The following is a 135,118-nucleotide window of genomic DNA, read 5'->3' on the forward strand; positions in this document are numbered from 1 at the left end:
TGTCAGTGATGTGTACGCTGAGGAACTTGAAGCTTTCCACCTTGTCCACTGCGGTCCCGTTGGTGTGGATAGGGGAGTGCTCCCTCTGCTGTTTCCTGAAGTCCACGATCAGCTCCTTCGTTTTGTTGACGTTGAGTGAGAGGTTATTTTCCTGGCACCACTCCGACAGTGAGCTCACCTCCACCCTGTAAGCTGTCTCATCATTGTTGGTAATCAGGCCTACTACTGTTGTGTTATCTGCAGACTTTAGTCATGGGTGAACAGGGAGTACAGGAGGGGGCTAAGCACTCACCCTTGTGGGGCCCCTGTTTTGAGGATCAGCGAAGTGGAGGCCTCTCTCTCTCTGTAACCTATATGAGTATGTAGATGGATATGAACAAAACGTGCTTCGATATTTGTATCTGTGTCCACACAATATGTATGACTAGTGATGGGATGGACCAAACAGTATGGTTTGTGTGGGTTTGATCTGAGATGAACAGCACGGTAAGTGTGGGTTTGATCTGAGATGAACAGCACGGTTAGTGTGGGTTTGATCTGAGATGAACAGCACGGTTAGTGTGGGTTTGATTTGAGATGAACAGCACGGTTAGTGTGGGTTTGAGCTGAGATGAACAGCATGGTTAGTGTGGGTTTGATCTGAGATGAATATACTTTGCTGCAACCCTCAGATACTTCCATTAATTTGAGACAGTTAGCTAATGTGTTTCCAGTGTGTTTTGTTCTTTAGTCTTGAAAAGCAGACCAGACAGGCGTATTGACTGAGGGCCATAGTACGAGGGAGTGCAGAAGGCTGACTCTGTCTGCTGTCTACCCAGGCTCTGGCTCCCGATCCTGGGCAGGGCTGGGCGACAGGGTCCTGTGGTTCGTTTATGGACAGCCAACCCTTTCCGCGGCGGTTAAAGCCTAATTACGTACAGCTATAAAATGGTGGCCTATATGGGTGTGTCTTTCTCTGTCACCCAGCAGAGCCTCCACAGAGCCAGCCACAAGGAGAGAGAGAGAGAGAGAGAGAGAGAGAGAGAGAGAGAGAGAGAGAGAGAGAGAGAGAGAGAGAGAGAGAGAGAGAGAGAGAGAGAGAGAGAGAGAGAGAGAGAGAGAGAGAGAGAGAGAGAGAGAGAGAGAGAGAGAGAGAGAGAGAGAGAGAGACAGACAGCCGGAGCATACAGCCGAGGGCTTTGATTGCTCCAGATATTTTTACACTATTGGTTGTTTAATGTTTGTTTTTCTTTTCTATCTGGGACGACGCCTTCATAACTTTTTTAAGAGATGTCGTTTTCTAGCTTTGTTTTTGTTTTTGTTTTTGTTCCTAAAAATATTTAAGAAGGGCCTTGGCTGAGTTAACATTGTTGTGCTTCTCTATTGGTGCCACACACTGAGAGTTTTACAATGTCTGACTTTCAGAAACATCCTATACTGCTGACAGTTCTGTCTACGGAAGTGTATGATGAATCTGAAAACTTTGCAAAACCACTGTTTGGGAAAGGGGGGGAAAAGACATGAGAAAGACATGGGAATTTCCCCCTCCTTGAGACAGCTGATACCAGAAGGGAAGTGAGTCAGGTGGTCAGGTCCAGACAGATCCGCCATCCCAGCAGTCTTTACTGGCTCAGCCCTTAGCTGTAAACTTTGGTTCAGACTTGTTTATGCGTGCAATTACTCTATTACTCCTCTACTATATGTGTGTTTGTGGGCACACACCTGACTGGTGGCGTTTTGACCTCTTTTGACCTCCTCTGACCTCTACCTTGAGAGGACAAAGAAATAATCAATTCATCCAGGGCAACAGTCGGACACACGGTCAAACAGACGGACGGACAGACAAATAATTAGACAAACAGACAGACGGACGGACAAATAAACTGTCAGACACCCACGAACGTATACACAATTACTCTCTGCTGGAATGCATCTCAACAGCATTCCAGTGAGAAGACACATGGCTATGGTTGGATGGTTTGTGGTTAAACAGCTGTTGATGAACCATGCTGATGTCATTGTCCTAAAAATACCGTAATTTCCGGACCATTAAGCGCAACTGAATATAAGCCGCACCCACTGAATTATTTTTTATTTTTTATTTTGAACATAAATAAGCCGCACATGTCTATAAGCCGCAGGTGCCTACCAGTACATTGAAACAAATTAACTTTACACAGGCTTTAACGAAACACGGCTTGTAACAAAAATAAATAGGCTTTAACGAAACACGGCTTGTAACAAAAATAAATAGGCTTTAACGAAACACGGCTTGTAACAAAAAATAAAAAATTAGCAGTAAGCTTTAGTTGTCTTTTTGCACTGAGTCAATTCCTCACGCTGCTGTTTCCAACGTCTTATCATCGACTCATTAAGACCAAGCTCCCGTGCAGCAGCTCTATTTCTTTTTCCAACAGCCAGATCAATCGCCTTCAACTTGAAAGCTGCATCATATGCATTTCTCCGTGTCTTTGCCATGATGAGGGTGACAAAATGACTACCGTAATCAGAATGATGGGAAGTTTGAGAGCGCTCGATTTAATCTAAACAGTAAACAAAAAAGTTGTTTGACCTTAACCCGTTCGGCAATTTCATTGGTCTAATGAAAGCTTCATGCCGCCAAAAAACTGAGCACGTCACAGAATGTGTTTTTTTGGAAGAAAATAAATTGAAAGCGGGAAAAATCCATATATTAGCCGCGTCATTGTTTAAGCCGCGAGGTTCAAAGCTGGGAAAAAAGTTGCGGCTTATAGTCCAGAATTTACGGTACATCTGACTGCACTTATTCTGCCTCAATTGCATTAATTTCATGTTCCCATTTGGCATCAGAAAAACACAAACACATTACCAAACTACACAGTATTGTCCAACAGTACAGGGAGTTAGGTAACAGTATTGTCCGACAGTACACGGAGTTAGGTAACAGTATTGTCCCACAGTACAGGGAGTTAGCTAACAGACGGGAACTGTGAAGGGATACACACACAGGCAAAGGCACAGACACACGCATACTCAAATACACACACACACGCACACATACACACACATGGTAACATAAGCACTATACACACATGTAGACATGGCTTTTTTGTTGTAGATATGTGGTAGTAGAGTAGTGGCCTGAGGGCACACACTTAATATGTTGTGAAATCTGTTGTAATGTTTTTAATTTTATATAACTACCTTAATTTTGCTGGACCCCAGGAAGAGTAGGTAACGTGATGCGACGCATGCCACTGACGCGGCCCGCTACCAAGGACTGTGGGCTCTCCTTCTCCGTGGCCGACGTGAAAAAGACATTTAAGCATGTTAACCCTCGCAAGGCTGCCGGCCCAGACGGCATCCCTAGCCGCATGAGCAGACCAGCGGGCTGGTGTGTTTACAGATATATTCAATCAATCCCTATCCCAGTCTGCTGTCCACACATGCTTGAAGATGGCCACCATTGTTCCTGTACCCAAGAAAGCGAAGGTAACTGAACTAAATTACTATCGCCCCATAGCACTCACTTCTGTCATCATGAAGTGCTTTGAGAGACTGGTCAAGGATCATATCACCTCTACCCTACCTGACACTCTAGACCCACTTCAATTTGCTTACTGCCCCAATAGATCCACAGACGATGCAATCGCCATCGCACTGCACACTGCCCTATCCCATCTGGACAAAAGGAATAGCTATGTAAGAATTCTGTTCATTGACTATAACTTCGCTGATCCTCAACACTGGGGCTCCACTAGGGTGCGTTCTCAGCCCTCTCCTGCACCTCCTGTTCACCCACGACTGCTCGGCCACGCTCGCCTCCAACTCAATCATCAAGTTTGCAGACGACACAACAGAGGTGGGCTTGATTACTAACAATGACGAGACAGCCTACAGGGAGGAGGTGAGAGCTCTGTGAGTGTGGTGCCAGGAAAATAACCTCTCACTCAACGTCAACAAAACAAAAGAGATTTTTTATTTTTATTTATTTCACCTTTATTTAACCAGGTAGGCAAGTTGAGAACAAGTTCTCATTTACAATTGCGACCTGGCCAAGATAAAGCAAAGCAGTTCGACAACATACAAAAACACAGAGTTACACATGGAGTAAAACAACATACAATCAATGATACAGTAGAAAAAAATAAGACTATATACAATGTGAGCAAATGATGTGAGATAAGGGAGGTAAAGGCAAAAAAGGCCATGGTGGCAAAGTAAATAAAGTATGGCAAGTAAAACACTGGAATGGTAGATTTGTAATTTGAAGAAAGTTCAAAGTTAAAATATAAATAATATGGTGCAAAGGAGCAAAATAAATAAAATAAATAAATACAGTAGGGGAAGAGGTAGTAGTTAGGGCTAAATTATAGATGGGCTATGTACAGGTGCAGTGATCTGGAAGCTGCTCTGATAGCTGGTGCTTAAAGCTAGTGAGGGAGATAAGTGTTTCCAGTTTCAGAGATTTTTGTAGTTCGTTCCAGTCATTGGCAGCAGAGAACTGGAAGGAGAGACGACCAAAGGAGGAGTTGGCTTTAGGGGTGACCAGAGAGATATACCTGCTGGAGCGCGTGCTACAGGTGGGTGCTGCTATGGTGACCAGTGAGCGGAGATAAGGGGGGACTTTACCTAGCAGGGTCTTGTAGATGACCTGGAGCCAATGTGTTTGGCGACGATTATGAAGCGAAGGCCAGCCAACGAGAGCGTACAGGTCGCAGTGGTGGGTAGTAAATGGGGCTTTGGTGACAAAACGGATGGCACTGTGATAGACTGCATTCAGCTTGTTGAGTAGGGTATTGGAGGCTATTTTGTAAATGACATCGCCAAAGTCGAGGATTGGTAGGATGGTCAGTTTTACGAGGGTATGTTTGGCAGCATGAGTGAAGGATGCTTTGTTGCGAAATAGGAAGCCAATTCTAGATTTAACTTTGGATTGGAGATGATTGATGTGAGTCTGGAAGGAGAGTTTACAGTCTAACCAGACACCTAGGTATTTGTAGTTGTCCACAAATTCTAAGTCAGAACCGTCCAGAGAAGTGATGCTGGACAGGCGGGCAGGTGCAGGCAGCGATCGGTTGAAGAGCATGCATTTAGTTTTACTTGTATTTAGGAGCTGTTGGAGACCACGGAAGGAGAGTTGTATGGCATTGAAGCTCGTCTGGAGGGTTGTTAACACAGTGTCCAAAGAAGGGCCAGAAGTATACAGAATGGTGTCGTCTGCGTAGAGGTGGATCAGAGATTCACCAGCAGCAAGAGCGACATCATTGATGTATACAGAGAAAAGAGTTGGCCCAAGAATTGAACCCTGTGGTACCCCCATAGAGACTGCCAGAGGTCCGGACAGCAGGCCCTCCGATTTGACACACTGAACTCTATCAGAGAAGTAGTTGGTGAACCAGGGGACGCAATCGTTTGAGAAACCAAGGCTACTGAGTCTGCCGATGAGGATGTGGTGATTAACAGAGTCAAAAGCTTTGGCCAGGTCAATGAATATGGCAGCACAGTATTGTTTCTTATCGATGGCGGTTACGATATCGTTTAGGACCTTGAGCGTGGCTGAGGTGCACCCATGACCAGCTCTGAAACCAGATTGCATAGCGGAGAGGGTGCGGTGGGATTCGAAATGGTCGGTAATCTGTTTGTTGACTTGGCTTTCGAAGACCTTAGAAAGGCAGGGTAGGATGGATATAGGTCTGTAGCAATTTGGGTCAAGAGTGTCACCTCCTTTGAAGAGGGGGATGACAGCAGCTGCTTTCCAATCTATGGGAATCTCAGACGACACGAAAGAGAGGTTGAACAGGCTAGTAATAGGGGTTGCAATAATTTCGGCAGATCATTTTAGAAAGAAAGGGTCCAGATTGTCAAGCCCAGCTGATTTGTAGGGGTCCAGATTTTGCAGCTCTTTCAGAACATCAGCTGAATGGATTTGGGAGAAGGAGAAATGGGGGAGGCTTGGGCGAGTAGCTGTGGGGGGTGCAGTGCTGTTGAATGCAGTAGGGGTAGTTAGGTGGAAAGCATGGCCAGCCGTAGAAAAATGCTTATTGAAATTCTCAATTATAGTGGGCTTATTGGTGGTGACAGAGTTTCCTATCCTCAGTGCAGTGGGCAGTTGGGAGGAGGTGTTCTTATTCTCCATGGACTTTACAATGTCCCAGAACTTTTTAGAGTTTGAGTTGCAGGAAGCAAATTTCTGTTTGAAAAAGCTAGCCTTGGTGTTTCTAACTGCCTGTGTGTATTGGTTTCTAACTTCCCTGAAAAGTTGCATATCGCAGGGGCAGTTCGATGCTAATGCAGAATGCCACAGGATATTTTTGTGTTGGTTAAGGGCAGTCAGGTCTGGGGAGAACCAAGGGCTATATCTGTTCCTGGTTCTAAATTTCTTGAAAGGGGCATGCTTATTTAAGATGGTGAGGAAGGCATTTAAAAAAAAATAACCAGGCATCCTCTACTGACGGGATGAGGTCAATATCCTTCCAGGATACCAGGGCCAGGTCGATTAGAAAGGCTTGCTCGTTGAAATGTTTCAGGGAGCGTTTGACAGTGATGAGTGGAGGTCGTTTGACCGCTGACCCATTACGGGTGCAGGCAATGAGGCAGTGATCGCTGAGATCTTGGTTGAAAACAGCAGAGGTGTATTTAGAGGGCACGTTGGTTAGGATGATATCTATGAGGGTGCCAGTGTTTGCGGCTTTGGGGTTGTACCTGGTGTGTTCATTAATAATTTGTGTGAGATTGAGGGCATCAAGCTTGGATTGTAGGATGGCTGGGGTGTTAAGCATGTCCCAGTTTAGGTCACCTAGTAGCACGAGCTCTGAAGATAGATGGGGGGCAATCAGTTCACATATGGTGTCCTGAGCACAGCTAGGGGCCGAGGGGGGTCTATAGCAGGCGGCGACGGTGAGAGACTTGTTTTTGGAGATGTGGATTTTTAAAAGTAGAAGTTCAAATTGTTTGGGTACAGACCTGGATAGCAGGACAGAACTCTGCAGGCTATCTCTGCAGTAGATTGCAACACCGCCCCCTTTGGTCGTTCTATCTTGTCTGAAAACGTTGTAGTTAGGGATGAAGATTTCAGAGTTTTTGGTGGACTTCCTAAGCCAAGATTCAGACACAGCTAGGACATCCGGGTTGGCAGAGTGTGCTAAAGCAGTGAATAAAACAAACTTAGGGAGGAGGCTTCTAATGTTAACATGCATGAAACCAAGGCTATTACGGTTACAGAAGTCATCAAAAGAGAGCGCCTGGGGAGTAGGAGTGGAGCCAGGCACTGCAGGGCCTGGATTCACCTCTACATCCCCAGAGGAGCAGAGAAGAATGAGTATCAGGCTACGGCTAAAAGTTATAAGAATTGGTCGTCTGTGACGTCCAGAATAGAGAGAAAAAGGAGCAGGTTTCTGGGGGCGATAAAATAGCTTCAAGGTATAATGTACAGACAAAGGTATGGTGGGATGTGAATACAGAGGAGGTAAACCTAGGCATTTAGTGATGATGAGAGAGATATTGTCTCTAGAAACATAATTGAAACCAGAAGATGTCATAGCATGTGTGGGTGGAGGAACTGAGAGGTTGGATAAGGTATAATGAGCAGGGCTAGAGGCTCTACAGTGAAATAAGCCAATAAACACTAACCAGAACAGCAATGGACAAGGCATATTGACATTAAGGAGAGGCATGCTTAGCCGGGCCATAGGTAGCAAGCTGGTGGAAGATGGAGGGAGGTCTGTTTTTAGCCACCTCGTGCGTTTCCGTCTGTGGGTTAGTGGGGTTCTGTGTGGAAGGGGGGACCAGTCCAAGTTGGCAAAATAGTTAGTTATAGTGGCCCAAGAAAAGTGTCCGATAGACCTATTCAGATCGCAGCCGATAAGACAGCTAACGATTAGCGGGCCGCAGATGGGCGATCAGGTTACGTCGCGACGGAGGGGCCAGTTGGATAACTCCCTCGGGCAGATAACGTCGGTGGTCCAGTCGTGAAGGCCCGATGGGGCTCCGCATCGGCAGTAAAACGGGTCAGGATTGGTGATTGTAGCCCAGGAGACACTTCAGCTGGCTAGCTCAGGAAAAGCCCACGAGTGGCTGACGGAACTCTTCAGCTGGCTAGCTCCGGAATAATCTGTGTTAATTCCGGGACCGACGTTGCCAATAGTCACTCAGGTAGCAGCTAGTTAGCTGCAAGATCCAGGTGTAAATGTCCAGAGCCTGCGGTAGAGATCGGGGAAAGGAGAGAGAATAGGTCCGGTATGCTCTGGTCTGAGTCGCGCTGTACAAAAACTGGCGATAGCTTTTCGAGCTAATGGATAGCTGAGGACAGCTAACCATGGCTAGCTGAACTCCAACGTTAGCCAGTGAAAATGGCTAACCTCTGGCTTGCTTCTGTTGTGGATTTCAGATTTGAGGTAAATAATACTTTCTTTTTTTAAATTGGTGAGGCGGGTTGCAGGAGAGTGCTTTGAGGTTGAGTTTTTAGAAGAAAAAATGTAAAAAGATATGCGAAGAAAAATATGTAAATATATATATACACGGGACACGACAAGAGGAGGGTAAAGGACGTCTGAACTGCTACGCCATCTTGGAGATGATCATGGACTTCAGGAAACAGCAGTGGGAGCACCCCCCTATCCACATTGACAGGACCGCAGTGGAGAAGGTGGAAAGCTTCAAGTTCCTTGGTGTACACATCAATGACAAACTGAAATGGCCACCCACACAGACAATGTGGTGAAGAAGGCGCAACAGCGACTCTTCAACCTCAGGAGGCTGAAGAAATTTGGCGTGGCACCTAAAACAAACTTTTACAGATGCACATTTGATAGCATCCTGTCGGGCTTTTATCAATGCCTGTACGGCAACTGCACTGCCCGCAACCGCAGGGCTCTCCAGAGGGTGGTGTGGTCTTCGCAACGCATCACTGGGGGCAAACTACCTTCACTCCAGGACACCTACAGCACCCAATGTCACAGGAAGGCCAAAAAGATCATCAATGACAACAACCACCTGAGCCACTGCCTGTTCACACTGCTATCAGAGACTGAAAAACAGTTTCTATCTCAAGGCCATCAGACTGTTAAATAGCCATCACTAGCACAATAGAGGCCGCTGCCTACATACATAGACTTGAAATCACTGGCCACTTTAATAAATGGAACACTAGTCACTATAATAATGTTACATATTTGCATTACCCGTCTCATATGTAAACTCAGCAACAACAAAAAAAGTCCTCTCACTGTCAACTGCATTTATTTTCAGCAAACTTAACATGTGTAAATATTTGTATGAACATAACAAGATTCAACAACTGAGACGTAAACTGAACAAGTTCCACAGACATGTGACTAACATAAATTGAATAATGTGTCCCTGAACAAAGGGGGGGGGGGGTCAAAATCAAAAGTCAGTATCTGGTGTGGCCACCAGCTGCATTAAGTACTGCAGTGCATCTCCTCCTCATGGACTGCACCAGAGTTGCCAATTCTTGCTGTGAGATGTTATCCCACTCTTCCACCAAGGCACCTGCAAGTCCTCACCCTCCGATCCAACAGGTCCCAGACGTGCTCAATGGGATTGAGATCCGGGCTCCGGGCTGGCCATGGCAGAACACTGACATTCCTGTCTTGCAGGAAATCACACACAGAATGAGCAGTATGGCTGGTGGCATTGTCATGCTGGAGGGTCATGTCAGGATGAGCCTGCAGGAAGGGTACCACATGAGGGAGGAGGAGGTCTTCCCTGTAACGCACAGCACTGAGAATGCCTGCAATGACAACAAGCTCAGTCCGATGATCCTGTGACACACCGCCCCAGACCATGACGGACCCTCCACCTCCAAATCGATCCCACTCCAGAGTACAGGCCTCGGTGTAACGCTCATTCCTTCGATGATAAACGCGAATCGGACCATCACCCCTGGTGAGAGTCAAAACCGCGACTCGTCAGTGAAGAGCACTTTTTCCAGTCCTGTCTGGTGCCTGCGACGGTGGGTTTGTGGCCATAGGCAACGTTGTTGCCGGTGATGTCTGGTGAAGACCTGCCTTACAACAGGCCTACAAGCCATCAGTCCAGCCTCTCTCAGCCTATTGCGGACAGTCTGAGCACTGATGGAGGGATTGTGCGTTCCTGGTGTAACTCGGGCAGTTGTTGTTGTCATCCTGTACCTGTCCCGCAGGTGTGATGTTCGGATGTACCGATCCTGTGTAGGTGTTGTTACATGTGGTCTGCCACTGCGAGGGCGATCAGCTGTCCGTCCTGTCTCCCTGTAGCTCTGTCTTAGTACGGACATTGCAATTTATTGCCCTGGCCACATCTGCGGTCCTCATGCCTCATTGCAGCATGCCTAAGGCACGTTCACGCAGATGAGCAGGGGCCCTAGGCATCTTTCTTTTGGAGTTTTTCAGAGTCAGTAGAAATGCCTCTTTAGTGTCCTAAGTTTTTATAACTGTGACCTTAATTGCCTACCGTCTGTAAGCTGTTAGTGTCTTAACGACCGTTCCACAGGTGCATGTTCATTAATTGTTTATGGTTCATTGAACAAGCATGGGAAACAGTGTTTAAACCCTTTACAATGAAGATCTGTGAAGTTATTTGGATTTTTACGAATTATCTTTGAAAGACAGGGTCCTGAAAAAGGGACGTTTCTTTTTTTGCTGAGTTTATATACCGTATCCTATACTATTCCACTGTATCTTAGTCCATGCCACTCTGACATTGCTCATCCATATATTTATATATTCTTAATTCCATTCCTTTACTTAGACTTGTGTGTTTTATGTATATGTTGTGAAATTGTTAGATATTACTTGTTAGATATTACTGCACTGTTGGAGCTATAAACACAATCATTTCGCTACAACCGCAATAACATCTGCTAAACGTGTATGTGACCAATACAATTTGATTTGATTGGTCACATTGCTAGTGACCAATCAGCTCTTCACTGACAATTTCATAGTCCTGCTCACATTGCCCTACCCTATGCTTTGACCTCTTTCTCCCCTCTCTCTCCAGATGAAATCTAGCGTCTTGTGACGGCCGGCCGCCCAACAACCTGCCCACTTGAACCTATCCCCTCCTCTCTTCTCCAGACCATTTCCGGAGACCTTCTCCATTACCTCACCTCGCTCATCAACTCATCCTTGACCGCTGGCTACGTCCCTTCCGTCTTCAAGAGAGCGAGAGTTGCACCCCTTTTCAAAAAACCTACACGCGATCCCTCCGATGTCAACAACTACAGACCAGTATCCCTTCTTTCTTTTCTCTCCAAAACTCTTGAACGTGCCGTCCTTGGCCAGCTCTCCTGCTATCTCTCTCAGAATGACCTTCTCGATCCAAATCAGTCAGGTTTCAAGGCTGTTCATTCAACTGAGACTGCTCTTCTCTGTGTCACGGAGGCTCTCCGCACTGCTAAAGCTAACTCTCTCTCCTCTGCTCTCATCCTTCTAGACCTATCTGCTGCCTTTGATACTGTGAACCATCAGATCCTCCTCTCCACCCATTCCGAGTTGGGTATCTCCGGCGCGACTCACTCTTGGATTGCGTCCTACCTGACAGGTCGCTCCTACCAGTAGGCGTGGCGAGAATCCGTCTCCGCACCACATGCTCTCACCACTGGTGTCCCCCAGGGCTCAGTTCTAGGCCCTCTCCTATTCTCGCTATACACCAAGTCACTTGGCTCTGTCATATCCTCACATGGTCTCTCCTATCATTGCTATGGCAGATGACACTCAATTAATCTTCTCCTTTCCCCCTTCTGATAACCAGGTGGCAAATCGCATCTCTGCATGTCTGGCAGACATATCAGTGTGGATGACGGATCACCACCTCAAGCTGAACCTTGGCAAGACGGATCTGCTCTTCCTCCCGGGGAAGGACTGCCCTTTCCATGATCTCGCCATCACGGTGGACAACTCCATTGTGTCCTCCTCCCAGAGTGCTAAGAGCCTCGGTGTGACCCTGGACAACACCCTGTCGTTCTCCGCTAACATCAAGGCGGTGACCCGATCCTGTAGGTTCATGCTATACAACATTTGCAGAGTACGACCCTGCCTTACACAGGAAGCGGCGCAGGTCCAAATCCAGGCACTTGTCATCTCCCGTCTGGATTACTGCAACTCCCTGTTGGCGGGGCTCCCTGCCTGTGCCATTAAACCCCTACAACTCATCCAGAACGCCGCAGCCCGTCTGGTGTTCAACCTTCCCAAGTTCTCTCACGTCACCCCGCTCCTCCGCACACTCCACTGGCTTCCAGTTGAAGCTCGCATCTGCTATAAGACCATGGTGCTTGCCTACGGAGCTGTGAGGGGAACGGCACCTCCGTACCTTCAGGCTCTGATCAGGCCCTACACCCAAACAAGGGCACTGCGTTCATCCACCTCTGGCCTGCTGGCCCCCCTACCTCTGCGGAAGCACAGTACCTGCTCAGCCCAGTCAAAACTGTTCGCTGCTCTGGCACCCCAATGGTGGAACAAGCTCCCTCACAACGCCAGGACAGCGGAGTCAATCACCACCTTCCGTAGACACCTGAAACCCCACCTCTTTAAGGAATACCTGGGATAGGATATAGTAGTCTTTCTAACCCCCCCCCAAAAAAAACCCATAAATAATAAAATTAAAATGTTTTAAAAAAAAGATATAGATGTACTATTGTAAAGTGGTTGTTCCACTGGATATCATAAGGTGAATGCACCAATTTGTAAGTCACTCTGGATAAGAGCGTCTGCTAAATGACGTAAATGTAAAATGTAAATGTATTGTCCAACAGTACAGGGAGTTAGGTAACAGTATTGTCCTACAGTACGGAGAGTTAGGTAACAGTATTGTCCTACAGTACAGGTAGTTGGGTAACAGTATTGTCCTACAGTACAGGGAGTTGGGTAACAGTATTGTCCTACAGTACAGGTAGTTGGGTAACAGTATTGCCCTACAGTACAGGGAGTTGGGTAACAGTATTGTCCTACAGTACAGGGAGTTGGGTAACAGTATTGTCCTATAGTACAGGGAGTTGGGTAACAGTATTGTCCTATAGTACAGGGAGTTGGGTAACAGTATTGTCCTGCAGTACAGGGAGTTGGGTAACAGTATTGTCCTGCAGTACAGGGAATTGGGTAACAGTATTATATGGTACTGTGTTAAAGATATTCTACCTAATTCCCCTGAACATAGACACCACTGCTCTCAAACTTTAGACATAACAACCTTTCAAATTTGCTGGTGAACGTGACTTGAGTTACTTTAATTAAGCTTTTGGTGGGGAATAGCTTTGTACTGCGGGGCAAGGGGAAATTAGAGTATTTTTGGAGGGAAACTATATTTTCGGAGCTATATTTATTTAGATGTTCTATATGTGGTTCTGGTGCTGGAGGGTTGATGTCATATGTTATGTGTGTTAGAAATGGACCCCACATCCAGGAGGAGTCTGTAAACTGAATTCATCCAGAGAGTCACAGATTTGACATTTCAAAACTGCTAGATGTTGTTTGTGTGTTGTGTCTATCAGTGTTGTAAAGTACTTAAGTAAAAATACTTGAAAGTAGTACTTAAATATTTTTTTTTAGGGTATCTGTACTTTACTATTTATATTTTTGACAACTTTTACTTCACTACATTCCTAAAGAAAAGTATGTACTTTTTACTCCTGACACCCAAAAGTATTCGTTACATTTTGAATGCTTAGCAGGACAACAAAATGGTCTAACTCATACACTTACCAAGAGAACCTCCCTGGTCATCCCTACTGCCGCTGATCTGGCGGACTCACTAAACACATGCTTTGCTTGTAAATTATGTCTGCGTGTTGGAGCATGTCCCTGGCTATCCGTAAATAAAAAAAAACAAGAAAATGATGCTGTCTGGTTTGCTTAATATAAGGAATTTAAAATGATATATACTTTTACTTTTGATACCTAAGTATATTTAAAACCAAATACTTTTACATTTTTACTCAAGTAGTATTTTACTGGGTGATTTTCACTTTTACTTTAGTCTTTTACTTTTTCCATCACTGCTGTCTATATTTGGCTGTAGAATCATAAATGAATGAACTGAGATAAAGGTCGTGGCTCTTTTATAGAGCATATATAACCTCTTAGTCAGTTCATCTGAGGGCCAAAACAGAGAGACTGCTGAGATCATTTGGTTGTGCGGTGCTGAGGAGTGTTTTCTCTGCTCACACAGGAGTAATAAAGGCTTAGTTCAATCATTTTGTGCATTTTTTTTCTCCAAACATGAAAAAAAGAAACATTTTAGTATCATTTTTTTTTTTAAAGGGGTGCTGCTGCACCTTCAGCATCCCTACTTCCTGCGGCTTTGCATTAGAGAACCACAGCTGTAACCCTGGTGCCCTCTATTTGTGGGCTGATATACCCTTTTAACACTACTGAGCACAACCTGCTTGAATTACCGCTAATGCCCAGCAGAGGGCAGTCTGTCATTAGGGCCCACAGTGGGACTCACAACACTAAGTAACAGCAAGCCTTCTGAGCAGCATGTACAGTATGGAGGAAGGTGGAAGGTACGCTATCTCCAAGAGTCAAAAACAAAACGACCAAACAAACATCTTTAAGAAGGACTTTAACAGGCAGTATCACAACCGGCCGTGATTGCGAGTCCCATAGGGCGGTACACAATTGGCCCAGCGTCGTCCGGGTTGGGCCGGTGTAGGCTGTCATTGTAAATAAGAATTTGTTGTTAACTGACTTGCATAGTTAAATAAAGGTAATATATATATATATATATATATATATATATATATATATATATATATATACACACTGCTCAAAAAAATAAAGGGAACACTAAAATAACACATCCTAGATCTGAATGAATTAAATAATCTTATTAAATACTTTTTTCTTTACATAGTTGAATGTGCTGACAACGAAATCACACAAAAATAATCAATGTAAATCCAATTTATCAACCCATGGAGGCCTGGATTTGGAGTCACACTCAAAATGAAAGTGGAAAACCACACTACAGGCTGATCCAACTTTGATGTAATGTCCTTAAAACAAGTCAAAATGAGGCTCAGTAGTGTGTGTGGCCTCCACGTGCCTGTATGACCTCCCTACAATGCCTGGGCATGCTCCTGACGAGGTGGCAGATGGTCTCCTGAGGGATCTCCTCCCAGACCTGGACTAAAGCATCCGCCAACTCCTGGACAGTCTGTGGTGCAACGTGGTGTTGGTGGATGGAGCGAGACATGATGTCCCAGATGTGCTCAATTGGATTCAGGTCTGGGGAACGGGCGGGCCAGTCCATAGCATCAATGCCTTCCTCTTGCAGGAACTGCTGACACACTCCAGCCACATGAGGTCTAGCATTGTCTTGCATTAGGAGGAACCCAGGGCCAACTGCACCAGCATGTGGTCTCACAAGGGGTCTGAGGATCTCATCTCGGTACCTAATGGCAGTCAGGCTACCTCTGGCGAGCCCATGGAGGGCTGTGCGGCCCCCCAAAGAAATGCCACCCCACACCATGACTGACCCACCGCCAAACCGGTCATTCTGGAGGATGTTGCAGGCAGCAGAACGTTCTCCACGGCGTCTCCAGACTCTGTCACGTCTGTCACATGCTCAGTGTGAACCTGCTTTCATCTGGGAAGAGCACAGGGCGCCAGTGGCGAATTTGCCAATCTTGGTGTTCTCTGGCAAATGCCAAACGTCCTGCACGGTGTTGGGCTGTAAGCACAACCCCCACCTGTGGACGTCGGGCCCTCATACCACCCTCATGGAGTCTGTTTCTGACCGTTTGAGCAGACACATGCACATTTGTGGCCTGCTGGAGGTCATTTTGCAGGGCTCTGGCAGTGCTCCTCCTGCTCCTCCTTGCACAAAGGCGGAGGTAGCGGTCCTGCTGCTGGGTTGTTGCCCTCCTACGGCCTCCTCCACGTCCCCTGATGTACTGGCCTGTCTCCTGGTAGCGCCTCCATGCTCTGGACACTACGCTGACAGACACAGCAAACCTTTCTGCCACAGCTCGCATTGATGTGCCATCCTGGATGAGCTGCACTACCTGAGCCACTTGTGTGGGTTGTAGACTCCGTCTCATGCTACCACAAGAGTGAGAGCACCGACAGCATTCAGAAGTGACCAAAACATCAGCCAGGAAGCATAGGAACTGAGAAGTTGTCTGTGGTTACCACCTGCATAACCACTCCTTTATTGGGGGTGTCTTGCTAATTGCCTATACTTTCCACCTGTTGTCTATTCCATTTGCACAACAGCATGTGAAATTTATTGTCAATCAGTGTTGCTTCCTAAGTGGTTGATTTCAAGAAGTGTGATTGACTTGGAGTTACATTGTGTTGTTTAAGTGTTCCCTTTATTTTTTGAGCAGTATATATATATATATATATATATATATATATATATATATATATATTAAAAATTAAAAAAGTATATATGTTTATTTTGTTTTGGTTCATAAGCCATCTGTGTACAATACACGGTGGAGGGCATTTTATCCTAAACAAGGACATCATTAGGTTACAAGTTGCAAATAAAGTCTGACTAGGTGTGAAGAGAAGTCCTTCACTTTGGACTAAAGGACTTTAAAGTTAACCTCAGAAAGAATGTGAACAACAAACAAGATGGTTGAAAAAGGAGAAAGGTAGAATTCCCCCCCTTCTCTCCCTCTTCTCCCTCCTGTGGAACTGTGGTTTCTGGTTGGTTTCTACACCCACATTACTGGAGCCTCAAGGACAATAGGCCAGTTGAGAGAAAGGTCACCGTTTCCTTTCCTTGGCGCCCGAATGATATGGGATGCGTCCCTACTGTCCCTGGTCGAAAGTAGTGCACTATGAAGAGAGTAGGGTGCCATTTCAGATGCATCACTAATGTAAAAGGCTGTAGCTGTTTCCTCGTCCTCTTATCTATACTCTTGACCTTTAACACGATATCCACCCTCACCCAGAAACAGAAGGACTTTAACACGATATCTCCACTCTCACCCAGAAACAGGACTTCAACACGATATCCACTCTCACCCAGAAACAGGACTTCAACACGATATCCACTCTCACCCAGAAACAGGACTTCAACACGATATCCACTCTCACCCAGAAACAGAAGGACTTCAACACGATATCCACCCTCACCCAGAAACAGAAGGACTTCAACACGATATCCACTCTCACCCAGAAACAGAAGGACTTTAACAAGATATCTCCACTCTCACCCAGAAACAGAAGGACTTTAACAAGATATCTCCACTCTCACCCAGAAACAGAAGGACTTTAACAAGATATCTCCACTCTCACCCAGAAACAGAAGGACTTCAACACGATATCCACTCTCACCCAGAAACAGAAGGACTTTAACACGATATCTCCACTCTCACCCAGAAACAGAAGGACTTCAACACGATATCCACTCTCACCCAGAAACAGAAGGACTTTAACACGATATCCACTCTCACCCAGAAACAGAAGGACTTTAACACGATATCTCCACTCTCACCCAGAAACAGAAGGACTTTAACACGATATCCACTCGCTCACCCAGAAACAGGACTTTAACACGATATCCACTCTCACCCAGAAACAGGGACTTTAACACGATATCCCACTCTCACCCAGAAACAGAAGGAATTTGCTCAGGAAGGGCTGCTAAGATAAGATAACAAGCGATGTGTCCTAAATGGCACCCTATACCCTACATAGTGCACTACTCCGCTCTGGGCCTTGGTCAAAAGTAGTGCACTATGTAGGTGATAGGGTTTGACTTGGGACAGGTCTGAAAATTGAATCACATTGCTGAGGAATGAGTCCTATTTGCATAGAACTCCACAGCCCCTCATTGATTATACCTTACATGTAAAACACCTGGAATATAGAACAAAAAAACATCGACCTTCATTGTATAAACCAGACCATCTGTAGTATAATTATAAACCAGACCATCTGTAGTATAATTATAAACCAGACCATCTGTAGTATAATTATAAACCAGACCATCTGTAGTATAATTATAAACCAGACCATCTGTAGTATAATTATAAACCAGACCATCTGTAGTATAATTATAAACCAGACCATCTGTTGTAAATATAAACCGAAAAAGATTGTATTTCAATTTGTAATAATGATGTCTGCTGCATTTCCTGCCATATTGATTTTAAAAGCAGGAGAAAATGACATGAGATTCTACTGTGGGGTTGTTAAGTCTCATGTCCTTACAAAAAATTGCAATAAAATAGTTATCACAAGAACCCCATGGTCTGGCTAGCCTGAGTCCCAGATCTGTTTGTGCTGTCGTGCCAACTCCACTGCTGTCATGGAGAAGGCAAGACAGCATGAACAGATCTGGTACTTAGGCTAGGGGAAACGTCAAGCTGCCCCTCAAATATCCAGAGATTCTTTGCATTAATTCATTCATAGACACACACGCACACATACACACACACCTTGTACCCAGATATTCTTTGCATTCAGTCAGAGACCTCAGAACAGAATTGGAGTGCTCAACCAAGCAATAACTCTTATCTCTTAAGCAACCAAGTGCCCATCCCACTGCCTTGCTGTATCACATATGGGATAATAAGCAATTTAGACAGCAGCTACGTAGCCACTATTACCATTAACATGTTGTTGACCTGTTGATTGTCATTCTGGTAATTATGAGTCAGGAAGTGGTGACTAATCTGGGGCTTAGGCATGGTTGGGCCAGGCCCACCCAATCAGATTGAGCAAAATAAATAAATAAATAAACACATTTTTATTTGATTTATTTTGATTATTTTTATGCTCTTTACTTGTCAGTGTTCCAAATGGGACATTATTTGTATTTTTACCTAAACATGCAAACACCATCAGATATAATTTATAGCAAGTGGTGCAGTGGGTAAGTCAGATTTTATAAAATTTAACAGAACAGATGAACTGGAATAACATTCACTCACATGAGATGGGTTGCCAAAAATAACTAACTGAAAGCCACACCCCCAATAACCCATGAATTTGACTCCATTGAGGCATACGTCACTGGGCTTTCTATGGCTATATGCACCATGCCACTGCCTATTTCATTTGTTCATTTAGCAAACAAGACAGCTCATAATCCAGTGCCTTTATCACAGTCAACACACCTATATTGTTCGCTTTAATTACCTTTAAAAATTATTTAAAAATATCTCAGCCTCATGGCAAAATGTGTAGAAAAGCCTGAGATGCGCTACAGTGCCTTCGGAAAGTATTCACACCCCTTGACTTTTTCCATATTTTGTTGTGTTACTGCCTTAATTTAAAATGATTACCCCATAATGTCAAAATGGAATAATGTTAGAAAAAAATTGTACAAAGTAATAAAAAATGTAAAGCTGAAATGTCTTGAGTTAATAACTATTCAACCCCTTTGCTATGATAAGCCTAAATAAATTCAGGAGTAAAAATGTGCTTAACAAGTCACATCATAAATTGCAAGGACTCACTCTGTCTGCAATAATAGTGTTTAACATGATTTTTGAATGTCTACCTAATCTCTGTACCGCACAAATACAAATATCTTTAAGGTCCCTCAGTCGAGCAGTGAATTTCAAACACAGATTCAACAACATAGACCAGGGAGGTTTTCAGATGACTCATAAAGAAGGGCAACTATTGTAGATGGGTAAAAAAAATAAGCAGACACTGAATATATCCCTTTGAGCATGGTGCAGTTATTAATTACACTTTGGATGGTGTATCAATACACCCAGTCACTACAAAAATGCAGGCGTGCTTCCGAACTCAGTTGCCGGAGAGGAAGGAAACCGCTCAGGGATTACACCATGAGGCCAATGGTGACTTTAAAACAGTTACAAAGTTTTATTGATGTGATAGGATAAAACTGAGGAAAGATCAACAACAAAACTGCCCATTTTTCCCATTGTCAAAATGTGTAGAATTGCAGGAAATTAGCTTTAAAGAAAATAAATAACATTTTCTCTCAGCCTCATTGCAAAATGTGTAGAATAGCATGAGATTAGCTATAAAACTGCACTTTTTGAAAGTATTTTTTGGCCCACCCAAATTTTCACAGGTCCACCCACCTACGAATTTCTGTCTACGCCACTGTGACTAATAATACGATATGCTTTCTGCACCATGCTCACATCAGTATCATGTGCTTGATTTTGAATGCCATTGGTAAGAAGTGTTCCAAAATACATTCCAATGGAAGTGTGACGTTAGTTAGGAAGAACCACTGACACTTAACTGGTTAAATACATTTCCTGTATGCTTTGTGTTTGTATGTATAGACCTAATGCCTTCATATAATACTGTTGTCTTGGCCTACATGCTGTAATGTTGCCAAAGTATATGCTTGCTTGCTTATGGAGGTATAATGTACAGAATGCTGGCATGCTACATTTTACATGACATTACATACTGTCTGTTACTATAGTTCTCTGTTCTTTCTGGAAGCTTTAAGTAGCTGTTGATCATCAGTGATCACCTAGCAACTTTAGTGATGTGGACGTATTCAATGTCTGCGTCCCAAATTACACCCTTTGTACATTGCTTTTGCCCAGGGCTAGGGTTGCAAAGGAAGGGTATATTACTGGAAACCTTCAAAGTTTACCAGTAAACTACCAGAATTGTAGAATATTTCAAGGATTTGATGTAATCTATTACAAGAGGCATCTAATTGCCCTTTTGGGGGTACTTCAGATTATCACAGGTGTCTGTTATTTACTCTGGCCCGCTCTCTGGCCTGATCACATGTAAAATGTATGAAATCATGAAATAATATGATTTAAAAATAAAACTATTGAATGACAAAGCTGTTAAACATTATCCTACATATAAACCAGCAATTAAGTGAATACCATTGGTGTATAATATGAGGGTTTCGGGAATGAAATATATATATATATATTTTTTTTTACACACTTTAATTTATTTTACTATGTCAATATGTATTTGTTGTCAATGTTTTAGCATCAAACTGATGACAGTTGGGGGAAAAATCAATAGTTGGACGAGTTGCAGAGTTAATTTAAAATAATGCCATTGTTGATTAGATGCTTTTTTTCGTTAATTAGGCTATTTTCCCTTGAATCAGATTTTTGTTTTACAAAATCATTCAAATATAAATTACCAAATTTATGATAGATTGCCATATATTTTCTGTTAATTACCAAAATTACTGAAATTCACGTAACTTTGGTAAATTACCGGTAGCTTTGCAACCCTATCCAGGGCCCATGTTAGTTCATAGGATGCACAGCATTATCTCTACATGGCACCAGTAATGTTACAACATTATCTCTACATGGTGCCGATAACATTACGGCAATATCTCTGCATGACACCAGTAACGTTACAACATTATCTTTACATGGTACCAATAACATTATGGCATTATCTCTACATGGCACCAGTAACGTTACAACATTATCTCTACATGGTACCAATAACATTACAACATTATCTCTACATGGCACCAGTAACGTTACAACATTATCTCTACATGGTACCAATAACATTACAACATTATCTCTACATGGTACCAATAACATTACAACATTATCTCTACATGGCACCAGTAACGTTACAACATTATCTCTACATGGTACCAATAACATTACATTATCTCTACATGGTACCAATAACATTACAACATTATCTCTACATGGCACCAGTAACATTACAACATTATCTCTACATGACACCAGTAACGTTACAACATTATCTCTACATGGCACCAGTAACGGTACAACATTATCTCTACATGGTACAAATAACATTACAACATTATCTCCACATGGCACTAGTAACATTACAACATTATCTCTACATGGTGCCAGTAACATTACAACATTATCTCTACATGGCACTAGTAACATTACAACATTATCTCCACATGGCACCAGTAACATTACAGTAGCACAACTGTTGAATAACATGATAATAACATTTATTCAGTCATTCTTTTTTTGTTTATTCTCCAAGTGTGATATTTAAATACATATCTCATCATCACATCAATATACAGGTAGTAGTGGATTAAAGTTAAACAATTTTCCCTTTGACATTTTTTTAACACAACTGGGTCTGCATTCACAGTCTCAGTGTAGCTGTGCTGATCTAGGATCAGTTCAGCCTTTCAGATCATTATAAATAACATTACATGGACAAGGAAGGACCTGACCCTTGATCAGCACTCTTTCTCTGAGACACTTTGTGGTAAATACGGGCCCTGATTATTTCAGTATGCATCCATTGGATAGAGATTATGGTTATGATAAGACTTCTGTAGAAATAATATCTCAGTATTACATATATACACCTATTGCCTAAAGCATCATTAGACACAATCTGGGCATGGCATCAGTCATATAGCCATTTGGGGCGGCAGGTAGTCTAGTGGTTAGAGCATTGGACTAGTAACTGGAAGGTTGCAATATCAAATCCCCGAGCTGACAAGGTATAAATCTGTTGTTCTGCCCCTGAAAAAAGCAGTTAACCCACTGTTCCCTGGTAGGCTGTCATTACAAATAAGAATTTGTTCTTAACTGACTTGCCTAGTTAAATAAAGGTAAAAAAAAGACATTTATACTGTACAACAAACTTCAATATAATACATTCTCTTTCTCACACTGTACCAATAGCGAGTGTGGTCAAAGATGATGTGTGCATTAAAAATGGCACCCTATTCCTGATATAGTGCACTAGTTTTGACCGAAGCCCTATGCACTACCATGGGCCCTGGATGAAAGTAGTGTTCTCTATATGTGAACAGGATGCCATTTGAGACACAAACAATGTAAAAAAAAATATCCAAAAAAAGAAGGACGTGCAGGATGCCATTCCAAGCTAGCCTGATCCCAGATCTGTGCTGTTGTCAAATCCGTAGCTGTCATTAAGCCATGACAGTGAGTGACAAGAAGTTGGCATGATAACACAAAAACAGGCAGCCGGCCAATCAGGCTACGTACAAGCGGAGCATTATGCAAACAAAGCAAAAAACAGTTGAGCTAGATACAGTAATTCTATAGATACAGTCTGAATCTGAATTTTCATTTTGAATCCTCAGCCAGTCAGTCAGTTAGTCCAGACAGATTAAAACACTGATTAAGGCTGTGGCCCGAAGAAGTGACATTCAGTGGCATGTAGTCTTGAATACGATTAATGTACGACTGAGTCACAAATGGCACCCTATTCTCTATATAGTGCACTACTTGTGACCTACATAGGGGATAGGGAGCCATTTGGGACATTGACACAGAGAAGCTGTAGAGAGCAGAGAGAGTGGGATCAAAAAGCCAAGCAACTCTTATCTCCAGCTGGTTTCAGAAGAGGGATAAACGCTTCTTAAGAGCATCTTCTCTATGCTGACATCCCCATCCACAGCCCCAGCCCACAGCCAATCACACACACAGATACCAGGCTCTGAAAGGAAGGGCTAAAGAGAATTTTATTCAAAAGCTCCTTCAGTTGGAATGAATCCCCCCAGCCCCTCCCATGTGCGTATTTCTCTCTCTCTCTTCTCTCTCTGTCTCTTCTCTCTGTAGCAGATCAGTATTATTGGGCGGAGGGAAGGAGGAATGTAGTATTGGAGGGAGCGATGGAGTGAGGAAGGAGGGAGGGAAGGATAATTCAAATTGAGGAGTTACAAAACCGTCGCGTCAGCACAGACACCTTTTTGTCCTTATCGTTTGTCCTCCCAGCGGTGTAGAGGGGAGGGAGAGGAGAGCAGCGGTGGGGAGGGGTGGGAGAGGAGAGCAGAGGTGTAGAGGGGAGGGAGAGGAGAGCAGTGGTGTAGGGGGAAAGGAGAGGAGCGGTGTAGAGGGGAGAGCAGCGGTGTAGAGGGAAGGGAGAGGAGAGCAGCGGTGTAGAGAGGAGGGAGAGGAGAGCAGCGGTGTAGGGGGAAAGGAGAGGAGTGGTGTAGAGGGGAGGGGAGAGCAGCGGTGAGGAGGGAAGTGAGATGAGAGGAGCGGTGTAGAGGGGAGGGAGAGCAGCGGTGGAGAGGGAAGTGAGAGGAGAGGAGCGGTGTAGAGGGGAGAGCAGCGGTGTAGAGGGAAGGGAGAGCAGTGGTGTAGAGGGGAGGGAGAGGAGAGCAGTGGTGTAGAGGGGAGGGAGAGCAGTGGTGTAGAGGGGAGGGAGAGGAGAGCAGTGGTGTAGAGGGGAGGGAGAGGAGTGGTGTAGAGGGGAGGGAGAGGAGAGCAGAGGTGTAGAGGGGAAGGAGAGGAGAGCAGTGGTGTAAAGGGGAGGGAGAAGAGAGCAGTGGTGTAGAGAGGAGGGAGAGGAGAGCAGCAGTGTAGAGGGGAAGGAGAGGAGAGCAGTGGTGTAGAGGGGAGGGAGAGGAGTGGTGTAGATGTGAGGGAGAGGAGGAGGGGAGAGCAGCGGTGTAGAGGGGAGGGAGAGGAGGAGGGGAGAGCAGCGGTGTAGAGGGGAGGGAGAGGAGAGCAGAGGTGTAAAGGGGAGGGAGAAGAGAGCAGAGGTGTAGAGGGGAGGGAGAGGAGAGCAGCGGTGTAGAGGGGAGGGAGAGGAGAGCAGAGGTGTAGAGGGGAGGGAGAGGAGAGCAGCGGTGTAGAGGGGGAGGGAGAGCAGAGGTGAGGGAGAAGAGAGCAGAGGTGTAAAGGGGAGGGAGAAGAGAGCAGTGGTGTAGAGGGGAGGGAGAGGAGAGGAGAGCAGCGGTGTAGAGGGGAGGGAGAGGAGAGCAGTGGTGTAGAGGGGAGGGAGAGGAGAGCAGCGGTGTAGAGGGGAGGGAGAGGAGAGCAGCGGTGTAGAGGGGAGGGAGAGGAGAGCAGCGGTGTAGAGGGGAGGGAGAGGAGAGCAGAGGTGTAAAGGGGAGGGAGAAGAGAACAGTGGTGTAGAGGGGAGGGAGAGGAGAGCAGCGGTGTAGAGGGGAGGGAGAGGAGGGGAGAGCAGTGGTGTAGAGGGGAGGGAGAGGAGAGCAGCGGTGTAGAGGGGAGGGAGAGGAGGAGGGGAGAGCAGCGGTGTAGAGGGGAGGGAGAGCAGTGGTGTAGAGGGGAGGGAGAGGAGGAGGGGAGAGCAGTGGTGTAGAGGGGAGGGAGAGGAGGAGGGGAGAGCAGTGGTGTAGAAGGGAGAGGAGAGCAGGAGGGGAGAGCAGTGGTGTAGAGGGGAGGGGAGAAGAGAACAGAGCTCCACTCATTCCTCTGCTGTGCTTCTTGTGTCTTAACTTCTGAATCAAGATGTGTTCATTCACAGCTGATGAGCTGCCACAGTAGCTATATTTAATTGACATTCACATCATTACATTCATATTAAGCCTTTCTCAGCACAAATCAATACAGTTTAATAAACAGCAGGAAGATGAACCTTATCATTTGATAATTGGAACATCTGGAACCCTTTTAAGTCACATTTTCATGTTGTTTTATCCAGGCTGAATCACTTCCGGCTGTGATTGGGAGTCCCATAGGGCGGCACACAATTGGCCCAGCGTCTTCCGGGTTTGGCCCGGGGTAGGCCGTCATTGTAAATAAGAATTTGTTCTTGACTTGCCTAGTTAAATAAAGATTTTTTTTTAAATAATGCAACAAAAAATATTGGTTCATAAGCCATCTTTGTACATTGTAAAATGTAAAACATTTAATAACGTGACATTGATTAACCTCACAGTCAGTGTTGTATTTTGCACATTTTGTGATGAGAATCGTATCAATTATCAGTTCCTTTCCAATTTCACAATGTCATAAAGACCCACTGTTCTGTTAACGTAAGTTGAAGCTTAGTGTCTTCAGATTAGTTTGTTATTAAAATGTCTCATTATCAAAGAGACTTAGGCCTAGATTCAATCAGATCAAGCGTTAACTGGCGATAACCGAAAACCCGTATACCTGACGTTTTGGCTGTGTCGGAGGTGTAATTACGTTAGAGCTGTCAAATCGGTGAGCAGCTGCTCTTAATCATTGTCACAAAGCCACACCCCTCCCATTCACGTTAGAAGTTCAGAATGAGAAAGTCTAGGCTATATAGATGATGCTCAAATTGAAAATCATTATACAAAAGAATGAGGATTTCTATCAGCCTAGATTACATCGAACATTCGAAATTGTAAACAAGGCTACATAGGATTCCGTGCAGCCAATGGCAATGTCCGCTTTAGATATAATGCCAGGAGCAGCTTGTGGACTTGACAGCTCTAAAGCAGTTTCATCTCCGACACCTCCATAACAACCACTATACGGATGACGGCTAAAGCAGATCTGATTGAATAGTGCCCTTACATTATTGCAATTTTTTCATTGCCCTTTTTTAGCGTATAAAACCCAAATATTCCTTTTTCAGTGTTTTTACAGTATAAACCCTAATACTCCTTTTTCAGTGTTTTTACAGTATAAACCCTAATACTCCTTTTCAGTGTTTTTACAGTATAAACCCTAATACTATTTTTCAGTGTCTTTACCGTATAAACTTTAATACTCATTTTCAATGGTTTTACCATATAAACCCTAATAGAGTACCACAGAATGAGTCATAATACCCATAAAACCAAACGGTCAAAGAGGGAAATGATTCCAATCGGTTTTCCACAATACATTTTTTTCCATAGGGGATTTATAAAACACTTAAAATAAGGGATGTTTTTTGTAGGCTTACCCTGGCGTGACGTTTTGATAACCATATAAATCTCTCTAGGACAAGGTGAAATTGATCAATATATTTGCCTGTTTTCACCACCCCAAAATTAAATGCTAATTAGTTGCTAGTGTGGCTATCATAAAGAACTAAAAATGCCATGTTGATCTGGATGAGACTGCTGAATCGAGGCAAAGGTAAGAATCTCTGGATTAACTATGAATCAATCAATCAAATGTATTTATAAAGCACTTTTTACATCAGCTGATGTCACAAAGTGCTATACAGAAACCCAGCCTAAAACCCCAAACACCAAGCAATGCAGATGTAGAAGCATGGTGGCTAAGAAAAACTCCCTAGAAAGGCAGTAACCTAGGAAGAAACCTAGAGAGGAACCAGGCTCTGAGGGGTATCCTCTGCATATCCTCTTCTGGCTGTGCCGGATTGAGAAATATAACAGTACATGGCCAAGATGTTCAAACATTCATAGATAACCAGCAGGGTCAATGTTAGCTAAATGTGGTAATTAATAAATTGGCTACATTTCTTTAAATGGACAATTCTGTTAATTGTCTTATGCAAGTTTTAAACTGACACAATACCTGTTAGCAAAGGTGTCAGCTAGAGATGATGTGCAGGGATTTCTACTTTGATGCTAACTGGCATTTTCGAATCTGAGAGTAAATAGAGGCGAATATATTGATAAAAGTCACTTTGTCTGAGAGAGATTTACATGGTTATCAAACCGTCACGCCAGGGCAAGCATACATGAAACACAGCCCTTATTTGAAGTGTTTCTAAAGTCCCCTATGGGAAAAATGAATGGTGGAAAAACGATTGGAACCATTTACCTGTTTGACCGCTAGGTATTATGGGTATTATGACACCTCCACCGTGGGGCTATATACTCCTTTTCAATGTTTTTACCGTATAAACCCTAATACTCCTTTTCAATGTTTTTTCCTCCGCCTAAAACTCAAATACACCTCCGCCTGTTAAAATGTGATTTCACTGTCTGTAAGATATCTTTACAAGTCCTGCAAGTTGCCAAACTCTGCTCCTGAATCCTTCCATTCAGTAGGTATCATGCCACACTCCATTCAAAAAAAGTGTACACACACATCCAATGACTTTCAGGTGCAAGGTACAAAAAGTAAACTGGTTAAACTTTTCTTTCATCATGTCACACTCATCCATTGGTAGCTAGCTATACATTCAGAATGACTATGAGGATGCCTCTGACTCCTGTTAAAAAATCTCTATTCATCTCCCAAGACATAGAAACTCATAGGGTTTCAGACACATCAATGTAGAAACGCCCTTTTGTTCTGGGGTTAGTTAGATATTGTTGAGCTCCATTGGGGGTTTCTGCTGTGTTGGGTCATCATTGTGAGACTGTAGCCGTTGGGGCTTGGCCTCCTGCATCTGCTCTAGTGAAGGCTGCTGCCCTTCTTGCGGTGGCGATAGAGCTGGCTGTGAGTCTCTGTTCGGATTAGGATTCCCGTTCCCGTTTCCATTGCCATTCTGGTTCTCTTGCCTATCCTTCTCACTAGGCTGGTTCAAAATGGCAGGTACGTCCTTACAACAGAAGTACTGCTTCCAGATCTTCAGGAAAGCGTCTCGGAACTTCTTTATGCGGAAGGCGTAGACGATGGGGTTGACGGCTGAGTTGCCGTGCGTGAGTAATATAGCGATGTAGATCAGGAACAGGGGTTTGTCGCAGGTCGGACAGAACAACGTGATACAGTTGATGATGTGGAGGGGAAGCCAGCTGATGGCGAACAGGAAGAGGACCAGGGCCAGCGACTTGGCCAGTTTGAGTTCCTTGTTGTAGTACTTGTTGGGATCGGTGTGGTTGGTGGTGCAAGCCTGTAAGAATAAAGATTACCTTTAATAATGTATTATTGTAATTAACAAATAATAATTTATATAGCTTTTATAGGGGATCCATTTTCCCCTAGATAGATCATCTAGTGGCCTAGGTTCTAGTCTGTTTCTGTTTTTGCCAACTCATCTTTATTTAACCAGGTAGGCCAGTTGAGAACAAGTTCTCATATACAACTGCGACCTGACCAAGATAAAGCAAAGCAGTGCGACAAAAACAACAACACAGAGTTACACATAAACAAACGTAGTCAATAACACAAAATAAAATAAAAATAGAAAAATCTATGTACAGTGTGTGCAAATGTAGAAGTAGGGAGGTAGGCAATAAATAGGCCCTAGAGGTGAAAATAATTACAATTTAGCATTAATACTGGAGTTCAGATGATGATGTGCAATTGAGATACTGGGGTGCAAAATAGCAAGAGGGTAAGTAATACTATGGGGATGTGGTAGTCGGGTGTGACTTATGAGACTTGTTTGGTCTCCTGTTTGGCATGACAATGAGTGACAAGGAATTGGCAAGATATCACAAACAGAGGTGGGGCGAGGCTACATAGATGGGAGGAGGTGGTGGTGGTCACCTCACCTTCTTGTTGAGTTGCTTGTGGATCATGTAGAAGATCTCTGTGTAAATGACCAGCATGAGGAGTAAAGGAGGCAGGACCTGTAGTGGAAAATAGTCCAGTCCTGGTTAACTCCAGTACCATGTTTTACCCATGCACTAGTTGAGCTACAGAGCTAATAAACAACAATGTATGTATCCCTGAAATGCTTTAGTTCATTCAACAAACATCAGACGCCCTGACTTCAAGTCTTATGAACATAAGATACACTACATAAAGAGAGATGTTATAATACCCAGCTGATATACTACATAAAGAGAGATGTTATAATACCCAGCTGATATACTACATAAAGAGAGATGTTATAATACCCAGCTGATATACTACATAAAGAGAGATGTTATAATACCCAGCTGATATACTACATAAAGAGAGATGTTATAATACCCAGCTGATATACTACATATAGAGAGATGTTATAATACCCAGCTGATATACTACATAAAGAGAGATGTTATAATACCCAGCTGATATACTACATAAAGAGAGATGTTATAATACTCAGCTGATATTCTACATAAAGAGAGATGTTATAATACCCAGCTGATATACTACATAAAGAGAGATGTTATAATACCCAGCTGATATACTACATAAAGAGAGATGTTATAATACCCAGCTGATATTCTACATAAAGAGAGATGTTATAATACCCAGCTGATATACTACATAAAGAGAGATGTTATAATACCCAGCTGATATACTACATAAAGAGAGATGTTATATTACCCAGCTGATATACTACATAAACAGAGATGTTATATTACCCAGCTGATATACTACATATAGAGAGATGTTATAATACCCAGATTATATACTACATATAGAGAGATGTTATAATACCCAGCCGAAGAAGTTGAAGTAGACCATATAGTCCATGCTGATTACGTTCTCAAACTGACAGGTGATGATGAGATCCTCGTTCAGGGAACCGTTCTGCTGTAGCCTGTAGGGAGGAAGAGAAAGGGGGGGATAGAGAGGGGGTTAACAGCAGACTTGTATATTTCCTCAATGAAAACAATGTACTGAGCAAATGTCAAATTGGCTTTTTACCAAACTACCGTACGTCAGACCACGTATTCACCCTGCACACCTTAAATGATAAACAAACAAAGCAAAACAAAGGCAACGTCTTCTCATGCTTTGTTGGTTTCAAAAAAGCCTTTGACTCAATTTGGCATGAAGGTCTGCTATACAAATTTATGGAAAGTGGTGTTGGGGAAAAACATACGACACTATAAAATCCATGTACACAAACAACAAGTGTGCAGTTAAAATGGGCAAAAAACACACACATTTCTTTCCACAGGGCCGTGGGGTGAGACAGGGATGCAGCTTAAGCCCCACCCTCTTCAACATATATATCAACAAATTTGCGAAGGCACTAGAACAGTCTGCAGCACCCGGCCTCACCCTACTAGAATCTGAAGTCAAATGTCTACTGTTTGCTGATGATCTGGTGCTTCTGTCCCCAAGTAAGGAGGGCCTACAGCAGCACCTAGATCTTCTGCACAAATTCTGCCAAACCTGGGCCTTTACTGTAAATCTCAGTAAGACAAAAATAATGGTGTTCCAAAAAAGGTCCAGTCGCCAGGACCACAAATACAAATTCCATCTAGACACCGTTGCCCTAGAGCAAACAAAAAAATCTATACATACCTCGGCCTATACATCAGCGCCACAGATAACTTCCACAAAGCTGTGAACGAGCTGAGAGACAAGACAAGAAGGGCCTTCTATGCCATCAAAAGGAACATCAAATTCGACATACCAATTAGGATTTGGCAAAAAATACTTGAATCAGTTATAGAACACATTGCCCTTTATGGTTGTGAGGTCTGGGGTCCGCTCACCAACCAAGAATTCACAAAATGGGACAAACACCAAATTGAGACTCTGCATGTAGAATTCTGCTAAAATATCCTCTGTGTACAATGTAAAACACCAAATAATGCATGCAGAGCAGAATTAGCCGATACCCGCTAATTATCAAAATCCAGAAAAGAGCGGTTAAATTCTACAACCACCTAAAAGGAAGCGATTTCCAAACCTTCCATAACAAAGCCATCACCTACAGAGAGATGAACCTGGAGAAGAGTTCCCTAAGCAAGCTGCTCCAGACCCCACAGAGCCCCAGGACAGCAACATAATTAGAACCAACCAAATCATGAGACAACAAAAAGATCATTACTTGACACATTGGAAAGAATTAACTTTTTTTTTTAGCAAACTAGAATGCTACTTGGCCCTAAACAGAGAGTACACAGTGGCAGAATACCTGACCACTGTGACTGACCCAGACTTAGGGAAAGCTTTGACTATGTACAGACTCAGTGAGCATAGCCTTGTATGACAATATTAGAGACACATATTTCCCTCAGATTACACAGATCCACAAAGAATTCGAAAACAAACCAATTTTGATAAACTCCCATATCTACTGGGTGAAATACCACAGTGTACCATCACAGCAGCAAGATGTGTGACCTGTTGCCACAAGAAAAGGGCAACCAGTGAATAACAAACATCATTGTAAATATAACCCATATTTATGTTTATTTATTTTCCTTTTTGTACTTTCACTATTTGCACATTGTTACAACACTATATATACATAATATGACGTTTGAAATGTCTTTATTATTTTGGAACTGTAATGTTTACTGTTAATTTTTATTGTTTATTTCACTTTTGTTTATTATCTATTTCACTTGCTTTGGCAATGTTAACATATGTTTCCCATGCCAATAAAGCCCTTGAATTGAATTGAGAGGGTACGGGGGAGGGGGGAGAGCGAGATAGAGAGAGGTGTTATTTACTTTGAATTGGGTAGATTATAGATACATAGTATCAATAGCAGAACTAGAATAGGTGAATTATTTATAAATACATGATTGAAAGGAAAATTGGGGAGCCTGAAACGGCAACCCTATGGGGCCCTGTTCAAAAGTAGTGCACTATATAGGGAATAGGAAGCCATTTCGGACACAACCAATGTCACATCGCAATTAGCAAACAACACACAACTAATTTAAAATACATAGCTATCTACCTCCAGAGGTTGTTCCAGCCCAGCATGGGGGTCAAGCCCACAATGAAGGCCACAGTCCAACACACCACCACCGCCACGGCCGCTCGCTGCTTTGTCACCACACGCTTATAGCTGTAGAGATAGAGAGAAACCAGGCGGTTAGGGAGTTAGTCACCTATACCATAACACAAGGAGTTAGTCACCTGTACCATAACACATGGAGTTAGTCACCTATACCATAACACAAGGAGTTAGTCACCTATACCATAACAGAAGGAGTTAGTCACCTATACCATAACACAAGGAGTTAGTCACCTATACCATAACACAAGGAGTTAGTCACCTATACCATAACACAAGGAGTTGGTTCACCACACACTTATAGCTTCAAGAAAAAGTGAGATTCACAAAAAACGTTTGTGAGAATCTCACTTGATCTTAAAAAAAGGTTTTTAAACATTGACAATAAAAGTACAATGTTAACTTTGTTTCTGTAACTCCCTGCACCACAAACAAGAAAAGCATGGTAGTGTACGTGCTAACCCCTTTTTAAAAACAGCTTTTCAACATAAAGAAAACTACAAAATGTAGAACTATACTCATGATATGCCTTCTCTTTCATCCCTCCTCCCTCCAACCTGTGCAATCTTTTTATTTACACACACACACACACACACACACACACACGCACACACACACACACACACTCTAGTGTAGATAACGCACATAGCTCCCATAACAGCCTGACGGTTTAATAACAACAGAAATGGTTTCTTATCAAACGTACAAAATGATTCACACCGCCTATTGTTTCCTCTTGCGTTACTCTGTCCATGTGCATATCATGTAGATTAGTGAGAGGTGGTGGGAGTGGCATTTCAACTACCCTCTCTTAAGCTATATAGGCCTGTGTGTATTTTACAGGTTGGATTTAGATTGATGCATTATTAGGGTATATTACATGTATGATGATGATGATGACAACTGTTTAATGATGAAACAAAATCCAGAAATTGATTTTAATCCAATATTGACACTAAATTGTCCAATGTGGACAGTTCCTTTTTCATATGGTCCAATAGGGACCATTTATTTTTTTCATATGGTCCAATAGGGACAGTTCCTTTTTCATATGGTCCAATAGGGACCATTTATTTTTTCATAGGGACAGTTCCTTTTTCATATGGTCCAATAGGGACCATTTATTTTTTCATATGGTCCAATGTGGACAGTTCCTTTTTCATATGGTCCAATAGGGACCATTTATTTTTTCATATGGTCCAATAGGGACAGTTCCTTTTTCATATGGTCCAATAGGGACCATTTATTTTTTCATATGGTCCAATAGGGACAGTTCCTTTTTTATACGGTCCTTTGGTCATACAGAACAACTACTGTGGAATCATTGATTGGTTTATAATGGGAAATAGTTGAATTATAGTACTGCCTCATTTGAAGTGTTATTTTCTGTAGAAGTGTTAAAAGTGTTGCGAAAGAGGCGATGACACGTATGAGCTAACTGATAACTTGAGAAGGTTTAATAATAGAAAAATACATCAAAGACAGTAAATAATGAGATTCAGCTATGCTACTGCCAGGAAGAGACAATCCTTTTCTCTCTCTCTATTTCTCTTTCTTTCTTTCTTTCTCTCTCTCTGTCTCTCATTGCCATGACAAATTCCCAATATCTCCCTAGCTCTTTCTCTCTTTCTGTCTCTCTCTCTCTCTCTGTCTCTTTCATTCTCATGACAAATTCCCAATCTCTCTCTCTCTCTCTTCTTTCTTTCTTTCTTTCTTTCTTTCTTTCTTTCTTTCTTTCTTTCTTTCTTTCTTTCTTTCTTTCTTTCTTTCTTTCTTTCTTTCTTTCTTTCTTTCTTTCTTTCGCTCTCTCTCTGTCTCTCTCATTCTCATGATAAATTCCCAATCTCTCTCCAGCTCTCTCTCTGCAATGACAAATTAACCATTCCCAATCTATCTCACAAGTCAAAGTGGCTTCGTTAAAAAAGGATTCAAAGCAAGTATATCACCGTCTAACAATATTCTACAACAAATGTACCACATTCTCTCCTCCTCAGTCTCCCTCTGATTCTCCTCCGCAGCATAGCCCCAAGCTCCTCCTCAGTCTCCCTCTGCTTCTCCTCAGCAGCATAGCCCCATTCTCCTCCGCAGCCTCCCTCTGCTTCTCCTACGCAGCATAGCCCCTAAGCTCCTCCTCAGCCTCCCTCTGCTTCTCCTCAGCAGCATAGCCCCATTCTCCTCCTCAGTCTCTCTCTGCTTCTCCTCCACAGCATAGCCCCAAGCTCCTCCTCAGTCTCCCTCTGCTTCTCCTCAGCAGCATAGCCCCATTCTCCTCCTCAGTCTCTCTCTGCTTCTCCTCCGCAGCATAGCCCCAAACCTTTTGTTTCACTCTGAACATGGCAGCTGTAGTAGGTGTGTCATTTATGTTACTGTCACAGACTCACTCAGTCCACTGTAACACAAACCAATATCCTCATCTTGCAAAAAAGAAAGCTGTCTCCCCAAAATACTGCAAAAACAAACAAAAAAGTATAACGCATAGATGCTCTTTTATTAATTAAATAAGCCGACGCGTTTTGGCCCCTCAACGGTATCCTCTATGGTATTCTCCTCTAATATCTTTCAGTAAGTCCCATAGAAAAAGGACAAATACTGTAAGTTGAACAGCAAAAAGCAGCACAGTGACAGCAGAGAAGCGTAAGACAGACAGAGATGTGATTTTCTCCACACAGTGACAGCAGAGAAGAAAGAGTAAGACAGACAGAGATGTGATTTTCTCCACACAGTGACAGCTTGTTAGTTTCTCATCCTTCCTTCAATGCATTCCTGAGGACAAAAAAAGCTAATTAGAGCTGCTTGTATCAGCTCTGCTATGGTAAGCTGTCAGTGTGTGTGTGTGTGTCTTCACATGTTTGCGTGCTTGCCTTACTGTGTGTGCGTGTGTGTGTGTGTTAAGCTGTCATGTCAATACCAGTATGTCAGAGGCCCTCCCTACTCCATGCCTACAGGGTATTGGCAGTGAGGATAGGATATAGGACATCCTAGTCAAATAAGAAACAGATAAATGAATGTCAGGAGAGGAAATGTGTGTGTGAGAGAGTGTGTGTGTGTGTATGTGTGTGTGTGAGTGAGTATAGCAGCTATAAGCAAGTACACACCTCCTTCTCCCCTTCCCCTCCACATCTCCTCCTCCCCATCCACACCTCCTCCTCCCCACTTCCTTCTCTTCCACTACCCCCTCTCCTTCTCCTCCTCCCCATCCACACCTCCTTCTCTTCCACCACCCCCTCTCCTTCTCCTCCTCCTTCCCCTCCACACCACCTCCTCCTCCCCCTCCACACCTCCTTCTCCTCTTCCCCCTCCACACCTCCTTCTCCTCCTCCCCCTCCACATCTCCTCCTCCCCATCCATACCTCCTCCTCCCCACTTCCTTCTCTTCCACCACCCCCTCTCCTTCTCCTCCTCCCCCTCACACCTCCTCCTCCCCATCCACACCTCCTTCTCTTCCACCACCCCTTCTCCTTCTCCTCCTCCTCCCCCCTCCACACCTCCTTCTCCTCTTCCCCCTCCACACCTCCTTCTCATCCTCCTCCCCCTCCACACCTCCTCCTCCTGCCCCTCCTTCTCATCCTCCTCCCCCTCCACAACTCCTTCTCCTCTTCCCCCTCCACACCTCCTTCTCCTCCTCATCACTACACCCTCTTCATTACATCCTCATCAGCCCCTCCTCCTCATCATCATTACACCCTCTTCATCACCTCCTTCTTCCCTTCATCCTCATATCACCGTTTTCTTACATCCTCATCATCATCATCCTCAGTAGTGCATTTTATCCACCTGCTAATATAGTAACCTATAACTGGATGGCACAGGAGAGAACAGGCTCATAATAATGTCTGGAACAGAGCAAATAGAATGGCATCAAACACATGGAAACCATGTGTTTGATATATTTGATACCATTCCACTAATTCCACTCCAGTCATTACCACGAGCTAGTTCTCCCCAATTAAGGTGCCACCAACCTCCTGTGTGATGGCCAGTGTACATAGAAGACACAATGAGCTGGTTGGGTTTACCTGGTTGGAATCTTGACCCTGAGATAGCGGTCAATCGCAATGGCCAGGAGGGCCAGGATGGAACTTTGCGTCAGTACCAGCACCGTGCACGCGACCATCAGGCAGCTGTAGAAGTGAGTTTGGAGTCCGATGCTGATAGTTATCGCCAAGGGGATGACGAGGGCTCCCACTGCGATATCCGCCAGGGCCAGAGAAACGATGAAACAGAATGTTGTGTCTCTCAACGACTTGTTAATTTTCACCGCCCAGACCACCATTACATTACCCAGGACGGAAAAAAAGGCAATCACCACCTCCATGCCGATGTAGAGCACCTGGGCTGGGGCGAGTGCTTCAGACATCCTTACAGCCTATTATAGTCCAAATGAGAGAACTAGGTATTATTCCAACAAAAGCACGCTTGGAAAGCCAACAAAATAATCAGTTGAGTAGGGTTACACTCCTATAGTGCAAATTGATTTGTGCGCTGTGCGCCCATTCAATGTCCGTTCTACAGTGGCCACATCACTTGGATTATTCCATTTTCACCATACTGAAGTTCTGATACACATCCAGTTTGTGAAGCGATTTAGCATCATATGGACACCCAGAAGCAGATCTAGGAATGAATGGCAGGCCTATTCTTTGACGGTGTAGTAGACTGGTAGTTCAGAGGTTATTGTGGTTGGTGCGTTGCCGCTCCTGTCCTCGTCCAAAACCCTGTTCCGCCGCTTAGCTGGATCCACCTGCGCTCGGGGAAGGGACCGTGCCGCCGAGTATTGTTTATTATTTACCCCCAGGTAGTCACTTCATCATCTTCGTCTTAACCTATTTTAGCTACAATTTCTCAGTTGCCAGTTTAAAAAAAATACCACTTCAAGAAGAAAAATCGTCTTGGAAAGTATTTAGTGGACGAAGTACGAACACTGAGCACACACTGGTTGAATCAACGTTGTTACAACCCAATGAAATTAATTTGAACCAACTTGGAATAGACGTTGAATTGACGTCTGTGCCCAGTGGGCAGAGGTTTCTTTCTCTCCATGCTGTGCTCTTTCCCGTTGTGCTTTGAGAGTCAAAGCAATGCGTGACCTAAAATATTTTTTTTTCGCGCTTGTCTCTCGCTCTTCTTTGTTTTGGTCCCACACGCTCTGATTTCTCCTTCTCTGTGTCATTATGCTATTACTCTGATTTGAACCTTCTCTGTTTCATGAATGTATTCTATGATTTCACTTTCCGGTTTCATTAGGCTATTCTCTGATTTCAAACTATTCTTTTGAAGCCAATGGTCATTGCCATAATTCCAACTCTGCCATTGCAGTTGCGTCCCTCTTGTTTCTTCCAATGTATCGAGAAATTAAGGAGAAAACGGTTGTACTGTGCTGCCGTGGCCGTCCCATAGATGTCTCTCTCTCTCTTTGTGCCAACGGGCGAATGGCGATTGAACTCACTCTTTGATTTATATAGTAGGTTTACTCCGAGGATATCCTAGACTATTTATTTGGGATTTAGTTATTCTCCCTCCCACCCCATACTGCCCCGGTGTCAATTCGATTGTGGAAACGTTACTCACAATCAACGGGTGTCTCAGGCATCGCCCGTTGATTACTCTGTTGTGACAAGGGTGTGAGTGGTTCAAATCAAATCCCTCTGAAAGGAGACTTCGAATAGGAGACAATGAACGAGAGAAAAATAAAAGAGGATGTTATGCAGTAGACTGCAGTCCAACTAAAATCAATCAAATTTGATTGGTCACATACACGTGGTTAGCAGATGTTATTGCGAGTGTAGCGAAATGCTTGTGCTTAATTCCGACAGTGCAGTAATATCTAATAATTCCACAACTACCTAATACATACAAATCTAAGTAAAGGAATGGAATAAGAATATATACATATAAATATATGGATGAGCAATGACCAAGCGGCATAGGCAAGATGCAATAGATGGTATAAAATACAGTATATACATATGAGATGAGTAATGCAAGACATGTAAACATTATTAAAGTGGCATTATTTAAGTGACTAGTGATCCATTTATTAAAGTGGCCAATGATTTAAAGTCTGTATGTAGGCAGCAGCCTTTCTTTGTTAGTGATGGCTGTTTAACATCAGCCTTGAGATAGATTACATTTTTCAGTCTCTCTTTCCCAGCTTTGATGCACCTGTACTGACCTTGCCTTCTGGATGGTAGCAGGGTGAACAGGCAGTGGCTCGGGTGGTTGTTCTCCTTGATGATCTTTTTGGCCCTCCTGTGACATCGGGTGCTGTAGGTGTCCTGGAGGGCAGGTAGTTTGCCCCCAGTGATGCATTGTGCAGATTGCACCACCTTCTGGAGAGCCCTGCGGGTGTGGACGGTGCAGTTGCAGTACCAGGCGGTGATACAGCCCGACAGGATGCTCTCAATTGTGCATCTGTAAAAGTTTGTGAGGGTTTTAGGTGCCAAGCCACATTTATTCAGCCTCCTGAGGTTAATGAGGCAGGCGCTGTTGCGGATTCTTCACCACTCTAACTGTGTGGGTGGACCATTTCAGTTTGTCCGTGATGTGTACGCTGAGGAACTTAAAATTTCCACCTTCTCCACTGCTGTCCTGTCAATGTGGATAGGGGGGTGCTCCCTCTGCTGCTTCCTGAAGTTCACGATTATCTCCTTTGTTTATTGACGTTGAGTGAGAGGTTGTTTTCCTGACACCACACTCCGAGTGCCCTCACCTCCTTCCTACAGGCTGTCTCGTCGTTGTTGGTCATCAAGCCAACTACTGTTGTGTCGTCTGCACACTTGACGATTGAGTTGGAGGTGTGCATGGCCACGCAGTCATGAGTGAACAGGGAATACAGGAGGGGGCTGAGCACGCACCCTTGTGGGGCCCCAGTGTTGAGGATCAGCAAAGTGGAGATGTTGTTTCCTACCTTCGTCATCTGGGGGCATCAGCCATTGTTAGAAGTCTGTAATAATAGCATTACTACTACTTATTGTTAGTTTGTTTCCTTTTTTTGGATCCCGATTAGCTCTTGTAGAGGCAGCAGTTACTCTTCCTGTGGTCCACTACAGTAGACAACTTTTATAACAGATGTGTTTAGATTTTATGACACTGTAAAGACAGTTATATTGATTTAATGGTCTTGAATTATCATTACAAATGCTTTTATGGATGCAATTAAATAAACTGTGTCCATCCTTAACCTTTAGAAATGATCAATTCAATTGAATCGAATGAAACTAAGTTAATTCCCTTATATACGTGATAGTCAGAAATCAACACTGATTTTAAAACGTGTCATTATCATTATAGACAAAATAAGTATATCCAGTGTAGGATCAATGGTCCCAGGATCAATTACTATTTAAGTATGCCTTCTCGCCCATGTCATGTTCCAAATGGCACTCTTTTCCTTAGTACACTACTTTAGGCTGTGGTCAAAAGTAGTGCACTAAATAGGGAACAGGTGTCACGCCCTGACCAGGTGAACTCGGGTATTTTGGGTCAGGGTGTGTCATGTTGGGTATTTTTCCTGGGTTTGTTTTCGATGTTTGCGTTATAGCCTTGTGTTTGCTCTGTGCGGTTTATTTCTATGTTGGGTTCTGTCGATTCCCAATCAGAGACAGCTGTCGCTAGTTGTCTCTGATTGGGATCACATTTAAGTTCCTCTTTCCCCCACGCTGTTTGTGGGGTGTTGTCTCTTTGTGTTAAGAGCAGTTAACGTATCGGCATTTTCTTGTTTTTGTGTACGTGTTTATTTCAAGTGTAAAGAATAAACATGTGTTCACTCCCAGCTGCGTTTTGGTCCGCTTCCTCATCACCCGACGACGATCGTTACAACAGGGTGCTATTTGGGATGAATCCCCAGTTTTCTGTCTGTGTTAGAGCAGTGTCTGTGGAACACCAGCAGTGTGAGGTTTGGGCTCACCAGTGAGTGAGTGATGGCTCTTGTCCTGTCTCTGGTTCAAAGGTGGACAGAGAGAGAAAGAGAGCGAGAGAGACAGAGAGGGAGAGAGTAATGAAAAGAGAGAGAGAGAAAGAGCTACATTAAGAGGGAAAGAGGTCCCAGATGGTGTACTGTGCTCTGACACTCCCTTACATAACATGGACTAAGCAGGAGACAGGCGGGCAGGGAGCTAGAATTAGGGCAGGGAGTTAGATTAGGGCAGGGAGCTAGGTTAGGGCAGGGAGCTAGGTTAGTACAAGGAGCTAGGCTAGGGCAGGGAGCTAGATTAGTGAAGGGAGCTAGGCTAGGACAGGGAGCTAGTGAAGGGTGCTAGGCTAGGGCAGGCAACTAGGGCAGGGAGCTAGGCTAGGGCAGGGAGCTAAGACAGGGAGCTAGGGCAGAGAGCTAGGGAAGGGAGCTAGGCTAGGGCAGGGAGCTACGTCATGGTAGGGCAGATTGGCTGTAGCTGGAGGGGGTGAAAAGGATATGTGATACTTACAGAAACAAAAATAAAATAGTACTTTTTTTTTCTCCTGTTTTTTTTTGTTATCCCATTAGCTCTTGTATAGGCAGCAGCTACACTTCCTGGGGTCCACTACAGTAGACAACTTTTATAACAGCCGCATTTAGATTTTATGACACTAATAATGATATTTCCAGAATAAAATACATAACTGTAGAGACAATTATATTGATTTAATGGTCTTGAATTACCATTACAAATACCTTTATGGATGCAATTAAATAAACTGTGTCCATCCTTACCCTTTAGAAATGATCAATTATATTGAATCGAAGTTAATTTCCCTATATACGTGATAGTCAGAAATCAATACTGATTTTAAAACAGGTCGTTAACAGTATAGACAAAATAAGTGTGTCCAGTGTAGAATCAATGGTCCCAGGATCAATTACTATTTAAGTATGCCTTCTCGCCCAGGTCGTGCTCCAAATGGCTCTCTTTTCCTTAGTACACTACTTTAGAGTGTGGTCAAAAGTAGAGCACTAAATAGAGAACAGGGTGCTATTTGGGATGAATCCCCAGTTTTCTGTCTGTGGAACACTCAGCAATGTGAGGTTTGGGCTCACCAGTGAGTGAGTGATGGCTCTTGTCCTGTCTCAAAGAGAGAGAGAGAGAGAGAGAGAGAGAGAGAGAGAGAGAGAGCGAGAGAGAGAGGTCCCAGATGGTGCACTGTGCTCTTACACTCACTTACATAACATGGACTAGGCAGGAGGCAGGCAGGCAGGCAGGCAGGCAGGCAGGCAGGCAGGCAGGCAGGCAGGCAGGCAGGCAGGCAGGCAGGCAGGCAGGCAGGCAGGCAGGCAGGGAGTGAGGCTAGGGCAAGGAGCATGGGCAGGGCAGGGAGCTAGGCTAGGGCAGATGTGCTATAGCTGGAGGAGAAGAGGATATGTGATACTTACAGAAACAAAATATGGCGGGAATATCATTTTTAGTTGCAAAACAGCTCCAACATGAGAAAACTTGGGCAAAAATTCAGTCAACTTCAAATATGTTTGCTCAAACTTTTCATCCAACTGGAAATAATTATTTGGACCTGTTTCCTAAAGAAAGGCTGTGGAACTAGTTACACACACAATGCTTTTAACATTCAATGTTTTCAATTTGCATATTTGACATACAGTGCATTTGGAAAGTATTCAGACCCCTTCCCTTTTTCCACATTTTGTTACGTTACAGCCTTATTCTAAAATGGATCACTAATAAAAAAATCCTCATCAATCTACACACAATACCCATAATGACAAAGCAAAAACAGGTCCTTAGATATTTTTGCTAAAAATAATACTTATTTACACGAAATTGAGCTCAGGTGGATCCTGTTTCCATTGATCATCCTTGAGATGTTTCTACAACCTGATTGAAGTCCACCTGTGGTAAATTCAATTGATTGGACATGATTTGGAAAGGCACACACCTTTCTATATAAGGTCCCACAGTTGACATAATAATGGCGATGGAGGAGATCGCTGCTGTTTTACAATCCCCTTACCAATAGTGCTGTTGTCCGCGTTTTTTAGTTTGTTATTTGTGTAACACTCATTCCTTCGACGATAAACGCGAATCCGACCATCACCCTTGGTAAGACAAAACCCCGACTCGTCAGTGAAGAGCACTTTTTGCCAGTCCTGACTGGTCCAGCGACGGTGGGTTTGTGCCCATAGGCGACATTGTTGCCGGTGATGTCTGGTGAGGACCTGCCTTACAACAGGCCAACAAGCCCTCAGTCCAGCCTCTCTCAGCCTATTGCGGACAGTCTAAGCATTGATGGAGGGATTGTGCATTCCTGGTGTAACTCGGGCAGTTGTTGTTGCCATCCTCTACATGTCCCGCAGCTGTGATGTTCGGATGTACCGATCCTGTGCAGATGTTGTTACACGTGGTCTGCCACTGCGAGGATGATCAGCTGTCCATCCTGTCTCCCTGTAGCGCTATCTTAGGCATCTCACAGTACGGACATTGCAATTTATTGCCCTGGCCACACCTGCAGTCCTCATGCCTCCTTGCAGCATGCCTAAGGCACGTTCACGCAGATGAGCAGGAACCCTGGGCATCTTTCTTTTGTTGTTTTTCAGAGTCAGTAGAAAGGCCTCTTTAGTGTCCTAAGTTTTCATAACTGTGACCTTAATTGCCTACCGTCTGTAAGCTGTTAGTGTCTTAACGACCGTTCCACAGGTGCATGTTCATTAATTGTTTATGGTTCATTGAAAAAGCATGAGAAACAGTGTTTAAACCCTTTACAATGAAGATCTGTGAAGTTATTTTGATTTTTCCGAATTATCTTTGGAAGACAGGGTCCTGAAAAAGGGCCGTTTCCTTTTTTGCTGAGATTACCTCAACCAGAAGCCATGGATTACAGGCAACATCCGCACTGAGCTAAAGGGTAGAGCTGCTGCTTTCAAGGAGCGGGACTCTAACCCGGAAGCGTATAATAAATCCTGCTATACCCTCCAACGAACCATCAAACAAGCAAAGCGTCAATACAGGATCAAGATTGAATCTTACTACATTGGATCTGATGCTCGTTGGATGTGGCAGGGCTTGCAAACTATTACAGACTACAACAACCTCTCCCTCAATGAGATCAAGACAAAGGAGATGATTGTGGACTACAGGAAAAGGAGGACCGAGCACACCCACATTAACATCGATAGGGCTGTAGTGGAGCAGGTTGAGAGCTTCAAGTTCCTTGGTGTCCACATCACCAACAAACTATTATGGTCCAAACACACTAAGACAGTCGTGAAGAGGGCATGACAAAGCCTATTCCCCCTCAGGAGACTGAAAATATTTGGCATGGGTCCTCAGATCCTCAAAAGGTTCTACAGCTGCACCATCGAGAGCATCCTGACTGGTTGCATCACTGCCTGGCATGGCAACTGCTCAGCCTTCGACCACAAGGCACTGCAGAGGGTAGTGCATACGGCCCAGCACATCAATGGGACCAAGCTTCCTGCCATCCAGGACCGCTATACCAGGCAATGTCAGAGGAAGGCCCTAAAAATAGTCAAAGACTCCAGACACCCTAGTCATAGACTGTTCTCTCTGCTACTGCACAGCAAGCGGTACCGGAGTGCCAAGTCTAGGTCCAAAAGGCTTCTTTTTAGCAGCTTCTACCACCAAGCCATAATAGCCTTGAACAGCTAATAAATGGGCTACCCAAACCCCTCTTTTACGCTGCTGCTACTCTCTGTTTATTATCTATGCACAATCATCGTAACTCTACCTACATGTACATATTACCTCAATTACCTTCACTAACTGGTGCCCCCGCACATTCACATTACCCCCTGCATATAGCCTCGCTATTGTTATTTTACTGCTGCTGTTTAATTATTTGCTCCTTTTATTTTCAATTTTTTGCTTATCTATTTTTTACTTAACACTTATTTTTCTTAAAATGGCATTGTTAGTTAAGGGCTTGTAAGTAAGCATTTCACTATAAGGTCTACACCTGTTGTATTCGGCACATGTGACAAATACAATTTCATTTGATTTGATGTCAGTGCAAAAACCAAGCCATGAGGTCAAAGGAATTGTCCGTAGAGATCCGAGACTGGATTGTGTCAAGGCACAGATCTGGGGAAGGGTATCAAAACATTTCTATAGCATTGAAGGTCCCCAAGAACACAGTGGCCTCCATCATTCTTAAATGGAAGAAGTTTGGAACCACCAAGACTCTTCCTAGAGCTGGCCCACAAGCCAAACTGAGCCATCTGGGGAGAAGGGCCTTGGTCAGGGAGGTGACCAAGAACCCTATGGTCACTCTGCCAGAGCTCCAGAGCTCGTCTGTGGAGATGGGAGAACCTTCAAATGGACAACCATCACTGCATCACGTCTGGAGGAAACCTGGCACCATCCCTTTGGTGAAGCATGGTGGTGGCAGCTTCATGCTGTGGGGATGTTTTTCAGCGGCAGGGACTGGGAGACTAGTCAGGATTGAGGGAAAGATGAACGGAGAAAATTACAGAGAGATCCTTGGTGAAAACCTTCTACAGAGCGCTCAGCACCTCAGACTGGGGCGACAGTTCACTTTCCAACAGGACAATAACCCTATGCACACAGCCAAGACAACACAGGAGTGGCTTCGGGACAAGTCTCTGAATGTTTTTGAGTGGCCCAGCCAGAGCCCGGACTTGAACCCGATTGAACATCCTGAAAATAGCTACGCAGCAATGCTCCCCATCCAACCTGACAGAGCTTGAGAGGATCTGCAGAGAAGAATGGGAGAAACCCCCCAAATACAGGTGTGCCAAGCTTGTAGTGTCATACCCTGGAAGACTCGAGGCTGTAATCGCTGCCAAAGGTGCTTCAAAGTACTGAGTAAAGGGTCTGAATTTTTACGTAAATGTGATATATCAGAAATATTATTATTTTTTATACATTTGCTAAAATTTCTAAAAAACTGTTTTTGCTTTGTCATTATGGGTTATTGTGTGTAGATTGATGAGGGAAAAAACCTATGTAATCCATTTTAGAATAAGGCTGTAACATAACAAAATGTGGAAAAAGTCAAGGGGTCTTAATACTTTCCAAATATGATTATATAAAGCTTTTTAATTCATACCGTAATTATTACTCAACATGTCCTCACTTGGGATTTGAAGTCACAATCTTTTGGTTCACAGCATTCCAATCTTCCTGCTACGCCTCCATGTCTGTGTGAATAATTGATTTCACCTGTATTGTGTCGTTTTACACTTCAAAGTAAATCTCAGCTCTGTCAAAAGTACCCTCAAGAAAAACAATTTTATTGTTCATAAGGAGTAGCATTAAAACAAAGTAATATGACCCCACCAACATTACACAACTATACAGAAAAACCTAAACTTCCTTAAATAAGAAAAATAAAATCAATGATGAGAGGATAGTCAAGAGATGAGTGATATTTGACACAGGCGTGGTGGTGTAGCAGGAAGATTGGAATGCTGTGAACCAAAAGTTGGAACTAAGTTTGGTCTAACATTTTTTTGGTTTTGTTCAGGTAACAATTGGACCGAAAAGTTTAGTAAACAAAGAAAAGGCTGTGGTACCAGCTAATTCATAATAATTTGTTGAAACAACTACATTTGTGGGTGTTTATTATTATTTTAAATGTATTTTTACAGTGTATGACTGCCTTGTTAGTGGGCTGAGCTGAGTGGGGGAGAGGTGTGCGACTGCCTGCTTGGTTAGTGGGGGAAGGGGGAGGAAGTCTGTGACTACCTGCCTGCCTTCCAAATCAAATCAAATTTCAGGTGAGGGGTGAGTGTTTAATGCAGTCAGGTAGGAGTGTCTGCCTGCTTTGAGGGGTGAGAGAGGGGGAGGATAGGTAAACCAATAACTACAGGGGGGAAGGAACCACATGCTCATCTTTATCAGACACTGATCACACATGTCAATCATCACAATGAAGGATGTTGGTGATACTGATTGTGCGTCCCAAATTGTACCCTATTCCGAATGAAATGCACTACTTTTGATCAGGGCCCTATGGTCAAAGTAGTGCACTACTTTTGATCAGGGCCCTATGGTTAAAGTAGTGCAATACTTTTGATCAGAGCCCTATGGTCAAAGTAGTGCACTACGGACACTGACAAACATTTATATCAGAATCTATCATATTTGATCTCCAGCACCTGCTCAAAACCATTTAATGTGTGTGTGTATGTGTGTGTGTGTATGTGTGTGTTCTCTTTTCCTACAGACTCACCTTTCTGTACATGTAATTCTGCACTGGTTGTTGCCTAAAGAACAGCATGTGATGCAATAATGGGATTGACCAGTGTTTAAATTTTTTTATTTTTATTGTGATTACATAGTGCACTCCTATAATGTAATGTTTGTTATTACACAAGAACATTATGTGTTGCAGTTACGTTAAACTGTGACCTGCTGTTTTAAGCTAAATATCTAATCTTGTGTTTTACTGTTTTTGGAGCCGTCGAGTAATTGCTGGTGAGGTAGAATGATTGGTGGGGTTAGCTAGACAAACTCTAGCTGTCCTGGAATTTGCCCAAAGTGCACAATCAAACCTGTGCTTTCTGTTTTTTGAGGAGGACCACACAAAATGTTGGTTTCACCATTCTCTTTAACCACATGTCTTGTTTGTATTAACAACTCATCATATTCTTCCCTCTGTGTGTCCCAAACAACCGGACAGATCTCGCGAGCTTACATAAATTATTTACAGTCTGTTAATACGATGCTACCAAATGGCACTACATTCCCTATTTAGTGCACTACCCTCGGGTCAAAAGCAGTGCACTTTATAGGGAATAGGGTGCCATTTGGGACGCATATCTCTTTTGCAGCTTTACTGGGTCCCAGAGCTAGAGAATAGATGAACAGAGATGCTGTGCTCAACATGGCGTAAACAGAGCTCCTAATCAAATATATATTGTGTCTGTTTCTATGCTCCTAGGAGAGTAGAGAGAGGAATTCCATGGAGTATAGTCAGTGAAGATATCAAATACAGCCTCATACCTGTCATAGCTTTCATCCCAAATGGCACTCCATTCCCTACATAGTGAGCCCTGCTCTGGTGAAAAGGGGTGCACAATGTAGGGAATATGGTGCCATTTGGGACGCATCCATAGTGTGTGAAGGAAATGAAGGAATAGTTTGCTATATAGGCACATTGGATGACATGTCAACATTCTCTCCATACTTTCTGATTGGTTAGATAGGCGGTATCGGATTGGTTAGATAGGCTATATCACAGAGGCAGTGGTACTGTATCTTGTTACATAGGCTGTATCTAATTGGTTAGATAGGCTGTATCTGATTGGTTAGATAGGCTATATCCCAGAGGTAGTGGTAATGTATCTGGTTAAATAGGCTGGATCTGATTGGTTAGACAGGATGTATCTGACTGGTTAGACAGGCTATATCACAGAGGCAGTGGTACTGTATCTTGTTACATAGGCTGTATCTGATTGGTTAGATAGGCTGTATCTGATTGGTTAGACAGGCTATATCACAGAGCCAGTGGTACTGTATCTTGTTACATAGGCTGTATCTGATTGGTTAGATAGGCAGTATCTGATTAGTTAGACAGTCTATATCCTAGAGGTAGTGGTAATGTTTCTGGTTAGATATGCTGTATCTGATTGGTTAGATAGGCTGTATCTGATTGGTTAGATAGGTGGAATCTGATTGGTTAGACAGGCTATATCCCAGAGGTAGTGGTAATGTATCTGGTTAGATAGGCTGTATCTGATTGGTTAGATAGGCTGTATCTGATTGGTTAGATAGGCTATATTATTATATCAAAACTAGTGCTCTATAGGAGATACAGTGCCATATGGAACATAGCCATAGAAGGCTCTATAGGGGATACGGTGCCATTTGGGACATAGCCATAGAAGGCTCTATAGGAGATACGGTGCCATATGGGACATAGCCATAAAGTAAAGTACACAATAAGGACAAATGGCAACAGAAATAATGTAGTTATTAGTATTTATTTAATATTAACAGCTGATTTTCCAGAGGAAAGGGAAAAACCACTAACCACTCTACGTTCCTGTAAAACAGCTGAGGTCTCGATGAACAACTCAGGTCTCGATGAACAGCTGAGGTCTCGATGAACAGCTGAGGTCTCGATGAACAGCTGAGGTCTCGATAAACAGCTAAGGTCTCGATGAACAGCTCAGGTCTCGATGAACAGCTCAGGTCTCGATAAACAGCTCAGGTCTCGATGAACAGCTCAGGTCTCGATGAACAGCTCAGGTCTTGATGAACAGCTCAGGTCTTGATGAACAGCTCAGGTCTTGATGAACAGCTGAGGTCTCGATGAACAGCTGAGGTCTCGATGAACAGCTGAGGTCTCGATGAACAGCTGAGGTCTTGATGAACAGCTGAGGTCTCGATGAACAGCTGAGGTCTTGATGAACACCTCAGGTCTTAATGAACAGCTGAGGTCTTGATGAACAGCTGAGGTCTTGATGAACAGCTGAGCGGTAGAATCAGGTGTGTTAATAAAATATGCCTGCATAACCCTGTGGCTGGTCAATAGCAATTTTGGTAACTCCTGATACAAACACGGTGACAAATGATAAACTGCTGAGAAACACATATAAATACTAGTCATTAGACAAGTACCATTTTTTTTTAAGAATACATATTTACAAATTTTACATTGGATAGGTGCTCCAAATCCTTCAGCTACAAATGTTCTAAACAATGATGTACACAGCTGTCCAATTCCAGTAAAAGAGCACACATTACCACAGTGATGAAAAAGTACCCAATTGTCCTACTTGAGTAAAAGTGAAAGTCACCCAGTAAAATACAACTTGAGTAAAAGTCTAAAAGTATTTGGTTTTAAATATACTTAAGTATTAAAAGTAAATGTAATCGCTAAAATATACTTAAGTATCAAAAGTAAAAGTATAAATAATTTCAAATTCCTTATATTAAGCAAACCAGACAGCATGATTTTCTTGTTTTAAACATTTACGGACAGCCATGGGCACACTTCAACACTCAGACATCATTTAACAAACTAAGAATTTGTGTTTAGTGAGTCTGCCATATCAGAGACAGTAGGGATGACCAGGGATGTTCTCTTGATAAGTGCGTGAATTAGACAATTTTACTGTCCTGCTAAGTATTCAAATGTAACTATTACTTTTGGGTGTCAAGGAAAATATATGGAGTAAAAAGTACATTCTTTTCTTTATGAATGTAGTGGAGTAAATGTAAAAGTTGTCCAAAATATAAATAGTAAAGTACAGATACCCCCCAAAAAATATTTATCACACACTTGGTGCTCCGATACTAGCTAAAGCAGCATCCCTCTCTGTTTGAACCTGGTGTCTGAGAAGGCTAAACTAGCTAGCTGCATTTGCTAGTTAAGTAAGTTAAAATAAAACATCTCTTTCTTGCTTCTCCTTAATTTTGGAAGAAATTAATTTGTTTATAACTGTTCAACTATTGTCTTTCTCTCTCTTTGAATCAACTACTCATCACATTTTATGCGCTGCAGTGCTAACTAGCTGTAGCTTATGCTTTCAGTACTATATTTAATCTCTGAACCTTTGATTAGGTAGACAACATGTCAGTTCATGCTGCAACAGCTCTGATAGGTTGGAGGACGTCCTCCGGAAGTTATCATAATTACTGTGTAAGTCTATGGAAGGTGGTGAGAACCAAGAGCCTGCTAGATTTTGTATAGAAGTTAATGTAACAAGAGGAGGACGGAAGCTAGCTATCCCCCGGCTACACCATGGTGCTACCCTACAGACTGCTGTTGAAGCTACTGTAGAGCTTCATTGCAAAACATTGTGTTTTGATCAATTATTTGTTGACGTGAATATATTTCATATAGTTTTATCTAAAAAGGATCACTTTTTTAACGTTTCACTATTTTCATTTTTCTTAAATTCACTGAGGAGGATGGTCCTCCCCTTTCTCCTCTGAGGAGCCTCCACTGGTGTGCATATGAATTAATAAGCATACGTCATTTGTCAGCTCCAGGTGAGCCAGCTTGACACATTTCTTCTCAAATGACAGAAAGTGGCACCTGTAAAGGAGAAACGTTTACAACCTGTGTAACTTATCGCATGCATTACTACCGTAGGGATGGTGTGCATCTGACAGATGAGGGCAACGACTTCTTCCTTGAGAGTTTAAGAGCTGGTCTCTCCACCGTTCTCTCCTCCGTAGCAGAAAGACACGCTCACTAGTGCTAGTACACGTCACACTCCCTGTCCCTTGCCACTCAACGATACCCAACAAACCCAAAGGCTCTTTTAAGAGACACCTGATAAATTACAATAAGCACACACTGTGCGTGCGTGTACACGTCGGTGTGTGTGTGTGTTTTGGGAAAGGGAGCGGGTGTCAAAAACATACATACATACATGAAAGAGAATGGTCAAAATATCCCTGAACCCAGGACCGTCAAATCCCAGGGCGGTGACGCTAACCGTTAAGCTACGAAATGGCAAAAGGGCTGTATTTTGAACGAGTTAAAACTTACTGTGTAAACTAAGATACTCAACAACTCTGCCATTTGACAAAGTCCCCCATTAAATGATTATTCTGCTATTTCAGAGTTTTTTTTACAATTTTAAAGCTCGAGACCCAAATGAGAAATGTAGTGTCCTCGAAACGACCGAGATTATATCAATTTGACACTCTACTTAAATGGACCGTCTGGTGATGACGGTGCACGTTCGTTCCAAAATGTTTTTTGTTAATTGCTCAGTACTGATTGAAAGTTTATTTCCCTTGCTTGGTAAAATAAAAAAAATAAAAAAACTCTAAATAAGTTGATGTATTTAAAAACAGTTATGTTTTATGATATAGCTAACCAAGTTAGCAAGCAATGATCATTATGATGCTGCTTCGTGTGCAACCTGCACCCTTGCTACTTTTAGCTTTTGGGAACACGTTGAAAAGTAACTTGACACTGTGTTGATCAGTCAGAGCAAATTTGGATTATAATTACAATAATAAAAAGCATTGATAGAGGAGGGAGTGGAATTAATTAATGAATAAGGTAAGGGCCAGAATTTGCTCTGGATCTTCTAACATCACTTGTCTGTTCTGGTGTGTGCATGTATTACAAATTAGCAGCGTGGCAGTTTTCCCCAAGTTCCCAAAGTTTGTTTTATCAAACTGGCTATAATAGCAGACAAAGACATTCACTAGCTTATTTGTTTGAGCTCTGGATGACTTCAACAATATGAAAAACTTTCCATAGCTAAATATACCAACCTAACTACCTTTCAATTTGCTTCTTATCCAACTGTGTAAGCTATGTAACTGTGTAAGCTATCTAGCTACAGCTGCTAACCTTCTACTAGCTAGCTGCTACTGTAGCAAAGCAAAGAGTTCCACCCACTCTGAGATTCGTCTGAAAAGATGTTAGCATTGTCCTAAATACTACCAAAGATAGTACATCGTTGATTTTTATTGGGCAGCAATGTGAATTTAATTAAACCTGTTGCCCCTACAAACGTATTCAGTCCAAATGGATGTAAGTCACCTTATGGATATTGTAGCCTCGTTTTAATCCAACATCTAGGTCAAAAATGTGAAAAATGGTGGTCTTGGTAACAGCCGGACGGATCATCACAACAAAGTTATTATACATAAAATTACATCATTACAAAATTATAGAGGCTACTCATGCTGGGACAGTGACGTGTACAAGCTGTCTAAACTCTTTTTATGAAGCTCAACTGAAGAACCAGTTGAGCTTTACACAGTGGGTACGTTTTAACTCATTCAAAAAGTGCCCTTTTTCCGTGACATTGGAATATCTCAATTACATCCTCCTCACGTCTTCTCTTCTCTCGACTTGCCTAATTCTCTAAACCCATTGGTGAGAAAAGCAGCGTGCCCTCCCTTCTGACCTTCTCCACCAATGTGTACAATGAAATGCTTGAAAAGGTACTGCTGAGATTTGAACTCAGGATCTCCTGTTTACTAGACAGGGACTTTAACCAACTAAGCCACAGCACCCATTGACTTGATTTATGTTGCGTAACTAACACCCACACCGATGTGAATCAAACCAGTCTCATTCATTTAACCCATTTCACTGTCTTGCAAAATCACGTCACAAAACAGATGTCATTTACCAATATTGGAATCGATATGGACACCTTCAATTGTCTAGCAACAGGATTTGTTAAGCTATGTTTTGGGAACCAAAGTGGGCCTGAGCATGTGAGAGGTGGGTAGCGAGATATCAGTAAATATTTGTAATCACATACTATTTCTTTTTAATTATGGTCATTCGAGGACAGTACATTTTACATTTGGGATTCGAGATGAATAACCTCAAGAACCTCTGACATGGATTCTTAAACTATGGTTTGGGACCCAAAGCGGTTATTAACATGTGATAGGTGGGTCGTGAGATATGCGTAAACATTCAGAATCATACACTATTTCTTTAGAATTTCGGTTGTTCGATGACACTACATTTCACATTTGGCTCTCGAGCTTAAAAATGGTAAAATCCTCTGAAACAGCAGACGAATCAGTTAATGTAAGTATTTTACCTATCACGAGCTGTCGGACTTTGTCCAAAAGCAGAGTTCTTGAGTTTCTTCGCTCACACAATACATTTTTACTCGTTCAAAATACAACCTTTTTGGAACTGACATTGCAGTGCCGTAAGTCGGGTTCAAACCAGGGTTGCTGCAGCCACAACGCAGAGTACTAACCACTATACGATCACGGCTGGCTGCAAGAGCAGCCTTATAGAGCCGACTTATTCTGTGAAAGTGACGTGTACAACCTGGCGAGACTCTTTTCAGTTGGGTCTCGATAACGAATAAACTGAAGAAGCAGTTGCGCTTTTGACAGTCGGTACGTTTTAACTCATTCAAAAAGTGCCCTTTTTCCGTGACATTGGAATATCTCAATTGCATCCTCCTCACGTCTACTCTTCTCTCAACTTGCCTAATTCTCTAAACCCATTGGTGAGAAAAGCAGAGTGCCCTCCCCTCTGACCTTCTCCACCAATGTGTACAATGAAATGCTTGAAAAGGTACTGCTGAGATTTGAACTCAGGATCTCCTGTTTACTAGACAGGCACTTTAACCAACTAAGCCACAGCACCCATTGATTTGACCTATGTTGCGTAACCAACACCCACACCGATGTGAATCAAACCAGTCTCATTCATTTAACCCATTTCACTGTCTGGCAAAATCACGTCACAAAACAGATGTCATTTACCAATATTGGAATCGATATGGACACCTTCAATTGTCTAGCAACAGGGTTTGTTAAGCTATGTTTTGGGAACCAAAGTGGGCCTGAGCATGTGAGAGGTGGGTAGCGAGATATCAGTAAATATTTGTAATCACATATTATTTCTTTTTAATTATAGTCATTCGAGGACAGTACATTTTACATTTGGGTTTCGAGATGAATAAACTCAAGAACCTCTGACATGGATTCTTAAACTATGGTTTGGGACCCAAAGCGGTTATTAACATGTGATAGGTGGGTCGCGAGATATGCGTAAACATTCAGAATCATACACTATTTCTTTAGAATTTCGGTTGTTCGATGACACTACATTTCACATTTGGCTCTCGAGCTTAAACATGGTAAAATCCTCTGAAACAGCAGACGAATCAGTTAATGTAAGTATTTTACCAATCATGAGCTGGGGGACTTTGTCCAAAAGCAGAGTTCTTGAGTTTCTTCGCTAAAACAATAAGTTTTTACTCGTTCAAAATACAACCCTTTTGAACTGACATTGCAGTGCCGTAAGTCGGGTTCAAACCAGGGTTGCTGCAGCCACAACGCAGAGTACTAACCATTATACGATCATGGCTGGCTGCAAGAGCAGCCTTATAGAGCCAACTTATTCTGTGAAAGTGACATGTACAACCTGGCGAGTCTCTTTTCAGTTGGGTGTCGATAACGAATAAACTGAAGAAGGAGTTGCGCTTTTGACAGTCGGTACGTTTTAACTCATTCAAAAAGTGCCCTTTTTCCGTGACATTGGAATATCTCAATTACATCTTCCTCACGTCTTCTCTTCTCTCGACTTGCCTAATTCTCTAAACCCATTGGTGAGAAAAGCAGAGTGCCCTCCCTTCTGACCTTCTCCACCAATGTGTACAATGAAATGCTTGAAAAGGTACTGCTGAGATTTGAACTCAGGATCTCCTGTTTACTAGACAGGCACTTTAACCAACTAAGCCACAGCACCCATTGATTTGACGTATGTTGCATAACCAACACCCAAACTGATGTGAATCAAACCAGTCTCATTCATTTAACCCATTTCACTGTCTGGCAAAATCACGTCACAAAACAGATGTCATTTACCAATATTGGAATCGATATGGACACCTTCAATTGTCTAGCAACAGGGTTTGTTAAGCTATGTTTTGGGAACCAAAGTGGGCCTGAGCATGTGAGAGGTGGGTAGCGAGATATCAGTAAATATTTGTAATCACATACTATTTCTTTTTAATTATGGTCATTCGAGGACAGTACATTTTACATTTGGGATTCGAGATGAATAACCTCAAGAACCTCTGACATGGATTCTTAAACTATGGTTTGGGACCCAAAGCGGTTATTAACATGTGATAGGTGGGTCACGAGATATGAGTAAACATTCAGAATCATACACTATTTCTTTAGAATTTCGGTTGTTCGATGACACTACATTTCACATTTGGCTCTCGAGCTTAAAAATGGTAAAATCCTCTGAAACAGCAGACGAATCAGTTAATGTAAGTATTTTATCAATCATGAGCTGGGGGACTTTGTCCAAAAGCAGAGTTCTTGAGTTTCTTCACTCACACAATACATTTTTACTCGTTCAAAATACAACCTTTTTGGAATTGACATTGCAGTGCCGTGACCCAGATTCGAACCAGGGTTTCTGCGTCCACAACGCAGAGTACTAACCACTATATACGATCACGGCTGGCTGCAAGAGCAGCCTTATAGAGCCTACTTATTCTGTGAAAGTGACATGTACAAACTGGCGAAACTCTTTTCATTTTGGTCTCGATAACGAATAAACTGAAGAAGCAGTTGCGCCTTTGACAGTCGGTACGTTTTAACTCATTCAAAAAGTGCCCTTTTTCCGTGACATTGGAATATCTCAATTACATCCTCCTCACGTCTTCTCTTCTCTCGACTTGCCTAATTCTCTAAACCCATTGGTGAGAAAAGCAGAGTGCCCTCCCTTCTGACCTTCTCCACCAATGTGTACAATGAAATGCTTGAAAAGGTACTGCTGAGATTTGAACTCAGGATCTCCTGTTTACTAGACAGGCACTTTAACCAACTAAGCCACAGCACCCATTGATTTGATGTATGTTGCGTAACTAACACCCACACCGATGTGAATCAAACCAGTCTCATTCATTTAACCCATTTCACTGTCTGGCAAAATCACATCACAAAACAGATGTCATTTACCAATATTGGAATCGATATGGACACCTTCAATTGTCTAGCAACAGGATTTGTTAAGCTATGTTTTGGGAACCAAAGTGGGCCTGAGCATGTGAGAGGTGGGTAGCGAGATATCAGTAAATATTTGTAATCACATACTATTTCTTTTTAATTATGGTCATTCGAGGACAGTACATTTTACATTTCGGTTTCGAGATGAATAAACTCAAGAACCTCTGACATGGATTCTTAAACTATGGTTTGGGACCCAAAGCGGTTATTAACATGTGATAGGTGGGTCACGAGATATGAGTAAACATTCAGAATCATACACTATTTCTTTAGAATTTCGGTTGTTCGATGACACTACATTTCACATTTGGCTCTCGAGCTTAAAAATGGTAAAATCCTCTGAAACAGCAGACGAATCAGTTAATGTAAGTATTTTATCAATCATGAGCTGGGGGACTTTGTCCAAAAGCAGAGTTCTTGAGTTTCTTCGCTCACACAATACATTTTTACTCGTTCAAAATACAACCTTTTTGGAACTGACATTGCAGTGCCGTGACCCGGATTCGAACCAGGGTTGCTGCGTCCACAACGCAGAGTACTAACCACTATACGATCACGGCTGGCTGCAAGAGCAGCCTTATAGAGCCTACTTATTCTGTGAAAGTGACATGTACAAACTGGCGAAACTCTTTTCATTTTGGTCTCGATAACGAATAAACTGAAGAAGCAGTTGCGCCTTTGACAGTCGGTACGTTTTAACTCATTCAAAAAGTGCCCTTTTTCCGTGACATTGGAATATCTCAATTACATCCTCCTCACGTCTTCTCTTCTCTCGACTTGCCTAATTCTCTAAACCCATTGGTGAGAAAAGTAGAGTGCCCTCCCCTCTGACCTTCTCCACCAATGTGTACAATGAAATGCTTGAAAAGATACTGCTGAGATTTGAACTCAGGATCTCCTGTTTACTAGACAGGCACTTTAACCAACTAAGCCACAGCACCCATTGATTTGATGTATGTTGCGTAACTAACACCCACACCGATGTGAATCAAACCAGTCTCATTCATTTAACCTATTTAATCTCTGTCTGTCAAAATCACGTCACAAAACAGATGTCATTTACTAATATTGGAATCGATATGGACACCTTCAATTGTCTAGCAACAGGGTTTGTTAATCTATGTTTTGGGAACCAAAGTGGGCCTGAGCATGTGACAGCTGGGTAGCGAGATATCAGTAAATATTTGTAACCACATACTATTTATTTTTAATTATGGTCATTCGAGGACAGTACATTTTACATTTCGGTTTCGAGATGAATAAACTCAAGAACCTCTGACATGGATTCTTAAACTATGGTTTGGGACCCAAAGCGGTTATTAACATGTGATAGGTGGGTCGCGAGATATGAGTAAACATTCAGAATCATACACTATTTCTTTAGAATTTCGGTTGTTCGATGACACTACATTTCACATTTGGCTCTCGAGCTTAAACATGGTAAAATCCTCTGAAACAGCAGACGAATCAGTTAATGTAAGTATTTTACCTATCATGAGCTGGGGGACTTTGTCCAAAAGCAGAGTTCTTGAGTTTCTTCGCTCACACAATACATTTTTACTCGTTCAAAATACAACCTTTTTGGAACTGACATTGCAGTGCCGTGACCCGGATTCGAACCGGGGTTGCTGCGTCCACAACGCAGAGTACTAACCACTATACGATCACGGCTGGCTGCAAGAGCAGCCTTATAGAGCCGACTTATTCTGTGAAAGTGACATGTACAACCTGGCGAGACTCTTTTCAGTTGGGTCTCGATAACGAATAAACTGAAGAAGCAGTTGCGCTTTTGACAGTCGGTACATTTTAACTCATTCAAAAAGTGCCCTTTTTCCGTGACATTGGAATATCTCAATTGCATCCTCCTCACGTCTACTCTTCTCTCAACTTGCCTAATTCTCTAAACCCATTGGTGAGAAAAGCAGAGTGCCCTCCCCTCTGACCTTCTCCACCAATGTGTACAATGAAATGCTTGAAAAGGTACTGCAGAGATTTGAAGTCAGGATCTCCTGTTTACTAGACAGGTACTTTAACCAACTAAGCCACAGCACCCGTTGATTTGATCTATGTTGCGTAACTAACACCCACACCGATGTGAATCAAACCAGTCTCATTCATTTAACCCATTTCACTGTCTGGCAAAATCACGTCACAAAACAGATGTCATTTACTAATATTGGAATCGATATGGACACCTTCAATTGTCTAGCAACAGGGTTTGTTAAGCTATGTTTTGGGAACCAAAGTGGGCCTGAGCATGTGAGAGGTGGGTAGCGAGATATCAGTAAATATTTGTAATCACATACTATTTCTTTTTAATTATAGTCATTCGAGGACAGTACATTTTACATTTCGGTTTCGAGATGAATAAACTCAAGAACCTCTGACATGGATTCTTAAACTATGGTTTGGGACCCAAAGCGGTTATTAACATGTGATAGGTGGGTCGCGAGATATGCGTAAACATTCAGAATCATACACTATTTCTTTAGAATTTCGGTTGTTCGATGACACTACATTTCACATTTGGCTCTCGAGCTTAAAAATTGTAAAATCCTCTGAAACAGCAGACGAATCAGTTAATGTAAGTATTTTACCAATCATGAGCTGGGGCACTTTGTCCAAAAGCAGAGTTCTTGAGTTTCTTCGCTCACACAATACGTTTTTACTCGTTCAAAATACAACCTTTTTGGAATTGACATTGCAGTGCCGTGACCCGGATTCGAACCAGGGTTGCTGCGTCCACAACGCAGAGTACTAACCACTATACGATCACGGCTGGCTGCAAGAGCAACCTTATAGAGCCAACTTATTCTGTGAAAGTGACATGTACAACCTGGCGAGACTCTTTTCAGTTGGGTGTCGATAACGAATAAACTGAAGAAGCAGTTACGCTTTTGACAGTCGGTATGTTTTAACTCATTCAAAAAGAGCCCTTTTTCCGTGACAATGGAATATCTCAATTGCATCCTCCTCACGTCTTCTCTTCTCTCGACTTGCCTAATTCTCTAAACCCATTGGTGAGAAAAGCAGAGTGCCCTCCCATCTGACCTTCTCCGCCAATGTGTACAATGAAATGCTTGAAAAGGTACTGCTGAGATTTGAACTCAGGATCTCCTGTTTACTAGACAGGCACTTTAACCAACTAAGCCACAGCACCCATTGATTTGATGTATGTTGCGTAACTAACACCCACACCGATGTGAATCAAACCAGTCTCATTCATTTAACCCATTTCATTCTGTCTGTCAAAATCACGTCACAAAACAGATGTCATTTACCAATATTGGAATCGATATGGACACCTTCAATTGTCTAGCAACAGGATTTGTTAAGCTATGTTTTGGGAACCAAAGTGGGCCTGAGCATGTGAGAGGTGGGTAGCGAGATATCAGTAAATATTTGTAATCACATACTATTTCTTTTTAATTATGGTCATTCGAGGACAGTACATTTTACATTTCGGTTTCGAGATGAATAAACTCAAGAACCTCTGACATGGATTCTTAAACTATGGTTTGGGACCCAAAGCGGTTATTAACATGTGATAGGTGGGTCGCGAGATATGAGTAAACATTCAGAATCATACACTATTTCTTTAGAATTTCGGTTGTTCGATGACACTACATTTCACATTTGGCTCTCGAGCTTAAAAATTGTAAAATCCTCTGAAACAGCAGACGAATCAGTTAATGTAAGTATTTTACCTATCATGAGCTGGGGGACTTTGTCCAAAAGCAGAGTTCTTGAGTTTCTTCGCTCACACAATACATTTTTACTCGTTCAAAATACAACCTTTTTGGGAACTGACATTGCAGTGCCGTGACCCGGATTCGAACCAGGGTTGCTGCGTCCACAACGCAGAGTACTAACCACTATACGATCACGGCTGGCTGCAAGAGCAACCTTATAGAGCCAACTTATTCTGTGAAAGTGACATGTACAACCTGGCGAAACTCTTTTCATTTTGGTCTCGATAACGAATAAACTGAAGAAGCAGTTGCGCCTTTGACAGTCGGTACGTTTTAACTCATTCAAAAAGTGCCCTTTTTCCGTGACATTGGAATATCTCAATTGCATCCTCCTCACGTCTTCTCTTCTCTCGACTTGCCTAATTCTCTAAACCCATTGGTGAGAAAAGCAGAGTGCCCTCCCTTCTGACCTTCTCCACCAATGTGTACAATGAAATGCTTGAAAAGGTACTGCTGAGATTTGAACTCAGGATCTCCTGTTTACTAGACAGGCACTTTAACCAACTAAGCCACAGCACCCGTTGATTTGACGTATGTTGCGTAACTAACACCCACACCGATGTGAATCAAACCAGTCTCATTCATTTAACCCATTTCACTGTCTGTCAAAATCACGTCACAAAACAGATGTCATTTACTAATATTGGAATCGATATGGACACCTTCAATTGTCTAGCAACAGGGTTTGTTAAGCTATGTTTTGGGAACCAAAGTGGGCCTGAGCATGTGAGAGCTGGGTAGCGAGATATCAGTAAATATTTGTAACCACATACTATTTCTTTTTAATTATGGTCATTCGAGGACAGTACATTTTACATTTCGGTTTCGAGATGAATAAACTCAAGAACCTCTGACATGGATTCTTAAACTATGGTTTGGGACCCAAAGCGGTTATTAACATGTGATAGGTGGGTCGCGAGATATGAGTAAACATTCAGAATCATACACTATTTCTTTGGAATTTCGGTTGTTCGATGATACTACAATTCACATTTGGCTCTCGAGCTTAAAAATTGTAAAATCCTCTGGAACAGCAGACGACTCAGTTAATGTAAGTATTTTACCTATCATGAGCTGGGGGACTTTGTCCAAAAGCAGAGTTCTTGAGTTTCTTCGCTCACACAACACATTTTTACTCGTTCAAAATACAATCCTTTTTGGAACTGACATTGCAGTGCCGTGACCCGGATTCGAACCGGGGTTTCTGCGGCCACAACGCAGAGTACAAACCACTATACGATCACGGCTGGCTGCAAGAGCAGCCTTATAGAGCCTACTTATTCTGTGAAAGTGACATGTACAACCTGGCGAAACTCTTCTCATTTGGGTCTCGATAACGAATAAACTGAAGAAGCAGTTGCGCTTTTGACAGTCGGTACGTTTTAACTCATTCAAAAAGAGCCATTTTTCCGTGACAATGGAATATCTCAATTGCATCCTCCTCACGTCTTCTCTTCTCTCGACTTGCCTAATTCTCTAAACCCATTGGTGAGAAAAGCAGAGTGCCCTCCCTTCTGACCTTCTCCACCAATGTGTACAATGAAATGCTTGAAAAGGTACTGCTGAGATTTGAACTCAGGATCTCCTGTTTACTAGACAGGCGCTTTAACCAACTAAGCCACAGCACCCATTGATTTGATGTATGTTGCGTAACTAACACCCACACCGATGTGAATCAAACCAGTCTCATTCATTTAACCCATTTCACTGTCTGGCAAAATCACGTCACAAAACAGATGTCATTTACCAATATTGGAATCGATATGGACACCTTCAATTGTCTAGCAACAGGGTTTGTTAAGCTATGTTTTGGGAACCAAAGTGGGCCTGAGCATGTGAGAGGTGGGTAGCGAGATATCAGTAAATATTTGTAATCACATACTATTTCTTTTTAATTATGGTCATTCGAGGACAGTACATTTTACATTTGGGTTTCGAGATGAATAAACTCAAGAACCTCTGACATGGATTCTTAAACTATGGTTTGGGACCCAAAGCGGTTATTAACATGTGATAGGTGGGTCGTGAGATATGCGTAAACATTCAGAATCATACACTATTTCTTTAGAATTTCGGTTGTTCGATGACACTACATTTCACATTTGGCTCTCGAGCTTAAACATGGTAAAATCCTCTGAAACAGCAGACGAATCAGTTAATGTAAGTATTTTACCTATCATGAGCTGGGGGACTTTGTCCAAAAGCAGAGTTCTTGAGTTTCTTCGCTCACACAATACATTTTTACTCGTTCAAAATACAACCTTTTTGGAACTGACATTGCAGTGCCGTGACCCGGATTCGAACCGGGGTTGCTGCGTCCACAACGCAGAGTACTAACCACTATACGATCACGGCTGGCTGCAAGAGCAGCCTTATAGAGCCTACTTATTCTGTGAAAGTGACATGTACAAACTGGCGAAACTCTTTTCATTTTGGTCTCGATAACGAATAAACTGAAGAAGCAGTTGCGCCTTTGACAGTCGGTACGTTTTAACTCATTCAAAAAGTGCCCTTTTTCCGTGACATTGGAATATCTCAATTGCATCCTCCTCACGTCTTCTCTTCTCTCGACTTGCCTAATTCTCTAAACCCATTGGTGAGAAAAGTAGAGTGCCCTCCCCTCTGACCTTCTCCACCAATGTGTACAATGAAATGCTTGAAAAGGTACTGCTGAGATTTGAACTCAGGATCTCCTGTTTACTAGACAGGCACTTTAACCAACTAAGCCACAGCACCCATTGATTTGATGTATGTTGCGTAACTAACACCCACACCGATGTGAATCAAACCAGTCTCATTCATTTAACCCATTTAATCTCTGTCTGTCAAAATGACGTCACAAAACAGATGTCATTTACTAATATTGGAATCGATATGGACACCTTCAATTGTCTAGCAACAGGGTTTGTTAAGCTATGTTTTGGGAACCAAAGTGGGCCTGAGCATGTGAGAGCTGGGTAGCGAGATATCAGTAAATATTTGTAACCACATACTATTTATTTTTAATTATGGTCATTCGAGGACAGTACATTTTACATTTCGGTTTCGAGATGAATAAACTCAAGAACCTCTGACATGGATTCTTAAACTATGGTTTGGGACCCAAAGCGGTTATTAACATGTGATAGGTGGGTCGTGAGATATGCGTAAACATTCAGAATCATACACTATTTCTTTAGAATTTCGGTTGTTCGATGACACTACATTTCACATTTGGCTCTCGAGCTTAAACATGGTAAAATCCTCTGAAACAGCAGACGAATCAGTTAATGTAAGTATTTTACCTATCATGAGCTGGGGGACTTTGTCCAAAAGCAGAGTTCTTGAGTTTCTTCGCTCACACAATACATTTTTACTCGTTCAAAATACAACCTTTTTGGAACTGACATTGCAGTGCCGTGACCCGGATTCGAACCGGGGTTGCTGCGTCCACAACGCAGAGTACTAACCACTATACGATCACGGCTGGCTGCAAGAGCAGCCTTATAGAGCCGACTTATTCTGTGAAAGTGACATGTACAAACTGGCGAAACTCTTTTCATTTTGGTCTCGATAACGAATAAACTGAAGAAGCAGTTGCGCCTTTGACAGTCGGTACGTTTTAACTCATTCAAAAAGTGCCCTTTTTCCGTGACATTGGAATATCTCAATTGCATCCTCCTCACGTCTTCTCTTCTCTCGACTTGCCTAATTCTCTAAACCCATTGGTGAGAAAAGCAGAGTGCCCTCCCCTCTGACCTTCTCCACCAATGTGTACAATGAAATGCTTGAAAAGGTACTGCTGAGATTTGAACTCAGGATCTCCTGTTTACTAGACAGGCGCTTTAACCAACTAAGCCACAGCACCCATTGATTTGATGTATGTTGCGTAACTAACACCCACACCGATGTGAATCAAACCAGTCGCATTCATTTAACCTATTTAATCTCTGTCTGTCAAAATGACGTCACAAAACAGATGTCATTTACTAATATTGGAATCGATATGGACACCTTCAATTGTCTAGCAACAGGGTTTGTTAATCTATGTTTTGGGAACCAAAGTGGGCCTGAGCATGTGAGAGCTGGGTAGCGAGATATCAGTAAATATTTGTAACCACATACTATTTATTTTTAATTATGGTCATTCGAGGACAGTACATTTTACATTTCGGTTTCGAGATGAATAAACTCAAGAACCTCTGACATGGATTCTTAAACTATGGTTTGGGACCCAAAGCGGTTATTAACATGTGATAGGTGTGTCGCGAGATATGCGTAAACATTCAGAATCATACACTATTTCTTTAGAATTTCGGTTGTTCGATGACACTACATTTCACATTTGGCTCTCGAGCTTAAAAATTGTAAAATCCTCTGAAACAGCAGACGAATGAGTTAACCAACTAAGCCACAGCACCCATTGATTTGATGTATGTTGCGTAACTAACACCCACACCGATGTGAATCAAACCAGTCTCATTCATTTAACCTATTTAATCTCTGTCTGTCAAAATGACGTCACAAAACAGATGTCATTTACTAATATTGGAATCGATATGGACACCTTCAATTGTCTAGCAACAGGATTTGTTAATCTATGTTTTGGGAACCAAAGTGGGCCTGAGCATGTGAGAGCTGGGTAGCGAGATATCAGTAAATATTTGTAACCACATACTATTTATTTTTAATTATGGTCATTCGAGGACAGTACATTTTACATTTCGGTTTCGAGATGAATAAACTCAAGAACCTCTGACATGGATTCTTAAACTATGGTTTGGGACCCAAAGCGGTTATTAACATGTGATAGGTGGGTCGCGAGATATGAGTAAACATTCAGAGTCATACACTATTTCTTTAGAATTTCGGTTGTTCGATGACACTACATTTCACATTTGGCTCTCGAGCTTAAAAATTGTAAAATCCTCTGAAACAGCAGACGAATCAGTTAATGTAAGTATTTTACCTATCATGAGCTGGGGACTTTGTCCAAAAGCAGAGTTCTTGAGTTTCTTCGCTCACACAATACATTTTTACTCGTTCAAAATACAACCTTTTTGGAACTGACATTGCAGTGCCGTGACCCGGATTCGAACCAGGGTTGCTGCGTCCACAACGCAGAGTACTAACCACTATACGATCACAGCTGGCTGCAAGAGCAGCCTTATAGAGCCTACTTATTCTGTGAACGTGACATGTACAAACTGGCGAAACTCTTTTCATTTTGGTCTCGATAACGAATAAACTGAAGAAGGAGTTGCGCTTTTGACAGTCGGTACGTTTTAACTCATTCAAAAAGTGCCCTTTTTACGTGACATTGAAATATCTCAATTACATCCTCCTCACGTCTTCTCTTCTCTCGACTTGCCTAATTCTCTAAACCCATTGGTGAGAAAAGCAGAGTGCCCTCCCTTCTGACCTTCTCCACCAATGTGTACAATGAAATGCTTGAAAAGGTACTGCTGAGATTTGAACTCAGGATCTCCTGTTTACTAGACAGGCAGTTTAACCAACTAAGCCACAGCACCCGTTGATTTGATGTATGTTGCGTAACTAACACCCACACCGATGTGAATCAAACCAGTCTCATTCATTTAACCCATTTCACTGTCTGGCAAAATCACGTCACAAAACAGATGTCATTTACTAATATTGGAATCGATATGGACACCTTCAATTGTCTAGCAACAGGGTTTGTTAACCTGTTGGGTCTAGGGGGCAGCATTTGCACGTCTGGATAAAAAAAATGTACCCGATTTAATCTGGTTACTAATCCTACCCAGTAACTAGAATATGCATATACTTATTATATATGGATAGAAAACACTCTAAAGTTTCCAAAACTGTTTGAATGGTGTCTGTGAGTATAACAGAACTCATTTGGCAGGCAAAACCCTGAGACATTTTCTGACAGGAAGTGGATACCTGATGTGTTGTATTGACTTTAAACCTATCCCATTGAAAAACACAGGGGTTTAGGAATATTTTGGCACTTCCTATTGCTTCCACTAGATGTCACCAGCCTTTACAAAGTGTTTTGAGTCTTCTGGAGGGAGATCTGACCGAACAAGAGCCATGGAACGGTGATGTCCCATTAGACACCTGGCGCGCTAGTTCATGTTGGGTACCCTCGTTCCAATACGTTATAAAAGAGTATGCATTCGTCCACCTTGAATATTATTCATGTTCTGGTTAAAAAAGGCCCTAATGATTTATGCTATACAACGTTTGACATGTTTGAACGAACGGAAATATTTTTTTCCCCTCGTTCATGACGAGAAGTCCGGCTGGCTTACATCATGTGCTAACGAGACGGAGATTTTTGGACATAAATGATGAGCTTTTTTGAACAAAACTACATTCGTTATGGACCTGTGATACCTGGAAGTGACATCTGATGAAGAGAATCAAAGGTAATGGATTATTTACATAGTATTTTCGATTTTAGATCTCCCCAACATGACGTCTAGTCTGTATCGCAACGCGTATTTTTCTGGGCACAGTGCTCAGATTATTGCAAAGTGTGATTTCCCAGTAAGGTTATTTTTAAATCTGGCAAGTTGATTGCGTTCAAGAGATGTAAATCTATAATTCTTTAAATGACAATATAATATTTTACCAATGTTTTCTAATTTTAATTATTTAATTTCTGACGCTGACTTGACTGCCGGTTATTGGAGGGAAACGATTTCCTCAACATCAATGCCATAGTAAAACGCTGTTTTTGGATATAAATATGAACTTGATAGAACTAAAAATGCATGCATTGTCTAACATAATGTCCTAGGAGTGTCATCTGATGGAGATTGTAAAAGGTTAGTGCATCATTTTAGCTGGTTTTATGGTTTTGGTGACCCTGTCTTTGACTTGACAAAACATTACACACAACTCTTGTAAATGTACTGTCCTAACATACTCTAAATTTATGCTTTCGCCGTAAAACCTTTTTGAAATCGTAAAACGTGGTTAGATTAAGGAGATGTTTATCTTTCAAATGGTGTAACATAGTTGTATTTTTGAAAAATTTGAATTTTGACATTTATTTGGATTCAAATTTGCCGCTCTTGAAATGCACCTGCTGTTGATGGAGTGCACCACGGGTGGCACGCTAGCGTCCCACCTAGCCCCAAGAGGTTAAGCTATGTTTTGGGAACCAAAGTGGGCCTGAGCATGTGAGGGGTTGATAGCGAGATATCAGTAAATATTTGTAATCACATATTATTTCTTTTTAATTATAGTCATTCGAGGACAATACATTTTACATTTGGGTTTCGAGATGAATAAACTCAAGAACCTCTGACATGGATTCTTAAACTATGGTTTGGGACCCAAAGCGGTTATTAACATGTGATAGGTGGGTCGTGAGATATGCGTAAACATTCAGAATCATACACTATTTCTTTAGAATTTCGGTTGTTCGATGACACAACATTTCACATTTGGCTCTCGAGCTTAAACATGGTAAAATCCTCTGAAACAGCAGACGAATCAGTTAATGTAAGTATTTTACCTATCATGAGCTGGGGGACTTTGTCCAAAAGCAGAGTTCTTGAGTTTCTTCGCTCACACAATACATTTTTACTCGTTCAAAATACAACCTTTTTGGAACTGACATTGCAGTGCCGTGACCCGGATTCGAACCGGGGTTGCTGCGTCCACAACGCAGAGTACTAACCACTATACGATCACGGCTGGCTGCAAGAGCAGCCTTATAGAGCCTACTTATTCTGTGAAAGTGACATGTACAAACTTGCGAAACTCTTTTCATTTTGGTCTCGATAACGAATAAACTGAAGAAGCAGTTGCGCCTTTGACAGTCGGTATGTTTTAACTCATTCAAAAAAGTGCCCTTTTTCCGTGACATTGGAATATCTCAATTGCATCCTCCTCACGTCTTCTCTTCTCTCGACTTGTCTAATTCTCTAAACCCATTGTTGAGAAATGTAGTGTGCCCTCCCCTCGGACCTTCTCCACCAATGTGTACAATGAAATGCTTGAAAAGGTACTGCTGAGATTTGAACTCAGGATCTCCTGTTTACTAGACAGGCACTTTAACCAACTAAGCCACAGCACCCATTGATTTGATGTATGTTGCGTAACTAACACCCACACCGATGTGAATCAAACCAGTCTCATTCATTTAACCCATTTCACTGTCTGGCAAAATCACGTCACAAAACAGATGTCATTTACTAATATTGGAATCGATATGGACACCTTCAATTGTCTAGCAACAGGGTTTGTTAAGCTATGTTTTGGGAACCAAAGTGGGCCTGAGCATGTGAGGGGTGGATAGCGAGATATCAGTAAATATTTGTAATCACATATTATTTCTTTTTAATTATAGTCATTCGAGGACAATACATTTTACATTTGGGTTTCGAGATGAATAAACTCAAGAACCTCTGACATGGATTCTTAAACTATGGTTTGGGACCCAAAGCGGTTATTAACATGTGATAGGTGGGTCGTGAGATATGCGTAAACATTCAGAATCATACACTATTTCTTTAGAATTTCGGTTGTTCGATGACACTACATTTCACATTTGGCTCTCGAGCTTAAACATGGTAAAATCCTCTGAAACAGCAGACGAATCAGTTAATGTAAGTATTTTACCTATCATGAGCTGGGGAACTTTGTCCAAAAGCAGAGTTCTTGAGTTTCTTCGCTCACACAATACATTTTTACTCGTTCAAAATACAACCTTTTTGGAACTGACATTGCAGTGCCGTGACCCGGATTCGAACCGGGGTTGCTGCGTCCACAACGCAGAGTACTAACCACTATACGATCACGGCTGGCTGCAAGAGCAGCCTTATAGAGCCTACTTATTCTGTGAAAGTGACATGTACAAACTGGCGAAACTCTTTTCATTTTGGTCTCGATAACGAATAAACTGAAGAAGCAGTTGCGCCTTTGACAGTCGGTATGTTTTAACTCATTCAAAAAGTGCCCTTTTTCCGTGACATTGGAATATCTCAATTGCATCCTCCTCACGTCTTCTCTTCTCTCGACTTGTCTAATTCTCTAAACCCATTGTTGAGAAATGTAGAGTGCCCTCCCCTCGGACCTTCTCCACCAATGTGTACAATGAAATGCTTGAAAAGGTACTGCTGAGATTTGAACTCAGGATCTCCTGTTTACTAGACAGGCACTTTAACCAACTAAGCCACAGCACCCATTTATTTGATGTATGTTGCGTAACTAACACCCACACCGATGTGAATCAAACCAGTCTCATTCATTTAACCCATTTCACTGTCTGGCAAAATCACGTCACAAAACAGATGTCATTTACTAATATTGGAATCGATATGGACACCTTCAATTGTCTAGCAACAGGGTTTGTTAAGCTATGTTTTGGGAACCAAAGTGGGCCTGAGCATGTGAGAGGTGGGTAGCGAGATATCAATAAATATTTGTTATCACATATTATTTCTTTTTAATTATAGTCATTCGAGGACAATACATTTTACATTTGGGTTTCGAGATGAATAAACTCAAGAACCTCTGACATGGATTCTTAAACTATGGTTTGGGACCCAAAGCGGTTATTAACATGTGATAGGTGGGTCGTGAGATATGCGTAAACATTCAGAATCATACACTATTTCTTTAGAATTTCGGTTGTTCGATGACACTACATTTCACATTTGGCTCTCGAGCTTAAACATGGTAAAATCCTCTGAAACAGCAGACGAATCAGTTAATGTAAGTATTTTACCTATCATGAGCTGGAGGACTTTGTCCAAGAGCAGAGTTCTTGAGTTTCTTCGCTCACACAATACATTTTTACTCGTTCAAAATACAACCTTTTTGGAACTGACATTGCAGTGCCGTGAACCAGATTCGAACCGGGGTTTCTGCGGCCACAACGCAGAGTACTAACCACTATACGATCACGGCTGGCTGCAAGAGCAGCCTTATAGAGCCTACTTATTCTGTGAAAGTGACGTGTACAACCTGGCGAAACTCTTCTCATTTGGGTCTCGATAACGAATAAACTGAAGAAGCAGTTACGCTTTTGACAGTCGGTACGTTTTAACTCATTCAAAAAGAGCTATTTTTCCGTGACAATGGAATATCTCAATTGCATCCTCCTCACGTCTTCTCTTCTCTCGACTTGCCTAATTCTCTAAACCCATTGGTGAGAAAAGCAGAGTGCCCTCCCATCTGACCTTCTCCACCAATGTGTACAATGAAATGCTTGAAAAGGTACTGCTGAGATTTGAACTCAGGATCTCCTGTTTACTAGACAGGCACTTTTTTTTTATTTTTATTTTTTTATTATCAAAAATGTTTGTTTACAATATTTACAGTACAATCTACTGTTTACAGTACAATCCACAGAGAACAATACAGAAGACACTAGACTAACAGAGGCAGGTGAACAATTCACCCCCTATCAAATTATCAACAAAGAAAATATCAAAACAGTGCTTTCAAAAATTATAAGTGATACCTCCACTCTCCTCTCGTGAAATTAACCCACTCTCTTCAACAAAAGACTCATCAAAATGTTCCATCCCATAATTAAACAACATATCTATGTGTTTACTGAACAGTGCTATAAAGATACTCCACACCTGAACCCTCTTTCTGTCAAAAGAAACATAATTCCTCCTACAAAAAATAGCATACCTCACAAAACTCAAAACCATATTCAACAAACACACATTAGCACCCTCACATTTACCAGACACTCCAAATAACAAAAGTTCCTCCCACGCATACTTTTTCACGAAATCTCCCCCCCAGTTTCTACATAACATTTCCTTAACTTTACAAAAAAAATATTTTAAATCCTCACATTCTATAAACAAATGCATAAGCGTTTCGGGAAAACGTCCACATACGTCGCATTCCCTTTCTATCTCACAATTAATTTTCTTTAGCACCACCTTTGTAAATATTCTATTATGTCTTAGTTTGAAATCATTATTTTCACACTCCTTACTATTATATTTTACATTTAAATTTCCCCATATCTTTTTTTCATCCAATTCCGGAAAAACTACTTTCCAAAATTTCTCAGCAGCCGGCCTTCTACACACTTTTCCTACCATTATTCTATACAATCTTTTCACTGGTATACTAGATAAATGTACTTTCTTCTTACTGCTACCAATGAACAAATTAGGAAATACAAATAAATCTTCTCTTTCAACTTCACTATTTATTAAATCAACCCATGCTCTTGGTATACTATTCTTTATCTTGTCATACATATTATTCACTGTTCCCCTTCCCACCTCTTCATCCCATTCATTGATTATGTCAAAAATAGCTTCCCCAGGTAAAAACCCTGGAATTACCTCATAAGTATAATCTTTTATTTGCCGTAGACCTGCACTCATAAATACTTTATTATACAAAACTTTTTCTTTGTTCTTGATTTTCTCATTCAGAAATATAGGTTGATTCATAATCAGGTCAATATGTCCACATTCATAATATACATTAGGCAACAACTCTGCCCATGCATTTAGCACCTCTTTATAAAAATCTGGTACCTTTTCAAACATTGCCCTTTTAAGCCCCATCAATAAACCATTATCCTCACAACCACCACTCTCCTCTAAGTAGACTCTAAAGAAGTGTTTCCAGCCATAATCTTCACTGTCATACAAATATTTCTTTACTGTTTTTATCCTAATAGCTTTTCTTTTGACACCTAAATCTACAAGTTTTAAACCTCCATCCACATAGTCAGCAATCAATGTTTTCTGAGATATTCTCACTCCTTTACCATCCCATATAAAATTTGACACCACATTATTCAATTCATTTAGGACCCACTCCGGCATGTCCAGGACTCCCAAAACATACACAAATTTGGATAATACCAAAGCATTTGCAACAATTACTTTCCCTTGTAACTTTAGTTTTCTATTTTTCCAGAAATTCAACGTTAGCTTGACTTTATTAAGGATCCCAGTCCAAGTTATATCTTTTGCCTCTTTCTCCTTTACACCAATGTTTACTCCCAGCACTTTAATAAAATCCTTTGCGCTCTTGAATGGAATCTCACACCCGTTTACATTGATATCCCCAACAAACATTATTTTACGTCTTCTCTTCTCTCGACTTGCCTAATTCTCTAAACCCATTGGTGAGAAAAGCAGAGTGCCCTCCTTACGTCACAAAACAGATGTCATTTACCAATATTGGAATCGATATGGACACCTTCAATTGTCTAGCAACAGGGTTTGTTAATCTATGTTTTGGGAACCAAAGTGGGCCTGAGCATGTGAGAGCTGGGTAGCGAGATATCAGTAAATATTTGTAACCACATACTATTTCTTTTTAATTATGGTCATTCGAGGACAGTACATTTTACATTTGGGATTCGAGATGAATAAACTCAAGAACCTCTGACATGGATTCTTAAACTATGGTTTGGGACCCAAAGCGGTCATTAACATGTGATAGGTGGGTCGCGAGATATGCGTAAACATTCAGAATCATACACTATTTCTTTAGAATTTCGGTTGTTCGATGACACTACATTTCACATTTGGCTCTCGAGCTTAAAAATTGTAAAATCCTCTGAAACAGCAGACGAAACAGTTAATGTCAGTATTTTACCTATCATGAGCTGGGGGACTTTGTCCAAAAGCAGAGTTCTTGAGTTTCTTCGCTCACACAATACATTTTTACTCGTTCAAAATACAACCTTTTGGAACTGACATTGCAGTGCCGTGACCCGGATTCAAACCGGGGTTGCTGCGCCCACAACGCAGAGTACTAACCACTATACGATCACGGCTGGCTGCAAGAGCAGCCTTATAGAGCCTACTTATTCTGTGAAAGTGACATGTACAAACTGGCGAAACTCTTTTCATTTTGGTCTCGATAACGAATAAACTGAAGAAGCAGTTGCGCTTTTGACAGTCGGTACGTTTTAACTCATTCAAAAAGTGCCCTTTTTCCGTGACATTGGAATATCTCAATTACATCCTCCTCACGTCTTCTCTTCTCTCGACTTGCCTAATTCTCTAAACCCATTGGTGAGAAAAGCAGAGTGCCCTCCCCTTCTGACCTTCTCCACCAATGTGTACAATGAAATGCTTGAAAAGGTACTGCTGAGATTTGAACTCAGGATCTCCTGTTTACTAGACAGGCACTTTAACCAACTAAGCCACAGCACCCATTGATTTGATGTATGTTGCGTAACTAACACCCACACCGACGTGAATCAAACCAGTCTCATTCATTTAACCCATTTCACCTGTCTGTCAAAATCACGTCACAAAACAGATGTCATTTACTAATATTGGAATCGATATGGACACCTTCAATTGTCTAGCAACAGGGTTTGTTAATCTATGTTTTGGGAACCAAAGTGGGCCTGAGCATGTGAGAGCTGGGTAGCGAGATATCAGTAAATATTTGTAATCACATACTATTTATTTTTAATTATGGTCATTCGAGGACAATACATTTTACATTTCGGGTTTCGAGATGAATAAACTCAAGAACCTCTGACATGGATTCTTAAACTATGGTTTGGGACCCAAAGCGGTTATTAACATGTGATAGGTGGGTCGCGAGATATGCGTAAACATTCAGAATCATACACTATTTCTTTAGAATTTCGGTTGTTCGATGACACTACATTTCACATTTGGCTCTCGAGCTTAAAAATTGTAAAATCCTCTGAAACAGCAGACGAATCAGTTAATGTCAGTATTTTACCTATCATGAGCTGGGGGACTTTGTCCAAAAGCAGAGTTCTTGAGTTTCTTCGCTCACACAATACATTTTTACTCGTTCAAAATACAACCTTTTTGGAACTGACATTGCAGTGCCGTGACCCGGATTCGAACCGGGGTTGCTGCGTCCACAACGCAGAGTACTAACCACTATACGATCACGGCTGGCTGCAAGAGCAGCCTTATAGAGCCTACTTATTCTGTGAAAGTGACATGTACAAACTGGCGAAACTCTTTTCATTTTGGTCTCGATAACGAATAAACTGAAGAAGCAGTTGCGCTTTTGACAGTCGGTACGCTTTTAACTCATTCAAAAAGAGCAATTTTTCCGTGACAATGGAATATCTCAATTACATCCTCCTCACGTCTTCTCTTCTCTCGACTTGCCTAATTCTCTAAACCCATTGGTGAGAAAAGCAGAGTGCCCTCCCTTCTGACCTTCTCCACCAATGTGTACAATGAAATGCTTGAAAAGGTACTGCTGAGATTTGAACTCAGGATCTCCTGTTTACTAGACAGGCACTTTAACCAACTAAGCCACAGCACCCATTGATTTGATGTATGTTGCGTAACTAACACCCACACCGATGTGAATCAAACCAGTCTCATTCATTTAACCCATTTCACTGTCTGGCAAAATCACGTCACAAAACAGATGTCATTTACTAATATTGGAATCGATATGGACACCTTCAATTGTCTAGCAACAGGGTTTGTTAATCTATGTTTTGGGAACCAAAGTGGGCCTGAGCATGTGAGAGCTGGGTAGCGAGATATCAGTAAATATTTGTAATCACATACTATTTCTTTTTAATTATGGTCATTCGAGGACAGTACATTTTACATTTCGGTTTCGAGATGAATAAACTCAAGAACCTCTGACATGGATTCTTAAACTATGGTTTGGGACCCAAAGCGGTTATTAACATGTGATAGGTGTGTCGCGAGATATGCGTAAACATTCAGAATCATACACTATTTCTTTAGAATTTCGGTTGTTCGATGACACTACATTTCACATTTGGCTCTCGAGCTTAAAAATTGTAAAATCCTCTGAAACAGCAGACGAATCAGTTAATGTAAGTATTTTACCTATCATGAGCTGGGGGACTTTGTCCAAAAGCAGAGTTCTTGAGTTTCTTCGCTCACACAATACATTTTTACTCGTTCAAAATACAACCTTTTTGGAACTGACATTGCAGTGCCGTGACCCGGATTCGAACCGGGGTTGCTGCGTCCACAACGCAGAGTACTAACCACTATACGATCACGGCTGGCTGCAAGAGCAGCCTTATAGAGCCTACTTATTCTGTGAAAGTGACATGTACAAACTGGCGAAACTCTTTTCATTTTGGTCTCGATAACGAATAAACTGAAGAAGCAGTTGCGCTTTTGACAGTCGGTACGTTTTAACTCATTCAAAAAGTGCCCTTTTTCCGTGACATTGGAATATCTCAATTACATCCTCCTCACGTCTTCTCTTCTCTCGACTTGCCTAATTCTCTAAACCCATTGGTGAGAAAAGCAGAGTGCCCTCCCTTCTGACCTTCTCCACCAATGTGTACAATGAAATGCTTGAAAAGGTACTGCTGAGATTTGAACTCAGGATCTCCTGTTTACTAGACAGGCACTTTAACCAACTAAGCCACAGCACCCATTGATTTGATGTATGTTGCGTAACTAACACCCACACCGATGTGAATCAAACCAGTCTCATTCATTTAACCCATTTCATCTGTCTGTCAAAATCACGTCACAAAACAGATGTCATTTACTAATATTGGAATCGATATGGACACCTTCAATTGTCTAGCAACAGGGTTTGTTAATCTATGTTTTGGGAACCAAAGTGGGCCTGAGCATGTGAGAGCTGGGTAGCGAGATATCAGTAAATATTTGTAATCACATACTATTTCTTTTTAATTATGGTCATTCGAGGACAGTACATTTTACATTTGGGTTTCGAGATGAATAAACTCAAGAACCTCTGACATGGATTCTTAAACTATGGTTTGGGACCCAAAGCGGTTATTAACATGTGATAGGTGGGTCGCGAGATATGCGTAAACATTCAGAATCATACACTATTTCTTTAGAATTTCGGTTGTTCGATGACACTACATTTCACATTTGGCTCTCGAGCTTAAAAATTGTAAAATCCTCTGAAACAGCAGACGAATGAGTTAATGTAAGTATTTTACCTATCATGAGCTGGGGGACTTTGTCCAAAAGCAGAGTTCTTGAGTTTCTTCGCTCACACAATACATTTTTACTCGTTCAAAATACAACCTTTTTGGAACTGACATTGCAGTGCCGTGACCCGGATTCGAACCGGGGTTGCTGCGTCCACAACGCAGAGTACTAACCACTATACGATCACGGCTGGCTGCAAGAGCAGCCTTATAGAGCCTACTTATTCTGTGAAAGTGACATGTACAAACTGGCGAAACTCTTTTCATTTTGGTCTCGATAACGAATAAACTGAAGAAGGAGTTGCGCTTTTGACAGTCGGTACGTTTTAACTCATTCAAAAAGTGCCCTTTTTCCGTGACATTGGAATATCTCAATTACATCCTCCTCACGTCTTCTCTTCTCTCGACTTGCCTAATTCTCTAAACCCATTGGTGAGAAAAGCAGAGTGCCCTCCCTTCTGACCTTCTCCACCAATGTGTACAATGAAATGCTTGAAAAGGTACTGCTGAGATTTGAACTCAGGATCTCCTGTTTACTAGACAGGCACTTTAACCAACTAAGCCACAGCACCCATTGATTTGATGTATGTTGCGTAACTAACACCCACACCGATGTGAATCAAACCAGTCGCATTCATTTAACCTATTTAATCTCTGTCTGTCAAAATGACGTCACAAAACAGATGTCATTTACTAATATTGGAATCGATATGGACACCTTCAATTGTCTAGCAACAGGGTTTGTTAATCTATGTTTTGGGAACCAAAGTGGGCCTGAGCATGTGAGAGCTGGGTAGCGAGATATCAGTAAATATTTGTAACCACATACTATTTCTTTTTAATTATGGTCATTCGAGGACAGTACATTTTACATTTCGGTTTCGAGATGAATAAACTCAAGAACCTCTGACATGGATTCTTAAACTATGGTTTGGGACCCAAAGCGGTTATTAACATGTGATAGGTGGGTCGCGAGATATGAGTAAACATTCAGAATCATACACTATTTCTTTAGAATTTCGGTTGTTCGATGACACTACATTTCACATTTGGCTCTCGAGCTTAAAAATTGTAAAATCCTCTGAAACAGCAGACGAATCAGTTAATGTAAGTATTTTACCTATCATGAGCTGGGGGACTTTGTCCAAAAGCAGAGTTCTTGAGTTTCTTCGCTCACACAATACATTTTTACTCGTTCAAAATACAACCTTTTTGGAACTGACATTGCAGTGCCGTGACCCGGATTCGAACCGGGGTTGCTGCGTCCACAACGCAGAGTACTAACCACTATACGATCACAGCTGGCTGCAAGAGCAGCCTTATAGAGCCTACTTATTCTGTGAAAGTGACATGTACAAACCTGGCGAAACTCTTTTCATTTTGGGTCTCGATAACGAATAAACTGAAGAAGGAGTTGCGCTTTTGACAGTCGGTACGTTTTAACTCATTCAAAAAGTGCCCTTTTTACGTGACATTGGAATATCTCAATTACATCCTCCTCACGTCTTCTCTTCTCTCGACTTGCCTAATTCTCTAAACCCATTGGTGAGAAAAGCAGAGTGCCCTCCCTTCTGACCTTCTCCACCAATGTGTACAATGAAATGCTTGAAAAGGTACTGCTGAGATTTGAACTCAGGATCTCCTGTTTACTAGACAGGCACTTTAACCAACTAAGCCACAGCACCCATTGATTTGATGTATGTTGCGTAACTAACACCCACACCGATGTGAATCAAACCAGTCTCATTCATTTAACCCATTTCACTGTCTGGCAAAATCACGTCACAAAACAGATGTCATTTACTAATATTGGAATCGATATGGACACCTTCAATTGTCTAGCAACAGGGTTTGTTAAGCTATGTTTTGGGAACCAAAGTGGGCCTGAGCATGTGAGAGGTGGGTAGCGAGATATCAGTAAATATTTGTAATCACATATTATTTCTTTTTAATTATAGTCATTCGAGGACAATACATTTTACATTTGGGTTTCGAGATGAATAAACTCAAGAACCTCTGACATGGATTCTTAAACTATGGTTTGGGACCCAAAGCGGTTATTAACATGTGATAGGTGGGTCGTGAGATATGCGTAAACATTCAGAATCATACACTATTTCTTTAGAATTTCGGTTGTTCGATGACACTACATTTCACATTTGGCTCTCGAGCTTAAACATTGTAAAATCCTCTGAAACAGCAGACGAATCAGTTAATGTAAGTATTTTACCTATCATGAGCTGGGGGACTTTGTCCAAAAGCAGAGTTCTTGAGTTTCTTCGCTCACACAATACATTTTTACTCGTTCAAAATACAACCTTTTTGGAACTGACATTGCAGTGCCGTGACCCGGATTCGAACCGGGGTTGCTGCGTCCACAACGCAGAGTACTAACCACTATACGATCACAGCTGGCTGCAAGAGCAGCCTTATAGAGCCTACTTATTCTGTGAAAGTGACATGTACAAACTGGCGAAACTCTTTTCATTTTGGTCTCGATAACGAATAAACTGAAGAAGCAGTTGCGCCTTTGACAGTCGGTACGTTTTAACTCATTCAAAAAGTGCCCTTTTTCCGTGACATTGGAATATCTCAATTGCATCCTCCTCACGTCTTCTCTTCTCTCGACTTGTCTAATTCTCTAAACCCATTGTTGAGAAATGTAGAGTGCCCTCCCCTCGGACCTTCTCCACCAATGTGTACAATGAAATGCTTGAAAAGGTACTGCTGAGATTTGAACTCAGGATCTCCTGTTTACTAGACAGGCACTTTAACCAACTAAGCCACAGCACCCATTTATTTGATGTATGTTGCGTAACTAACACCCACACCGATGTGAATCAAACCAGTCTCATTCATTTAACCTATTTAATCTCTGTCTGTCAAAATGACGTCACAAAACAGATGTCATTTACTAATATTGGAATCGATATGGACACCTTCAATTGTCTAGCAACAGGGTTTGTTAATCTATGTTTTGGGAACCAAAGTGGGCCTGAGCATGTGAGAGCTGGGTAGCGAGATATCAGTAAATATTTGTAACCACATACTATTTATTTTTAATTATGGTCATTCGAGGACAGTACATTTTACATTTCGGTTTCGAGATGAATAAACTCAAGAACCTCTGACATGGATTCTTAAACTATGGTTTGGGACCCAAAGCGGTTATTAACATGTGATAGGTGGGTCGCGAGATATGAGTAAACATTCAGAATCATACACTATTTCTTTAGAATTTCGGTTGTTCGATGACACTACATTTCACATTTGGCTCTCGAGCTTAAAAATTGTAAAATCCTCTGAAACAGCAGACGAATCAGTTAATGTCAGTATTTTACCTATCAGGAGCTGGGGGACTTTGTCCAAAAGCAGAGTTCTTGAGTTTCTTCGCTCACACAATACATTTTTACTCGTTCAAAATACAACCTTTTTGGAACTGACATTGCAGTGCCGTGACCCGGATTCGAACCGGGGTTGCTGCGTCCACAACGCAGAGTACTAACCACTATACGATCACGGCTGGCTGCAAGAGCAGCCTTATAGAGCCTACTTATTCTGTGAACGTGACATGTACAAACTGGCGAAACTCTTTTCATTTTGGTCTCGATAACGAATAAACTGAAGAAGGAGTTGCGCTTTTGACAGTCGGTACGTTTTAACTCATTCAAAAAGTGCCCTTTTTACGTGACATTGAAATATCTCAATTACATCCTCCTCACGTCTTCTCTTCTCTCGACTTGCCTAATTCTCTAAACCCATTGGTGAGAAAAGCAGAGTGCCCTCCCTTCTGACCTTCTCCACCAATGTGTACAATGAAATGCTTGAAAAGGTACTGCTGAGATTTGAACTCAGGATCTCCTGTTTACTAGACAGGCACTTTAACCAACTAAGCCACAGCACCCATTGATTTGATGTATGTTGCGTAACTAACACCCACACCGATGTGAATCAAACCAGTCTCATTCATTTAACCCATTTCATCTGTCTGTCAAAATCACGTCACAAAACAGATGTCATTTACTAATATTGGAATCGATATGGACACCTTCAATTGTCTAGCAACAGGGTTTGTTAATCTATGTTTTGGGAACCAAAGTGGGCCTGAGCATGTGAGAGGTGGGTAGCGAGATATCAGTAAATATTTGTAATCACATACTATTTCTTTTTAATTATAGTCATTCGAGGACAATACATTTTACATTTCGGGTTTCGAGATGAATAAACTCAAGAACCTCTGACATGGATTCTTAAACTATGGTTTGGGACCCAAAGCGGTTATTAACATGTGATAGGTGTGTCGCGAGATATGCATAAACATTCAGAATCATACACTATTTCTTTAGAATTTCGGTTGTTCGATGACACTACATTTCACATTTGGCTCTCGAGCTTAAAAATTGTAAAATCCTCTGAAACAGCAGACGAATCAGTTAATGTCAGTATTTTACCTATCAGGAGCTGGGGGACTTTGTCCAAAAGCAGAGTTCTTGAGTTTCTTCTCTCACACAACACATTTTTACTCGTTCAAAATACAACCTTTTTGGAACTGACATTGCAGTGCCGTGACCCGGATTCGAACCGGGGTTGCTGCGTCCACAACGCAGAGTACTAACCACTATACGATCACAGCTGGCTGCAAGAGCAGCCTTATAGAGCCTACTTATTCTGTGAAAGTGACATGTACAAACTGGCGAAACTCTTTTCATTTTGGTCTCGATAACGAATAAACTGAAGAAGGAGTTGCGCTTTTGACAGTCGGTACGTTTTAACTCATTCAAAAAGTGCCCTTTTTACGTGACATTGAAATATCTCAATTACATCCTCCTCACGTCTTCTCTTCTCTCGACTTGCCTAATTCTCTAAACCCATTGGTGAGAAAAGCAGAGTGCCCTCCCTTCTGACCTTCTCCACCAATGTGTACAATGAAATGCTTGAAAAGGTACTGCTGAGATTTGAACTCAGGATCTCCTGTTTACTAGACAGGCACTTTAACCAACTAAGCCACGGCACCCATTGATTTGATGTATGTTGCGTAACTAACACCCACACCGATGTGAATCAAACCAGTCTCATTCATTTAACCCATTTCATTCTGTCTGTCAAAATCACGTCACAAAACAGATGTCATTTACTAATATTGGAATCGATATGGACACCTTCAATTGTCTAGCAACAGGGTTTGTTAATCTATGTTTTGGGAACCAAAGTGGGCCTGAGCATGTGAGAGCTGGGTAGCGAGATATCAGTAAATATTTGTAACCACATACTATTTATTTTTAATTATGGTCATTCGAGGACAGTACATTTTACATTTCGGTTTCGAGATGAATAAACTCAAGAACCTCTGACATGGATTCTTAAACTATGGTTTGGGACCCAAAGCGGTTATTAACATGTGATAGGTGGGTCGCGAGATATGCGTAAACATTCAGAATCATACACTATTTCTTTAGAATTTCGGTTGTTCGATGACACTACATTTCACATTTGGCTCTCGAGCTTAAAAATTGTAAAATCCTCTGAAACAGCAGACGAATCAGTTAATGTCAGTATTTTACCTATCAGGAGCTGGGGGACTTTGTCCAAAAGCAGAGTTCTTGAGTTTCTTCGCTCACACAATACATTTTTACTCGTTCAAAATACAACCTTTTTGGAACTGACATTGCAGTGCCGTGACCCGGATTCGAACCGGGGTTGCTGCGTCCACAACGCAGAGTACTAACCACTATACGATCACGGCTGGCTGCAAGAGCAGCCTTATAGAGCCTACTTATTCTGTGAAAGTGACATGTACAAACTGGCGAAACTCTTTTCATTTTGGTCTCGATAACGAATAAACTGAAGAAGGAGTTGCGCTTTTGACAGTCGGTACGTTTTAACTCATTCAAAAAGTGCCCTTTTTACGTGACATTGAAATATCTCAATTACATCCTCCTCACGTCTTCTCTTCTCTCGACTTGCCTAATTCTCTAAACCCATTGGTGAGAAAAGCAGAGTGCCCTCCCTTCTGACCTTCTCCACCAATGTGTACAATGAAATGCTTGAAAAGGTACTGCTGAGATTTGAACTCAGGATCTCCTGTTTACTAGACAGGCACTTTAACCAACTAAGCCACAGCACCCATTGATTTGATGTATGTTGCGTAACTAACACCCACACCGATGTGAATCAAACCAGTCTCATTCATTTAACCCATTTCACCTGTCTGTCAAAATCACGTCACAAAACAGATGTCATTTACTAATATTGGAATCGATATGGACACCTTCAATTGTCTAGCAACAGGGTTTGTTAATCTATGTTTTGGGAACCAAAGTGGGCCTGAGCATGTGAGAGGTGGGTAGCGAGATATCAGTAAATATTTGTAATCACATACTATTTCTTTTTAATTATAGTCATTCGAGGACAATACATTTTACATTTCGGTTTCGAGATGAATAAACTCAAGAACCTCTGACATGGATTCTTAAACTATGGTTTGGGACCCAAAGCGGTTATTAACATGTGATAGGTGGGTCGCGAGATATGCGTAAACATTCAGAATCATACACTATTTCTTTAGAATTTCGGTTGTTCAATGACACTACATTTCACATTTGGCTCTCGAGCTTAAAAATTGTAAAATCCTCTGAAACAGCAGACGAATCAGTTAATGTCAGTATTTTACCTATCATGAGCTGGGGGACTTTGTCCAAAAGCAGAGTTCTTGAGTTTCTTCGCTCACACAATACATTTTTACTCGTTCAAAATACAACCTTTTTGGAACTGACATTGCAGTGCCGTGACCCGGATTCGAACCGGGGTTGCTGCGTCCACAACGCAGAGTACTAACCACTATACGATCACGGCTGGCTGCAAGAGCAGCCTTATAGAGCCTACTTATTCTGTGAAAGTGACATGTACAAACTGGCGAAACTCTTTTCATTTTGGTCTCGATAACGAATAAACTGAAGAAGGAGTTGCGCTTTTGACAGTCGGTACGTTTTAACTCATTCAAAAAGTGCCCTTTTTCCGTGACATTGGAATATCTCAATTACATCCTCCTCACGTCTTCTCTTCTCTCGACTTGCCTAATTCTCTAAACCCATTGGTGAGAAAAGCAGAGTGCCCTCCCTTCTGACCTTCTCCACCAATGTGTACAATGAAATGCTTGAAAAGGTACTGCTGAGATTTGAACTCAGGATCTCCTGTTTACTAGACAGGCACTTTAACCAACTAAGCCACACCACCCATTGATTTGATGTATGTTGCGTAACTAACACCCACACCGATGTGAATCAAACCAGTCTCATTCATTTAACCCATTTCACTGTCTGTCAAAATCACGTCACAAAACAGATGTCATTTACTAATATTGGAATCGATATGGACACCTTCAATTGTCTAGCAACAGGGTTTGTTAAGCTATGTTTTGGGAACCAAAGTGGGCCTGAGCATGTGAGAGGTGGGTAGCGAGATATCAGTAAATATTTGTAATCACATACTATTTATTTTTAATTATGGTCATTCGAGGACAGTACATTTTACATTTCGGTTTCGAGATGAATAAACTCAAGAACCTCTGACATGGATTCTTAAACTATGGTTTGGGACCCAAAGCGGTTATTAACATGTGATAGGTGGGTCGCGAGATATGAGTAAACATTCAGAATCATACACTATTTCTTTAGAATTTCGGTTGTTCGATGACACTACATTTCACATTTGGCTCTCGAGCTTAAAAATTGTAAAATCCTCTGAAACAGCAGACGAATGAGTTAATGTAAGTATTTTACCTATCATGAGCTGGGGGACTTTGTCCAAAAGCAGAGTTCTTGAGTTTCTTCGCTCACACAATACATTTTTACTCGTTCAAAATACAACCTTTTTGGAACTGACATTGCAATGCCGTGACCCGGATTCGAACCGGGGTTGCTGCATCCACAACGCAGAGTACTAACCACTATACGATCACGGCTGGCTGCAAGAGCAGCCTTATAGAGCCTACTTATTCTGTGAAAGTGACATGTACAAACTGGCGAAACTCTTTTCATTTTGGTCTCGATAACGAATAAACTGAAGAAGCAGTTGCGCTTTTGACAGTCGGTACGTTTTAACTCATTCAAAAAGTGCCCTTTTTCCGTGACATTGGAATATCTCAATTACATCCTCCTCACGTCTTCTCTTCTCTCGACTTGCCTAATTCTCTAAACCCATTGGTGAGAAAAGCAGAGTGCCCTCCCTTCTGACCTTCTCCACCAATGTGTACAATGAAATGCTTGAAAAGGTACTGCTGAGATTTGAACTCAGGATCTCCTGTTTACTAGACAGGCACTTTAACCAACTAAGCCACAGCACCCATTGATTTGATGTATGTTGCGTAACTAACACCCACACCGATGTGAATCAAACCAGTCTCATTCATTTAACCCATTTCACTGTCTGTCAAAATCACGTCACAAAACAGATGTCATTTACTAATATTGGAATCGATATGGACACCTTCAATTGTCTAGCAACAGGGTTTGTTAATCTATGTTTTGGGAACCAAAGTGGGCCTGAGCATGTGAGAGGTGGGTAGCGAGATATCAGTAAATATTTGTAATCACATACTATTTCTTTTTAATTATAGTCATTCGAGGACAATACATTTTACATTTCGGTTTCGAGATGAATAAACTCAAGAACCTCTGACATGGATTCTTAAACTATGGTTTGGGACCCAAAGCGGTTATTAACATGTGATAGGTGGGTCGCGAGATATGAGTAAACATTCAGAATCATACACTATTTCTTTAGAATTTCGGTTGTTCGATGACACTACATTTCACATTTGGCTCTCGAGCTTAAACATTGTAAAATCCTCTGAAACAGCAGACCAATCAGTTAATGTCAGTATTTTACCTATCAGGAGCTGGGGGACTTTGTCCAAAAGCAGAGTTCTTGAGTTTCTTCGCTCACACAATACATTTTTACTCGTTCAAAATACAACCCTTTTTTGGAACTGACATTGCAGTGCCGTGACCCGGATTCGAACCGGGGTTGCTGCGTCCACAACGCAGAGTACTAACCACTATACGATCACGGCTGGCTGCAAGAGCAGCCTTATAGAGCCTACTTATTCTGTGAAAGTGACATGTACAAACTGGCGAAACTCTTTTCATTTTGGTCTCGATAACGAATAAACTGAAGAAGCAGTTGCGCTTTTGACAGTCGGTACGTTTTAACTCATTCAAAAAGTGCCCTTTTTCCGTGACATTGGAATATCTCAATTACATCCTCCTCACGTCTTCTCTTCTCTCGACTTGCCTAATTCTCTAAACCCATTGGTGAGAAAAGCAGAGTGCCCTCCCTTCTGACCTTCTCCACCAATGTGTACAATGAAATGCTTGAAAAGGTACTGCTGAGATTTGAACTCAGGATCTCCTGTTTACTAGACAGGCACTTTAACCAACTAAGCCACAGCACCCATTGATTTGATGTATGTTGCGTAACTAACACCCACACCGATGTGAATCAAACCAGTCTCATTCATTTAACCTATTTCACTCTGTCTGTCAAAATCACGTCACAAAACAGATGTCATTTACTAATATTGGAATCGATATGGACACCTTCAATTGTCTAGCAACAGGGTTTGTTAAGCTATGTTTTGGGAACCAAAGTGGGCCTGAGCATGTGAGAGCTGGGTAGCGAGATATCAGTAAATATTTGTAACCACATACTATTTCTTTTTAATTATGGTCATTCGAGGACAATACATTTTACATTTGGGTTTCGAGATGAATAAACTCAAGAACCTCTGACATGGATTCTTAAACTATGGTTTGGGACCCAAAGCGGTTATTAACATGTGATAGGTGGGTCGTGAGATATGCGTAAACATTCAGAATCATACACTATTTCTTTAGAATTTCGGTTGTTCGATGACACTACATTTCACATTTGGCTCTCGAGCTTAAAAATTGTAAAATCCTCTGAAACAGCAGACGAATCAGTTAATGTCAGTATTTTACCTATCAGGAGCTGGGGGACTTTGTCCAAAAGCAGAGTTCTTGAGTTTCTTCGCTCACACAATACATTTTTACTCGTTCAAAATACAACCTTTTTGGAACTGACATTGCAGTGCCGTGACCCGGATTCGAACCGGGGTTGCTGCGTCCACAACGCAGAGTACTAACCACTATACGATCACGGCTGGCTGCAAGAGCAGCCTTATAGAGCCTACTTATTCTGTGAAAGTGACATGTACAAACCTGGCGAAACTCTTTTCATTTTGGTCTCGATAACGAATAAACTGAAGAAGCAGTTGCGCTTTTGACAGTCGGTACGTTTTAACTCATTCAAAAAGTGCCCTTTTTCCGTGACATTGGAATATCTCAATTGCATCCTCCTCACGTCTTCTCTTCTCTCGACTTGCCTAATTCTCTAAACCCATTGGTGAGAAAAGCAGAGTGCCCTCCCCTCTGACCTTCTCCACCAATGTGTACAATGAAATGCTTGAAAAGGTACTGCTGAGATTTGAACTCAGGATCTCCTGTTTACTAGACACGCACTTTAACCAACTAAGCCACAGCACCCATTGATTTGATGTATGTTGCGTAACTAACACCCACACCGATGTGAATCAAACCAGTCTCATTCATTTAACCTATTTAATCTCTGTCTGTCAAAATGACGTCACAAAACAGATGTCATTTACTAATATTGGAATCGATATGGACACCTTCAATTGTCTAGCAACAGGGTTTGTTAATCTATGTTTTGGGAACCAAAGTGGGCCTGAGCATGTGAGAGCTGGGTAGCGAGATATCAGTAAATATTTGTAACCACGTACTATTTATTTTTAATTATGGTCATTCGAGGACAGTACATTTTACATTTGGGTTTCGAGATGAATAAACTCAAGAACCTCTGACATGGATTCTTAAACTATGGTTTGGGACCCAAAGCGGTTATTAACATGTGATAGGTGTGTCGCGAGATATGCGTAAACATTCAGAATCATACACTATTTCTTTAGAATTTCGGTTGTTCGATGACACTACATTTCACATTTGGCTCTCGAGCTTAAAAATTGTAAAATCCTCTGAAACAGCAGACGAATCAGTTAATGTCAGTATTTTACCTATCAGGAGCTGGGGGACTTTGTCCAAAAGCAGAGTTCTTGAGTTTCTTCGCTCACACAATACATTTTTACTCGTTCAAAATACAACCTTTTTGGAACTGACATTGCAGTGCCGTGACCCGGATTCGAACCGGGGTTGCTGCGTCCACAACGCAGAGTACTAACCACTATACGATCACGGCTGGCTGCAAGAGCAGCCTTATAGAGCCTACTTATTCTGTGAAAGTGACATGTACAAACTGGCGAAACTCTTTTCATTTTGGTCTCGATAACGAATAAACTGAAGAAGGAGTTGCGCTTTTGACAGTCGGTACGTTTTAACTCATTCAAAAAGTGCCCTTTTTACGTGACATTGGAATATCTCAATTACATCCTCCTCACGTCTTCTCTTCTCTCGACTTGCCTAATTCTCTAAACCCATTGGTGAGAAAAGCATAGTGCCCTCCCTTCTGACCTTCTCCACCAATGTGTACAATGAAATACTTGAAAAGGTACTGCTGAGATTTGAACTCAGGATCTCCTGTTTACTAGACAGGCACTTTAACCTCTCTAGGCTAGGCGGGACGAATTCGTCCCACCTACGTAACAGCCACGGCTATCCTGTGGCGCGATTTTCGAAACCTTAAAAATCCTATTACTTCAATTTCTCAAACATATGACTATTTTACAGCCATTTAAAGATAAGACTCTCGTTAATCTAACCACACTGTCTGATTTCAAAAAGGCTTTACAACGAAAGCAAAACATTAGATTATGTCAGCAGAGTACCAAGCCAGAAATAATCAGACACCCATTTTTCAAGCCAGCATATAATGTCACCAAAACCCAGAAGACAGCTAAATGCAGCACTCACCTTTGATGATCTTCATCAGATGACAACCCTAGGACATTATGTTATACAATACATGCATGTTTTGTTCAATCAAGTTCATATTTATATCAAAAACCAGCTTTTTACATTAGCATGTGACGTTCAGAACTAGCATACCCCCGCAAACTTCCGGGGAATTCGCTAAAATTTTACTAAATTACTCACGATAAACGTTCACAAAAAAGCATAACAATTATTTTAAGAATTATAGATACAGACCTCCTCTATGCACTCGATATGTCCGATTTTAAAATAGCTTTTGGTGAAAGCACATTTTGCAATATTCTAAGTACATAGCCCAGGCATCACGGGCTCGCTATTTAGACACCCGGCAAGTTTAGCACTCACCATAATCATATTTACTATTATAAAAATTTCATTACCTTTTGTTGTCTTCGTCAGAATACACACCCAGGACAGCTACTTCAATAACAAATGTTGGTTTGGTCCAAAATAATCCATCGTTATATCCGAATAGCGGCGTTTTGTTCGATGCGTTCCAGACACTATCCGAAATAGTAAAGAAGTGTCACGCGCTTGGCGCAATTCGTGACAATAAAATTCTAAGTATTCCATTACCGTACTTCGAAGCATGTCAACCGCTGTTTAAAATCAATTTTTACGAAATTTTTCTCGTAGAAAAGCGATAATATTCCGACAGGGAATCTCCTTTTCGGCAAACAGAGGAAAAAAATCCCAAAGGCGGGGGCGGTCGGGGTCACGCGCATAAGCTAGTGTCTCTTGATGGGCCACTTGAGAAAGGCGATAATGTGTTTCAGCCTGGGGCTGGAATGACGACATTCTGTTTTTTCCCGGGCTCTGAGCGCCTATGGACGACGTGGGAAGTGTCACGTTAGAGCAGAGATCCTTAGTAAATGATAGAGATGGAAAAGAAGTTCAACAAATGGTCAGACAGGCCACTTCCTGTAAAGGAATCTCTCAGGTTTTGACCTGCCATTTGAGTTCTGTTATACTCACAGACACCATTCAAACAGTTTTAGAAAATTTAGGGTGTTTTCTATCCATATGTAATAAGTATATGCATATTCTAGTTACTGAGTAGGAGTGGTAAGCAGATTAAATTGGGTATGTTTTTTATCCAGCCGTGTCAATGCTGCCCCCTAGCCCTAACAGGTTAACCAACTAAGCCACAGCACCCATTGATTTGATGTATGTTGCGTAACTAACACCCACACCGATGTGAATCAAACCAGTCTCATTCATTTAACCCATTTCACTGTCTGGCAAAATCACGTCACAAAACAGATGTCATTTACTAATATTGGAATCGATATGGACAACTTCAATTGTCTAGCAACAGGGTTTGTCAAGCTATGTTTTGGGAACCAAAGTGGGCCTGAGCATGTGAGAGGTGGGTAGCGAGATATCAGCAAATATTTGTAATCACATATTATTTATTTTTAATTATAGTAATTCGAGGACAATACATTTTACATTTGGGTTTGGAAATGAATAAACTCAAGAACCTCTGACATGGATTCTTAAACTATGATTTGGGACCCAAAGCGGTTATTAACATGTGATAGGTGGGTCGCGAGATATGAGTAAACATTCAGAATCATACACTATTTCTTTAGAATTTCGGTTGTTCGATGATACTACAATTCACATTTGGCTCTCGAGCTTAAAAATGGTAAAATCCTCTGGAACAGCAGACGAATCAGTTAATGTAAGTATTTTACCTATCAGGAGCTGGGGGACTTTGTCCAAAAGCAGAGTTCTTGAGTTTCTTCGCTCACACAATACGTTTTTACTCGTTCAAAATAGAATCCTTTTGAGGTGACATTGCAGTGCCGTGACCCGGATTCGAACCGGGGTTTCTGCGGCCACAACGCAGAGTACTAACCACTATACGATCACGGCCAGCTGCAAGAGCAGCCTTATAGAGCCTAATTATTCTGTGAAAGTGATGTGTACAACCTGGCGAAACTCTTCTCATTTGGGTCTCGATAACGAATAAACTGAAGAAGCAGTTACGCTTTTGACAGTCGGTACGTTTTAACTCATTCAAAAAGAGCCATTTTTCCGTGACAATGGAATATCTCAATTGCATCCTCCTCACGTCTTCTCTTCTCTCGACTTGCCTAATTCTCTAAACCCATTGGTGAGAAAAGCAAAGTGCCCTCCCATCTGACCTTCTCCACCAATGTGTACAATGAAATGCTTGAAAAGGTACTGCTGAGATTTGAACTCAGGATCTCCTGTTTACTAGACAGGCACTTTAACCAACTAAGCCACAGCACCCGTTGATTTGATGTATGTTGCGTAACCAACACCCAAACTGATGTGAATCAAACCAGTCTCATTCATTTAACCCATTTCACTGTCTGGCAAAATCACGTCACAAAACAGATGTCATTTACCAATATTGGAATCGATATGGACACCTTCAATTGTCTAGCAACAGGCTATGTTTTGGGAACCAAAGTGGGCCTGAGCATGTGAGAGGAGGGTAGCGACATATCAGTAAATATTTGTAATCACATACTATTTCTTTTTAATTATGGTCATTCGAGGACAGTACATTTTACTTTTGGGATTCGAGATGAATAACCTCAAGAACCTCTGACATGGATTCTTAAACTATGGTTTGGGACCCAAAGCGGTTATTAACATGTGATAGGTGGGTCGCGAGATATGAGTAAACATTCAGAATCATACACTATTTCTTTAGAATTTCGGTTGTTCGATGACACTACATTTCACATTTGGCTCTCGAGCTTAAAAATGGTAAAATCCTCTGAAACAGCAGACGAAACAGTTAATGTAAGTATTTTACCAATCATGAGCTGGGGGACTTTGTCCAAAAGCTGAGTTCTTGAGTTTCTTCGCTAACACAATAAGTTTTTACTCGTTCAAAATACAATCCTTTTGAGGTGACATTGCAGTGCCGTGACCCGGATTCGAACCGGGGTTTCTGCTGCCACAACGCAGAGTACTAACCACTATACGATCACGGCCGGCTGCAAGAGCAGCCTTATAGAGCCTACTTATTCTGTGAAAGTGACGTGTACAACCTGGCGAAACTCTTCTCATTTGGGTCTCGATAACGAATAAACTGAAGAAGCAGTTAAGCTTTTGACAGTCGGTACGTTTTAACTCATTCAAAAAGAGCCATTTTTCCGTGACATTGGAATATCTCAATTGCATCCTCCTCAAGTCTTCTCTTCTCTCGACTTGCCTAATTCTCTAAACCCATTGGTGTGAAAAGCGGAGTTCCCTACCCTCTGACCTTCTCCACCAATGTGTACAATGAAATGCTTGAAAAGGTACTGCTGAGATTTGAACTCAGGATCTCCTGTTTACTAGACAGGCGCTTTAACCAACTAAGCCACAGCACCCGTTGATTTGATGTATGTTGCGTAACCAACACCCAAACTGATGTGAATCAAACCAGTCTCATTCATTTAACCCATTTCACTGTCTGGCAAAATCACGTCACAAAACACATGTCATTTACCAATATTGGAATCGATATGGACACCTTCAATTGTCTAGAAACAGGGTTTGTTAAGCTATGTTTTGGGAACCAAAGTGGGCCTGAGCATGTGAGAGGTGGGTAGCGAGATATCAGTAAATATTTGTAATCACATACTATTTCTTTTTAATTATGGTCATTCGAGGACAGTACATTTTACATTTGGGATTCGAGATGAATAAACTCAAGAACCTCTGACATGGATTCTTAAACTTTGGTTTGGGACCCAAAGCGGTTATTAACATGTGATAGGTGGGTCGCGAGATATGAGTAAACATTCAGAATCATACACTATTTCTTTAGAATTTCGGTTGTTCGATGATACTACAATTCACATTTGGCTCTCGAGCTTAAAAATGGTAAAATCCTCTGGAACAGCAGACGAATCAGTTAATGTAAGTATTTTACCTTTCATGAGCTGGGGGACTTTGTCCAAAAGCAGAGTTCTTGAGTTTCTTCGCTCACACAATACGTTTTTACTCGTTCAAAATACAATCCTTTTGAGGTGACATTGGAGTGCCGTGACCCAGATTCGAACCGGGGTTTCTGCGGCCACAACGCAGAGTACTAACCACTATACGATCACGGCTGGCTGCAAGAGCAGCCTTATAGAGCCTACTTATTCTGTGAAAGTGACGTGTACAACCTGGCGAAACTCTTCTCATTTGGGTCTCGATAACGAATAAACTGAAGAAGCAGTTACGCTTTTGACAGTCGGCACGTTTTAACTCATTCAAAAAGAGCCATTTTTCCGTGACAATGGAATATCTCAATTACATCCTCCTCACGTCTTCTCTCGACTTGCCTAATTCTCTAAACCCATTGGTGAGAAAAGCAGAGTGCCCTCCCTTCTGACCTTCTCCACCAATGTGTACAATGAAATGCTTGAAAAGGTACTGCTGAGATTTGAACTCAGGATCTCCAGTTTACTAGACAGGCACTTTAACCAACTAAGCCACAGCACCCGTTGATTTGATGTATGTTGCGTAACTAACACCCACACCGACGTGAATCAAACCCGTCTCATTCATTTAACCTATTTAATCTCTGTCTGGCAAAATCACGTCACAAAACCGATGTCATTTACTAATTTTGGAATCAATATGGACACCTTCAATTGTCTAGCAACAGGGTTTGTTAAGCTATGTTTTGGGAACCAAAGTGGGCCTGAGCATGTGAGAGGTGGGTAGCGACATATCAGTAAATATTTGTAATCACATACTATTTCTTTTTAATTATGGTCATTCGAGGACAGTACATTTTACATTTGGGATTCGAGATGAATAACCTCAAGAACCTCTGACATGGATTCTTAAACTATGGTTTGGGACCCAAAGCGGTTATTAACATGTGATAGGTGGGTCGCGAGATATGAGTAAACATTCAGAATCATACACTATTTCTTTAGAATTTCGGTTGTTCGATGATACTACAATTCACATTTGGCTCTCGAGCTTAAAAATTGTAAAATCCTCTGGAACAGCAGACGAATCAGTTAATGTAAGTATTTTACCTATCATGAGCTGGGGGACTTTGTCCAAAAGCAGAGTTCTTGAGTTTCTTTGCTAACACAATAAGTTTTTACTCGTTCAAAATACAACCCTTTTGAACTGACATTGCAGTGCCGTAACCCGGGTTCAAACCAGGCTTGCTGCAGCCACAACGCAGAGTACTAACCATTATACGATCATGGCTGGCTGCAAGAGCAGCCTTATAGAGCCAACTTATTCTGTGAAAGTGACATGTACAACCTGGCGAGACTCTTTTCAGTTGGGTGTCGATAACGAATAAACTGAAGAAGGAGTTGCGCTTTTGACAGTCGGTACGTTTTAACTCATTCAAAAAGTGCCCTTTTCCGTGACATTGGAATATCTCAATTACATCCTCCTCACGTCTTCTCTCGACTTGCCTAATTCTCTAAACCCATTGGTGAGAAAAGCAGAGTGCCCTCCCTTCTGACCTTCTCCACCAATGTGTACAATGAAATGCTTGAAAAGGTACTGCTGAGATTTGAACTCAGGATCTCCAGTTTACTAGACAGGCACTTTAACCAACTAAGCCACAGCACCCGTTGATTTGATGTATGTTGCGTAACTAACACCCACACCGACGTGAATCAAACCCGTCTCATTCATTTAACCTATTTAATCTCTGTCTGGCAAAATCACGTCACAAAACCGATGTCATTTACTAATTTTGGAATCAATATGGACACCTTCAATTGTCTAGCAACAGGGTTTGTTAAGCTATGTTTTGGGAACCAAAGTGGGCCTGAGCATGTGAGAGGTGGGTAGCGACATATCAGTAAATATTTGTAATCACATACTATTTCTTTTTAATTATGGTCATTCGAGGACAGTACATTTTACATTTGGGATTCGAGATGAATAACCTCAAGAACCTCTGACATGGATTCTTAAACTATGGTTTGGGACCCAAAGCGGTTATTAACATGTGATAGGTGGGTCGCGAGATATGAGTAAACATTCAGAATCATACACTATTTCTTTAGAATTTCGGTTGTTCGATGATACTACAATTCACATTTGGCTCTCGAGCTTAAAAATTGTAAAATCCTCTGGAACAGCAGACGAATCAGTTAATGTAAGTATTTTACCTATCATGAGCTGGGGGACTTTGTCCAAAAGCAGAGTTCTTGAGTTTCTTCGCTCACACAATACGTTTTTACTCGTTCAAAATACAATCCTTTTGAGGTGACATTGCAGTGCCGTAAGTCGGGTTCAAACCAGGGTTGCTGCAGCCACAACGCAGAGTACTAACCATTATATGATCATGGCTGGCTACAAGAGCAGCATTATAGAGCCTACTTATTCTGTGAAAGTGACGTGTACAACCTGGCGAGACTCTTTTCATTTGGGTCTCGATAACGAATAAACTGAAGAAGCAGTTGCGCTTTTGACAGTCGGTACGTTTTAACTCATTCAAAAAGTGCCCTTTTTCCGTGACATTGGAATATCTCAATTGCATCCTCCTCAAGTCTTCTCTTCTCTCGACTTGCCTAATTCTCTAAACCCATTGGTGTGAAAAGCGGAGTTCCCTACCCTCTGACCTTCTCCACCAATGTGTACAATGAAATGCTTGAAAAGGTACTGCTGAGATTTGAACTCAGGATCTCCTGTTTACTAGACAGGCGCTTTAACCAACTAAGCCACAGCACCCGTTGATTTGATGTATGTTGCGTAACCAACACCCAAACTGATGTGAATCAAACCAGTCTCATTCATTTAACCCATTTCACTGTCTGGCAAAATCACGTCACAAAACAGATGTCATTTACCAATATTGGAATCGATATGGACACCTTCAATTGTCTAGCAACAGGATTTGTTAAGCTATGTTTTGGGAACCAAAGTGGGCCTGAGCATGTGAGAGGTGGGTAGCGAGATATCAGCAAATATTTGTAATCACGTATTATTTATTTTTAATTATAGTCATTCGAGGACAAAACATTTTACATTTGGGTTTCGAGATGAATAAACTCAAGAACCTCTGACATGGATTCTTAAACTATGGTTTGGGACCCAAAGCGGTTATTAACATGTGATAGGTGGGTCGCGAGATATGAGTAAACATTCAGAATCAAACACTATTTCTTTAGAATTTCGGTTGTTCGATGACACTACATTTCACATTTGGCTCTCGAGCTTAAAAATTGTAAAATCCTCTGAAACAGCAGACGAATCAGTTAATGTCAGTATTTTATCTATCATGAGCTGGGGGACTTTGTCCAAAAGCAGAGTTCTTGAGTTTCTTTGCTCACACAATAAGTTTTTACTCGTTCAAAATACAACCCTTTTGAACTGACATTGCAGTGCCGTAAACCGGGTTCAAACCAGGCTTGCTGCAGCCACAACGCAGAGTACTAACCATTATACGATCATGGCTGGCTGCAAGAGCAGCCTTATAGAGCCTACTTATTCTGTGAAAGTGACGTGTACAACCTGGCGAGACTCTTTTCAGTTGGGTGTCGATAACGAATAAACTGAAGAAGGAGTTGCGCTTTTGACAGTCGGTACGTTTTAACTCATTCAAAAAGTGCCCTTTTTCCGTGACATTGGAATATCTCAATTGCATCCTCCTCAAGTCTTCTCTTCTCTCGACTTGCCTAATTCTCTAAACCCATTGGTGTGAAAAGCGGAGTTCCCTACCCTCTGACCTTCTCCACCAATGTGTACAATGAAATGCTTGAAAAGGTACTGCTGAGATTTGAACTCAGGATCTCCTGTTTACTAGACAGGCGCTTTAACCAACTAAGCCACAGCACCCGTTGATTTGATGTATGTTGCGTAACCAACACCCAAACTGATGTGAATCAAACCAGTCTCATTCATTTAACCCATTTCACTGTCTGGCAAAATCACGTCACAAAACAGATGTCATTTACCAATATTGGAATCGATATGGACACCTTCAATTGTCTAGCAACAGGATTTGTTAAGCTATGTTTTGGGAACCAAAGTGGGCCTGAGCATGTGAGAGGTGGGTAGCGAGATATCAGCAAATATTTGTAATCACGTATTATTTATTTTTAATTATAGTCATTCGAGGACAAAACATTTTACATTTGGGTTTCGAGATGAATAAACTCAAGAACCTCTGACATGGATTCTTAAACTATGGTTTGGGACCCAAAGCGGTTATTAACATGTCATAGGTGGGTCACGAGATATGAGTAAACATTCAGAATCAAACACTATTTCTTTAGAATTTCGGTTGTTCGATGACACTACATTTCACATTTGGCTCTCGAGCTTAAAAATTGTAAAATCCTCTGAAACAGCAGACGAATCAGTTAATGTCAGTATTTTATCTATCATGAGCTGGGGGACTTTGTCCAAAAGCAGAGTTCTTGAGTTTCTTTGCTCACACAATAAGTTTTTACTCGTTCAAAATACAACCCTTTTGAACTGACATTGCAGTGCTGTAAGTCAGGTTCAAACCAGGGTTGCTGCAGCCACAACGCAGAGTACTAACCATTATACGATCATGGCTGGCTGCAAGAGCAGCCTTATAGAGCCAACTTATTCTGTGAAAGTGACGTGTACAACCTGGCGAGACTCTTTTCAGTTGGGTGTCGATAACGAATAAACTGAAGAAGGAGTTGCGCTTTTGACAGTCGGTACGTTTTAACTCATTCAAAAAGTGCCCTTTTTCCGTGACATTGGAATATCTCAATTACATCCTCCTCACGTGTTCTCTCGATTTGCCTAATTCTCTAAACCCATTGGTGAGAAAAGCAGAGTGCCCTCCCTTCTGACCTTCTCCACCAATGTGTACAATGAAATGCTTGAAAAGGTACTGCTGAGATTTGAACTCAGGATCTCCTGTTTACTAGACAGGCACTTTAACCAACTAAGCCACAGCACCCGTTGATTTGATGTATGTTGCGTAACCAACACCCAAACTGATGTGAATCAAACAAGTCTCATTCATTTAACCCATTTCACTGTCTGGCAAAATCACGTCACAAAACAGATGTCATTTACCAATATTGGAATCGATATGGACACCTTCAATTGTCTAGCAACAGGCTATGTTTTGGGAACCAAAGTGGGCCTGAGCATGTGAGAGGAGGGTAGCGACATATCAGTAAATATTTGTAATCACATACTATTTCTTTTTAATTATAGTCATTCGAGGACAGTACATTTTACATTTGGGATTCGAGATGAATAACCTCAAGAACCTCTGACATGGATTCTTAAACTATGGTTTGGGACCCAAAGCGGTTATTAACATGTGATAGGTGGGTCGCGAGATATGAGTAAACATTCAGAATCATACACTATTTCTTTAGAATTTCGGTTGTTCGATGATACTACAATTCACATTTGGCTCTCGAGCTTAAAAATTGTAAAATCCTCTGGAACAGCAGACGAATGAGTTAATGTAAGTATTTTACCTATCATGAGCTGGGGGACTTTGTCCAAAAGCAGAGTTCTTGAGTTTCTTCGCTCACACAATACGTTTTCACTCGTTCAAAAACAATCCTTTTGAGGTGACATTGCAGTGCCGTGACCCGGATTCGAACCGGTGTTTCTGCGGCCACAACGCAGAGTAATAACCACTATACGATCCCGGCTGGCTGAAAGAGCAGCCTTATAGAGCCTACTTATTCTGTGAAAGTGACGTGTACAACCTGGCAAAACTCTTCTCATTTGGGTCTCGATAACGAATAAACTGAAGAAGGAGTTGCGCTTTTGACAGTCGGTACGTTTTAACTAATTCAAAAAGAGCCATTTTTCCGTGACAATGGAATATCTCAATTGCATCCTCCTCACGTGTTCTCTTCTCTCGACTTGCCTAATTCTCTAAACCCATTGGTGTGAAAAGCGGAGTTCCCTACCCTCTGACCTTCTCCACCAATGTGTACAATGAAATGCTTGAAAAGGTACTGCTGAGATTTGAACTCAGGATCTCCTGTTTACTAGACAGGCGCTTTAACCAACTAAGCCACAGCACCCGTTGATTTGACGTATGTTGCGTAACCAACACCCAAACTGATGTGAATCAAACCAGTCTCATTCATTTAACCCATTTCACTGTCTGGCAAAATCACGTCACAAAACACATGTCATTTACCAATATTGGAATCGATATGGACACCTTCAATTGTCTAGCAACAGGATTTGTTAAGCTATGTTTTGGGAACCAAAGTGGGCCTGAGCATGTGAGAGGTGGGTAGCGAGATATCAGTAAATATTTGTAATCACATACTATTTCTTTTTAATTATGGTCATTCGAGGACAGTACATTTTACATTTGGGATTCGAGATGAATAAACTCAAGAACCTCTGACATGGATTCTTAAACTTTGGTTTGGGACCCAAAGCGGTTATTAACATGTGATAGGTGGGTCGCGAGATATGAGTAAACATTCAGAATCATACACTATTTCTTCAGAATTTCGGTTGTTCGATGATACTACAATTCACATTTGGCTCTCGAGCTTAAAAATTGTAAAATCCTCTGGAACAGCAGACGAATCAGTTAATGTAAGTATTTTACCTATCATGAGCTGGGGGACTTTGTCCAAAAGCAGAGTTCTTGAGTTTCTTTGCTAACACAATAAGTTTTTACTCGTTCAAAATACAACCCTTTTGAACTGACATTGCAGTGCCGTAACCCGGGTTCAAACCAGGGTTGCTGCAGCCACAACGCAGAGTACTAACCATTATACGATCATGGCTGGCTGCAAGAGCAGCCTTATAGAGCCAACTTATTCTGTGAAAGTGACATGTACAACCTGGCGAGACTCTTTTCAGTTGGGTGTCGATAACGAATAAACTGAAGAAGGAGTTGCGCTTTTGACAGTCGGTACGTTTTAACTCATTCAAAAAGTGCCCTTTTCCGTGACATTGGAATATCTCAATTACATCCTCCTCACGTCTTCTCTCCACTTGCCTAATTCTCTAAACCCATTGGTGAGAAAAGCAGAGTGCCCTCCCATCTGACCTTCTCCACCAATGTGTACAATGAAATGCTTGAAAAGGTACTGCTGAGATTTGAACTCAGGATCTCCTGTTTACTAGACAGGCACTTTAACCAACTAAGCCACAGCACCCGTTGATTTGATGTATGTTGCGTAACCAACACCCAAACTGATGTGAATCAAACCAGTCTCATTCATTTAACCCATTTCACTGTCTGGCAAAATCACGTCACAAAACAGATGTCATTTACCAATATTGGAATCGATATGGACACCTTCAATTGTCTAGCAACAGGATTTGTTAAGCTATGTTTTGGGAACCAAAGTGGGCCTGAGCATGTGAGAGGTGGGTAGCGAGATATCAGCAAATATTTGTAATCACGTATTATTTATTTTTAATTATAGTCATTCGAGGACAAAACATTTTACATTTGGGTTTCGAGATGAATAAACTCAAGAACCTCTGACATGGATTCTTAAACTATGGTTTGGGACCCAAAGCGGTTATTAACATGTGATAGGTGGGTCGCGAGATATGAGTAAACATTCAGAATCATACACTATTTCTTTGGAATTTCGGTTGTTCGATGATACTACAATTCACATTTGGCTCTCGAGCTTAAAAATTGTAAAATCCTCTGGAACAGCAGACGACTCAGTTAATGTAAGTATTTTACCTATCATGAGCTGGGGGACTTTGTCCAAAAGCAGAGTTCTTGAGTTTCTTCGCTCACACAATACGTTTTTACTCGTTCAGAATACAATCCTTTTGAGGTGACATTGCAGTGCCGTGACCCGGATTCGAACCGGGGTTTCTGCGGCCACAACGCAGAGTACAAACCACTATACGATCACGGCTGGCTGCAAAAGCAGCCTTATAGAGCCTACTTATTCTGTGAAAGTGACATGTACAACCTGGCGAAACTCTTCTCATTTGGGTCTCGATAACGAATAAACTGAAGAAGCAGTTACGCTTTTGACAGTCGGTACGTTTTAACTCATTCAAAAAGAGCCATTTTTCCGTGACAATGGAATATCTCAATTGCATCCTCCTCACGTCTTCTCTTCTCTCGACTTGCCTAATTCTCTAAACCCATTGGTGAGAAAAGCAGAGTGCCCTCCCATCTGACCTTCTCCACCAATGTGTACAATGAAATGCTTGAAAAGGTACTGCTGAGATTTGAACTCAGGATCTCCTGTTTACTAGACAGGCACTTTAACCAACTAAGCCACAGCACCCGTTGATTTGATGTATGTTGCGTAACCAACACCCAAACTGATGTGAATCAAACCAGTCTCATTCATTTAACCCATTTCACTGTCTGGCAAAATCACGTCACAAAACAGATGTCATTTACCAATATTGGAATCGATATGGACACCTTCAATTGTCTAGCAACAGGATTTGTTAAGCTATGTTTTGGGAACCAAAGTGGGCCTGAGCATGTGAGAGGTGGGTAGCGAGATATCAGCAAATATTTGTAATCACGTATTATTTATTTTTAATTATAGTCATTCGAGGACAAAACATTTTACATTTGGGTTTCGAGATGAATAAACTCAAGAACCTCTGACATGGATTCTTAAACTATGGTTTGGGACCCAAAGCGGTTATTAACATGTCATAGGTGGGTCGCGAGATATGAGTAAACATTCTGAATCTAACACTATTTCTTTAGAATTTCGGTTGTTCGATGACACTACATTTCACATTTGGCTCTCGAGCTTAAAAATGGTAAAATCCTCTGAAACAGCAGACGAATCAGTTAATGTCAGTATTTTATATATCATGAGCTGGGGGACTTTGTCCAAAAGCAGAGTTCTTGAGTTTCTTTGCTCACACAATAAGTTTTTACTCGTTCAAAATACAACCCTTTTGAACTGACATTGCAGTGCCGTAACCCGGGTTCAAACCAGGGTTGCTGCAGCCACAACGCAGAGTACTAACCACTATACGATCACGGCTGGCTGCAAGAGCAGCCTTATAGAGCCTACTTATTCTGTGAAAGTGACGTGTACAACCTGGCGAAACTCTTCTCATTTGGGTCTCGATAACGAATAAACTGAAGAAGCAGTTACGCTTTTGACAGTCGGCACGTTTTAACTCATTCAAAAAGAGCCATTTTTCCGTGACAATGGAATATCTCAATTGCATCCTCCTCACGTCTTCTCTTCTCTCGACTTGCCTATTTCTCTAAACCCATTGGTGAGAAAAGCAGAGTGCCCTCCCATCTGACCTTCTCCACCAATGTGTACAATGAAATGCTTGAAAAGGTACTGCTGAGATTTGAACTCAGGATCTCCTGTTTACTAGACAGGCACTTTAACCAACTAAGCCACAGCACCCGTTGATTGGATGTATGTTGCGTAACCAACACCCAAACTGATGTGAATCAAACCAGTCTCATTCATTTAACCCATTTCACTGTCTGGCAAAATCACGTCACAAAACAGATGTCATTTACCAATATTGGAATCGATATGGACACCTTCAATTGTCTAGCAACAGGATTTGTTAAGCTATGTTTTGGGAACCAAAGTGGGCCTGAGCATGTGAGAGGTGGGTAGCGAGATATCAGCAAATATTTGTAATCACGTATTATTTATTTTTAATTATAGTCATTCGAGGACAAAACATTTTACATTTGGGTTTCGAGATGAATAAACTCAAGAACCTCTGACATGGATTCTTAAACTATGGTTTGGGACCCAAAGCGGTTATTAACATGTCATAGGTGGGTCGCGAGATATGAGTAAACATTCAGAATCAAACACTATTTCTTTAGAATTTCGGTTGTTCGATGACACTACATTTCACATTTGGCTCTCGAGCTTAAAAATGGTCAAATCCTCTGAAACAGCAGACGAATCAGTTAATGTAAGTATTTTACCTATCATGAGCTGGGGGACTTTGTCCAAAAGCAGAGTTCTTGAGTTTCTTCGCTCACACAATAAGTTTTTACTCGTTCAAAATACAACCCTTTTGAACTGACATTGCAGTGCTGTAAGTCAGGTTCAAACCAGGGTTGCTGCAGCCACAACGCAGAGTACTAACCATTATACGATCATGGCTGGCTGCAAGAGCAGCCTTATAGAGCCTACTTATTCTGTGAAAGTGACGTGTACAACCTGGCGAGACTCTTTTCAGTTGGGTCTCGGTAACGAATAAACTGAAGAAGCAGTTGCGCTTTTGACAGTCGGTACGTTTTAACTCATTCAAAAAGTGCCCTTTTTCCGTGACATTGGAATATCTCAATTGCATCCTCCTCACGTCTTCTCTTCTCTCGACTTGCCTAATTCTCTAAACCCATTGGTGAGAAAAGCAGAGTGCCCTCCCCTCTGACCTTCTCCACCAATGTGTACAATGAAATGCTTGAAAAGGTACTGCTGAGATTTGAACTCAGGATCTCCTGTTTACTAGACAGGCACTTTAACCAACTAAGCCACAGCACCCATTGATTTGATGTATGTTGCGTAACTAACACCCACACCGATGTGAATCAAACCAGTCTCATTCATTTAACCCATTTCACTGTCTGGCAAAATCACGTCACAAAACAGATGTCATTTACTAATATTGGAATCGATATGGACACCTTCAATTGTCTAGCAACAGGGTTTGTTAATCTATGTTTTGGGAACCAAAGTGGGCCTGAGCATGTGAGAGCTGGGTAGCGAGATATCAGTAAATCTTTGTAACCACATACTATTTATTTTTAATTATGGTCATTCGAGGACAGTACATTTTACATTTCGGTTTCGAGATGAATAACCTCAAGAACCTCTGACATGGATTCTTAAACTATGGTTTGGGACCCAAAGTGGTTATTAATATGTGATAGGTGGGTAGCGAGATATGAGTAAACATTCAGAATCATACACTATTTCTTTAGAATTTCGGTTGTTCGATGACACTACATTTCACATTTGGCTCTCGAGCTTAAAAATGGTCAAATCCTCTGAAACAGCAGACGAATCAGTTAATGTAAGTATTTTACCTATCATGAGCTGGGGGACTTTGTCCAAAAGCAGAGTTCTTGAGTTTCTTCGCTCACACAATAAGTTTTTACTCGTTCAAAATACAACCCTTTTGAACTGACATTGCAGTGCTGTAAGTCAGGTTCAAACCAGGGTTGCTGCAGCCACAACGCAGAGTACTAACCATTATACGATCACAGCTGGCTGCAAGAGCAGCCTTATAGAGCCTACTTATTCTGTGAAAGTGACGTGTACAACCTGGCGAAACTCTTTTCATTTGGGTCTCGATAACGAATAAACTGAAGAAGCAGTTGAGCTTTTGACAGTCGGTACGTTTTAACTCATTCAAAAAGTGCCCTTTTTCCGTGACATTGGAATATCTCAATTGCATCCTCCTCACGTCTTCTCTTCTCTCGACTTGCCTAATTCTCTAAACCCATTGGTGAGAAAAGCAGAGTGCCCTCCCCTCTGACCTTCTCCACCAATGTGTACAATGAAATGCTTGAAAAGGTACTGCTGAGATTTGAACTCAGGATCTCCTGTTTACTAGACAGGCACTTTAACCAACTAAGCCACAGCACCCATTGAATTGATGTATGTTGCGTAACTAACACCCACACCGATGTGAATCAAACCAGTCTCATTCATTTAACCCATTTCACTGTCTGGCAAAATCACGTCACAAAACAGATGTCATTTACTAATATTGGAATTGATATGGACACCTTCAATTGTCTCGCAACAGGGTTTGTTAAGCTATGTTTTGGGACCCAAAGTGGGACTGAGCATGTGAGAGGTGGGTAGCGAGATATCAGTAAACATTTGAAATCACATACTATTTGTTTTTAATTATGGTCATTCGAGGACATAACATTTTTCATTTGGGTTTCGAGATGAATAAACTCAAGAACCTCTGACATGGATTCTTAAACTATGGTTTCGGACCCAAAGCGGTTATTAACATGTGATAGGTGGGTCGTGAGATATGAGTAAACATTGAGAATCATACACTATTTCTTTAGAATTTCGGTTGTTCGATGACACTACATTTCATATTTGGCTCTCGAGCTTAAAAATGGTCAAATCCTCTGAAACAGCAGGCGAATCAGTTAATGTAAGTAATTTACCTATCATGAGCTGGGGGACTTTGTCCAACAGCAGAGTTCTTGAGTTTCTTCGCTCACATAATAAGCTTTAACTCGTTCAAAATACAACCCTTTTGAACTGACATTAAACTGAAGAAGCAGTTGCGCTTTAGACAGTCGGTAACTTTGAACTCCTTCAAAAAGTACCCTTTTTCTGTGACATTTAATATCTCAATTGCATACTCCTAACGTGTTATCTCCTCTCGCCTTATTCTCTAAACCCATTGGTGAGAAAAGCAGAATTACCTCCCCGCCAATGTGTACAATGAAATGCTTGAAAAGGCTCTGCTGAAATTTGAATTCAGGATCTCCTGTTTACTAGACATGCGCTTTAACCAACTAAGCCACAGCGGCCATAGATCTAATTTTTATATATGGTGTTAGCAAGTGAGAGATGGGTCCCAAGCTATGAGTAAACGTTCGAGGACAATCCATTTTTTATTTGAGTCTCCTCAGAAATAGTAGATTAAAACCTCTTCAGCGTCTGATCCCGTTAGCGGGATCAAAATCCAGCGAAAAATCATATCGCCAATTAGCATTAAAAAAATATCATAATTTAAAAAAAAAATTTTTTTTTTTTTTTTATAGATACACCTCTCCTGAATCGACCCACGTCGTCCGATTTCAAAAAGGTTTTACAGGAAAAGCAAATCATTAGATTATATTAGATGAGTCCATCGTAAAAAGCAGCTTCATAGCCATTTTCCGACCAACCACTTGCATCACATATAATCAAAAAACAGCTAAATGCAGCACTAACCTTTTACAAACTTCATCAGATGGCACCCCTAGGACATCATGTTATACAATGCATGCATTCTTTTGTTCAATAAAGGTCATATTTATATATAAAAACAGCATTTTACATCTCTGTCTGACGTTGACTTCATTATTTCCCCTCAAAAGCGTCCCGGTAAACAATGCTGCATTTGCCTAAATTCCTATACTATAACGATTTTTTAAATGTATATTGTCAATCTAACATTTATAGATGAATATCTCTTGAGAACACCCGTCATACCAGATTTTAAATTAACTTTACTGGGTAATCACACTTTGCGATAAAAGGAGATGCGATACTCAGAAAATTAGCTAATATACAGAGCTCGGCGCCATCTTGGAAAGAATCTCATGTCACGTCTTATCTTCTATAATATTGTCAATAATCGCCTACCTTTAGTTGTCTTCATCAGAAAGCATCCCAGGTCCACAACAGATGTATTTTCGGTCAAAAAGTCCATACTTCACGTTCCATTAGCCTGATGTTGGTAGCGCGTCCTATGGCTCTCTCGAGCGCAGCTCTGAAGTTCAGAATGAATGCAATGCTCGCGCATGTAGGTTCGTTCAAACATGTCAAACGTTGTATAAAATAAATCTTCAGGGCCTCTAACACCAAGAGAGCCAATAAGATTCGAGGGGGATGATGTCATGGCCTTTAAAACCGTATCCAAAGGTGGGGGCAGACATGGCCGCCGGCGTCATAATGGTGATGGCCCATCCCCTGTGACCAATTTCAAACTCGTGTCATTCACTGAGTTTTGACTCTATAAGGCTCAAACCACTGTGAAAGGACTGGCGACATCTAGTGGAAGCAATAGGAAGTGCTCACTGAACCATGGTTAACGGTGTGATTAATAAGGAAAGATGAGAAGTCAAGTCCACAATTCAGAATTCCACTTCCTGTTTCAATCGGTCTCGGGGTTTTGACTGCCATTTGAGTTCTGTTATACTCACAGACACCATTCAAACAGTTTTAGAAACTTTAGAGTGTTTTCTATCCATATATAATAAGTATATGCATGCCCTATCTTCTGAGTTTGATTAGTAGGCCGTTGAAAATGGGAACGATTTTTTTTCAAAATGCGCTGTGGCGCCCCCTATCCTACGGTATCCTCAAGAGGTTAATTAATCAGTTAATGTAAATCATTAGAGAGAGAGAGACAGCGAGAGAGAAACAAGAAAATGGGAGTCAGATGTGAGTGAGCATAAATTCATTAAAACTATTTCAAACACACAGTCTCTCCTAATCTCCTCTCTCTCTCTCTCTCTCTTAGAGACATTGATGTTGAAAGTCTGAAAGGTTTCAGCTATTTTTAAATATTGCAGGTGGTCATGATATTTACACTACTCTGTTGATTATTATTCTGATAGAGTGCTAGCGGGGGATATTACTCCATTCACAGGACAGTAAACACATTTTCCTTTTAATTTGACATGAAACAAGCAACAGCCAGGGAAATAAGAGATATCTGCTATTTCAAGCGCTCCTTTTTCATGCTTGTGTGTTTCATGTTTTCATGGAAACCGAGGTGGGTCACGAATATGAATGCCAGGGTATCAAGGGTAAGTGCAACTATGAAATAGCAATGATGCTATGAAATATACAACACACTTTCAATGTCAATGAAGAAAAAGTCATCCATTTCCTATGGTCTGTATGACTGGAGGAGTAGGTGCTAGGCCTTTCTGTTAGGGTTCTGCTCTCCTGTACTTCTTGCTGCCCTACAATATTAATGGCTGCCATTCTCTGTAAGGATTCTGTTATTTTCCTCACAACAACAAAATAACATAACTACAACTCAAATCCCCCAATGATCTCACGCACGCACACACAAACAAACACACACACACACACACACACGTATGCACACAAACACATGCACACACACTCATACAAAAACACACACTTGTCAAAATCCCTGTTTTCTAAAGCATCTTTTAAAAGAGGAATCGGGTCAAATGATTGCACAGCATGTTGACTAAAGGCTGATTTAATATGATTATTATGTCCAATAAGACCTTTATCCATCATTCTGGGAGTGCAGTGCACACATGCCCCCCCGATTAAATTCTGTATTTTGTGTGTTTTGTCATCAGTTCTTTCCTCTCCTTCCATCCCTCCATTTAACCCATTTGTCTCCCCCCTCTCTCTTTCGGTCTCTCTGTCTCTCTTACTCCCCACTTCTCTCTCTCTCTCCTCTTCTCACTCCTCTTCTCTCTCTCTCTCCCCCCACTTCTCTCTCTCTCTCCTCTTCTCTCTCCTGTTCTTTCTCTCTCTCCCCACTTCTCTCTCTCTCTCCTCTTCTCTCTCTCTCTCTCTCTCTCTCTCATCTCCTCTCTAATATGCTCCTCCACTAGCTTCCTCTGAACAGTAAGGCTACAGGGCTGTGGGAGATCTCTGTTGCCTGGGAGGAGAGGAGAGGAGTGGAGAGGAAAGGAGAGAAGAGGATGCAGAACAGTGGGAGGCTGATTTCAAAGAGAAACACCTGACTAGTTGTGAAACCATGGTAATAATTAAGGATGAATATTCTGCCTGCATGTGTTCAGTACACAGAGAATGTAGAGAATGTTGAGAATGTAGAGAACGTAGGGAATGTAGAGAATGTTGAGAATGTAGAGAACGTAGGGAATGTAGAGAATGTAGAGAATGCTGCGAATGTTGAGAATGTTGAGAATGTAGAGAACGTAGGGAATGTAGAGAATGTTGAGAGTGTTCTAATTGTATAAGGGACTTGTTGATATGTACCCGGCATATTAATTACATATTTATCACATTAATCTTATTTGTAAATAATGTTGCATGACACTCAGGCACTCCCTGGAAAACTGCGCCAGGAGGTCCATGGCAGGATTCAGAGAGAGAACTTCATCAGGAGGCCCATGGCAGGGTTCAGAGAGAGAACTTCATCAGGAGGCCCATGGCAGGGTTCAGAGAGAGACCTTCATCAGGAGGCCCATGGCAGGGATCTGACATTACTCTCCTATGGACCTCTTCCAAATGCCGCTCTCTCACACACAAACATCCCCCCTCCCCCCACACACACACACATTATAAATACTTTTTTTTTATCCACAAATCACATTACAGTCGAGAAGAATTCAAACATTTCTAAGGTCATGGATATATGGACACTTATAGATACAGAAAGCACCTTCTTCTTATCCTCAGCCTTCTACTAGCTAGCTGCTACTGTTGCACAACAGCCAAGTTGCACCCGGTTTTAGAACTCTGATATTCAGCTGAAAAGATGTGACCGTTGTCAGAAATATTACAAAAAGGTAGCACATCGTTAGTTTTTATTTTGGCAGAAAGATTCACGTGAGAGAGTTAAATTGAAAAAAAAAATGTATAAAAAACTGTTTTGCCTACAAACTTCTTCAGTCACCTCATGGACGCTGTACGCTGTAGCCTGGTTTTAATCCAACGTCTAGGTTTGGGCAAAATTCTGATGACCTAATGTTAATGACCCTGTCAAAAATACGGTGTAGTGGATCTCAGTAACGGCCAGACGCATCATGAGGAGAGGCGGAGAGTGTGTTGTGATCCTCCAATCATTGGTGTGATATTGTCTTAAATACTGCAAATGAATTGTACTGAGATTTGAATTTAACATTGAGCTTCAATCAATACATAAGTTTGACAGGGTTTTCACCATCCCTAGGGCCAGGAGTTTTTCTAAACCATGTCACCTGATTAGAAAAACTGTCCTCATAATTTTTTACTAGGTAAGTCAGTTTAGAAAATTTATTATTTACAATGACAGCCTAGGAACATTGCCTTGTGTCACGTCCTGACCAGTATAGAGGATATTTTGTTATTGTAGTTTGGTCAGGACGTGGCAGAAGGTAGTTGATTTATGTATTACGGGGTTTGTTGGTCACTGGTTTATGTTTGTATTTCTATGGGTATATTCTAGGTTAGTTATTCTATGTGTAGGTTGGGTGCTGGACTCTCAATTGGAGGCAGGTGTTTCTAGTTGCCTCTGATTGGGAGTCCTATAAGTAGGTGTGTGTTTTGTTTGTCACTTGTGGGTAGTTATTTGTTAGCACTGCTTTTGTTGAGCCTGCTTCTCTGGTCCTGTCATTAGTTTGTTTATTGTTTTTCCGTGGTGTTCTCATTTTTATAATAAATATGTTGAGCACGCAACCCGCTGCGCCTTGGTCCCATTCTCTCTTCCATGACAGCTGTGACACCTTGTTAAGGGGCAGAAAAACAGATTTTTACTTTGTCAGAAACCTTTCCGTTACTGGCCTAAAGCTCTAACCACTAGGCTACCTGCCACCCCACAACCTATTATAGCCCATACAAAACCTTTGAACAAATAATTAGTCTGTCATAATCTCTGTCATACCCGAAAGGGTCTGGATTTATACCTGGTTAGGTAACCAAATCACAAACTTAGAGCGCAAGCAAAAAAAACATTTTACCCCAACAATGCGGGACCTGTGGTGCCACCTCCGGATCTGTGGTCAAGTACATGACTACAGAGTTATTATATTTAAAATTACTTTAAAATTACATTATTTTAAAAGTATACTATGAAGCTAGATGTAAGGGGTGCGTACTGGCGGCAGAGAAGTCAGGAGCAGGAGAGTAAAAACTGTGTTTACAACGGCGCAGTTTAATTAGAAAACCCACCGGAAAACAGAACAATATATCAATGGGTACAAAACCCGTCGCACACCAGACATAACGTGCACAAGTACTTACAATAAACAATTCCAGACAAGGACATGGGGGGAAACAGAGGATTAAATACACAAAATGTAATGAGGGAATTGAAACCAGGTGTGTGGGAAGACAAGACAAAACAAATGGAAAATGAAAAGTGGATCGATGATGGCTAGAAGACCGGCAACGCCGACCACTGAACGCCGCCCGAACAAGGAGAGGAACCAACTTGGGCGGAAGTCGTGGCACTAGAAGATTAGATATTCGATTGTGAAATTATTTTATAAGAGTATTGGTGAAAAATCACAATAAAAGAAAAGTAGCTAGTTATCCATTTTGTTAACTGTAGCAAATGGTACATTACTATTATTAAAGTGAATGAGATTAAGGGTTATTTATTTGTGTCATTTAATTTGACATTAAGATGTGGCAATGTATTGCTTCTATGGAACTAAATAATCAAAGTCATCATTTCTCAACGAGTCTGTGACCTCGGTTGCAGGGATTTGTTTTTGGGAGGTGCGCGTTTGAGCACATGCCCCCTAAAATGTCTGTGAATGGCCCTGCTGTGTGGGTCAAACATGAAATGTCAATGTGTCATGTATGATCAAGCCATTAACCTTGATATTTACAAAAAGCTGAAAAATTGTCAGTATTGCTATCTCTGTCTCCCTCTCCCTTTCTCTCTCTCTCTCTCTCTCTCTCTCTCGCTCTCTCTCTTTCTTTCTCTCTTCCTCTCTCTCTCTCTCTGACACCCTCTCTCCCCCTCTCTCTCCCTGTCTTTGCCTCCCTCCCTCTCTCTCTGTTTCTAGTTGAAATCCATGAGCTGTGTGTTCCACAATTTAGCATTGTTTACACATTAATCTAATTTGTAAATGGTGTTTCATGAAGCTCAGGCTTTCCCTGGGGAACTGCGCCAGGAGGCCCATGGCAGGGTACAGAGAAATAGCTGCGTCATGAGGCCCGTGGCAGGGTTCAGAGAAAGAGCTGCGTCATGAGGCCCATGGCAGGGTTCAGAGAAAGAGCTGCATGAGGAGGGATCCGACATTACTCTACCATGAACTGGCCCTCCTCCAACTGTCTCAATCTCTCACACACACGCACACACACACATTTTAAATACTATATTTGAATCTCCAAATCACATTACAGTCGAGAAGGATTTAAACATTTCATAGGTCATGTATACAGTATATGGACACTTATGGATACAGAAAGCACCTTCTTCTCCATGCTGCAAAGCTTCCCAGGACAGGTGACATGGAGCAGTACCTTGCCAGCTCCTACGCAGGCCTGCAATCTGAAGGTCACATACTGTCAGCCTATGTACATGGCAGAGACTTCCAAATATCAGCACTACAAGATTGCACTGATAAGGAAGATTGTTTAGGCGTGACACGAGGGGATGGTATTTCAAGGACTTGTCAGCAAAGGCCTGCCCCCTGTAAGAGTCAAAATAACAAACCACTTTCTAAATGAGCACCACACATACACACACACACACACACACACACACACACACACACACACACACACACACACACACACACACAGGCCTCTCTCCTCGCCCCCACAGCCATGGGAACCTCGCAGTCCCAGAGAATAAGGAGGATTAAGCCTTTTGTCCTAAATGGCCCCCTATTCCCTATGGAGTGCACTACTTTTCACTAGGGCCTAGAGGGAATAGGGTGCCATTTGTGATACATTCAAGATATTATCTTCCAATGTGCTGTAGATGAACAACATACCCACAGCAACAGATTCAGTGAAGCATCTGTGTGATAACCAGGAAGCCATAACTACATGATGCCAACTGGCTTGCTGAGAGACCAGCTGTTGACTTTCCATTTCCACATTGTCAGCTCCAGCTCAGCTCCAGCTATCTCTGTGAGTAGTGGTCGATAGCCACACAATTGTGTGTGTGTGTGTGTGTGTGTGTGTGTGTGTGTGTGTGTGTGTGTGTGTGTGTGTGTGTGAGTGAGTAGTTGTTGATTTCCAGGACCCAGCAGGGGAGGTCACGGTGTCAGTATGGCATATGTCTAGAGCAGTGTTTTCACAAACTCAGTCCTCGGAACCCCAAGTGGTGCACGTTTTGGTTTTTGCCCTAGCACTACACAACTGATTCAAATAATCAACTAATCATCAAGCAAAAAACAAAACATTGACCCCTTGGGGTCCCCAGGAGCGAGTTTTAGAAATGCTGGTCTGGAGTGTATCGTTGGCATCGCTCTCTCTCTCAATGAATTCAATTCAATATACTTTATCGACATGGTAAGTAAAACACTTCCATTGTCAAAGTAAATATATAACAACAACAGTCCAGTAAGACAAGAATATACTAGACTAGTAATAATTATGGTATTAAACAACAATTACAACAAATATTTAGAAAAGGATAATATTAATAATCACACTATATTTTCCACTGGCTGTCCCTCAGTTTACACACACACACACACACACACACACACACACACACACACACACACACACACACACACACACACATCTCGGTTGTATTTATAGTTGTGTTTGTTCTTCACTGGTGGCCCTTTTTCTTTTGGTAACATGTTACAAATCTAGCTGCTGTGATGGCTCACTGTGGTATTTCACCCAAAAGATATGGGAGTTTACAAAATTGGGTTTGTTTTCGAATTCTTTGTGGATCTGTGTAATCTGAGGTAAATATGTGTCTCTAATATGGTCATTCATTTGGCGGGAGGTTATGAAGTACAGCTCAATTTCCACCTCATTTTGTGGGCAGTGTGCACATAGCCTGTCTTCTCTTGAGAGCCAGGTCTGCCTATGGAGGCCTTTCTCAATAGCAAGGCTATGCTCACTGAGTCTGTACATAGTCAAAGCTTTTCTTAAGTTTGGGTCAGTCACAGTGGTCTGGTATTCTGCCACTGTGTACTCTCTGTTTAGGGCCAAATAGCATTCTAGGTCGCTCAGCTTTTTTGTTAATTCTTTCCAATGTGTCTGGTAATTATCTATTTTTTTCTCATGATTTTGTTGGGTCTAATTGTGTTGCTGTCCTGGGGCTCTGTGGGGTCTGTTTGTGTTTGTGAACAGAGCCCCAGGACCAGCTTGGTTAGGGGACTCTTCTCGAGGTTCATCTCTCTGTAGGTGATTGCTTTGTTATGGAAGGTTTGGGAATCGCTTCCTTTTAGGTGGTTGTAGAATTTAACGGCTCTTTTCTCTCTCTGTCTAGCTCTCTCTAACTCTCTCTATTTATCTCTCTCAAGAGGAGTCCCTCTACCAGAAGTCTACAGGCTACAGATAACAGCTCTGTATAAAGACCTCTCACCAGGCTGACAATATGCCCCACAGCACATTAGACTCTAAAGTCTCCACAGTGTTGTAAAGCTAATGTTGATTCATAACAAAGTATGCCAGCCTTACTGTTTTCACAAATGGCCATATGGGCCCTGGTCAATAGTAGCGCACTATGAAGGGCCTAGGGTACCATTGGATCACACCGCTGTCTCCACAAGCAAAAATGATGCTGCAATAGATAGCTCCTGGCCAATTCTGTGTTTTTGTACGGTTTTTTTTTCTCGTTTTTTTGTTGTTGTGCATAATGTTTCTGCCATCATTTCATATGACGGACATATTCTATCAAGACTGTAATATCCTACGTTTCTCTGAGTTGTGGCTGAACAAGGACATCAAAACATACTTCCCTTTGAAGTCTGTTTTCCCATGTATGAATCTGTTATTCAATGGGTTTCTATGGGCTAATAGCATTAAACAATTTGGTTCTATATATGTTTTTATATCTAAATGATCCTTGGTATGACCATGATCCTTGGTATGACATTAAAATAATAAACTATGACTGGAGCTGCACCTTTTGTTAATACAACTACTGACAGGAGCCGTGTGACACACAGATAGGGAGCCTGTCAAATGCAATATAATTTTATCCGTCACATGCTTGGTAAACAACAGGTGTAGACTAACAGTGACATGCTTACTTTACGGGCCCTTCCCAACAATGCAGAGAGAAAGAAAATAGAGAAATAATAGAAAAGTAATTACACATAATAATAATAATAATAATAAAAGTAATAATAAATACACGATGAGTAGCAATAACTTGGCTATATACAGTACACGGGCTACCTGTACAGAGTCAATGTGCAGGGGTACAAGGTAATTGAGGTAGACAGTGGACGTACAGTGCCTTCAGAAAGTATTCACACTCCTTGACTTTTTCCACATTATGTTGTGTTATAGCCTGAATTAATTTGCATTAACAAATTTTTCTCTGTGCAATAATAGTGTTTAACATGGTTTTCGAATGACTACCTCATCTCTGTACCCCACACATACAATTATCTGTAAGGTCCCTCAGTCGAGCAGTGAAATTCAAACACAGATTCAACCACAAGACTAGGGATGTTTTCCAATGCCTTGAAAAGAAGGGCACCTATTGGTTGATGTGTAAAAAAAAAGACATTGAATATCCCTTTGAGCATGGTGAAGTTTTTAATTACCCTTTAGATGGTGTATCAACACACCCCGTCACTACAAAGATACATGCGTAGTTCCTAACTCAGTTGCAGGAGAGGATGGAAACCGCTCAGGGAGTTCATCATGAGGACAATGGTGACTTTAAAATAGTTAAAAAAATTTAATGGCTGTGATAGGAGAAAACTGAGGATGGATCAACAACATTGTAGTTACTCCACAATACTAACCTAATTGATAGAAAAGAAGGAAGCCTGAACAGAATAAAAATATTCCAAAACATGCATCCTGTTTTCAACAAGGCACTAAAGTAATACTGCTAAAAATGTGGCAAAGCAGTAAACCTTATGTCCAGAATACAAAGTGTTATATTTGGGGAAAATCCAATACAACACATTACTGAGTACCTCTCGTCATATGTTCAAGCATAGTGGTTGATGCATCATGTTATGGGTATGCTTGTAATTGTTAAGGACTGGGGAGTTTTTCAGGATAAAAAATAAACTGAATGGAGCTAAGCACAGGTAAAATCCTAAAGGATTTTTGAATTCAGGCTGTAACACAACAAAATGCGGATAAGTCAAGGGGTATGAATACTTTCTGGAGGCACTGTACATTTAACTAGGAATAAAGTGACTATGCAACAGGATAGACATCAAACAGTAGTAGCAGCAAATGTGATGACAAAAAAAGGTAAACGCACATAGTCCAGGTAGCTATAGTTAACTATTTAACAAACTTTTTAGCAGTCTTATGGCTTGGGGGTAGAAGCGGTTCAGTGTCCTGATGGTTCCAGACTTGGTGCATCGGTACAACTTAACGTGCGGTAGCAGAAAGAACAACCTATGACTTGGGTGGCTGGAGTCTTTGAAAAGTTTTAGGGCCTTCCTCTCACACTGCCTGGTATAGAGGTCCTGGATGATCTACTTGGCCGTACGCACTACCCTCTGTAGCGCCTTGCGGTCGGATGCCATGCAGTTGCCATACCAAGCAGTGATGCAGCCAGTCAAGAAAGATGCTCTCAATGGTGCAACTGTAGAAGAGGATCTGGGGGCCCATGCCAAATCTTTTCAGCCTCCTGAGGGGGAAGAAGCGTTGTCGTGCCCTCTTCACTACTGTGTTGGTGTGTGAGGACCATGATAGATACTTACTGATGTGGACACCGAGGACCTTGAAGCTCTCGAACTGCTCCACTACAGCCCCGTCGATGTGAATGGGGGCGTGCCCGGCCCGCCGTTTCCTGTAGTCCACGATTAGCTCCTTTGTCTTGCTGAGGTTGAGGGAGAGATTGTTATCCTGGCACCACACTGCCAGGTCACTGACCTCCTCTCTATAGGCTGTCTCATCATTGTCGGTGATCAGGCTTTCCACCGTCGTGGCGTCAGCAAAGTTTAGTTGGTGTTGTATGTGGCCACGCAGTTGTTGGTGAACAGGGAGGGGACTAAGCACACACCCCTGAGGGGTCTTCGATTTCAGGGTCAGCGTGGCGGATATGTTATTGCTTACCCTCACCACCTGGGGGCAGCCCGTCAGGATGTCCAGGATCCAGTTGAAGAGGGAGGTGTTCAGTCCCAGAGAACTTAGCTTAGTGATGAGCTTAGAGGGCACTAGGGTTTTGAACGGTGAGCTGTAGTCAAAGAACAACATTCTCACGTAGGTGTTCCTTTTGTCCAAGTGAGAGAGGGCAGTGTGAAGTGCAATAGAGATTGCGTCATCTGTAGATCTCTTGGGGCGGTGTGTGAATTGGAGTGGGCCCAGGGTATCTGGGATGATGGTGTTGATGTGAGCCATGACCAGCCTTTCAAAACTTTTCATGGCTACAGACATGAGTGCTACGGGTCGGTAGTCATTTAGGCAGGTTACCTTAGTGTTCTTGGGCACAGGGACTATGGTGGTCTGCTTGAAACATGTTGGTATTACAGACTAAGACAGGGAGAGGTTGAAGAAAGTTGGTCAGCGAAGACAGTTGGTCAGCGCATGTTTGGAGTACATGTCCAGGTAATCTGTCTGGCCCTGCGGCCTTGTGAATGTTGACCTGTTTAAAGGTCTTACTCATATCGGCTGCGGAGAGTGTGATCTCACAGTCATCCGGAACAGCTGATACTCTCATGCATGTTTCATTGTTACTTGCCTCAAAGCGAGCATAGAAGTAATTTAGCTTGTCTGGTAGGCTCGTGTCACTGGGAAGCTTTCAGCTGTGCTTCCCTTTGTATTCTGTAATGGTTTGCAAGCCCTGCCACATCCGACGAGTGTTGGAGCCGGTGTAGTGCGATTTGATCTCAGTCCTGTATTTTCGCTTTGCCTGTTTGATGGTTTGTCGGAGGATTTCTTATAAGCTTCCGGGTGTGTAAACTGAGGGACAGCCAGTGGAAAATATAGCGTGATTATTAATATTATCCTTTTCTAAATATTTGTTGTAATTATTGTTGAATATCATAATTATTACTAGTCTAGTATATTCTTGTCTAACTGGACTGTTGTTGTTATATATTTACTTTGACAATGGAAGTGTTTTACTTACCATGTCGATAAAGTATATTGAATTGAATTAATTGAGAGAGAGAGAGAGAGAGAGAGCCATCAACGATCCCACTCTAGACAACAACTACTCACACACACACACACACACACACACACACACACAATTGTGTGGCTATCGACCACTACTCACAGAGATAGCTGGAGCTGAGCTGGAGCTGACAATGTGGAAATGGAAAGTCAACAGCTGGTCTCTCAGCAAGCCAGTTGGCATCATGTAGTTATGGCTTCCTGGTTATCACACAGATGCTTCACTGAATCTGTTGCTGTGGGTATGTTGTTTATCTACAGCACATTGGAAGATAATATCTTGAATGTATCACAAATGGCACCCTATTCCCTCTAGGCCCTAGTGAAAAGTAGTGCACTCCATAGGGAATAGGGGGCCATTTAGGACAAAAGGCCTTTGTCCACTCACTAGATATTTTCCAGTGACGCAGGCGTAGTTGTTGTTTTTCATTGAGTTCCTTCATCGTTCATTTGGCTCATTGGTCATTCCCTTCATGATCTTTCCAGGGAATAATGTTTTGTTGTACCCCACTAGCTAGTTGACAGGAGTCAGGAGGATTATTTCCTCCTTATTCTCTGGGACTGCGTGGTTCCCATGGCTGTGGGGGCGAGGAGAGAGGCATGTGTTTGTATGTGTGTGTGTGTGTGTGGTGCTCATTTAGAAAGTGGTTTGTTATTTTGACTCTTACATGGAGCAGGCCATTGCTGACAAGTCCTTGAAATACCATCCCCTCGTGTCACGCCTAAACAGTCTTCCTTATTAGTGCAATCTTGTAGTGCTGATATTTGGGATTCTCTGCCATGTACATAGGCTGACAGTATGTGACCTTCAGATTGCAGGCCTGCATAGGAGCTGGCAAGGTACTGCTCCATGTCACCTGTGCTGGGCAGCTTTGCAGCATGGAGAAGAAGGTGCTTTCTGTATCCATAAGTGTCCATATACTGTATCCATGACTTATGAAATGTTTAAATCCTTCTCGACTGTAATGTGATTTGTAGATTCAAATATAGTATTTAAAATGTGTGACATGTTACCAAAAGAAAAAGGGCCACCAGTGAAGAACAAACACAACTATAAATCAACCGAGATATATATATGTGTGTGTGTGTGTGTGTGTGTGTGCGCATGTGTGCGTGTGTGTGAGAGATTGAGACAGTTGGAGGAGGGCCAGTTCATAGTAGAGTAATGTCGGATCCCTCTTGACGCAGCTCTTTCTCTGAACCCTGCCATGGGCCTCATGACGCAGCTCTTTCTCTGAACCCTGCCATGGGCCTCATGATGCAGCTCTTTCTCTGAACCCTGCCATTGGCCTCCTGGAGCAGTTCCCCAGGGAAAGCCTGAGCTTCATGAAACACAATTTAAGCCTCTCTTTAAGCCTCTCAAGCCTCTCTTGAAAAAGCCAAACCTTGACCCAGGAAATATAAAAACTATCGGCCTATATCGAATCTCCCATTCCTCTCAAAAATGTTTGAAAAAGCTTTTGCGCAGCCACTCACTGCCTTCCTGAAGACAAACAATGTACACGAAACGCTTCAGTCTGGTGTTAGATCCCATCATAGCACTGAGAATGCACTTGTGAATGTGGTAAATTACCTTTAAATGGCGTCAGACCGAGGCTCTGCATCTGTCCTCGTGCTCCTAGACCTTAGTGCTGCTTTTGATACCATCGATCCCCACATTCTTTTGGAGAGATTGGAAAGCCAAATTGGTCTACACGGACAAGTTCTGGCCTGGTTTAGATCTTATCTGTCGGAAAGATATCAGTTTGTCTCTGTGGATGGTTTGTCCTCTGACAAATCAACTGTAAATTTCGGTGTTCCTCAAGTTTCCGTTTTAGGACCACTATTGTTTTCACTATGTTTTCACTATTTACCTCTTGGTGATGTCATTCAGAAACAAAATGTTAACTTTCACTGCTATGCGGCTGACACACAGCTGTACATTTCAATGAAACATGGTGAAGTCCCAAAATTGCCCTCCCTGGAAGCCTGTGTTTCAGACATAAGGAAGTGGATGGCTGCAAATGTTCTACTTTTAAATTCGGACAAAACAGAGATGCTTGTTCTAGGTCCCAAGAAACAAAGAGATCTTCTGTTGAATCTGACAATTAATCTTGATGGTTGTACAGTCGTCTCAAATATAACTGTGAAGGACCTCGGCAGTACTCTGGACCTTGATCTCTCTTTTTACGAACATATCAAAACTGTTTCAAGGACAGCTTTTTTCCATCTACGTAACATTGCAAAAATCATAACATTTCTGTCCAAAAATGATGCAGAAAAATGTATCCATGCTTTTGTCACTTCTAGGTTAGACAACTGCAACGCTCTACTTTCCGGCTACCCGGATAAAGCACAAAATGAACTTCATTTAGTGCTAAACACGGCTGCTAGAATCTTGACGAGAACCAAAAAATGTGATCATATTACTCCTGTGCTAGCCTCTCTACACTGGCTTCCTTTTGAGGCATGGGCTGATATCAAGGTTTTACTGCTAACCTACAAAGCATTACATGGGCTTGCTCTTACAGTGAGGGAAAAAAGTATTTGATCCCCTGCTGATTTTGTACATTTGCCCACTGAAAAAGAAATTATCAGTCTATAATTTTAATGGTAAGTTTATTTGAACAGTGAGAGACAGAATAACAAAATAACAAAAATTACAAAAAAGAATAACAAAAAAATCCTGAAAAACGCATGTCAAAAATGTTATAAATTGATTTGCATTTTAATGAGGGAAATAAGTATTTGACCCCTCTGCAAAACATGACTTAGTACTTGGTGGCAAAACCCATGTTGGCAATCACAGAGGTCAGACGTTTCTTGTAGTTGGCCACCAGGTTTGCACACATCTCAGGAGGGATTTTGTCCCACTCCTCTTTGCAGATCTTCTCCAAGTCATTAAGGTTTCGAGGCTGACTTTTGGCAACTCAAACCTTCAGCTCCCTCCACAGATTTTCTTTGGGATTAAGGTCTGGAGACTGGCTAGGCCACTCCAGGACCTTAATGTGCTTCTTCTTGAGCCTCTCCTATGTTGCCTTGGCCGTGTGTTTTGGGTCATTGTTATGCTGGAATACCCATCCACGACCAATTTTCAATGCCCTGGCTGAGGGAAGGAGGTTCTCACCCAAGATTTGACGGTACATGGCCCCGTCCATCATCCCTTTGATGCGGTGAAGTTGTCCTGTCCCCTTAGCAGAAAAACACCCCCAAAGCATAATGTTTCCACCTCCATGTTTGACGGTGGGGATGGTATTCTTGTGGTCATAGGCAGCATTCCTCCTCCTCCAAAGTTGAGTTGATGCCAAAGAGCTCCATTTTGGTCTCATCTGACCACAACACTTTCACCCAGTTGTCGTCTGAATCATTCAGATGTTCATTGGCAAACTTCAGGCGGGCATGTATATGTGCTTTCTTGAGCAGGGGGGAGATCATCCCATGTAGTTCTGGGCTCACTGTTCTCATGATCATTGCTACTCCACGAGGTGAGATCTTGCATGGAGCCCCAGGCCGAGGGAGATTGACAGTTCTTTTGTGTTTCTTCCACTTACAAATAATCGCACCAACTGTTGTCACCTTCTCACCAAGCTGCTTGGCGATGGTCTTGTAGCCCCTTCCAGCCTTGTGTAGGTTTACAAACTTGTCCCTGACATCCTTGGAGAGCTCTTTGGTCTTGGCCATGGTGGAGAGTTTGGAATCTGATTGATTGATTGCTTCTGTGGACAGGTGTCTTTTATACAAGTAACAAACTAAGATTAGGTTTAAGAGTTTCCCTTTATTAAGAGTGTGCTCCTAATCTCAGCTCGTTACCTGTATAAAAGACACCTGGGAGACAGAAATCTTTCTGATAGAGAGGGGGTCAAATACTTATTTCCCTCATTAAAAGGCAAATCAATTTATAACATTTTTGACATGCATTATTCTGGATTTTTTGTTGTTATTCTGTCTCTCACTGTTCAAATAAACCTACCATTAAAATTATAGACTGATCATTTCTTTGTCAGTGGGCAAACGTACAAAATCAGCAGGGGATCAAATACTTTTTTCCCTCACTGTACCTATCTTTCCGATTTGGTCCTGCCGTACATACCTATACGTACTCTACGGTCACAAGATGCAGGCCTCCTTACTGTCCCTAGAATTTCTAAGCAAACAGCTGGAGGCAGGGCTTTCTCCTACAAAGCTACATTTTTATGGAATGGTCTGCCTACCCATGTGAGAGACGCATACTCGTTCTCAACCTTTAAGTCTTTATTGAAGACTCATCTCTTCAGTAGGTCCTATGATTGAGTGTAGTTTGGCTCAGGAGTGTGAATGTGAACGGAAAGGCACCGGAGCAACGAACCGCCCTTGCTGTCTCTGCCTGGCCGGTTCCCCTCTCTCCACTGGAACTCTCTGCCTCTAACCCTATTACAGGGGCTAAGTCACTGGCTTACTGGTGCTCTTCCATGCCGTCCCTAGGAGAGGTGCATCACTTGAGTGGGTTGATTCACTGACGTGATCTTCCTGTCCGGGTTGGAGCCCCCCCTTGGGTTGTGCCGTGGCGGAGATCTGTGGGCCTTGTCTCAGGGTAGTAAGTTGGTGGTTGAAGATACCCCTCTAGTGGTGTGGGGGCTGTGCTTTGGCAAAGTGGGTGGGGTTATATCCTGCCTGTTTGGCCCTGTCCGGGGGTATCGTCAGATGGGGCCACAGTTTCTCCCGACCCCTCCTGTCTCAGCCTCCAGTATCTATGCTGCAGTAGTTTATGTGTCGGGGGGCTAGGGTCATTCTGTTGTATCTAGAGTATTTCTCCTGTCTTATCCGGTGTCCTGTGTGAATTTAAGTATGCTCTCTCTTTTTCTCTCTCTCTTTCTCTCTCTCGGAGGACCTGAGCCCTAGGACCATGCCTCAGGACTACCTGGCCTGATGAATCCTTGCTGTCCGCAGTCCACATGGCTGTGCCGCTGCTCCAGTTTCAACTGTTCTGCCTGAGGCTATGGAACCCTGACCTGTTCACTGGACATGCCAACTGTCCCAGACCTGCTGTTTTCAACTCTCTAGAGACAGCAGGAGCAGTAGAGTTACTCTGAATGATCGGCTATGAAAAGCCAACTGACATTTACTCATGAGGTGCTGACCTGTTGCACCCTCGACAACCACTGTGATTATTATTATTATTTGACCCTGCTGGTCATCTATGAACATTTGAACAGTGTGGCCATGTTCTGTTATAGTCTCCACCCGGCACAGCCAGAAGAGGACTGGCCACCCCTCATAGCCTGGTTCCTCTCTAGGTTTCTTACTAGGTTCTGGCCTTTCTAGGGTGTTTTTCCTAGCCACCATGCTTCTACACCTGCATTGCTTGCTATTTGGGGTTTTAGGCTGGGTTTCTGTACAGCACTTTGGGACATTGGCTGATGTAAGAAGGGCTTTATAAATACATTTGATTTGATTTGATTTGATTTACAAATTAGATTAGTGTGTAAACAATGCTTAACTGTGGAACACACAGCTCATGGATTTCAACTAGAAACAGAGAGAGAGGGAGGGAGGGAGGCAAAGACAGGGAGAGAGAGGGGGAGAGAGGGTGTCAGAGAGAGAGAGAGAGAGAGGAAGAGATTAATAGAGTGAGAGAGAGAGAGAGAGAGAGAAAGGGAGACAGAGATAGCAATACTAACAATTTTTCAGCTTTTTATAAATATCAAGGTGAATGGCTTGATCATGCATGACACATTGAAATTTCATGTTTGACCCACGCAGCAGGGCCGTGCACAGACATTTTAGGGGGCATGTGCTCAAACGGGCACCTCCCAAAAACAAATCCCTGCAACCAAGGTCACAGACTCGTTGAGAAATTATGACTTTGATTATTTAGTTCCATAGTAGCAATAGATGGCCACATCTTAATGGCAAATTAAATGTCACAAATAAATAACCCTTAATCTCATTCACTTTAATAATAGTAATGTACCATTTGCTACAGTTAACAAAATGGCTAGCTATTGTACTGTAGCTAGATTACTAGAACAGTCATTTTATTTGTATTTTTTTCAGATTGTGATTTATCACCAATACTCTTAAAAAATGACTTCATGATCTAATATCTAATCTTCTATCTTCATAGTATACTTTTAGAATAATGTAATTAAAAATGATTTTATATATATATTAATTCTGTAGTCATGTACTGGAGCACAGATCCAGAGGTGGCACCACAGGCCCAGTGGTGGCACCACAGGCCCAGAGGTGGCACCACAGGCCCAGAGGAGGCACCACAGGCCCAGAGGAGGCATCATAGGTCCCAGAGGAGGCATCATAGGTCCCAGAGGAGACATCATAGGTCCCAGAGGAGGCATCATAGGTCCCAGAGTGTTGGGGGAAAATGTTTTTGCTGGGGCACAGAGTTTTTCATGATTTGGTAACCTAACCAAATATAAATCCAGACCCTTTCGGGTATGACAGTGATTCATTAGTTGTTGAAACGTTTCATATGGGCTATGATGGGAACAGTTTTTCTAATCAGGTGACATGGTTTAAAAATAAATCCTGGAAAAAGTCCTGGCCTTAGGAGAGGATGAAAACCCTGTTAAGCTGCAGCGACCTTATTCATTATAGTCACTTATCCATTATTTGAAGCTCAGTGTTAAATTCAAATCTCAGTATAATTCATATGCATTATGTAAGCCAATATGACACGTTTGGCGGTCGACGTCACTGGTCTTCTAGCCATCGCCGATCCACCTTTCATTTTCCATTTGTTTTGTCTTGTTTTTCCCCACACACCTGGTTTACATTTCCCTCATTACTTGTCGTGTATTCAACCCTCTGTTCCCCCCATGTCTGTGTGTGGAATTGTTTAATGTCAGGTTTCAGCTTCCGTTGGTGCTACTACGGTGGAAAGTCCAGACCAGGTCTCCACCGTGCGCATTCCCCCCCGAATATGTCGATTTGGCTCTCGCTTTCTCCAAAAAGAAGGCGACTCAATTACTACCCCATCGACGGGGGGATTGTGCGATAAATCTCCTGGTAGACGCCGCACTTCCCAGGAGTCACGTGTATCCCCTGTCACAGGCAGAGACGGCGGCTATGGAAACATATGTCTCTGAATCCCTGCATCAGGGGTACATTCGGCCCTCCACTTCACCCGCATCCTCGAGTTTCTTTTTTGTGAAGAAGAAGGAGGGAGGTCTGCGCTCGTGTATTGACTATCGATGCCTTAGTCAGATCACTGTGAGGTACAGTTACCCGCTACCTCTTATCGGCACTGCGATTGAGTCAATGCACGTGGCGCGCTTCTTCACCAAACTAGATCTCAGGAGCGCTTAGAACCTGGTGTGTATCCGGGAGGGAGACGAGTGGAAGACGGCGTTCAGTACAACCTCAGGGCATTATGAGTACCTCGTCATGCCGTACGGGTTGATGAATGCTCCATCAGTCTTCCAAGCCTTTGTAGACGAGATTATCAGGGACCTGCATGGGTAGGGTGTAGTGGTGTATATTGACGACATTCTGATATACTCCGCTACACGCGCCGAGCATGTGTCCCTGGTGCGCAGGGTGCTTGGTCGACTGTTGGAGCATGACCTGTATGTCAAGGCTAAGAAATGCCTGTTCTTCCAACAGTCCGTCTCTTTCCTAGGGTACCGCATTTCCACCCTAGGGGTGGAGATGGAGAGTGACCGCATTTCAGCCGTGTGTAATTGGCCGACTCCCACCACGGTAAAGGAGGTGCAGCGGTGGCTAGGGTTTGCCAATTACTACCGGAGGTTTATCCGGGGTTTTGGTCAGGTAGCGGCTCCCATTACCTCCCTGCTGAAGGGGGGACCGGTACGTTTGCAGTGGTCGGCTGAGGCGGACAGGGCTTTTGGTCACCTGAGGGCTCTGTTTACCTCGGCTCCCGTGCTGGCCCATCCGGATCCCTCTTTGGCATTCATAGTGGAGGTGGACGCGTCCGAGGCTCGGATAGGAGCCGTGCTCTCTCAGCACTCGGGTACGCCACCGAAGCTTCACCCCTGTGCCTTCTTCTCGAGGAAGCTCAGCCTGGCGGAGCGAAACTATGATGTGGGGGACCGGGAGCTGTTGGCTGCCGTCAAGGCTTTGAAGGCATGGAGACATTGGCTTGAGGGGGCTAAACACCCTTTTCTCATCTGGACTGACCACCGCAATCTGGAGTACATCCAGGCGGCGAGGAGATTGAACCCTCGCCAGGCAAGGTGGGCCATGTTTTTCACCCATTTTGTTTTCACCCTTTCTTACAGACCAGGTTCCCAGAAGGTGAGGTTCCCAGAAGGTGAGGTCTTATTGCCAGGACCGGCCGGGGGAGTGGGCGGCGTTCGGGCCCTGGGCAGAGATGGCCCAGAACTCGCTCCGTCACTCCTCCACTAACCTCTCCCCCTTCCAGTGTGTACTGGGGAATCAGCCGGTTCTGGCTCCTTGGCATCAAAGTCAGACTGAGGCTCCTGCAGTGGACGACTGGTTCCGGCACGCGGAGGAGACATGGGACGCTGCCCATGTTCACCTTCAGCACGCCATGCTGCACCAGAAAGCCAGCGCAGACCGTCACCGCAGTGAGGCCCCGGTGTTCGCACCGGGGGACCGGCTCTGGCTCTTGACCCGAAACCTGCCCCTCCGCCTGCCCTGCCAGAAGCTGGGTCCGCGGTTTGTGGGGCCATTTAAAGTCCTGAGGAGACTGAACGAGGTGAGTTACAGGTTACGATAATCTCGTATTAACTCCTCGTTCCATGTGTCTCTCCTCAGGCCGGTGATGGCTGGCCCGCTCCAGGAGTCTGAGGTGTGGGAGGTTCCTCCGCCCCTGGACATCGAGGGGGCCCCGGCGTACTCTGTTCGTCTTCGCCCTCCGGGTTGTCCTGAGGCCGGTGTCGGCGCACTGCTGGAGCCGCGCGTCAAGGGGGTGTACTGTCATGACTTCCGCCGAAGTCGGTTCCTCTCCTTTTTCGGGCGGCGTTCGGCGATCGACGTTACCGGTCTTCTAGCCATCGCCGATCCACCTTTAATTTTCCATTTGTTTTGTCTTGTTTTTCCCACGCACCTGGTTTACATTTTCCTCATTACTTGTCATGTATTTAACCCTCTGTTCCCCCCATGTCTGTGTGTGGAATTGTTTATTGTCAGGTTTCACGCTTCTGGCTGGTTTGCGCCGGGTGTTGTTTTTGTACCCGTGCTTTGTGTCAGCCGGTACTTTGTACTGTGGGTTTTGTACTTTGTGCTACCTCACTTGTTCTTTTTGTTTGTTTGTGACGCAGTTGCGTTCTGTTTCAAATGATTGCTTCAGTAAAGTGCTTTGTCCACTCATCTCTGCTCTCCTGTGCCTGACTTCCACACACCAGCCACACCCACCGTTGGCATGAACGTTACTGAGATCCACTACACCATATTTTTGATAGGGTCATTAACATCCCCAAAAAATTTGCCCAACCCTAGACGTTGGATTAAAACGAGGCTACAGCATCCATGAGGTGACTATTAGACTTAGATTCATTTGGACTGAAGAAGTTTGTTGTCGCAATAGTTTTAATTAAATTTAACTCTCTCACGTGAATATTTCTGCCAACGATGTGCTACCTTTTTGTAGCATTTCTGACAACGGTCACATCTTTTTAGCTGAATCTCAGAGTTCTAAAGCCGGGTGCAACTTGGCTGTTGTGCAACAGCAGCAGCTAGCTAGTAGAAGGCTGAGGATAAGAAGAAGGTGCTTTCTGTATCTATAAGTGTCCATATATCCATGACATTTGAAAATGTTCGAATTATTCTCGACTGTAATGTGATTTGTGGATTTTTTTAAAAGTATTTAAAATGTGTGTGTTGGGGGAGTATGGGGGGGGTAGTGTTTGTGTGTGAAAGAGAGACATTTGGAAGAGGACCATTGGATTACTGCCAAGGGCCTCCTGGCGCAGTTCTCCAGGTAGAAACTGAATTCGGAACCTTGATTCGGAACCTTGATGTCATTTTTCAAAACTCTAGACACAAAACTCACAACCAATGATCAAAATGCAAATTTTTCAAAACTCTAACACTTTTTCCAATTGCTTGGATACAATACACATACAGTTAAGATCATTTGTTCATTGAACTAAAATCACCTGTTCAAAATGACACAACTTAACATCAAAGTATTACCATTTCAAAATGCAATTCACACATTACATCTGAGATGACTGTCTATTCATTTCATTACAATGATCTAACTATCAGTTGATACAACTGATCAAAATGATAAGTAAATGTTGCGTTACTCTTAATGCATAGTTTTATGGAAACTGACAAACAATATTCCATGTTTAGATCATGAAAGTTTCAGGATAACGAGATCCATTAACACCAATTACCGTGGAACATGAACCAATTGGACTACATTATCTATGGATGTAATATTTCATCATCATTCTTTATCAGACACTGTTTCTATGGTCCCATGTACCACTTTTCCAGACCATGTTTTCAGATTTGACATTACTGTACACTGGCCACTTTATTAGGTACACCTATCTAGTACTGGGTAGGACCCCCCTGCCTTCACAACAGCCTGAATTATTCACGGTGTTGTACGTTAAGAGATGCCCTTCTGCACACCACTGTTTTAAACAGCTGTTATTTGAGCATTTGTGGCCTTTCTGTTAGCTTGAAGTCTGGATATTCTCCTCTGACTTCTCTCATTAACAAGGTGTTTTGCCCACAGAACTGTCGCTCACTGAATGTGTTTTGTTTATCGCACCATTCTCTGTAAACTCTAGAGACTGCAGTGCGTAAAAATCACAGGAAGGCAGCTGTTTCTGAGATGCTGGAATCACCATGTGTGGCATCAACAATCATACCATGGTCAAAGTTGCTTAGATTACGCATCTTGCCCGTTCTAATGTTTGGTCGATCAACATCTAAAGCTCTCTATTCTATATACTTTGTATATTGAGTTGCAGGCAGCCACATGATTCGCTGTTTGAATGTAACCTTCCTTGATGAGCTAAATCAGGTCTGTAGAGCTGATGGCATGACCTATGTCATTGTGTGGGATAATGTCAGGTTCCACCATGCTCAAGCGTAGTTTCAGGCCCATCCACAATTTACCACCCTGTACTTACCCCCATACTCTCCTTTCCTTAACCCGATTGAGGACTTTTTCTCCACATGGAGGTGGAAGGTATATGATAGGCGCCCTCATGAACAAGCCACCCTTCTCCAGGCCATGGATGACGCATGCAATGACATCATGTCAGACCAGTGTCAGGCCTGGATTCCCCATGCCCGAAGATTCTTCCCAAGATGTTTGGCTAATGAAAACATCCATTGTTATGTGGATGAGAACCTGTGGCCAAATCCACAAGACAGGGTTGATGGAAATAAAGAAGTACAGTAATCAAACCTTTGTTTTGCTTTTTACAGTGAGCCAGGTGAGGAACACTGCAGTTGACCTTTAACTGTTTTTCTTTTTTTGTAGCTAATTATTTTTGCTTTGATTCAAAGAAACCTATGTTGTGATTTTATTGTTTTTCATCAATAAATGTCATATTTTGTTCAATGATTCCACTGTGTCTGTAGTATTCTCTCTACTAGTCCTTTTACAGTGATGTATTTACGTGTAGTACCATAATGAAACATGTATCACATATTTTGTACTACAATGTTTAATTATTGTACGAACAACTACACAGTGAAACTATCGGTATCTTGTGTGTGGGTGATCTAAATTAATGTTCCTATGGTATTTCATGATAAACAAGTTATTTGAACCAATGATTCTGCAAGTGCAAGGTTTCTTTAAAGATATGAATGCACAATGCAATGTTTTGAACATTGGACAGCCTGTGTTACAAGTGATGACCCTTTTGAGTTGTGTCTAGAGTTTTGAAAAATGACCACAAGTTTCTGAAATGACTGCCAAAGTGATTGTTAAAAACTGTAATTACCATGGTTTCACAACTAGTCAGGTGTTTCTCTTTGAAATCAGCCTCCCACTATTCTGCATCCTCCTCTCCTCTCCTCCCAGACAACAGAGAGCTCCCACAGCCCTACTGTTCAGAGGAACCTAGTGGAGGAGCATATTAGAGTGGAGAGAGAAGAGGAAAGAGAAATAGGGAGTAAGAGAGACAGATACCAAAAGAGAGAGAGGGAGACAAATGGGATAAATGGAGGGATGGAAGGAGAGGAAAGAACTGATGACAAAACCCACAAAACACAGAATCTTAATCTGGTGGGGGAAAAAAAGGCATGTGTGCACTGCAATCCCAGAATGACTGATAAAGGTCTGACTAGACATGGCTCTCGTTGTCTTGTGTCCGTCCCTGAGTCATTTCATAGTTTCCTAGTAAATAATAATATTAAATCAACCTTTAGTCAACCTGCTGCGCAAACATTTGACCCAATTCCTCTTTTAAAAGATGCTTTAGAAAATTGGGATTTTGACAAGTGTGTGATTTTGTATGAGTGTGTGTGCATGTGTTTGTGTGTGTATGTGTGTGCGTGTGTACGTGTGTGTGTGAGAGAAATCTAGGTCAAACATGTTGTTTCTGCTGGTACCCTGTAGAAGGGATGTTTTGCTGCCTTGAGTCATATTTCTAAAGCTGTGTTTAACGTTGTGCAGGCTGGTGATCCTTGGGACCAGGTGTTGAAGTTACGTTTTATTGAGTGTGTGTGTGAATGTGTGCATGCGTGTATAATTATCTGTGTGTTTGTGCGTGTGTGTGTGTGATTTTTGGGGAATGTGAGTTGTAGTTATGTTATTTTGTTGTTGTGAGGAAAATAACAGAATCATTACAGAGAATGGCAGCCATTAATATTGTAGGGCAGCAAGAAGTACAGGAGAACAGAACCCTGACAGAAAAGCCTAGCACCTACTCCTCCAGTCATACAGACGATAGGAAATGGATGACTTTTTCTTCATTGACATTGAAAGTGTGTTGTATATTTCATAGCATCATTGCTATTTCATAGTTGCACTTACCCTTGATACCCTGGCATTAATATTCGTGACCTCCCTTCCTCGGTTTCCATGAAAACATGAAACACACAAGCATGAAAAAGGAGCGCTTGAAATAGCAGATATCTCTTATTTCCCTGGCTGTAGCTTGTTTCTTGTCAAATTAAAAGGAAATTGGGTTTGCTGTCCTGTGAATGCAGTACAATCCCCCGCTTGCACTCTATCAGAATAATAACCAACAGAATAGTGTAAATATCATTACCATCTACAAAATTTAAATATAGATGTACCCTTTCAGACTGTCAACATCAATGTCCCAGATTGGGAGAGACAGAGAGGGAGAAAGGAGAGAGACTATTTGAAACAGTTTTAATTAAGGACTAATTTAGGCTCTCTAAATTCATATATATATTTTTTTTTTCCACCTTTATTTAACCAGGTAGGAAAGTTGAGAACAAGTTCTCATTTCCAAATGCGACCTTGCCAAGATAAAGCAAAGCAGTTCGACATATACAACAACACAGAGTTACACATGGAGTTAAACAAACATACAGTCAATAATACAGTAGAAAAATTAGTCTATATACAGTGTGAGCAAATGAGGTGAGTTAAGGGAGGTAAAGGCAAAAAAGGCCATGGTGGCAAAGTAAATAAAATATAGAAAGTAAAACATTGTAGTCGAACAAACTGCAAAGTTGAAATAGAAATAATGGGGTGCAAAGGAGCAAAATAAATAAATAAATAAATACAGTAGGGGAAGAGGTAGTTGTTTAGGCTAAATTATAGATGGGCTATGTACAGGTGCAGTGATCTGTAAGCTGCTCTGACAGCTGGTGCTTAAAGCTAGTGAGGGAGATAAGTGTTTCCAGTTTCAGAGATTTTTGTAGTTCGTTCCAGTCATTGGCAGCAGAGAACTGTAAGGAGAGACGGCCAAAGGAGGAATTGGCTTTGGGGGTGACCAGAGATATATACCTGCTGGAGCGCGCGCTACAGGTGGGTGCTGCTATGTTGGTGTGGGGGTCCCACTGCACTCTGAAAAAAGTGTTCTTTGCGGAGGGATAGGGTTCTAAATGAAATCAAATCACGTCCGGGGGGGGCACACAATGCAAATAGTCCGGGTAGCCATCTACCAAGAACCGTTTTGATTAGAAGAACCCTTTTAGAAAGACAAGGTTTCTTTGTAAGGCAAAGGGTTCTACCTAGAACCTTTAACATCCTTTGATGATTCTTTGGAAGGCAAGAAGGTTTCAACATAGAACCATGTATAATATTTTTCAGCATGATCTATTTCAGGGAGATTTTATTTATTCTTTGTTTTACTGTAATATCTGTGTTTCACATTGATTGGTTGATTAATTTGATGCTACACATTCGTTTTGTAAATGTATCCAATCTGTTTCTAATTAGATTATTGCACCCATTACTGGGATGGTTGAGGTAGTCTCAGTGTTCAATCAATAACAATTCCACTTGTTGGATATCTTAACTATGGCTGGATTCCAATAGGTATTACACATCACTTTGCAAGCCAGCATAATTTGATTTACAGGCCTGATGGGCCTGTAAACCAGGAGATTCCTAACACCACCGTGTCAGGGTATAACTAGTCCCTCAAAGAAAGGCCTTATGATTTATGTAAAGGACTGTCATAAATAATGACATTTTAAAGGCTAATAAGGCTGGTGCAACCGTTCACAGCGGGCTCTAGGAAGAACCCTCCAAAGATAAAACAGTTCTCAGTAGAACCCTTCATAGACGGTTCTAGGAAGAACCTTTAGATTATAAAATGGTTCTTGTTAGAACCCGTCATAGAGGGTTCTAGGCAGAACCCTTCATAAAGGTTTCTAGGTTTAAAGAACCCTTCATACAGTAGAGGGTTCTAGATCCCTCTGCAAAGGGTTCTATCCAGCACCAAAAAGGGGTTCCCGAAGAAACGTGTATGGTTCTACTTTATTTCTAAGAGTGTATACAACTGTATGTGCAGGAGCCGGCTAACTAACTACCGCAGAGACTAACGTGACTATGTGTTCTATTTAGAGTCTGATCCCATCAACATTTGCAGAGGCATTAACATCAAGCCCAGCAACAAGTCACCAAAAATGTTACTAAAATCTACTAAATCTTTACATGAATCCATGATGAACATATACTTATACTGGTGCTAGGGATAAACATGGTCTGTGTCTTGTTGTCATAGTTGGTGTGTTTACAAGTATGCTACAACTTCTGCTGCAGTTCTCTGTATTATGGAAGCTTAGTTGATTGTTCATGCAAGGCTTGAAGTCTAAATTGGAGAAAAGGAGGTATTCGTGAGGAGGGCATGGTGTGGGTGACTGACTGGTGTCTGTTGGGGGTGGGTATTGTTTGTGAAGGTTAGTATGCATGATCTATTGAAATGAGTGGGGTGGGTGGATATAGTACCTTGTTTGAGTGTGTATTGATAACAATATGGAAGAAAATGTAACGTATTCTACGAGAACCAATATCACTCCCTAAAAACACAATCTTATGGAACAATCCTTGGATAGCTTTTCAGAATTCATCAATAAATTGGTCCACATGGAAAACTAAAGGCATAGAAACTGTAAATGACTTGGTAACAGGAAATACATTTATTTCCATGACAGAATTAAAAAGTAATTTTGGACTTACCAATGTAGATAGTTTCAAATACATCCAACTTAAATGTTACACATCACAAAATGTTTAAGTATTACAGCCCCCCCAAACCTAACATCCCTGCCAACATTTCCACAGCACCAAAGCTTGCTAAACCAGCTGTCATAACCCAACACAAGAAGAGGTTCACCAGCTGAAGAACATTCTGGAACCTGGCTGAAACATTCAACCAACACAACATCCATATTCAGTTAGATTGTAGTAGTATACTATAGAATGCCTAGTATGCTCACAACTGCATTGCGGTATAGATATTGCTAGCTGTTGTACATATGTATATAATGGTGAGTTGTTTAATATAATAGTTTTTATAAAAGATACTGACAAGTGACGAAATGATTCCAGCAGCATCAGAAACCAATAAAGTTTTGACTTCAACTTCTGGATCGATTCATTGTGATATTCATGACATGTGTTTGGCTAAACTAGCTTCAGTCTTACTGCTAAAACAAATGATGCATGGAGTTGGTGTTTCATTTAAACTTTAATTTGTTGGCAAGTAAACATGTTTCAATAAAACAGTCGATTAGTCTGTCAATATAGCAAATAAATAGACATGGCTTGTATTCAAGACAAAGTTTATTTGCTCTGGAGACTGAGTTACACAGCAATATGCAGGAAGAGTTATGGCAATGTATATGAGTGGCAGGAAGGCTAGTGGTTAGTGTTGAACTATAAACTGAAAGACTGCAAGATTGAATCCCTGAGCTGACGAGGTAAAAATCTGTCGTTCTGCCGTTCTTAACTGACTTGCCTAGTTAAATAAAAGGTCAAATAAAAAAAATGTGCAGTAGAAGAAAAATATACTACTAATGCCTAAATACTACAGTTCTACAAAGGGAATACTTTCGTTTGGGTGGTGTAGTGAGTTGATCAGAGTCAGTTTGATACAAGGGATAATTGTTATGGGATCTGCTTTTGAGAGTCATCAATTTATTTATATCAAAGCAGTATTGTCTGTGGGAGAAAGTCAAAAACGCTATAACACTTTCTTGGGCAATCGTTGGTACGGTCTGTATTTCTACTATAGCAGCATGGTAGGGGTGGCAGGTAGCCTAGTGGTTAGAGGGTTGGACTAGTAACCGAAAAGGTTGCAAGACTGAATCCCTGAGCTGACATGGTAAAAATCTGTTCTTCTGTCCCTGAACAAGACAGTTAACCCACTGTTCCTAGGCCACCATTAAAAATAAGAGTTTGTTCTTAACTGACTTGCCTAGTTAAATAAATGGTGTAGAATATGAGACATCTCAGACACATGCTAAAACACACAGGTTTAGTTACTCCAAAACTAATATGAGATATCTCATGGACACATGTTAGCGAGCTAGCTACAATACACAGGTATAGTTACTCCAAGACCAATTTAAGTCATTACTTTACTGTCCGCCATCATCATCAAAACATTTCTCCAATTTTGCACCTAATGAGAGGCCAGTTAGCTAGTTAGCTATAACTTTAGACTACAGTACATTTTAGGTATAACAAATACACAGCTAACTAGCTTGCTAAACTTGACTAGCTTGCCTTGTAGTGGTACTAGCAAGCCCCGTTATGGCTGAATCAATTACCAAATTGTACTGTACAACACTGCCTCGTGTAAAAAGAGAGCTTGTATTGCTAGCTAGCTACCGACAACAAAACAACTTGTCATTTGCCCTCCAGAGTCCTGGTCCAGCTGGTATAGGCTGCCGCCACTGCTTGCTGGTCTTGCAATTATTTTTCCTTGCTGTCTCAGCTCCTCTTTTGTGTATTCTGGCTGAAATAAATAGGGCTGTATGTTCCTATGTAAAAGAGCATTAAAACAAATGGTTGTCCAGCTCTTCTTGGAAAGGGGAATCATCAGAAGCAACGATTGTAGCGAATTATTTAGCAAAATCAGTGCATGGTAATATAGCTTCCGTGAACCTGTAAACTAGTATCGCCCCCGATTTTGAAAAGCCTGCCTTCGAGGGTGGGAACAAAGAAGTAGGGCTTCCTTCAGGCTGTAGTCCTTACAAAGCCAGGGGAAGTTAATCAACCTAGATATCCTGCACTGTCCTGGCAGATAAACAAGCCCAACGGCTCTATTGAACAAGGACAACCATACTTGCTGCTAGCATAATCTTGCAATCGGTGAAACACCGATTGCTACAAAACATGACTCCATTTTTAAATCAGACAGCAGGCTCAATCAACCAATGATTCAACCAATGACTCTCCCAGCGTGAACATTTAAAAATACAGCTATAGTGCATAATTATTTCTAAAACACCATTTCATCACTCATAATTTTGTAGCGAGGCTGGAACAACACCCCACATGCTGTTGGGTGTTGAAGTTTCCCTTTTAACCTGTTTAGGATAGGGGGCAGTATTGACACGGCTGGATAAAAAACGTACCCGATTTAATCTGGTTACCACTCCTACCCAGTAACTAGAATATGCATATACTTATTACACATGGATAGAAAACACCCTAAAGTTTCTAAAACTGTTTGAATGGTGTCTGTGAGTATAACAGAACTCATTTGGCAGGCAAAAACCTGACAAGGTTTCAGGCAGGAAGTGGCCTGTCTGACAAGGTGTCGTTCTTCTTGTCTCTGTTTATTGAAGAGTGAGGATCTTAGCTGTCCCGTGACACTTCCTACGGCTGCCATAGGGTCTCAGAAGGCGGCAAAAAGCTGAATCGTGGCTTTGCAGGCTCTGGCTGAAACAAAGTAGCGCGTTTGGGTAGTGGCTGGTTACAGTACTGTGAGACTCAGGCTCGTGCCCGCGTCGACCGAAAGCTTTGTTTACTTTCCTCAGTTTAGCTAAATGGACATTCCCGGTCGGAATATTATCGCTTTTCTACGAGAAAAATGGCATAAAAATGGATTTTAAACAGCGGTTGACATGCTTCGAAGTACGGTAATGGAATATTTAGATTTTTTTGGTCACGAATTGCGCCATGCGCGCGACCCTGATTTACCATTTCAGATAGTGTCTGGGACGCACGAACAAAACGCTGCTATTCGGATATAACGATGGATTATTTTGGACCAAACCAATATTTGTTATTGAAGTAGCAGTCCTGGGAGTGCATTCTGACGAAGACAACAAAAGGTAATCAAACTTTTATAATAGTAAAGCTGATATTGGTGAGTGCTAAACTTGCCGGGTGTCTAAATAGCTAGCCCGTGATGCCTGGGCTATGTACTTAGAATATTGCAAAATGTGCTTTCACCAAAAAGCTATTTTAAAATCGGACATATCGAGTGCATAGAGGAGTTCTGTATCTATAAATCTTAAAATAACTGTTATGCTTTTTGTGAACGTTTATCGTGAGTAATTTAGTAAAATGTTAGCGAATTCCCCGGAAGTTTGCGGGGGGTATGCTAGTTCTGAACGTCACATGCTAATGTAAAAAGCTGGTTTTTGATATAAATATGAACTTGATTGAACAAAACATGCATGTATTGTATAACATAATGTCCTAGGGTTGCCATCTGATGAAGATCATCAAAGGTGAGTGCTGCATTTAGCTGTCTCCTGGGTTTTTGTGACATTATATGCTAGCTTGAAAAATGGGTGTCTGATTATTTCTGGCTTGGTACTCTGCTGACATAATCTAATGTTTTGCTTTCGTTGTAAACGCCTTTTTGAAATCGGACAGTGTGGTTAGATTAACGAGAGTCTTGTCTTTAAATAGCTGTAAAATAGTCATATGTTTGTAATAGGATTTTTAAGGTTTTGAAAATTGCGCCACAGGCTTCAAGTGGCTGTTACGTAGGTGGGACGAATTCGTCCCGCCTAGCCCATAGAGGTTAAAAGCTGAGTAAGAACCATTTTAAACCTTACTTCAGTGTACTGTAGAAGCATCAATTTAATATAACACCTTGTGT

The 135,118-nt window shown here is 42.0% G+C and overlaps 1 protein-coding gene and 65 non-coding genes across 66 annotated transcripts; all 66 read right to left on the bottom strand.

Annotated features, from left to right (window-relative positions):
* Window positions 1-24,956: 24,956 nt before the first annotated feature.
* Window positions 24,957-37,614, bottom strand: LOC106566400 (adenosine receptor A1). Its single transcript, XM_014134388.2, has 5 exons — window positions 36,122-37,614; window positions 32,046-32,156; window positions 29,837-29,939; window positions 28,957-29,034; window positions 24,957-28,352 (listed from the first exon to the last, which is right to left on the bottom strand). The coding sequence occupies exons 1-5, from the start codon at window positions 36,460-36,462 to the stop codon at window positions 27,822-27,824; spliced, it is 1,164 nt and encodes a 387-aa protein (XP_013989863.1). The 5' UTR covers window positions 36,463-37,614; the 3' UTR covers window positions 24,957-27,821.
* Window positions 37,615-51,932: 14,318 nt separating this feature from the next.
* On the bottom strand, window positions 51,933-52,006 carry trnat-agu (transfer RNA threonine (anticodon AGU)). The gene has a single exon. It is a non-coding gene; the product is annotated as a tRNA-Thr (tRNA).
* A 1,034-nt stretch (window positions 52,007-53,040) lies between these two features.
* Window positions 53,041-53,114, bottom strand: trnat-agu (transfer RNA threonine (anticodon AGU)). Its single transcript has one exon. It is a non-coding gene; the product is annotated as a tRNA-Thr (tRNA).
* A 1,033-nt stretch (window positions 53,115-54,147) lies between these two features.
* trnat-agu (transfer RNA threonine (anticodon AGU)) lies at window positions 54,148-54,221 on the bottom strand. The gene has a single exon. It is a non-coding gene; the product is annotated as a tRNA-Thr (tRNA).
* Window positions 54,222-55,257: 1,036 nt separating this feature from the next.
* Window positions 55,258-55,331, bottom strand: trnat-agu (transfer RNA threonine (anticodon AGU)). Its single transcript has one exon. It is a non-coding gene; the product is annotated as a tRNA-Thr (tRNA).
* Window positions 55,332-55,986: 655 nt separating this feature from the next.
* Window positions 55,987-56,058, bottom strand: trnah-gug (transfer RNA histidin (anticodon GUG)). The gene has a single exon. It is a non-coding gene; the product is annotated as a tRNA-His (tRNA).
* A 307-nt stretch (window positions 56,059-56,365) lies between these two features.
* Window positions 56,366-56,439, bottom strand: trnat-agu (transfer RNA threonine (anticodon AGU)). Its single transcript has one exon. It is a non-coding gene; the product is annotated as a tRNA-Thr (tRNA).
* A 658-nt stretch (window positions 56,440-57,097) lies between these two features.
* On the bottom strand, window positions 57,098-57,169 carry trnah-gug (transfer RNA histidin (anticodon GUG)). The gene has a single exon. It is a non-coding gene; the product is annotated as a tRNA-His (tRNA).
* A 1,036-nt stretch (window positions 57,170-58,205) lies between these two features.
* Window positions 58,206-58,277, bottom strand: trnah-gug (transfer RNA histidin (anticodon GUG)). The gene has a single exon. It is a non-coding gene; the product is annotated as a tRNA-His (tRNA).
* A 307-nt stretch (window positions 58,278-58,584) lies between these two features.
* trnat-agu (transfer RNA threonine (anticodon AGU)) lies at window positions 58,585-58,658 on the bottom strand. Its single transcript has one exon. It is a non-coding gene; the product is annotated as a tRNA-Thr (tRNA).
* Window positions 58,659-59,316: 658 nt separating this feature from the next.
* On the bottom strand, window positions 59,317-59,388 carry trnah-gug (transfer RNA histidin (anticodon GUG)). Its single transcript has one exon. It is a non-coding gene; the product is annotated as a tRNA-His (tRNA).
* Window positions 59,389-59,695: 307 nt separating this feature from the next.
* On the bottom strand, window positions 59,696-59,769 carry trnat-agu (transfer RNA threonine (anticodon AGU)). Its single transcript has one exon. It is a non-coding gene; the product is annotated as a tRNA-Thr (tRNA).
* A 656-nt stretch (window positions 59,770-60,425) lies between these two features.
* On the bottom strand, window positions 60,426-60,497 carry trnah-gug (transfer RNA histidin (anticodon GUG)). Its single transcript has one exon. It is a non-coding gene; the product is annotated as a tRNA-His (tRNA).
* A 307-nt stretch (window positions 60,498-60,804) lies between these two features.
* On the bottom strand, window positions 60,805-60,878 carry trnat-agu (transfer RNA threonine (anticodon AGU)). Its single transcript has one exon. It is a non-coding gene; the product is annotated as a tRNA-Thr (tRNA).
* Window positions 60,879-61,533: 655 nt separating this feature from the next.
* On the bottom strand, window positions 61,534-61,605 carry trnah-gug (transfer RNA histidin (anticodon GUG)). Its single transcript has one exon. It is a non-coding gene; the product is annotated as a tRNA-His (tRNA).
* A 307-nt stretch (window positions 61,606-61,912) lies between these two features.
* On the bottom strand, window positions 61,913-61,986 carry trnat-agu (transfer RNA threonine (anticodon AGU)). The gene has a single exon. It is a non-coding gene; the product is annotated as a tRNA-Thr (tRNA).
* Window positions 61,987-62,644: 658 nt separating this feature from the next.
* On the bottom strand, window positions 62,645-62,716 carry trnah-gug (transfer RNA histidin (anticodon GUG)). The gene has a single exon. It is a non-coding gene; the product is annotated as a tRNA-His (tRNA).
* A 307-nt stretch (window positions 62,717-63,023) lies between these two features.
* On the bottom strand, window positions 63,024-63,097 carry trnat-agu (transfer RNA threonine (anticodon AGU)). The gene has a single exon. It is a non-coding gene; the product is annotated as a tRNA-Thr (tRNA).
* Window positions 63,098-64,307: 1,210 nt separating this feature from the next.
* On the bottom strand, window positions 64,308-64,379 carry trnah-gug (transfer RNA histidin (anticodon GUG)). Its single transcript has one exon. It is a non-coding gene; the product is annotated as a tRNA-His (tRNA).
* A 307-nt stretch (window positions 64,380-64,686) lies between these two features.
* Window positions 64,687-64,760, bottom strand: trnat-agu (transfer RNA threonine (anticodon AGU)). The gene has a single exon. It is a non-coding gene; the product is annotated as a tRNA-Thr (tRNA).
* A 2,092-nt stretch (window positions 64,761-66,852) lies between these two features.
* Window positions 66,853-66,924, bottom strand: trnah-gug (transfer RNA histidin (anticodon GUG)). The gene has a single exon. It is a non-coding gene; the product is annotated as a tRNA-His (tRNA).
* Window positions 66,925-67,232: 308 nt separating this feature from the next.
* On the bottom strand, window positions 67,233-67,306 carry trnat-agu (transfer RNA threonine (anticodon AGU)). Its single transcript has one exon. It is a non-coding gene; the product is annotated as a tRNA-Thr (tRNA).
* A 655-nt stretch (window positions 67,307-67,961) lies between these two features.
* On the bottom strand, window positions 67,962-68,033 carry trnah-gug (transfer RNA histidin (anticodon GUG)). The gene has a single exon. It is a non-coding gene; the product is annotated as a tRNA-His (tRNA).
* A 307-nt stretch (window positions 68,034-68,340) lies between these two features.
* Window positions 68,341-68,414, bottom strand: trnat-agu (transfer RNA threonine (anticodon AGU)). Its single transcript has one exon. It is a non-coding gene; the product is annotated as a tRNA-Thr (tRNA).
* Window positions 68,415-72,312: 3,898 nt separating this feature from the next.
* On the bottom strand, window positions 72,313-72,386 carry trnat-agu (transfer RNA threonine (anticodon AGU)). Its single transcript has one exon. It is a non-coding gene; the product is annotated as a tRNA-Thr (tRNA).
* Window positions 72,387-73,043: 657 nt separating this feature from the next.
* trnah-gug (transfer RNA histidin (anticodon GUG)) lies at window positions 73,044-73,115 on the bottom strand. The gene has a single exon. It is a non-coding gene; the product is annotated as a tRNA-His (tRNA).
* A 308-nt stretch (window positions 73,116-73,423) lies between these two features.
* trnat-agu (transfer RNA threonine (anticodon AGU)) lies at window positions 73,424-73,497 on the bottom strand. The gene has a single exon. It is a non-coding gene; the product is annotated as a tRNA-Thr (tRNA).
* Window positions 73,498-74,152: 655 nt separating this feature from the next.
* Window positions 74,153-74,224, bottom strand: trnah-gug (transfer RNA histidin (anticodon GUG)). Its single transcript has one exon. It is a non-coding gene; the product is annotated as a tRNA-His (tRNA).
* A 307-nt stretch (window positions 74,225-74,531) lies between these two features.
* trnat-agu (transfer RNA threonine (anticodon AGU)) lies at window positions 74,532-74,605 on the bottom strand. The gene has a single exon. It is a non-coding gene; the product is annotated as a tRNA-Thr (tRNA).
* Window positions 74,606-75,261: 656 nt separating this feature from the next.
* Window positions 75,262-75,333, bottom strand: trnah-gug (transfer RNA histidin (anticodon GUG)). Its single transcript has one exon. It is a non-coding gene; the product is annotated as a tRNA-His (tRNA).
* A 307-nt stretch (window positions 75,334-75,640) lies between these two features.
* On the bottom strand, window positions 75,641-75,714 carry trnat-agu (transfer RNA threonine (anticodon AGU)). The gene has a single exon. It is a non-coding gene; the product is annotated as a tRNA-Thr (tRNA).
* A 658-nt stretch (window positions 75,715-76,372) lies between these two features.
* On the bottom strand, window positions 76,373-76,444 carry trnah-gug (transfer RNA histidin (anticodon GUG)). The gene has a single exon. It is a non-coding gene; the product is annotated as a tRNA-His (tRNA).
* Window positions 76,445-76,753: 309 nt separating this feature from the next.
* trnat-agu (transfer RNA threonine (anticodon AGU)) lies at window positions 76,754-76,827 on the bottom strand. Its single transcript has one exon. It is a non-coding gene; the product is annotated as a tRNA-Thr (tRNA).
* A 655-nt stretch (window positions 76,828-77,482) lies between these two features.
* Window positions 77,483-77,554, bottom strand: trnah-gug (transfer RNA histidin (anticodon GUG)). Its single transcript has one exon. It is a non-coding gene; the product is annotated as a tRNA-His (tRNA).
* Window positions 77,555-77,861: 307 nt separating this feature from the next.
* trnat-agu (transfer RNA threonine (anticodon AGU)) lies at window positions 77,862-77,935 on the bottom strand. Its single transcript has one exon. It is a non-coding gene; the product is annotated as a tRNA-Thr (tRNA).
* A 658-nt stretch (window positions 77,936-78,593) lies between these two features.
* Window positions 78,594-78,665, bottom strand: trnah-gug (transfer RNA histidin (anticodon GUG)). The gene has a single exon. It is a non-coding gene; the product is annotated as a tRNA-His (tRNA).
* A 307-nt stretch (window positions 78,666-78,972) lies between these two features.
* trnat-agu (transfer RNA threonine (anticodon AGU)) lies at window positions 78,973-79,046 on the bottom strand. The gene has a single exon. It is a non-coding gene; the product is annotated as a tRNA-Thr (tRNA).
* A 657-nt stretch (window positions 79,047-79,703) lies between these two features.
* trnah-gug (transfer RNA histidin (anticodon GUG)) lies at window positions 79,704-79,775 on the bottom strand. Its single transcript has one exon. It is a non-coding gene; the product is annotated as a tRNA-His (tRNA).
* Window positions 79,776-80,082: 307 nt separating this feature from the next.
* Window positions 80,083-80,156, bottom strand: trnat-agu (transfer RNA threonine (anticodon AGU)). Its single transcript has one exon. It is a non-coding gene; the product is annotated as a tRNA-Thr (tRNA).
* Window positions 80,157-80,813: 657 nt separating this feature from the next.
* On the bottom strand, window positions 80,814-80,885 carry trnah-gug (transfer RNA histidin (anticodon GUG)). The gene has a single exon. It is a non-coding gene; the product is annotated as a tRNA-His (tRNA).
* Window positions 80,886-81,192: 307 nt separating this feature from the next.
* trnat-agu (transfer RNA threonine (anticodon AGU)) lies at window positions 81,193-81,266 on the bottom strand. The gene has a single exon. It is a non-coding gene; the product is annotated as a tRNA-Thr (tRNA).
* A 656-nt stretch (window positions 81,267-81,922) lies between these two features.
* trnah-gug (transfer RNA histidin (anticodon GUG)) lies at window positions 81,923-81,994 on the bottom strand. The gene has a single exon. It is a non-coding gene; the product is annotated as a tRNA-His (tRNA).
* A 307-nt stretch (window positions 81,995-82,301) lies between these two features.
* On the bottom strand, window positions 82,302-82,375 carry trnat-agu (transfer RNA threonine (anticodon AGU)). Its single transcript has one exon. It is a non-coding gene; the product is annotated as a tRNA-Thr (tRNA).
* Window positions 82,376-83,030: 655 nt separating this feature from the next.
* On the bottom strand, window positions 83,031-83,102 carry trnah-gug (transfer RNA histidin (anticodon GUG)). Its single transcript has one exon. It is a non-coding gene; the product is annotated as a tRNA-His (tRNA).
* A 307-nt stretch (window positions 83,103-83,409) lies between these two features.
* Window positions 83,410-83,483, bottom strand: trnat-agu (transfer RNA threonine (anticodon AGU)). Its single transcript has one exon. It is a non-coding gene; the product is annotated as a tRNA-Thr (tRNA).
* Window positions 83,484-84,140: 657 nt separating this feature from the next.
* Window positions 84,141-84,212, bottom strand: trnah-gug (transfer RNA histidin (anticodon GUG)). The gene has a single exon. It is a non-coding gene; the product is annotated as a tRNA-His (tRNA).
* A 307-nt stretch (window positions 84,213-84,519) lies between these two features.
* Window positions 84,520-84,593, bottom strand: trnat-agu (transfer RNA threonine (anticodon AGU)). Its single transcript has one exon. It is a non-coding gene; the product is annotated as a tRNA-Thr (tRNA).
* Window positions 84,594-85,250: 657 nt separating this feature from the next.
* trnah-gug (transfer RNA histidin (anticodon GUG)) lies at window positions 85,251-85,322 on the bottom strand. The gene has a single exon. It is a non-coding gene; the product is annotated as a tRNA-His (tRNA).
* Window positions 85,323-85,630: 308 nt separating this feature from the next.
* trnat-agu (transfer RNA threonine (anticodon AGU)) lies at window positions 85,631-85,704 on the bottom strand. Its single transcript has one exon. It is a non-coding gene; the product is annotated as a tRNA-Thr (tRNA).
* A 658-nt stretch (window positions 85,705-86,362) lies between these two features.
* trnah-gug (transfer RNA histidin (anticodon GUG)) lies at window positions 86,363-86,434 on the bottom strand. The gene has a single exon. It is a non-coding gene; the product is annotated as a tRNA-His (tRNA).
* A 2,501-nt stretch (window positions 86,435-88,935) lies between these two features.
* Window positions 88,936-89,007, bottom strand: trnah-gug (transfer RNA histidin (anticodon GUG)). The gene has a single exon. It is a non-coding gene; the product is annotated as a tRNA-His (tRNA).
* A 307-nt stretch (window positions 89,008-89,314) lies between these two features.
* Window positions 89,315-89,388, bottom strand: trnat-agu (transfer RNA threonine (anticodon AGU)). The gene has a single exon. It is a non-coding gene; the product is annotated as a tRNA-Thr (tRNA).
* A 1,023-nt stretch (window positions 89,389-90,411) lies between these two features.
* On the bottom strand, window positions 90,412-90,485 carry trnat-agu (transfer RNA threonine (anticodon AGU)). The gene has a single exon. It is a non-coding gene; the product is annotated as a tRNA-Thr (tRNA).
* Window positions 90,486-91,139: 654 nt separating this feature from the next.
* trnah-gug (transfer RNA histidin (anticodon GUG)) lies at window positions 91,140-91,211 on the bottom strand. Its single transcript has one exon. It is a non-coding gene; the product is annotated as a tRNA-His (tRNA).
* A 302-nt stretch (window positions 91,212-91,513) lies between these two features.
* On the bottom strand, window positions 91,514-91,587 carry trnat-agu (transfer RNA threonine (anticodon AGU)). The gene has a single exon. It is a non-coding gene; the product is annotated as a tRNA-Thr (tRNA).
* Window positions 91,588-92,617: 1,030 nt separating this feature from the next.
* trnat-agu (transfer RNA threonine (anticodon AGU)) lies at window positions 92,618-92,691 on the bottom strand. Its single transcript has one exon. It is a non-coding gene; the product is annotated as a tRNA-Thr (tRNA).
* Window positions 92,692-93,727: 1,036 nt separating this feature from the next.
* On the bottom strand, window positions 93,728-93,801 carry trnat-agu (transfer RNA threonine (anticodon AGU)). The gene has a single exon. It is a non-coding gene; the product is annotated as a tRNA-Thr (tRNA).
* Window positions 93,802-94,834: 1,033 nt separating this feature from the next.
* On the bottom strand, window positions 94,835-94,908 carry trnat-agu (transfer RNA threonine (anticodon AGU)). Its single transcript has one exon. It is a non-coding gene; the product is annotated as a tRNA-Thr (tRNA).
* A 1,028-nt stretch (window positions 94,909-95,936) lies between these two features.
* On the bottom strand, window positions 95,937-96,010 carry trnat-agu (transfer RNA threonine (anticodon AGU)). The gene has a single exon. It is a non-coding gene; the product is annotated as a tRNA-Thr (tRNA).
* A 1,022-nt stretch (window positions 96,011-97,032) lies between these two features.
* Window positions 97,033-97,106, bottom strand: trnat-agu (transfer RNA threonine (anticodon AGU)). Its single transcript has one exon. It is a non-coding gene; the product is annotated as a tRNA-Thr (tRNA).
* A 1,027-nt stretch (window positions 97,107-98,133) lies between these two features.
* Window positions 98,134-98,207, bottom strand: trnat-agu (transfer RNA threonine (anticodon AGU)). The gene has a single exon. It is a non-coding gene; the product is annotated as a tRNA-Thr (tRNA).
* Window positions 98,208-98,861: 654 nt separating this feature from the next.
* On the bottom strand, window positions 98,862-98,933 carry trnah-gug (transfer RNA histidin (anticodon GUG)). Its single transcript has one exon. It is a non-coding gene; the product is annotated as a tRNA-His (tRNA).
* A 307-nt stretch (window positions 98,934-99,240) lies between these two features.
* Window positions 99,241-99,314, bottom strand: trnat-agu (transfer RNA threonine (anticodon AGU)). Its single transcript has one exon. It is a non-coding gene; the product is annotated as a tRNA-Thr (tRNA).
* Window positions 99,315-100,347: 1,033 nt separating this feature from the next.
* On the bottom strand, window positions 100,348-100,421 carry trnat-agu (transfer RNA threonine (anticodon AGU)). Its single transcript has one exon. It is a non-coding gene; the product is annotated as a tRNA-Thr (tRNA).
* A 1,033-nt stretch (window positions 100,422-101,454) lies between these two features.
* trnat-agu (transfer RNA threonine (anticodon AGU)) lies at window positions 101,455-101,528 on the bottom strand. Its single transcript has one exon. It is a non-coding gene; the product is annotated as a tRNA-Thr (tRNA).
* A 1,033-nt stretch (window positions 101,529-102,561) lies between these two features.
* trnat-agu (transfer RNA threonine (anticodon AGU)) lies at window positions 102,562-102,635 on the bottom strand. The gene has a single exon. It is a non-coding gene; the product is annotated as a tRNA-Thr (tRNA).
* Between the last annotated feature and the right edge of the window lie 32,483 nt (window positions 102,636-135,118).

The sequence above is a fragment of the Salmo salar genome, chromosome ssa13, assembly GCF_905237065.1.
Source record: "Salmo salar chromosome ssa13, Ssal_v3.1, whole genome shotgun sequence".
NCBI classification, from domain to species: Eukaryota; Metazoa; Chordata; class Actinopteri; order Salmoniformes; family Salmonidae; genus Salmo; species Salmo salar.

What these genes read in the sequence shown, in the direction of transcription:
- LOC106566400 (XM_014134388.2), bottom strand. Translation starts at nt 36,462, where the DNA reads ATGTCTGAAGCACTCGCCCCAGCCCAGGTGCTCTACATCGGCATGGAG. An exon ending in ACTTCAACTTCTTCGGCTGG is followed by an intron (nt 29,035 to 29,836) that starts GTATTATAACAT and finishes TTTCCACTACAG; the next exon opens with GTCCTGCCTCCTTTACTCCT. An exon ending in ACAAGCAACTCAACAAGAAG is followed by an intron (nt 28,353 to 28,956) that starts GTGAGGTGACCA and finishes TTATTCTTACAG; the next exon opens with GCTTGCACCACCAACCACAC.